This window comes from Peromyscus californicus, unplaced genomic scaffold, assembly GCF_007827085.1.
Source record: "Peromyscus californicus insignis strain IS unplaced genomic scaffold, ASM782708v3 Scaffold_5__1_contigs__length_169319896, whole genome shotgun sequence".
NCBI classification, from domain to species: Eukaryota; Metazoa; Chordata; class Mammalia; order Rodentia; family Cricetidae; genus Peromyscus; species Peromyscus californicus.
Genome location: NW_026294573.1, coordinates 43741106 through 43874175, shown reverse-complemented (window position 1 = coordinate 43874175; position 133070 = coordinate 43741106). Strand labels below are relative to the sequence as shown.

The following is a 133070-nucleotide window of genomic DNA, read 5'->3' as shown; positions in this document are numbered from 1 at the left end:
CAACAGGCATGAGGCCCTGGCTTCCTTCCCCCACACTGGACAATTTTATTTTCTCCCAACCGTGTTTGCTCTAAGTGTCTTGATTATATAGAGAAGCTGACAGCCTTCTCCAATTACTGACATCGCCTATGAGTGTGAGCACGTTCAATTTCGAATTGAAATAAACAAAGCCTTTCCCCCAAGAGTCCTTGGCAGTAATACCAGGTTTGGTGTGCTAATAAATTCATTTTAAAACAAATATATCACCATGAAGATAAGACGCTTGTCTGCGCAAAGCTTTTCGATCTCCTGTGCACCCCTGCTGGTACCACAGAGTGTAGAAGTCGGGCTCTGAAGCCGTGGTCCTCAACCTTCCTGATGCTATGACCCCTTCATACAGTTCCTCATGTTGTGGTGGCACACACACACCCCGCCATAAAATTATTTTGCTGCTACTTTGTAACTGTAGTTTTGCTACTGTTATGAATCATAATGTAAATATTTGATATACAGGATATGAGATGTGAAACCCCAAAGGAGTTGTGTGTGACCCACAGGTTGGGAACCCCTGCCCTCAAGTGAGGGGATGAGTATGGTAGCTGCAGCTGTTTTCAACAAGGCTTCAAGCCACCCAAACCTATCCCGGGTGGCAGGACTGGGGCACCAAAGTGGGGGGATTCTGGGGCTCAGCCTCCTAGGTGGGGCTGGAGGCTGTGGGAGCTGTTGTAGACACAGACCATTGCACTGGCAATTCCCTGAACCTGGACGTCTTTCCTAGGAGTTCAAAGTCCCACCTCACCCCCACTTCGTCCCTTCTTCATGCCCCTCAGGCCTCTGTACTGATGTCCCCTCTCAGAGGGTGCCCGCCCCCGACTCCGCTTCATTTTTATCCCAAGTCCTACAGTCTACACCAGTGTTCCTTGCCGTCATCCACACAGGGCCCAGAACCTGAAACCAGGGTGAGCTACGTGAATGATGAGACAAGCAGGCGCCTGGCTCCACGCTCAGACCGTGGGCCTGCCACTAACACCAGGGTCCTTCCAGCCTGTGCTTACTGGCTCCTTCCACAGGGAACTCAGTCTCTCCACTCCTGAGAAGTGACCAAACCTAGGATTTTTCTTTTAATATTCAGATGTGACTTCTTAAACATTCCTGGTAAACTAGACAGGCATTTATTTCAAATACTAACGTAACTCCCTGAGGAAGTGGAGAGGTTTGTGTCCCTCCCGGTGCCTGTCAGAGACACAAGGATGACAAAGATCATCTCTTCCCATATGCAAATTCTGAAACAACGGGCCACTTTGACATCATATTCTGGGCCCCAGTGTCTCCATATGGGGACCAGGGAATATGAGGCCTGCTGGTAGTCCTTGGAAGGGGTGATGCAGAGGGCTCCAGATGAGTCCTCAGCAGCTGTGTGACTATGAGCCTCACCTTCTATACCAGCCAAATGGGGACAGTGGGCATTCATGGACCCCAGAGACAAGGAGCTACTCTGGAGCTGTAGCAGGATTTCTTTGGGCTACCAACCAGCTCCCAAATAAAGACATGGAGACATATTATTAGTTATATATGCTCAGCCTTAGCTTATGCTTGTCCCACTTATAAATTAGCGCTTATAATTTAAATTAACCTGTTTCTCTTCATCTACATTTAGCCTCAGGGCTTTTTACCTTTCTTTCATTCTGTGTGTCCTACTCTGTGTCTGACTGGCAGCTGCCTAGCTAGCTGGCCCCAGGTGTGTTGTGGGATATTGGTTTAAAATGTGTTATATTTGTTTATGCTGTGGAATGTTTGATTAATGATGCAAAGATGTGTTGTATCCTTTTATGTTGCATTTGTTTAACTCTGTGAAGCTGTGTTCCTTTGCATTTCTAAAACACCTGATTGGTTTAATAAAAAGCTGAACTGCCAATAGCAAGGCGGGAAAGAGAGGATAGGTGGGGCTGCCAGGCAGAGAGAATAAATAGGAGAAGAAAAGGAGGAGAAGAGGATGCCAAGGACCAGCCACCCAGCTGTACAGCCATCTACAAAGGCATGAAGAAAGGGATATAGAATAGAGAAAGGTAAAAGCCCAGAGGCAAAAGGTAGATGGGATAATTTAAGAAAAGCTGGCTAGAAATAAGCTAAGCTAAGCTAAGGCCGGGCATTCATAAGAAACAATAAGTCTCCATGTATTTATTTGGGAGCTGGGTGGCAGACCCCCAAAGAGCAAAGAGTTAAAAAACAAAAACAAAGCCAGGCGGTGGTGGCACACGCCTTTAATCCCAGCACTCAGGAGGTAGAGCCAGGCGGATCTCTGTGAGTTCGAGGCCAGCCTGGGCTACCAAGTGAGTTCCAGGAAAGGCGCAAAGCTACACAGAGAAACCCTGTCTCGAAAAACCTTAAAAAAATAAATAAATAAATAAATAAATAAATAAATAAACAAACAAAAACAAATAAAACTACAGGTGCCTTAGGCAGGCAAGGTGAAACACATCTTTACATAATTAAACAAATGCAGCATAAACAAATGTAACACATCTTTACACAGTTAAAGTAATATTCCACAACATGGATCAGACTCCCATCTTGGAGACCTGCAAGAACCAGCTGAACCATCCCTTTCCCAGGGGCCTCAGATGACAGGCAGCAGAGAAGGTCTCACATTTACCTAAGCACAGGTAGAAACATGGTGGACCAGGCCAGGGCTCACAATGGCCTGACTCCAAGCTGTCAATGTGATGGATGGGACAAATTAAACACAGAAATGAAGCACACCTCGGAAACCTGGCTCCAGACCACATTCCTTGACTAGCATTGGCTCAGAGTGGCTAGAGTGAGCTACATGAGTGATCAACGGCTCCCATGGCCCCTTGGAAAGCCCAGGCTAGAATCCTCATGTTTGTCTATCCATCCCCTAAGTTTTACCCATCAGCCTTTGCTTGGTCACCTGAAGCGATCTTTCAAACTGGTTCTAGACTCAGCAGCCTGCAGCCTGCTGACTAGAGAGTAAATAGTTCCTGCTGGTGCTAGGTACGGTCTTAGCACATGGGAGAGTGAAGCAGAAAAATCCAGAGTTTAAGGTCATCCTCAGCAACATAGCAAGTTTGAGGCTAGTTTAGCAGCTCACCTCCCCCCCACAAAAAGAGTTCTTGGTGGTGAAGTACCTAGGCCAGAAATCAAGGACCCCCCTGGAGGTAAGGTTGTCCCCTCCCCACTGCCACTGCCTGGTGTCTGATAGGTCAGGAATAAATGGGTTTCCAGTTTCCATCAGGAATCCTACTGATGCTCCCACACTATAAACAGTAACTACATCAAAATCAGCACTGGATTCAGGCCTTCACTCCCAAGCACACAAACTTCCCAGCTGCTCAAAAATCCTAGGGCTGGCCAAGGTGGCTCATGTCTGTAATTCAGAACTTGAGAGGCTGAGGCAGGAGGATCCCTCTAATTTCAGAGCTAACCTTAGACTACATAATAGGAACTACATAATCATAAAAAAACCTGCTCCTTACAAGGGACTGAACGCAGGGCTTAGTATGTCAAAGCAGACTTTCTGCCACTGTCTACTTCCTCAGGCTTGCAAAGGCTGCAGAACTTCCAGGCTCCGGTCCCTGCTGTGTGTCATGTCCTTAATGCCATCTGGCCCATTTTAGTCTTCTGACTTGTTTTCTTCTGGCTTCCCCTCTGGAAGCATTGCTCCACGAGGTGGGAGGCGTGTGTTACGGCTGCTTTCTTACCTTTGTGCGTGGGGCTGTGCCTCGCACAAGTGGCCTCAGATATGAAACACAAAGAACAAAAGGGAGAACACACAGCGGGTGCTTTGGGGAGTGAGAGGTCACGGAAAGAAAGACGGGGCAGCCAGAGGCTGGGGTCCCAGTGTGGTCCTCAGGAGGTGAGGTTGGGGGAAACCTCACCAAACCGAGGAAGGTCTAGAATGCCAGGCCAAGACTTGGAGGATGAGGCGGCCATGGCACGGGTCAAAGGGAGCAAGAAGATGGTGGCTAGGCTTAGGACACACTGTCTGGGTGGGAGGAGAGACTTCAGGGGTCAGGGTAGAATCGGAGAGTGCGACAGATAAGCCAGGAGCCAGTGAGGAGAGGAGGGAGGCATTTGGCTGCTGCAGGCATGACCCTGGGACAGGGTCAAGGTGGACTCAGGGAGAGCAGGAGGCTGGGTGGCCTCTGACAGCAGCTTCTTCCTGAGAGGCTCCCAGCTGACCATCTGCTGGGAAAGCTTCACCTCCAACGGCTGCTCAGGGCACTTGAGGCCCAAGCCTGGCCCAAGCCTGGCCCCGTCTTACAAAGACATTAGGGTACGGGTGCTTTCTATTTATGGAGGTTAGAGCAGCATGTGCCCATCACTGTCTGCCACACAAGTGTCAAAGGGCATTAATATGATGGAGACGTTCCCAACACCAAGCTGGGCCTGGGAGGTTCAGTCTCACAGAAGAAGGCAGCTGGCATTAGTTGGCACCTACTGTATGCTACATAGACAGTGAGCGTTTGTGTGTGTTCATATGTGTGTGTACGTGTGTGTGTGTGCGTGTGCGTGTGCGTGTGCGTGTGTGTGTGTGTGTGTGTGTGTGTGTGTAGAGGCAAGAGGTCAATGTCAGGTGTCCTCTTTGACCACTCTTTGTCTTAGTTTTTAAACAGGGTCCCTCACTAAACCTGGCGCTCACCTTTTTGGGCAGAATTGCTGTCCAGCTGGTCTCGGGGGTTCTTCTGACTCCGCTTCCCAAGTGCTGAGCTAACAGGCACATGCTGGCCACACCTGTCTTTTAGGCAGGTACTGGGAATTGAACTCAGGACCTCAGGGTTTCATAAGGACTTTACTAACCAAGCCATCTTCTCAGCCCCAGCAATATATTTGTTTTATAGGCAATCAACAAGGTGAGTATTTTTATCCCCAATTTCCAGGTCAAGCATAAGGCACCAGGCAGCAGAGCCATGGGAACCCAGGGTCAGCACAAAGTGGGAGGCAGGTCGGCCTATTATCCTCCAGATACCTGATGATTCCCTGTGTCTTGTAGGAAGGTCCTAGCTGAGGGGCAGACTTGGCCCAGACCCTTCTATGAGCAGAACCTAGGCCTGTGTCTAGACCTGCTACTGCAGGGGTGGAGTAACAGGTGGGGTGAGCATCAGCCCAGAAACACAGATGGAAAGCTGAGGCCGAGAGAAACCTTGGTCCCATCTGTGCAAGGGAAGGATGGGTCCAAATCTGTTACGTGGTGTCCTTGGGCTTTGTCACTATTTGGCTGGGTCCAGCCCTGCCCTGGTGGCTGAGATCATCAGGCTGGTGCTGGGCAGACACCCGGTGATCAGAGCTACTCAGGGAAGCACGAATTCCTGCAGTTTCCCCAAGGCTGTCCTCAGCCTGTCCTGGGGACGCTGCAAAGTTGGCACAGATGTTCCAGCAGGAAGTGTGGGCGGGCACTCGTTTATGAGGCTGCTGGAGCAGGGTGCGGACCAGCTTCCTGAATCCCAGCTCCACTGCCTGAACTTCCACCTGTCAAGCCTTTGAGTCTGTGTGCCTAAGGAAGCAATCCCAATCCCGCAGACACTTAATGTCCCGGCTCTCGCACATCCTGGCCTTGCACAGCTCTCGGGAGCTGTAGCTCTGAATCCTGGCTCAGCCACTTACCAGCTTGTGTCAGGATGCGGCCAGCACAGGAGTCAGGTTGGTTTTTTTTTTTTTTTTTTTTTGGTTTTTCGAGACAGGGTTTCTCTGTGTAGCTTTGCGCCTTTTCCTGGAACTCACTTGGTAGCCCAGGCTGGCCTCGAACTCACAGAGATCCGCCTGGCTCTGCCTCCCGAGTGCTGGGATTAAAGGCGTGCGCCACCACCGCCCGGCTGGAGTCAGGTTGTTTTAATCACGGTGGCTGCAGACATTCAAGGGAGAAACAGTCAGATTTCATACAAAAATCCAGATCACCAACCTTTTTTTTTTTTTTTTCAAAAACTAGATCTAGCCGGGCGGTGGTGGCGCACGCCTTTAATCCCAGCACTTGGGAGGCAGAGCCAGGCGGATCTCTGTGAGTTCGAGGCCAGCCTGGACTACCAAGTGAGTTCCAGGAAAGGTGCAAAGCTACACAGAGAAACCCTGTCTCGAAAAACCAAAAAAAAAAAAAAACTAGATCTAATTTCATTGTTTCCCATGCCAGGCAACAATCCATTGTGTGAGGAACAGTCACCCTGCAGGTTGGGCAGCCCTGACACCCAATGGATTCTCTTCCCACAGTCAAGCTAAGAGGCCCCAGCCTCCTACTCCAGGGTCTTTGGTCATTGGATGGGGCCTGGGCTGACAAGTAGATGGTTGGTTGTGGCAAAAATAATAATAGTGCCTGCTCACTGTCCCCCATTTTCCCAAGGATCATGAGGGGGTCTTGGTGCTTTGTGAACTTTAAGGAACCACAAAGCCTTGTGTATTATTTAACAGGTAGCTGGCCCTGATCTTTCCACTGTCTCATATGTCCCTTACTATGACCCTAGGGACCTTGTCCATCTTTACCTGGCTGAGAAGGCGGCTAACTTAATTAACAAAGGGGACGTGCCACAGAGCTTGACACGCAGCAGTTGCTCAATAGGTGCTAGCCAATCAAGCACATGGCAGGTACTTCCACCAGCTGAGCTCCCTTAGTGGCCAGAGATTGGGAGACTGGCCTAGGGTCACAGACACCCCGAGCAGAGAGCAAACACATGCCACACTGGGGAAGCTTCAGGGGGAACTCCAATAAGGAAGGTTCCAGGGAGAGTCCCTGACCAGACTCGGTTACGGGAACTTAATTCCAATTTGCATGCCTCTGTCATTCTGCAGCGGACTGCATGCTTGTGTCCTCTGGGGTCTACCCAGCAGCCTTCTCAGTTCAGTGCTTTACAGATAGGGAAGCCAGGGTGGGGAGAGGCGGCCTGAGGGTAGGAGGCACCTGGGTTTCCAGTCAGACCCATTAGCTGGCTCTGAGACCCTGGCCAAGCCTCCATTGTGCTGTCATGACTCATTAGTAGTGTCCACTGGGCACAAGGAATGGGGCCACGAGCCTTTTGGACACATTCCATCCATTCCCGACAACAACTTCATTTCTCAGACCTGAGATCAAACTCAGCAAGGGACAGGAATTCTCTCCAGACCACACAGCATGTGTGTGTGTGTGTGTGTGTGTGTGTGTGTGTGTGTGTGTGTGTGTGCAGACTCAGGCTGTAGATCCAGGTGTGGGTGAGCCCAAAGCCTGTGCTCTTGAAATGAAAGTATCAAGTGAGCCACATATGGTGGTTTTGAGAATATAATTAGATAATAAATAACAAACCAGTAGCAGATGCTTTCATAGTTACTGTACCAAGTGCTGGTCTAAGCATTTTGAACATATTAGCTCATTTAATCAGCACTATCAGCAGGCGCTGGTGTTACTGTTTTTGGGACCTGTTATGAATTGGGAAAACGAGGTACAGAGAAGTGAGGAGTCTTGCCTGAGGTCTCAAACAAATGTGTGATAGAGTTTGATCCAGGCTTTCTGGATCCTGAGTCCTTGCTTAACCTACTGCCTGAGGGGCACAGCACAAATATCTTACACCCTAAGCCCCACAGCTCAATGCTCCAGATGAGCCATGAAGATGCTGGGCACAGGGATCCGTGTCCCAGGTGGCTCCCCAGAAAATCCCTCCAGCTCCAACCCAGTGTCTGCTTGGGTCTGGCTGGGTGCTCAGGCTGAGACCGCTGAGAAAGAGGGTCAGCAGCAGGACAGCACAGGAGCTGGGCCAACTGTCTCCCTAGAAACGGGAGGCTGAGCTGGCCCAGGGTATGCTGGGAGTCCTGTCTGCCCCCCTGGTTTCCACCCCTGCCAGAGCCCTCCTTCTTACTTCCTAGGGCCCCGCAGGAGCCATAACCACACTCTGCCCTCTCCTCTCACCCCGCACCCTGCCAGGCCTCATCAGGAGACGTGTACTATGCATCTTCAGAGTGCCTTTTCCAACATCAGCATCTTTTCTGCAGTGGTTCCATGGGCGTCAGGCCTCTCCCCTCATCTCTGACAAGATTTTCTTTTAGCTGTTGGTTCCCACCAAGACTCACACTGAAGTTTGGTTGCCAGGGTAGACGGGACACCTTTAAGAAGGATTCCTGTTTTTCTTGCAGAAGGCCTGGATAGCAGGGCCTAAGAAGCCAGGTTGCTACCTCTCTCTGATGGAGAGACCCATGACACTCATGTCTGTTAGGATCTCACAGAGAGGGAGGGTATCCTGTGGTGATTTCTCCTTCCTCCTGGTGCTCAAGACCCCTCTCACCCCGTGAGTTGCCGACCCAGGCTTCCATCACCTTTGCCCTTAGAAAAGGAGCCCTACTCTCACTAGCAGGAGCCCAAAGACCTCTGTCCACAGAGCCTGACAGCCTGGACCCAGAGCCCACAGTCATCCCTCTTTAGGCTCATTATCTCATGGGACCCACTTGGGGGTCCCTCTGACCAGCAGGGATCATCCCACCCATTTTAAAGATGGGAAAGTGGAGGTTCAGCGAGATGAAGGAAATCACTTGGTGACCCAGTCTTCCCAGGGTAGTTCTGATCCCTGGACCTCCAAGCTGGTTAACCCTCCCTATTCTCTCCCACTACCAGAGAAAATGACAGGACCAAGCCAACCCAGGTGGGTGGTATCTTTCTTTGGTGGGACAGCAAGAGAGCTGTTGCTGCGGAGAGCAGACCTTTGGACCTGGGACACCATCTCCTCCACCTGCTCCAGGCCTGGAAAGCACCTTGGAAACCAGTGGCTGCTCTTACCAGCACCTCCAGGTCTGAGCAGGCTGGGGCTGGTTGTCATGGAGAGCCTGGGGTTAAAGTCATGTACCACCACCACCCAGCAAGCTTTTCTTTTCATAATCTCTTAAACCCTTGATGCCAAGCATCCCCTCAGGGTCCAGGATAGCCTAAGACTTCCACTTTCTTTCTTTCTTTCTTTTTTTTTTTTTTTTTTTTTTTTTTTTTTTTGTTTTTCGAGACAGGGTTTCTCTGTGTAGCTTTGCACCTTTCCTGGAACTCGCTTTGGAGACCAGGATGGCCTTGAAATCACAGAGATCCTCCTGCCTCTGCCTCCCCAGTGCTGGGATTAAAGGCGTGCGCCAATACCTCCTGGTGACTTCCACTTTCTTAGGTCAGGGGTCTGGGAGTTTCAGATCCTGCAGAAACCTTCCAGGGATGAGGTCTTTTCTCCTGGGAGTCTGGGTGCCTTGACTAGGTCCCACCTGTCCCAGACTTGGGCATCACCTGATATTAGACTCAAAGGAGATGCCCCTCTGCCCTGCAACAGAGCACCCAGTGTGACCACAGGCTCACCAGCCTTGTTTCTTCCTCCTGGGCCCACGGGAAGACTACATTTCTCAGCCTAAACTTCCAAGGTAGTGAAGTGCCCATGGTTGGTCCCCACCAAAATTCATATTGAAATTTGGTTGCCAAGGTAGTTGTGTTGGGAAGCAAAACCTCTAAGGGGGATTAATATTTTTCTGGCAAGACTGGATTAGTTCCTGCAAGGATGGATTAGTGCTCACAAAAGCTGGTTGTTATAAATTGGGTCAACTCTTTTGTGCCCCCCTCTTTCCCAGGCACCCACTTACCTCTCTCACTGTGATGCCATCCACCAGGTCATGACAGCTTTGCCAGTTTCGATCACCAAATCTTGAACTTCTCAGTCTCCAGCACTGTGTGATAAGTAAGCCTACTTTTTAAGAAACTGCCTAGTCTCGGATATTCTGCTATAGAGTCATGAAATGGACTAGCACACCATGCAACTGGGCTCTTATGAAGGTGTGTGGGTGCAAGTGATATTGGATATTCCCTGGTCCAACCTTCTCCATTGCCTCTAGAGTGACCCTTCTTGCCCTTTTCTCTGCCTCCCATCATGATGGTTAGTTGAAGATCTTATAAAATGGAAGGAACTTGCATTGAACATCTTGGGAAGCTGAGGTAGGAGCCTCAGAAGTTCAAGGGCATTCTCAGCTATAGTGCTAGTTCAATGCCAGCTTGGGCTACAAAAGACCCTGAGCCTGTCCCTTGCCCTCCAGGAAAGAAAGGAAATTGGAATGAGTCGATGTGCTCAGGAGACTCATTGACCTGCACTATATTTGTGCGAGCAAGAAACAAACCTTTATAGTCACTGCACTGGGGTTTCAGAGTTGGTTACCGTAGCATAATTCTAGCCACTGACTAATAAACTATTCTTCCTTTTTCCTCTAAGCCTTGCAGTTAGTAATGAAATTACATTGTTCCAAAGTGGTTGCAGCAACCAACACTGAATTAGGAAGGAGTATGTAAGAGTGTTTGGAGGCGGCTGGAGAGATGGCTCAGAGGTGAAGAGCACTGGTTGCTCTTCCAGAGGTCCTGAGTTCAATTCCCAGCAACTACATGGTGACTCACAACCACCTATAATGAGATCTGGTGCCCTCTTCTGGCATGCAGCCAGAACACTGTATACATAGCAAATAAATCTTAAAGTCTGGAGCTGGAGAAACGGCTCATCAGTTGAGAGCACTTGCTGCTCTTTGAGAGGACCCAAGTTTAGTTCCTAGCACCCATGTTGGGTGGCTCATATCCCTATAACTCCAGCTCCCAGGGAATCTGACACCTTCTAGCCTCCGTGGGCATTGAAGAAGCACAGCATACACTCAGACACATTTAAAAGAAGGAGGAGGAGGATGGAGATGTTGGCTAGATGTAATGGTGTACACCTGTGATCCCCACCGGAGTGAGGAGGAGGATAATTTTGAGGCAAGTGTGAACTAGGTAGTCAGATCCTGCCTTAAAAAGAAAAAAGAAAAAGAAAAAAAGAGCACGTGCTCATTAACATATCAACCGTACTTATCATCATCAGGCTCCTTTTTTGTAGAAAATCTCTGGCTCTGTTTTTTTTTTTTTTTTTTTTTTTTGAGACAGGGTTTGTCTGAGTATCCCTAGCTGCCCTGGAACTTGAAATGTACACCAGGTGGCCTCAAACTCACAGAGATCTTCCCATCTCTGGGATTAAAAGCATGCACCACCACGCCTAGCTCTCTCTGGCTCTTAACTTGTATTTTCCTGATTTTTTTATTAGCCGTAAACTACTTTTCTTTAGGTTTATCTTCCATTTTTATTTCATCTGTTGTGAAATGATTGTTCATCTCTTTTTGTTCTTTTTAAATTGAGTTGCGTCTTCTCGGTGATTTGTGAGAGGTCTCCACATGTTCTGGGTGGTAACGCTTTGTTTATTACTCATGCTGTGAAAAATTCTCCCAGTGTGTGGCTAGTGTTTTCAGTCATGGGGTAAAAGCTAAGCTGGAGGAAGCAGAGTGCAGACGTGGTGAGGGACACCTTGGCAGGAGCAACAGCAAGGCATCACTAATGGGTCACTTCAATGAAACGGGAGAAAGCATTGTATCCATGAAAAAAGAACAAGGTAATACCCAAAAGGAGCAGTCGGATAGCAAAGTGCTCTTGCAAGTAGATAAAAGTGGAAACTTTATTCTGTAGAGAGTTGAAATTTTCCAGAAGGGAAACCAAAAAGGGATGAATAATTATCAATAATTAGGTGAACAAAGACGAGCAGCACTAAGGGGGGTGGGGGGAGGAGGCGGCAATGCTTTAATAATGAAATGTTTCCAGAAACAATAATGTCTCTAGAAAAAATATCTCCAAATTAAAGCTGATAGATCTCCAGAATATGCGCCCAACACCATGATCAGAAGAGAATCTGTTCCTAGACACACCGAGTGAGGAAGAACAGGGCTCTTTTGATAGACTGGGAAACAGTGTCATTAGACAGGAACTGGAGACAACGGAGCAAGTCTCCAAAATTCAGAAAGAAAATGATTTTCAACTTAAAATTCTGTACCTGGCAAATTGTCAATCAGATATGAGACACTTTTAGAAATGTAAGGTCCTTAGCATTTCTCTGTAAGGACCCTGTCCTAGCCTGTTTTCTGTTGCTAACACAGCACTGAGGAAGTTTTCCTGGAAAGAGGTTTATTTGGCTTACGATTCTCATCCAAGATCGAGGGTCTGCATCTGGTGATGGCTTTCTTGCTGGCAGAATGCTTAGACAACATCATATAGCTACCAGGATTCAAGCATGGGGACCTCATCCTTGTCCCCTGTGTGAGCTGTGTGCCCTGAGACTCCATTTCCAACAGCACAGTCAGAGTCCCCCGCCACTGCCTCAGGATGGGTAATGGGACCAGCCTGAATTAGAGGATACAGAACATTTTCCTTTGGAAAACTGTGGGGAGGTGGTCCCCAAGTCAGGTAGAACTACACAGGAGAAGACATGGGAGGTAAGAAGTGAGGGATCATGCACAGGAGGGAAGTCAGGAAAGCCCCAGATGACCTTGAAGGGAGAATCCCAAGGGACATGAGAGCTCATCCCTGCCCCCCAAGACCAACCCAGGAAGGAACAGATAGCGTCCAGCAGGGACTTCATGCAAGGAGAGTAAGCTTCTAGGATACTTACTGCATGTGATTGAATTAAGGAGATTTATACAAATGAGGGATACTGGAGAGAAGTAAGGGATAAACAAAGAAAACTGAGCAAGAAATGAAATGCCAAGGCAAAAATATCAATTATTAATTCCAAGTTAAACACAAAGCTGTGTGAGAAAAATATTAATCATGGTGCACTGTGACTGTTATTTATTTTTTTATGATCGTATAAAAAGCTTTGCAAAATGAAACAATAAAAGGGTCGGCAAACAAAAGAAAAAGTAGATAAATTATTACAGCAAAAATTCTAAAATAACGCTTAGCAAAGGACTGTCAGCAGAGGGAAAAGGCCATCTACAGGATGGGGAAAACACTCGCAACTCTCCAACTGATGAGGGGCTAATATATGAGCTACAGGAATTGGGCTGGAGAGATGCTCAGTGGGTAAGAACATGTACTTACTACACGAGCAGAGAACCTGAGTTTAAATTCTGGTTCTTGTCTCGGGCAACTCAGAACCTGCCTGTAACTCTAGTTCCCGTGGGTACAATGCCCTCCTGTGGATTCCAAGGGAACCTGCACTCACATGCACATATACCTACACAGACACAGACAGACAGACACCACACACACACACACACACACACACACACACACACACACACACACACACACACACAAACACACACACACACACACAAATAATAAAATCTTTAAGGAAAAAAGAAGAAATTCAGGAATTCCTACAACTGAATAGTAGCAACCATTAAAAGCACCCCATCTTGATTTAAAATTGAGCAAAAGACTTGAATAGACATTTATCCAAACAAGATAAACAAATGGGCAATAAGCACATGAAAATATGCTCATTATCGCTGATCATTAGCAATGCGAATTCAAACCACAATTAAAAGGATAACCTCACACTCATTAGGACAGCTATTATATTTTCAAAACTCAACAAAACAAATAACAAAAATCCATAAACTGGTAACTTTTGGCTGAGATGGGGAAAACTAGAAAACCTTGTACACTGTGGATGGGAACGTGAAATGGAAGTGTTGCTGTGGAAATAGCACCGTGGCTCCTCAAAAATTAAAACTACACTCACAACAAGGCTCAGCAAGTCCGTGTCTGGACGTATCCCAAATAACTGCAAGCGTGTGAACCCATGTGTTCACTCCAGCGTCACTCACGACGGACACAATAGAACCAGTGGAGGTCACATGGCTAGATGAGTGTGGAATATATGGAATGTTATGTATCCTTATAATGGAAGGAATCCTGGAACACGCTGCGACACGGATGAACCCTGAGGACATGAGATAAGTGACACAGCCAGGCCCCAAAGGAAAAATAATGCATGCTTCCACTTCCTTGAATAGTTGAATTGACTGAAACAGGAAGTGGAGTGATGATTGGCAGGAGTTGGGGTGGGAATGGGAGCTACTGTTTGATGGGTGTGGATGGTGGTGATGGTTTCACAACCATGTGAACACAATGCTCTTGGTCTAGTTTCACTTGTGTTGCTATGATAAAACACTCTAACCAACGGTTCACCACCTATAGGTCGTGACCCCTTTGAGGGTCGACTGACCCTTTCACAGGAGTCTCCTGAGACCATTGGAAAACACAGGTGTTTACATTATGATTCATAAGAGCAGCAAAATTACAGTTATAAAATAGCAATGAAAATAATTTTGTGGTTGGGGGTCACCCCAACACGAGGAATTGTATTAAAGGGTCGTAGCATTAGGAAGGTTGAGAACCACTGCTCTAACTGCTCAAAGTGACTCAGAGGAGAGAAGGGAGCTTGAAATTCCACATTACAGTCGCCATTGTGGGAAGTCAAGGCAGGAACTCGAAGCCTCAATCCACAGTCAAGAGCAGAGAGAAATGGATGCATCCAGGCTGCCTGTTTCCTTGCCAGTGAGATGACCTGGGTAAGCATGCCTGCTGCCAACCTGACCACCTGAGCTTGATTCCCAGGACCCACACAGTGGAAGGAGAGAACCAGCTCCCACAAGCTGTCCTCTGACTTCTACATGCATGCCTTGGCACACATGTGCATGCACACACACACACACTAAAAAAGTAATTAAAATAAATATAACAGAAAGAGTTGTGTTATTTAATGATGTAGATACCTACCAAATGATTCAGCCCCAAGTTAATAGCAGCTGCCTATGGGAAAAGGAAGTGGGAACCCAGTGATTTAAGTTTTTCATCAACTGCATGCAAATGCAACTTGGATTAAGGGCTGAAGAGATAGCTCAGAGGTTTTGAGCTCTGGCTGCTCTTTCAGAGAACTCATGTTAAGTGGCTTACAATCATCTGTAACTGTTACAACTCCAGTTCCAGGGGATCCAATGCCCTCTTCTGGCCTCTGCAAGCACCAAGCATGCACGTGGTACACAGACACACATGCAGGAGAAACATTTGCACACATTACAATAGACTAAATTTTAAAAGTTGTGTAAAAGATAATTAAGCAAACAGTAATCTGAATCAAAAGCAAACACAAGCAGCTGCTGACTGTCCCTTCTGAAGGCCCATAGGTCATGGGTGCCGAGGACCTGGGCCACTTCCAAGACACCTTGAAGAGCACCCTCTATTATGAGCAGAGTGGTCAGGGCTCTGGTGCTGCACCCTTTCTCCCAGAACAAATGGGGTGCCTCAAAGTAACCCTTAGCGAAACATGCCCTGGACAGAGGCTCTGTCATCCACTGTCAGAGCCTCACATTCATTTTAATGTGTTTTGGAAATGCAATCCACATATCAAACCTGTAATTTCACGGAGATTATTGCTTAGGATGAAGCGAAGTTTATTAAGTGAGAGGATTTCAGGAAAATACAGTGGGCGCTTCATATGCATGAGTTTCAATCCTCAGATTCAATCAACCATGGACAGCAAAATACTATATAAAAACAGGTATCTACTGAACACATACGGATATTCTCCTTGTTGTTGTTGTTCCTAAACAATACAGCAGAACATCTACAGAGCATTCACATTGGGTTAGGTAGTCTAAACATGCTGCAGGTGATTTAGCCGAGTGTTCAAGAAGATGTACTTAGGTTAGATGTGAATATGGAGTCATTTTATATATTTGTCTTTTCTTGTTTTGAAACAGGGTCTCTGTGTGTACTCCAGGCTGGCCTAGAACTCACTATTTCCTTGTGCCACTTGCCAAGTGTCGGGGTGTGCCACTTTGCCTGGCTATCCATTGGTTTTTGTATCCCTGGGAAGAGTGTCCCTGGACCAACCCTCCCTAGATCCTGGGAGAAGACTCAGGAGGAGGGTAGTTGAGGAGACTCCTGGAAATGGGAAACCTCATTTAATGGGGAAGGGTATGACAGAAGACACAGGAAATACTGACCTAATCCAACCCCAGGGGTTAGGGGCAGGGACTGAAAACCTGGAGAAAGAGAGTTTGGCAGAGGCAATGGGGGAGGAGTGGTGTCCCCAGCTGTCTCCTGACAGCACTTGGTTGAGGAGCAAGAGATGGAGCCCGAGTTTGTCCTCTTCTGTGACTCTTGTCCTGTGTCCCTCTCAGGGGCCGAGTGTCTTTCTTTCTACAAAAGGTCCTGCAGTCAAAGGCAATTGTGTCAGTGGCGGTTGTCCAGAGTCCTTCTGGGCTGCTTTCTCTCTAGGAGACAGGAACAGTGACCGCAGCAGTAATGAGAACAATTACTCACACACTGTGTGAATGTGCTGAAGCCCTCTAAAGAACTTCAGCTACGTTAACCTGAGCTCACACACCCTAGGAGCCAGCCTGCAAGACATTCCCGGGATCTTTGCCTCCTGGTGGTCAAATGCCAACATTCCCTCCCATATGAATAGGCTCACCCAGGACACTGCAGCAATGATGGTGTGACATGAATACTTAGGTCAGGAAGACACTGTGTATATGCACCACATTTTCGCTCTCCGCTGATCTGTGTAGGCATCTCTGCCACAGGCATAGTCCTTTAGGTGTGTGCACGAGCATGATAAAGCTAGGCCGGGATAGATCTATTTTTCATTCTTTGAGAAACCTGCACACTGATTTTCACTCTCGCCAGCAGTGAATAAGGGCTCCTGTGTTCCCACATCCTCATCAGATTCATTGTCATTGGCTTTCTTGATGATAGCAACTCTGACGAGGGAGAGAATCTCAAAGTAGTTTCAGTTTACATTTCCCTGGTGGCTAAAAATGTTGAATGTGTCTTAAAATATTAATTGAATATTTATACTTCCTCCTTTGAAAACTATCCGTTCAGTTCAGTGGCCCACTTTTGACTGACAGTTTGAAAATATGACAGATATACACATGGAATCTTATTCAGCTGCATAGAAAAGTGAAATTATGGGGCTGGGCAAATAGTTCCGTTGATAAAGTGCTTGCCTTGCAAACACAAGGCCCGAGTTTGATCCCCAGAACTCATATATAAACAGCCAGGTATGTGGTGTGTGCTTGTAATCCCATATGCTTGAATCAGCTGAAATGGGTGGTCCCTGGGGCTCGCTGGCCAGCCAACCTTAATTAGCAAGTTCCTAGCCAGGAAAAAAAACCTATGTCAATGCGGATGGCCTCTGAAGAATGTCTGTGGGAGGAGGCACCTGTACACATGTGCATAGAAACACACAGCTATGCACACAAGAAAATTGAAATTATGATATTTGCAGGAAAAAGAATGAGACTGAGTATAACTCGAATTTAAATGGTCTTTTTTTTTTTTTTTTTTTTTTTTTTTTTTTTTTGGTTTTTCGAGACAGGGTTTCTCTGTGTAGCTTTGCGCCTTTCCTGGGACTCACTTGGTAGCCCAGGCTGGCCTCGAACTCACAGAGATCCGCCTGGCTCTGCCTCCCGAGTGCTGGGATTAAAGGCGTGCGCCACCACCGCCCAGCTGGTCTTTTAATAATAAAAAAAATCCAGCCAGATATTGGGGTGGAAGCTGAAAGATCAGAGAAGCAGAGCAAGTCACCGCCACCACCTCTTACCTCACCAACTCCTCAGCCTGGAAGAGCTCTAAGCCGGGCGGTGGTGGGGCACACCTTTAATCCCAGCACTTGGGAGACAGAGCCAGGCGGATCTCTGTGAGTTCGAGGCCAGCCTGGGCTACAGAGCGAGATCCAGGAAAGATGCAAAGCTACACAGAGAGACCCTGTCTCGAAAAAACAAAACAAAACAAAACAAAACAAAAAAAAAAAAAAAGAGCTCTAGCCGAAAGGGCTTCAGCGCCTCTCCTGAAAGGGGTTCCTCAGCCAATAGGCCTCTAGCCTATGAGCTTCCTCAGCCGAAAAGGCTTCTAGTTCCTGTCTCCTCACGCCTTATATACCTTTCTCTGCCCAGCCATTAAAGGCATGTGTGCTTCCCAAGCAAAGGCATGAGATCTCAAGTGCTGGGATTAAAGGTGTGTACCACCACTGCCTGGCTGTTTCTCTCCTAGACTGAATCAATCTCATGTAGTCTAGGGTGGCTTTGAACTCACAGAGATCCAGATGGAGCTCTGCCTCCCGAGTGCTAGGATTAAAGTGTGTGCCACCACTGCCTGACCTCTGTGTTTAATCTAGTGGCTTGTTCTGTCCTCTGATCCTCAGGTAAAGTTTATTAGGGTACACGATACATCACCACAACTGAGAGGTATTAAGCGAGGTAACCCAGAAAGACAAACACCTCCTGTTCTCTCCTAGGTGGATCCTAGCTTCTGATTGATTTGGATATACATGTAAGTATGTGCATGTGAGTGCCAGTGAAGGTCAGGAGCCCAGAAAGGGGCCCAGGAGGGGGGAAGGGGAACTTAAGGGAGTGGGTGAAGAAATTATCAGCACACATGTGATATGAAAGTGAAAGGGGGTTGCTGGGGTTGAAATGGTACAAATGGGGGCGGGAGTACAGAGACGGGGAGACCAGCAGCAGGCGGGCAGGATCAACCAGAACTAAGCATGCGTGGAAATGCCAGCAGGAAGCCCGTTGCTCTGTGTGCCAATTAAAGAGTAAATTGAATTAAATTTAAAGAATACTGTGTTCCTTGATCTCCAGTGGATCAGCTGTCCTGGGAAGCTGGTTGACACACGATGAGGACACTCAAAGCAGTCCCAGGGAGACACGTGGGAAAAGCTGAGTCCTCTTGCTGACTAGCAGCATGGACTCAACAGCCATACAAGGAGGCCATCCTCCTGCCTCCAGCCCATAAACCTTAGAGGACCACATAGCTCCCATCTGAGCTGCTCCCCAATTTCCACCTCCAGACCCACATTATCTTTTTATTTGGTTTATTTCTATTTATTTATTTATTGAGACAGGGTCTCCCCTCATAGCCCTGGCTGTCCTCATTATCTCGAACTGTCTGGCTTCAAACTCACAGAGATCCGCCTGCCACTGTCTCCCGAGTGCTGGGATTAAAGGCGTGCTCCACCACCGCCCGGCTAGTGGTAGGTCCTTTTCGTTTTATCTTGACACGGGATCTTCCGATAGCCTAGACTAGCCTCAGACTTGTGATCCTCCTGTTTCAGCGCACACCCATATGTTCCATAAGTCAAAGGACAACTTGAGGGAGCCCTTTCTCTCCTTCTGCCATGAGCCCCAGGGATGAAAGTCAGGTGACCAGGCTTTGCGTCAAGCACCTGTACCCACTGAGTCACTTCACAGGGCCATGTTCCCTCTTTATAGATGAGAAAGTTAACACAGAGAGTTCAAGTAAGGGGCTGGACAGATGGCTTAGTGGTTAAGGGCACTTGCCGAGTACCCATGTTCAAGTCCCAGCACCCACACAACAGCTTACAACTTTGTAACTCCAGTCTAGGGCATCCTATACCCTCTTCTGGTCTCTGCCAGCAGGCATGCACATGATAAATAGACATACATGCAGACACAATACCCATAAAACGAACAAACAGAGAGTTCAAGTAACTTCCCTGAGGTCACATAGATACCAAGTGATCTAACCCACGAATTATCACGAATTAGAACATCTCTTTTACAAGACACTGGCAAGGAGGGATGGGCAACAGGCCCACAGCATGGCAAGGGAGAATGGGGCTGCACTCCTGTAAAGCGAAGGGAGGGAGCAGGGAGAGAGCTCCACACTCTGCAGCTCAGCTGGGCCCTGGTCTCCATCCTGGGTTCTCTGAGTGACACAGGCCTGAGAAGCGGGAGGTGGGGGTGGGGTGGGGGGTGGGGGGGTGGGGATAGGAGGGTGGGGACTTACATCTGTGAGCAGCCTACTCTATGGGGTGCTTGTGACATCACCGTCTTTCCAAGGCCGTCTTGATCCTTAGACCAGAGAAGCCTCAAGGGAAGGAATGGAGTCTTATCATCTACATCCCTCCCACCCCTCAGCCCAGAGCCAACCAGGACTGTGGGCTTTCTGGTCCTGGGGCAAATGTATGGGGCCACACCACCCTTTAACAGGCCACCAGTAGAGGCCAAGCAGGGATTAGGAAGCCCTTCTGAACTGAGGTCTCTGCTCACAGGAGTGGATCCAATGGGCAGTTCAGAGAGATTGACACACAGAGCCATGGGAGCTTGGGGCAGCAGAGGATTTCTGTAGGGAGATTAGAAGCATCCCTAGAGGCTATGAAAGCAGAGGCCTGGGGATGAACAGATAGCAGCCCAGGTGAATGCTCCAGGCAGAGGGTACAAGGTGGAAAAGGCCTGAAGCTGAGTTCTCAGGGGCAGAATGAGGAGCAAGGTTGTAGAGCAGGAACTGGGTCTCTGGTTACCTGCTATGGAGGCCTCCTGGACTGGTCCTGAACTCTCTCTCTACCCAGACAGGCCTTAAACCTGTGTTCCTACTGCCCCAGCCCCCCAAGTACCTCGAATTACAGACCTCTACCCACTGAGCTATATCTCCAGGCTGGGCAATTCCTATTCTTTGAGGTTTGGGGAGCAACCAGAGGTTTTTGAGGAGGGTGTTTGCATAACAGTAATACTAATGTTCATTCGGCATCTACTGTGCTGAATCTAATCGAATCTCATCTACACAGCCACATCTAATCGGAACCTCACAGCAGCCTGTGTGGCGGGTACTGCCCTCCCCGGCCCCTGGGCCCCATCTGTTACCTGCAGAACCTGAGGCGCCGAAGTTCATCTAGCCAGGGAGGGAAGGGGCAGGCTGAGACCCCGCAGTCAGACCCAAGGCTAATGCTTCTTACCTGCTGCCTCGGAACGTCACTCGATGCAAAAATCTTAGCACTAGAAGGAACTCTAAGACTCTCAGTTCCCTGTCATCTCCCCGATGAGAAACTGAGGCCCAAGTGCAACGAAGAAGGGAGGTGAGGCTGGATGGGTGAATCTGGACTGCAGGAGGGGCTCCATCCTAACTTCCAAGGGCGTCACAGAGGGTATCCTTGTGCTAGGGACAAAATCCAAACTCTACAAAAGCCATCCTGTGACTGGGCCCTGCTGACTCCCTTAAAGCCCCCCCCCCCCCCCCCCCCCCCCCCCCCCCCCCCCCCCCCCCCCCCCCCCCCCCGTCACTAGTTCCAGCTTTACCATGCTGCTTCTCCATTGCTCTTCTCTGCCAAGAACGGCGGCCTCCTGCCTGACCTTCACGTGGTCAGGCTCCTCGCTGTCAACGAAATGTCACCTCCTTTGAGCTGACCGCCTTCTCTAAATTACCTCTATGTTCTCCTATTGCTTATTTTTTTTCATAGCAATTACGATGATCTGAAATAACCCCTTTTTTTTTTGCTCCTGTATTTCTCTCTTCTGATAATACGTAAGCATCGGGGGTGGGGGTGGGGAGGGACCTTACTTGCCATTCTGCAGCCTTGAGCCTTGAACAGAGCCTGACCCACAGCACACGCTACGGAGGTGTTTCTGTTACATTTTCTTACCTTCTGTTGGTGAAGTCAACAGAAGATACCTCACTGTGGCTGGGACTTCCAGAGCCAGCCTGGGGCCTGGACATGATCAAGGGATGAAGGCAGGGGCATCATATGGTCTCCCAAGGTCTCTGTTCTTTTCTGGTGGGGTGGCCATAGCCATGGGCTACTCTTTGTGGGGGAAGACTGTAAGACTGAGACAGCCGCTGACTCTGTGCCTTCCTGGCCGAGGCATCACAGCGTCCACCCTTTTTTTTTTTCTGAAGAGAGGGGGCCGATTTAACACTGGACCTTGGCACCCTCAGTGGGCCTGGTTTACCACGAATGCCCAAGAATCTCACTCTCTGAAGGGTGGGCCAGGCTCACCAGCAGGTGGCTGAAAGCTAGTGCAAGCTTCGCCCTGTAGGAGAGGTGGGGCTGCCCTGCCTTCTTTGTGCAGAGGCTAGTGCGGCCCAAGCAGAGGAGCTAGAAGTGCGGCCTCTGGTGGCAGGGATGACACAGCCCTCCTCTGGGCCTCCACAGTCCCCTGCCTTTCTTTTCTTTGCCGTACCTGCAAAGCCCCTGATCTGCTTCTCTGTCTGGGCCAGTGCAGAAGGCTGAATGTGGAGAACAGTCTGGGCGTCAGACCCAAGACAGCTGCCTCACATCTCTGCCCAGGATCACACAGGGTATAGCAGTCACAGATGCACATGGCCGTAGAAAGCAGCTACTCGTCTGATCTGAAGCCACGACAGGTGCAGAGGTCCTGCCCCACACCCCTAGCTTCTCCCTGCCAATGCTTTCAGTCTTCCCGCGTCCACCGCACGGGCCTGTGCGTCTGGAACAACATCACCTTCCCTCGAGCCCCAGCTTTTTTCCTCCACATCCCTCCTTCTCTCATCCGCTTGCCACCTCCGCGGGGAAACCAGGGGGCCAGGGCCTAGCCTGGCTCATCCCTGTGTCGGCAGCGCCCACAACAGGAGCGCACCGAGCGCAGGGTTGCCGGGGTCTCGCCGAGAGAGGAGGAGGAGGGGACCGCGGGCTGGAGGGGGAGGAGAAGAGGCGCTGCGGGAGGAGCGTGGGGCGGAGAAGGCGGCGGGAGGGAGCGCGCGCGCCGGCGGCGGCCGCCCAGGGCCGGGGCCGCGCGCCCAGTCTGAGCCCGCCCCGCCGCCAAGCGTCACCGAACCTGCTTGAAATGCAGCCGGGGAGCCGGGGCGGGCGGCAGCGGTGGTGGTGGCGGCGGCGGCAGCGGCAGCTCCGGCGCCGCGGCAAGGACTTGGCGGGCTGAGGCGCGGCGGCGGCGGCGGCGGCGGCGCGGGGGGCGCGGGGCGCGGCGGCCGGAGCCCCGGGCCCGCCATGGGCCGCCCAGAGCGGGGCGCGCTCCGGCCGCTGGCGCTGTTGCTGCTGCTACGGCTGCTGCTGCAGCTCCAGCATCTCTCCGCAGCGGATCCGCTGCCCGGCGGCCAAGGTGCGTACGGCTCTTCCCGGCCGGCTCTGAGCCGCCAACAAAGCGCGGCCGGGGGGGAGGGGGCGCTGTGCGGCGAGGCCGGGCAGAGAGAGGAGGCTCCGGGGGCTCCAGCTCCCTGGATTTGCCCCTGGACCCCCCGCTTGCGGCTCTGGGTATCGAAGCTCTGCCCCCGCTCCTGGCATGCTCTTGGGGAATGGGCTCTGGGGCCCCCCTCCCCCGTGAACTTTGCGGGGGGGGGTAGTCGTTCAGGGTCTCGGTTAAGAGGTTTGGTTTATTTGACACGCGCGCTCCGCCGCGTTGATGAGCAAAGCCGCACAATGCATTTCCGGGGACCCCTGCGGGCCGAGTGACAGGTTGCGAGGGGACTGAGCCGGTGCACCCGGTGCCTGTGTTGCCAGTGTGCGGGTCTCCCCTCACTCAGGCTGGGTCCGCGTGGATCTGACTTGAGCTGTGTGTGAGGGTTGAGTGTGTGTGAAATGCAGAGTATATCCACGGGCCGTAAGCTTGGGTCGGGTCTCGCCGTGCCATCAGTCGGTCCTGAAGCGGGGGAACCCGTGGCATCCTGTCCTCCCTCTGGATTAAGGTGCTTGAAGCCTCGGAGCCCGCCAGTATCTCCTCCTTTCCTCCCTGTACCTGCTGGACTTACCGGCAGCCGGGGCTGCACGGTGGGGAGACGGTGATCCAGCTCACAGCCCCCTCCCCCTACAGGGCCGGTCAAGGAGTGCGAAGAGGACCAGTTTCGGTGTCGGAACGAGCGCTGCATCCCCTCGGTGTGGAGATGCGACGAGGACAACGACTGTTCAGACAACAGCGACGAGGACGACTGCCGTGAGTCGCGGCGATGCGGGGAAGGGGAGCCGTGGGGGGCGCCATGCTCCTCTGCGCACGTGGCTGCATCCGTCACGGGGCCACCTGCCCCGGCTCACGGCCTTGTTCCCTGCCGGGTGGCTCTTAGCTGTCGGCGGGCGCCGGGTAGCAGGCGTGTCCTGCTTAGGGTGGAGCCCAGCGCCGCGTGCTGGGGCGACACGGGCTACACGGGCCCGGTACAGTGGGCGGGGACGTGGCCGCGCCTCTACACCGCTAACCTCCGTGGATCGGAACCCCAGCCTGGGTCCAACTGGGCGCGCTCACTTCAAAGTTCCACGCAGTTCGGGACGCGAGGGGGATCCTTCCCCGCTCGGTTTTATGAATGAATGGACTCCCCGGGGCCCCTGATTGGCTGTGCAAGGACCACCCCATAGGCCCGTGGCCGGAGCGGCCAATCGTGGGGCCGGCGGTGTGCTGTACCGGGCTCGGCTCTAGGCCCTGCCCTGGCCGCACCCCCGGAGCTCATCCTCCGCTTGGTAGGCTCAGGTCCTGGTCACAACCCGCTGCTTTTCTGTCGAGTCACCCTTTAGACAGCAGCGTTCTCCTGCCAGCCCAGCCTGGCTGTGAGTCATGGGGCCACCACAAGGAGGGGCCCAGGAGGAAGAGTGTGTTTCCTGGAAGCCACCCGAGCAAGGGCAGGGAAGGGAGGCCCTGCGGGAGCCCCACTGCCTTTGCCGAGCCTGGCGTTTGCACACCCTGAGCCGCTGATGGACGTTCCTTCTTGCGTGGGAGGGTATTCAGGTGGCTGTGGGGCTGCAACCGAATTAGCACGCGGTCGCTGCGGTAAAGGAAAGGAGTTCCTGGTACTGAGGACCCAGACTCTTGTAGCCACATATACTTAGGAGGCTTTTCAGTTGTCACAGGAGGCCTGCTGTGTGTCTGCCAGTGTTGGGCATCCAGGATCAGGCCAGCCCCCGCCTGCCCCTCACCCCCCAGCGTAGGAGCACAGTGTCAGAGCGGGGAGGGCACCAGGAGGCACATGCCCAGCACTCAGGAAAGGTAGGCTGACCGACATTCCCACTTGGAAGCAGTCTGTTGAGCCCTTGAGGTGTTTTTTTTTATTTAACATTTTTTGGGGGGTGGGGTGCATGCAAAAAGCGTGCATGAGAAGATAAGAGTACAACTTGTGGGAGCCGAGTCTCTCCTACTTTGTGGGGCCTCAAAGTCAACATCCTTGCGTTTGACAACGAATGCCTTCACTTGCCTAACCATAGGACTGGCCCTCACTGAGTTCTTTTGGCTGTTGGCCAGTCGGCCTGACAGTTCACTCTGGACTAGCCTTGGCTCCATGACTTGGGCCTATTGAACCTGACTGCCTCAGTTTCTCATTTTGCTGCCTTGACTGTTTTGAGGACTAGTGCTGGCGATGTCACTGAGATCAGTGAGACCCTCAAGCGCTGGGGTTAACTGCAGCCTGCGGGAGTGCTAACCCTCTTCACAGTGGTTTATGTTACTGAAGAACCCCGGCTCCTGGGCTTGAGTTACTTGCTCCAAGTGGCTCCTGAGCTGCCAAGTAGAAGCCTGAGCTTAAGCATCTTCTACCAGAGTTCTTATCCTAAAAAATATGAGAGGGATTCTCATGCCTGGGAGTTGTTCTGGTTTTCTTAGAGCTGCGCTCAGAGGATAGGGTACAGAAATGGAAACCTTGTATCTTGTCCCCTTCGCTCTTTAAATCATTAGTCTTGTGAGTGCGGTTGTGAAGCTTTCCTTGTCTCTCGTTTTATAGAGATACTGCCTCAGAGAGATGGAGTGATTTGCCCAAGGTCACACAGCACAGGGTGGCAGGATTTATCAAGATCTCTGCCTGCCCTGCCTGTTGGTTTAGGGCATGGATTATTGTAGTGGAGAGTGTGATGTGGATACTTGGGCCTGTTACTTTGCGTAAGGATATGGGCATGATGAGCAGGGGTGGCTGGTAATCTGAGACAGGACTAAGAGAGCTCTGACGCAGTCTGGAAGCTGCTTTGGTTTGAGATGGGTGAGGTGGACTCCTAGGCAGTCGGTGGGCAGAAGTCCATGACGCCAGCGGTGTGGAGTGGAGAGTGTAGTGGCTTCTGGCAGCAGCAGAAATTGGTTGCACACTGCTTGACTTTCCTGAGCTTGCTTCCTCAGGCGCCCAGCAGGAAACCTGTCTCTCTGTCCTACCTTAGAACACGGGGAGTCTTCTCACGGGGCTGGCAACAAGGGGAGGGGAAGGTACTTAGAACTTCTTCCCCACAGACCTGGAGGAATCGGTCAGCAGTTAAGATACTTAATGCTCTTGCAGAGGACCGGAGTTCATTCCTACCATCTCCACCTATGTCCAGCGTCTCACAACTCCTGTAACTGCAGCTCCAGGACACACACACACACACACACACACACACACACACACACACACACACACTGAGGATACCCCATTCCAGGCCACCTGCTCAGACTCACTCCACCCTCGATACCTCCCTCTCTGCCACATCCATAAGAACCCTGGTTGCTCAACCTCTGTACCCTTCTGGGCTGCAAAATAGGGTAAGGGCAGTGGTTGTAATTTGAAAACGAGGCCAATGTGGGCACAATGAATCCACACTTCTGGTGTAGCCCATAGTACCGGAGGCTGAAGAGAAGGAGGGAGCTGAGACAAGCTTCCTCTAGGAGGCTACTGCTGAGCTCAGGCCTAGAAGAGTCCCTCAAGACTTGTCATCATAAAATAAGTGGCACAGGGCCGGTCCTGGTGGTTCGTGCCTTTAGTCCCAGCACTCTGGAGGCAGAGGCAGGTGGATTTTTATGAGTCGAGCCAGCCTGGTCTCCATAGCGAGACCCGGTCTCAACAAACAAACAAACCCACATAAAAGGCGGCACACACCCCATGCAGTAGAGGTCCCCTATGTGCAGAGAGGTCATGCAGCTTCTCCTTGACTCTGGAACTCACACTGAGGTCTTCTAAGTCTCCATCCTTATCTGCAGGGAAGGCTCTTGGCCCCCAGCTGGTGGGCTAGGGAAGGGAAGCTGACTGGGGCCTCAGTTCCCAGAGTGCCTTCAAAGCAGAGGAAAGGTCTGCCGCCCTAGGGCTCCAGCCAGGGGAAGTTGGGTGGGACTCCTGACTGTGAACTCACGGAGGCCTAGGTTTCCTGTTGCTTCCTGGTGGTGTCTGGGAGCAGAGGTGGGGATTCTGGTCTCTGGCCAGGCCTTTGCTCCCAGACCATCAAACACAGCAGCTATTGACACTTGCCAAGCATTTGCCGCCGAGGCCATGGGCATCGCCTGGTGCTCCTCCAGTCTGTGAGATGGTTGACCCTGTGACGCTTGAGTCATTTCTACCTCGTAGAAGCTCTGAGGGGTCAGGAACAGTTCTGTGTAAGTGAAGTTGCTTCGCTGTGCATTTAGGCATGTGACCATGGAACCTGCACAGGTCCCCCCAGGCTTCCATTTCCCTTCCTGAGCTGATGTGTGAGGATCCTTTCCTCTGACTGCCCCAGCTCCTGGGCTGCTGGGCTGCTTTGTGGGAGACTGGGTCAGGGACCCCTCTTTCTGTACTCACCCGCCTTGCCCTTGTCTCAGCTAGCTGCCATCATCCATCCACCCTCGTCAGTGAAGAGCAGGCACAGCCCAGCCTCCCTGGCTTCACCCCGCCAATTGGTCCGGGCCAGGCTACGGGAATCCCAGAGCTTGCTTGGTGGTGGTCTTATGAATGATAATAGCTTGGCTGTAATGTAGCCCCTGTGTGCAGGCCACACTCCATTCCCCCTTTGGATGGATGACATCGTGGACAGAGAGCCGGTCTCTGAACCTTGGTTTCCTCGGCTGACCAAGCTGCTCTCCCCCGCAGCACCCTGAGGATGAAGCGAGCACAGGAGCCTCTTTGTCGACCTTCCCTGTCAGGCCCCGTGCCCATTGCCCTCCAGCCTCTTCCTGCCTCTTCCTCCGAGCCTGGCCGCCATAGCGTCTCCGGTCTCCTTCCTTCTGCTTCTCACCTCCAGGCCTTTAGTGTGCTGCTTACCTTCCCAGGACACCGTTCCCTCACACGCTCCGTTTTGTTATCTTAGACGATTCAGGGAAAGGGTCACCTCCTTGAAGAAGTCTTCTCTGCTAGCCACTCAGGCTGAGATAAGATGACTTTGGGAACAAGGCTGAAATCTCAACTCTGCTAGCCCCAGATTATAAAGCCCTAGGCCTAGCTGTCCCCTCCTGGTCGAATGGCCCTGGTGACGCTAGTTCCTCCTTCCCAGAGAGGTGGGGTTAAGTGAGATAGTGTGTTTGGTGAGCAGGAGGCAGTTGACAGTGGCAGTGGCTAGCGTGGTGGGAGAAACTAGGCTGAGCGCCTTTCTCCAGGACCCAAGTTTCTGAAGGCTACAGCAGGGGGTGTGGCTTCCAGCGGGGTGTGGCTTCCAGCGGGGGTGTGGCTTCCAGCAGGGGGTGTGGCTTCAGGCCGTGGATGGTCCAGCCACAGTGGAGGTGGCTCCCAGATGACCTCGAGGTGACAGAAAGTATTTAGAGAAGCGCTAGGGAAGAAATGATTCTAACAGCCCTGACTGGTCTCTGAGAGTAATCTGGGGCCGGAAGGGCAGGTCCTGGGTGGCCAGCCTCCTGTTTCTTTCTCCTGGCTGTGTCTGCTACCATTGTTGGCACGGCCTTGCGGTCGGCCCAGGTCTGTGCCACTGGCCTGTCCCAACAGGCCTTGGGAGTGCTGCTGAAGGCTCTCCCTTGGGCCATGATGGGCCCTCCTGGGTTAGAGTCCCCTCAGTTTCTGAGGCTGAATCTGGCCCATGGCTGGTGGCTTTCCCCCTCAGTGCCTGCAGGCCGCCGACCTGACAGCTTTCCTCCTTGGGGAATTAGGTAGCAGGTGAAGCCACGGGACCCCAGGGACAGAGGAAGAGAGACTCGGAGTGGAACAAGCACCCTTCAGGGTGTAGTCCGGTGCACTCTCCTGGCCCAAGGTGAATGGTCCTGTCCCCAAGGCCCTCGGTGTTCTAGAAAGTCAGGCTGGGCCCCAACCTCTCCCCGGGGACCTTTCCTCTCACCCTGTCCCCCCCTTAGTCTCTGCCAGCCTCTTGTTGGGCCCCAGGGACTCCAGAATAGATACCTCCCTCTGGAGATCTCCAACAACAGAAAGTGACTGCCAGCCCTGGGCCCGAGACTGTGTTGAGCAGCTTATTTTCTTCAGCTCCTTTGGTCTGTTTTCTTCTTATTCCCATTTTAAAGAGGAAACAGACTGAGAGAGAGATGGCGTGGCTTGTGGGCTGCGTATGGCCCGGTGCCTCTGGATTGGAGCTCTGCCATCTAAACACTCCTGCCTTAGCTTCTCCTCCTCTCTCCCTCCCTCCCTCTTCTAGTCCCTCCTCATATTTTCCCCCCTTGAGACACGGTCTCACTCTGTAGACCAGGCTGACTTGGAACTCACAGTAATCCTCCTGCCTCAGCCCCCTGGGCAGTATGACTACAAGTACTAACGAGCTTCTTCCTCAGCTCTCTCCACCCTGCTGGGGTCAAAGGGTACATTTCCCAGTAGTGTCTCCCTAGGGTACGAGTTTCTGGCCTGGGGAGTGGGGTTGGGAAGGACCTCCTCTGGAGACCCCCTCTCCCAGCCTCATAGGCTTCCGTTAGCCGTGCCATTCAGAAAGGAGGACCTGAATGCGCTGATGACGGTGACCGAAGGGAGTGTCAACCCACTGTCACTGCTTCACCTATACTCCTGGCTTCCAGACCCCTGCTGTCATCAGGGGTTAGAAGTAGGGTGCTCAGCTCCTGGGTGGGACCAGGGGAGGAACAGCAGATGTCCCTCCTCCAGCTCTTGCACACTCACCTGCCACACCTCTCTGTTCCTGCTGAGCTGGGGAAAAGGCTGAGAGGCAGACACATGGCTGTCACACCTCAGAGCTTTGGGTTCTGGTACTGGGGACCGCGGGGAAACACTATCCTGGCTGGGCCCTGCCGGGCCTCTCAGGGTGCCTGGCAAGCTTGGTAAAGGATCGTTCTGTGTGTATGGCTTTCTGAGTGCGCTCTCTGCTGGGTCTTGCACAAGACTTCTAGCCGAGGCCTGGCAGTGTGACAATTGCATGTCATAGAAGAAAAAGCCGAGAGCCAAAGTCGCTTGTCCTAAGCCACCTGACTGGTCAGGGGTAGAACTTGCTCCTGGCTGCAGGGCCTGTTGCAGCTGAAGGGAAGAGATCTGTCCACACGCATCGGTCACAACAGTGTGTCCGACTTATAGTTATGCCACAGCCTCCCTTTCCAAGCCTTCTAGACAGCTCTGCCAGTCCCTGTCACAGGCTGTACTGGCTCCCTCCTGAGCAGTACTAGCCCTGGGATGCCCTTGGTAGCACCTGTTTTAATTATCAGCCCCTAAGCTCTCCCTCCTGTTACAAGCTGCTATGTTACCCACCCTGGGGCTGGAGTGGCCCAGGAAATGCCGAGGGCCTCAGGGGAAACCTGCTCAGTACCAACTCCATGCTTCTAAACACCATGCCGGGCTGGTGGTCTCTGTTCATTGTGGGCCGGTCCAGGACCCACAGCTGGGAAATCTGGGCCCAGGCACCTTGGGAGTAGAGACTCTGGGGTCCTCTCAGGTCTCTTGAATGCCCTGATGACTAAATCACCCAACATCATCCACCCAGTTCCCATGACCCCTGACTACCTTTACCTACAACCTTCTGGATTTATTTTACGTGTATGAATTTTTGCCTGCATGCGTTGTACGTATACCACATGGGTGCCTGGTGCCTGTGGGGGTCAGAAGAAGGTGTCAGATCCCTTGGAATTGGAGTTATGGATGGTTGTAAGCCATCATGTGGGTGCTGGGAATCAAACCTGGGTCCTTGGCAAGAATAACACATGCTCTTAACTACTGAGCCACCTCTCTAGCCCCAAACACTGCCTTCTAGAACACGGCAGGACAAACAGGCCAAAGCCCTCCCGGGAAACGGCATCTGTGGAACCCATCCATGGCCGTGGTCTTGTGGTCCCACCCTCCCCGGGACCTTGAGGCTCTAAAGGAAATTCATCCCCATACTCCGCCAGTCACTTGCCACCAGCTTGTCACACCCACTGTCGCCCACAGACATGCATCTGGGAGGCAGGCGATGGAGTAAGTAAGCCCCAGTGTCCTGAAGAAGAATTTCAAGCTGAGGGGCCTCACAGGTCTTGGGCCGTTACTGGAAATTCTGAAGCTAAAACTTCAGTTAGTTCTGTTAATTCATGTATTTGTTTTTCCTCAGGGAAATGACTTTTTCTGATTATATGAAAGTAATTTTTTAAACACAAATGAGGTCCTATTTATTATTCAGGTCGTTTTCTCCTCACAACATGTATAGTTTTCCATGCCAGTACCACAGATGCACACTGTTTTAAAGGACTGGATTATATTACACTGTGAGGATGGCCCATAGTGTGGTGACATGTTCTCCTGTGGACAGAGGTGTCTGTAACCCCAGCACTTGGGGGGGCTGAGGCAAGAGGATCTTGAATTTCTAGGTCAGCCTGGTCTTTGTAGCTAGACTCTAACTAAAAAGAGAAAAAACCAAACAAAATACACAAAACAAAAAGATAAAGTCCTAGGAAGGACTTGGCTAGCGTGAGTGTTTTTATCATTGACACGCACCTTCCTGTCTCAGCAATACCCTGCACGCCCCGACGGCCCCGTATCCAGCCAGCCCCAAGGACCTCTCTATTCCCTAAGCACAGGGCCACCTTGTCCCAGCCTTGCAACACAGACAAAGTAACCATATCTAGGCTACACTGAGCAGGGATAAAGGACGACTATGCTCCGGCCCCAAGGACACTTACCCACCAAAAAAAACCTAAAAAAAAAAAAACAAAACAAAACACAATAGAATCAAACTATTGCTTCTTTTTTTTTTCTTTTTCTTTTTTTTTTTTTTTTTTTTTGACACGTTGGTAGAACCCATCTCCCTCTTAGCATTACAGTGATTATTCTGTCTCTGTCCCACACTGGCTGTGTGGCTTGGGCAAGTAGCTTCCTTGTCCGAACTTCATTTCCCCCTTCACTCATTGGTTCTTGCTTTATGTGCACTGCTGGGCCCTCCCGAGCGTCAAACTCCTGCCTGGGGCTGGGCTCAGGGCTGGAGCTAGCCCGGGGGATGGGAGGCTGCCTGAACTAGATTTTGGTCTAGGCCTGGAGAGAGCGGCCGGGCATTTAGACGGCTTGCTGTCCTGCTTCAGCTCCTGGTCGGGCTGGATGAAGTACAGCCACGAAGGGGAGACAGTACCCGAGGCTCAGCAGCCCCTCAGACCATCCTGAAACAGCCACCGCATGGAGACGTGAAGACCCGGAGGTGGACATTCCCAGCCCCTCCACGAGCACGTAATTCCTGCACACTGTCGGGACCGTCCTCCGCCAAGGGCACAGCAAGAGGGCAGCAGGAGAGATGTAGGTCAGCTGCCCAGAGGGAAGGAGGCGACTGGACCACAGTAGTGCCTCGGCAGCCATCCCCGACTGCAGAGGGGTCGAGGGCTGCCGCTTCTAGGTCCCCAGGAGCTGGCTCACAGTGGGTCCAGGGTGACATGAGGGACATGGCAGCTGATGAGAGGCAGGAAGGTCCCACCAGGCCCAGGTGAAGCCGCCTGGCTGAATAGCTGGAGGCAGCGTGGGCTTTCCTGATGGCCTGAATCCAAAGACATTCAAGCCAACCTTCCTCCATCCCCTTCCTAGACCTTGATCTGCCATCTGCTGCCCATCACCCTTAAAGCCCAGGTTTTTTGAAACATCGGGGAGAGAGAACGTGAAGTTGGGTAAGTAGGGAGAGGAGGAGGACCTGGGGGAAAAGAATATGATAAAAAAAAAATAGTGTATGAAAAAAGTTATAATTTTAAAAAGTCCCTTCTTTTGGCCATGGCATACCGTGTGTGCCTGAGGGCAGGAGTAACCAAGAGGGAAGTGACCATTCTGGACAAACCAAGGTGACGACACTCTTCCTCCTACCCCTGCCAAGGTGGCCCAAACCAAGCAGAAGCCCCCTGCAGGCTGTTGTGGCTGGGATTTATTTGTAACTGGAGAGGAGCCAGCTGCCTCTGTTCCCAGCCCATCCTGTGTCTCTGCAGCCTCAGCCATGGCCTGTGATGCGCTGTCTGGCTCTCCCTGAGGACTGAGATAGTTACCAACAGCTGGGGGCCAGGATACAGGCCCATCTTGCCAAATGGCCATTTGGCAGGTCATTGAACCTCTTGGGGGGGGTGTCTCTATTTTTTGGAAGTGGGGCACCTCTAGGCCCTTCTCAGCCCGACTCCTCTAGGGTCCTGTTGTTTTCCCATGAAATTCAGGGTGTTCATAGAAGCTGGAGTTGATCATGGTCAGGTCCTGAGTGTGGGGGCTCCAAGGAGCTTCAGGAGACCCAGGCCCAGAGACAGAAGCAGGAGGTGCGAGAGTCAACAGTAGGGACCCTAGGAGCCCTGCTCTTACCCTAAGTGACATGGTCTGAGCTGTACACAAAAAGAGGACACCAGGTTCAAAAGCATGTGGTGTGGTGCGTGTGTGTGTGTGTGGGGGGTGTATGGTGTGTGTGTGTGGGGGGGGGGTGTTCATGCAGAGGCCAGAGGTGGATATTGGTTGTCTTCCTCTATTGCTCGTATTGCCTTGAGTCTGGGTCTCTTGCTGAACGTGATTTTCACTGTTTCAGTTAGGCTGGTTGACTAGTAAGCTCCTGGATCTGTCTGCTCTGCCCCTGATGCTGGGGTTAAGGGAATGTGCTGCCTGTGGCCAGCTTTTACGTGGGCATGGGGTCTCAACCAGGCCTCTGTGCTTGCACAGGAAGTGGTCTTGCCTCCTGAACCATCTCCTCCGTCCTTCCCTGGAGCTTTTCATGCCTGTTTACTTCTGCTGAGTTGCCTCGGGTCACTTTTTAATGCCCGGGAGCTAGCCAGAGCAGACTTTGTATTGGCTGCCTGTGAAAGGGCGGTTGTCCCCTCCTGCTGCCTGCCTCACCCACAGTCTTCCCTGGTAGGGACAGAGCAAACTGGTGCCATCGTGGTTTGTACAGTGTCAGCTAGTCCCGGTCTCAGCCTGGGGTAAGTCCCTTGAACGTGAATCCCAGACTGTCCAGTAATAAGATTAAGTAATTCCTGTCTCGTGGAAAGCACCAGAAACAGTGTGGTCCCATAAGTCTGTCTTCTGTACCATTGGTGGAGGTCACACAGTGTGGACAGCAGTCATGTGGTGTGAGCTCAGCGCTTTCCGCCTTTCCTTCCCTCTCCCTGGCGTCCCCCCTTTCTCTCTCTCTCCTCTCTCTGCTCCCTCCTCCCCTCCTCCCCTCCCCTCCTCCCCTCCCCTCCTCCCCTCCCCTCCTCCCCTCCCTCCCCTCCCCTCCCCTTCTCTTCTCTCTCTCTCTCTCTCTCTCTCTCTCTCTCTCTCTCTCTCTCTCTCTGATGCAGGAAGCTGTACTTTATTGTAACTTGTTGCAGGACCTGAATAAAGCTGTGCCCCCACCCCACCCCGGGGGTGTTTCGTAGACCAATATTTGAGCCACTGTGGGCAGCATTTGAACTTCAGCTCCAGCGCATCTCCAGGCCGGGCTAGCAGTCTCTGCTTAGCTCATGGCCAGTTGGGAGCCCAGGTGTGAAAATCCTCCTCAAGGCTTCACCTCACCAGCAAGGCCAAGTCCAACCCTCAGTTCTTTGTAGCTGAGCAACTCTGGGCAAGTGGCCCGACCTCTCTGCATACTCAGCCATCCTGAGTGGAGCCATCACGAACTCCCTCCAGGTGACAGTGAATTTCAGAGAAGCAGTAGCGACAGGATGATCCTTGACATCCTCTAAGCCTGTCTTCAACCTGCCCCTGACAGACTGCCTCCTGGACCAACCACACTGTTGAAGGGTGGGAAGAGCCAGGGACCCCAGAAAGACTCTTCAGTACCCCTCATTCCTGTGGCCCCGGGCTGGAACTTACTGGCCCAATTTAGTTAGAGTGAGTCCTTCCAGGAACCTTGTCAAGAAATGAGCACAGGGCCTCAGGGACCTGTGGGGTGGTGTGCAGAGGAGGCTCCATGTCTGGCCTGCCCCTGGATGTGCCCAGGAAGGGAAGGACACTGGGCCCTGTAGGGAGGACACAGGCCTGTGACAGACAGGGCTGAAGGACTGCCTCACCTCCATCCTCGGTCCCCTGCCCTGCCCTGCCTCAGCATTCTCCCTTTGGGGATGGGAGGGCTGAAGGGAGAGGCTTAATCTGTTCTCTTCTGTGCGCCACTGGAGGCCTCTATGTGTGGCCTTACAGAGATGCCCGTCAAAGTCCCGAGGCACCACATCAGCAAGCTTTGGCCTTTGGGTAGGGAAGCAGCCTCTGGTCAACACTCCAGGAACCTCTCAGCAGCCAGGGTCAGGGTCTAGCACCGCCTGGGACAGGGAACCCCCTGACTGCCCACTACTCTCTCTGTCAAGACAGTGTTTTTGTATGGCACCTCTCCAGTCTGTCCGGCCGGCCTGCCTTCTGGTTCCAGCTGTTTTCGGGGCCTCTGTTTACAAGAGACTGCTCCTGCCTCACTCACGGCTGCTCTGGATGCCTTCCTGTCATGGCTCCAGTACAGGGAGGCTCAGCCTTGGGGGTCTCTCTCTCTGCCCTCAGTGTGGGCCCCATACATATTCTCAGGTGCTGTTGGCGATGCCTGCCTGCTGTCACGTGACTGACTTCTGGGGCTTTGGGAGGTGAAGGTGATGACAGATGTGCCCAGAGGCCAAGGTGATGACGCTCTTCCAGATAGCTTCCTGAGCGGCAGTGCCTAGGTCTGTGATGGCCATGGCACAGCACGAGTGTGGGGCTCTGGCTGGAACTCTCTGTTCCCTGTGCCCTCACATGTTGTGGTCCCCAAGATCCTTCTCCCTGCCTGCCACCTGTCAGTCCATCCCCCGCATCGCCTCACCCTCTCAGACCCCGTGGTAGTACAAGGTAGCGCTCAAGGTAGCGCTCCCCTGAAGTCGGTCTTCTGCCTCCTGTCTGACCTCTGCCGTGGCACTCCGAAGAGGCAAGGCTATCCCCCTCCTTGCCTGCCCTTGCAGGTGGCAGTCTCCTCGGCTGATGCTCAGGGCCGGTCACAACCTAACATGCTCCTGTCTCCTCTGCAGCCTCAGTCTCCGCCCCCAACCCTGGACTGTACTCCAGCCATCCCCAAGGGAAAAGCTCTCCTCTCTCTCCCCCAGGCAGTCCAACCCTACTTTACCTGTAGGGCCACCATCCCCAGGGCGCTTCCTCTCCTCTGTCACACTTCTCCCCGCCCAGGTCTCTATTTCTGTCCCTGTCACTCTGTCCTGTGAGTCTGATAAGAGTCTGTGGTTCCGATGTAGATGTGCCTTGGGGGCAGGGGGCAGAGGAGGATGCCCGTGCTGGAGGGAGAGGTGGAGGAAGTGGAAGGTGACCCTGGGCCTGGCATGCTCTCTACCCCTAGCAGTGTGCCAGCTCCCTTGGCCAAGTCTGGGGATGGGCACAGGATTCTGAAAGTTCCAGGGAAGCATGAGGGGGATTGGAGCCCTGGATCCCTCTGTCCAATGTCCCTCTAGGTTGGTTATGTGCCCTGGGCCCTACCCCAGGATCACTGGCCCGTTTCAATGTGTTTTCAATGAGCCTTAGCTTCTGCCACTATGAAGGGGTGGAGGAGCCATGACCCTCCTCCCCCTGTGTGTTGTGGCTGGGGTCACACCAGAGCGTCCCCTCCACAGGGACTTTCACAGGTGGGGCCAGCAGGGGGCTTGCTTTGCCAGTGACAGTTATGTTTGCTTATGGCTCGCCATTGCCAAGTGCTACCCCACACAAGGATGACTCACTTGTTCTGTTCTGCTCAGAGCCGCCCCAGGATTAAAAGTAGAAGCCTCACATCTCAGGAAGCCCTCGGTCCCCTGGGGCAGCCTTCCTGCACCCCACAAGCCCTGGCTGCTGCTCCCCACCCACGCAGCAGGGCTTCCCCAGGCACTTGGGGAGCCAGCTGGGCATGGCTCACTTGAAAACCAAAATGCTGGTCTCTACTCCATGTTTTGGAGAATGTAGAGAGAATCAGCCTGGGCTGAGCACCCTGGGTGTTCTGTAGAGGTCAGGACGCCGGCCACTGATTTGCTTCCAGCACAGTGTAGGATGGCTTTTTGGTTACCCACCCTCTCCCTGCTCACCTCTCACAATGATGGGTCTGCTTGTGATCCTGTTGCTATTGGTACTCTGCAGGACATTTATCCATCTAAGTCCTGCTGTGACCCCATAACTCCCAGAGGAAGGCAGTACTGAAACCCTAGAAAATGTCAAAGACACTGGCCATCTGTCTCCTGTGAGGTTTCCATGTGTGGTCTTGAAGCTCATGGTAGCCCTCGGAAGGTGGTCTGGAAAGAAATTACTAGACCCATTGCACAGATGGGAACACTGAGCTCTCAATCCCATCATTCCTGGGTGGCTGGGGAGAAGGGAGGACACATGGGTGGCCATGCTGTGGTCATGGTGGCTGTAAGAGGTGTTGCTGGGCAGTCTGTCCTCAGCCTCTCTGTATGCCCACTCTGTCAGATGTCCTCATCTGTAGGGATCATGGAGACAGATGGAAGAGGAGGGGGAGACCCAGGAGGGGTGGGGAGGGGAGGGAGGGCTAGGAAGGCAGGGGGAGGGGAGAGGGTCCATGCAGCACTGCTCCTTCCTCTCCGGTTCTCACAGTTTGTCTGCACTGATTCCTGACAGATGGAGGGAGGGGAGAGCTGGTGCCAAGAGGCTGTCACCGCAGGCGGGCAGAGCTGGGGGAGGGTGCTTTGTGCCCGTGGTTTGTGTAGGGAGGGGAAGCAGCTGGTGGTCTGGCTGCCTGGCCTCCTCAGAGCCTGTTCCCCAGGAACTTGGGGGTGGGTTACGCGTGGATGTTGTGGGGCAGGAAAGTGGGCAAGGGGTGAGCCTGCCACCTGCCTCGACTGGCTGTGTCTTGCCCCTACCCACCGAGGACAGATGCTGCTCCCTTTCACTGTGCATTGGGGGGTGGGCAGGGACTCTGGGGGCTGGGACTGAGCTGTGGTCAAGGAAGGGCCTGGGGACAGGAGGCCTGTGGATCACAGAGAGCATTGGGGGCTCAAGCAGGGTGCCTTCTGGGCCAGAGTTTAACGCCTGTGTGCGCTGTTCTGGGATTCCCCGAGCTGCCTTCCTGGCTGGAGGCCCCTTGCATTTCTTGTGGGCCCTGACACGGCCACAAGAGTGGACGGTCCTGACCGAAGGTTGATCCGGTCCCTTTGGTATGTCACGTTTCTTTAAGGTAGTTTCAACAGGCAAGAGTGGCTCTCCCCTCTCTCCCAACCCCCAGTGGCCGCACAGGGTCCAGTGAACACTTAGTGGTTGGATGGGTAGGTGGGTGGGTGGATTCTTTGCTTGTACAGCTTCTGAGATAGAGCCGTTCTGAGATAACGCAGTTCTCAGCTCTCAGAAAGTTCTTTCTGTTTGTCCTGAGGCCCCAGAGGTCCCAGCCTTTCACAGGGTCCATCGGGGCCTTTGGCTTGTCTTGCTTAGAGCATTTCTATGAGTCTAGAGACGCCCTTGAGCCTGCCCAGTCTCTTAGCCACCCTGGCAGGGTTGGGTCTCCAGTTGTTGCAGTGGTCTCTACCGAGACCTCACTCTGTGTTCCGTCCTCATAGGTACCTTGTGGAGCATGCCCTGCCTTTACCTCTTCTTCACAGAGGAGATGTCTCAGGTGGAAAGTGATGAGTGACTTCCTAGGGTGTGCATCAAGGCGGGTGGTGGGGGGGTGGCGGGGAGGGGGTGTCCCGAGCAGGGTTAGGTGTGCTGGGGCTTGTTGAGGGCCACTGGCCTAACAAGGGCTCCCGGTGCTTCTGTGGACGCAGACTCTGTTCAAGCCCCACCCTAGCCCCACCCTGCCCCAGGCAGGTCTTTGGCACCAAGTTCCTGCTGAGTAGTTCTTCACTGTGAACTGAGGACTTAGGGCCCAGGGTCCCTCCTGTCTCTGGAGCCAAAGTGTGGTCCGATTTGGGATGGAGCCCAAGGCCCTTAAACTGCAAGTAACCCAAGATGTATGCAGAGCTGAGGCCCTGGGCCTCTTTCCTGGGCATGGGCATCTTCTCATTAATATTAATAGTGGCAGTCATTAATGATAAATTACAGTGTGTCTCCCTCATGCCAGGTCTCTGCTGGTGTCCTGAGGACAGCCAGGACGAATGGAAGATGGTGTCAGTCTTGAGAGCAAGGGATTCCCACCACGGCTGTCCCTTCCCCAGAGCCTGACACTGGTTGGGTACTTGGGGTGATGAGAGCCGAGTTAAGCCTCAGTGGGTGGAAAACCGGCTCCTGGGCCACTCTAGTTGGAGGCCCACTCCCTGTTCAAGAGAACATTCTACTTTCACACGTCATTTACAAAGTCATTCCACAAACACTGTGGCCAGGCCTGGGCTCAACCCAGGGAAGCCCCAGGGCCTAACCTTTTCCCCACAAACTTGCTTGCTCTTTGGATTCTTCAAGGGGCTCTTTTCAATGCGTGTAATGGATGGCAGCGGTCCCTCACTCCACCCGTACCGTGGCCCACTCCACCGTAGTCCCACAGCATGAGAATTGGTCGGGCCACCTCTTTCTTAGTGTCAAGGTGTTCTGTCTGCACATTAGGGACATGGTGGTCCCCACCTTAGAGAACTGAGAACTGATGGGCACAGTGTACAGTGGCTACTTAGTGGCCTTACTCTGTGAGGCAGCAGAAGGGGGGGGAAACTCACCTACGCTCACACGGCATGTGATGAGTTAGAGGATTCAGAGCCTGGGGTCTGGCTCTCAGAGGGCAGTGTGAGAGCCCTATTGGAAATGGATGTTTGAGGTTTCTGGCATCCTGAACTGATAGATTCTCTCTCTCTCTCTCTCCCATAAGACCCCAAGCCCCAGTCCTGTGTTAGAGATAGTCCCCATGTTGCCCATCAGTATCCATGAGAGCCCCTGCTGAGCCTCTCACCTCCCACATGAACCGCAGAGAGCAGGCAGGGGCTTGGGGACAGGATATGGGGGGGTTTCCCCACTCAGGTTGAGATGTGTCACAACATTAACGTTAATTAAGCCTTGTTAATTCAGCCCCGCGCTTACGAGCTCCTGACAGCAGATTACTCATAAGTGAGGCGGTAAATTTACTACGCGCGCGCGTTTCCCAAACGCACAGAAGCAAAGACCACATTGGGAAAGGCCTGGAGGGCGAATGATGCTCAGTTCTCACTTGCCGGCAGTACCCTCCCCCGTCCTCATGGCCTGGGCAGTGGTTGGGGGCGGGGGTAGAGGGTGAGGGGTTGGCTCCCTGGAAGACCTAGGTCTGCTGACTGCTTCCGGTTGACTGCCACCCTGGAGTGTAGAGGCTCAGGGCAGGGAGCTTGCCGGTCCCTCAGCTATGCCTCACTCCTGTTTCACAGCAGACTGCTTTGCATGAACACATTCTCTTCAGTGTCCTCCCATGGGAGAAGACCTGCTCTGCACATCACAGGGCTCAGAGAGACAGCTTTGGATCTGCCTACAGGCCTCCAGCTCACCTCAGTGTTGGCAAACATCTTCACATTGCAGTGCAGCCTGAGCGACCTCCCCACCCCGCTACAAACCAGAGCTCCTTATGGCCAGGTGACAGTTTATTTGCCACAATGGAGTCATTCCCTATCCTGAGGTGTAGGGGCAGATGGCCCCTGCTCCCTTGTTAGCAGAGGGGTGGGGCCTCTGCTAGGTACGATGTGCCCCCCTTCCCTAAGTCCCGCCATCTTCCTTGGCCTCTGGCTGGGCCATGCCTGAGACATTTGGAACAAATCCAGGCCTTGGGTACCCAGATTTTTTTTTTAATTAATTAGAGCATTAAATGGTAGCCCAGTGGGAGAATCCCACCATCTGGCTGTCACAGGAGAGGCAGGCAGATCTCGGCATATTTTTCTGCAGTGTGCAAGCATCATAAGAAGCCACCTGTGTGTGTGTGTGTGTGTGTGGGTATGTGGCCTGTGTGCTGCAGCATGTGCACAGTGTGGCATGTGTGTCTCAGTATGTTTGGTATGTGGGGCATATATGAGTGTACAAGTGGGTGAGTAGATCTCTGTGCATGCATGTTTGTGTGCCAGGTGCCATGCCCGAGGGCCTGCATGTCCATTTTAACACACTTCCCTGTGTGTGGTCTAGTCTCAGGCCTGGCTTTGGGCAGAGTGAGACAGGCTGGGCTATATGCCCAGTGGGCCTCTTGAACCTTCCTGGCAGAGGTGGTGGTCACAGACTGTCTGGGCAGAAGGCAAGATGGAGATAGGGTTGGCAGGTATACGCTGGCAATGGGAAGGGGGCAGGAATCCTTGTGCTTTGTTTGACAGATGGGGGAAGCCAGGCCTGTCCATGCAGAGCCAGGGTGGAGGGAGAGGACCGGAGCCCAATCCCTGGGCTCCCTGTGTGACGCTTTTTCTGCTCCACTAGGCTATTGCCCTGGCCAGCAGTTTGTGCCTTAGGCATCTTTTATGCTGTCAGATTTTCATGGTGCTTCAGAGAGGTTCCTCTGATTACCACTCTGACTTCTCAGGACTGACCAGGATGAAGTTCAGCACTCCCACTGCAGTCCTGTGTTCCCTAGAGGAGGCCCCTTGAGCTGCTGGAGAACACTGGACCTAGCAGGTCCACTCGTTTGCTGTGTGACTCAGGCCCATTTTGTCCCACTCTAAACCTCATAGGACAGTTGTAAGAATTAAGGAAGGACTGGAGAGGTGGTTCAGTTAGAAGAGTGTTTGCCTAGCACACACAAGGCCCGTGGTTCAATCCCCAGCATTGCATAAACCAGTCATGGTAGTGGAGGATCAGAAATTCAGGATTATCCTTGGCTACATGGTAAGTTAAGGCCAGCCTGAGCAACAACATGACCTGCTACCCTGTCTCCAAAATAAATAGACAAATAAATAATGTAGCTCAGTGGTAAAGCACTTACCTAGCACACAGGAGGACTCAGGTTCAATTCTGAGCACCAAACTAAGTAAGGAACTGTATGTAACAGGCTCTGTACACCTTAAGGAGCAATGAGGTGGCCACCACTCCATTGTCAGGACCAAGTCTCAGCCCATGTTCCTCATCTAAGAGTAAATGATAGATACCACGCCAAGTAACCTGCCTGAGGCCACACAGCCAGTAAGGGACAGACAGGATTTAAGCCCTGGGTCCCTTAACCTGCTCCTGGCAGGAGGAAAACCACAATAGACAGTAGACTAGACTCTCTCAAACTTCTGTGCCAGGAGGAACTGGTCACTTGAAAGGAAGACCAAGGGGAATGAATTTGTTCTGGAGTTACAGACGGTGCTTGTAGGGTAGACTGCTTCACCTCCATGCAAGCCCCGTGGCCATTTTACCGGGGGAATGTGCTGACCCAGGGCTTCACCTTCCATAAGGAGCACCGAGAGAGGGTAGCGTAACTGAGGTGTGGTCCAGAAGGTCTGTGAGCAGGGAGGCTGTGTGGGGCACTCACAGGGAGGCTGTGCCGGGCACTCACAGGGAGGCTGTGTGGGGCACTCACAGGGAGGCTGTGCCGGGCACTCACAGGGAGGCTGTGCGGGGCACTCACAGGGAGGCTGTGTGGGGCACTCACAGGGAGGCTGTGCCGGGCACTCACAGGGAGGCTGTGCCGGGCATCTGGCCCTCCTGCTTGCCTCTCCTCCCTTCCTCAGCCTGTGTCTTGCTCAGCTCTTGCAGAACCCTGGGCTGTAGCCCTGGTCACTAACTTTACCTCTGCTCCTTGCCCTCTGGCTGGCTTCAGATGAATGGGTGGGCCGTCCCCCAGGACCAGTGCTCTGAGGCAAGGCCCCCCTGAGGTCTTCTCTAACTGTGGGCTCCATCAGTACCTGGCAGGTGCCTGGCACATACTCTCTTGTTGACACAGGAGTTGAGTGAAGCTGGTCCTTCCAGATGCTCCACGTGGGACTGAAGGTGAGGACCACAGAGTCCAGGACAAGGGAGGCCATGGCACTCTCTGCACCCAGCTCTCCTGGAGTGAACCTGGGGATCCCCTCTACCCTGAGCTCTTGCCAAGCAGACCGGTGGCTACTCGTGGGCCTGCCTCCCCACCCTACCCCACCCCCTGTTTTGGCCTAGCTGTCTCCCAGGTAACAGGGAATTTTCCCTCATTCCCATCATTAGGGTGCCAGGGCAAACGAACAGCCTAATCCAGATGAGCCTTGGGCCACAATCACACTCCTTTGGGTTTTCTTTTTATTTCTAGCAATTTTGAGAAGCTTGAAGTCATTGGTATTCCACACAGGTTAACAGAGCCACTGCTTCCTCGGTATTATGCCTTAATTTTCTTTATCGCATAGCAAGTTGGAATGAATCGCCTGCTCCTGCCTTTTTCCCACCGAAACCTATTACGAGCCTGTCTGATGGTTAAAGTCATTTTGTGGCAGCTCTTGGCTCCTTGCCACTTCCCTGAGAATCTTTCTGACCAGAGCCAAAGAACAAGGAGGGTGAAGAATCCATTTGTACAAAGTGGGGGTCTCCCGTTGAGAACTTATTTCCCTCCCTGTTCAGGAGGGACAGCATTCAGCCTCTTGCCTGCACAGACTGGCCATATGTCAGCAGTGGGAATGGGATTCCTGTGCCCGTGGTGGGGGAGGGGTGGCTATGCCTGCTGACTTCTGGCACCTGCGTGAGATCCCATGACAGGAGTTTCTGGGGTTCTGCAGTTTGCCAGTGAGCGTCTCTGATGGCTGCATTGGAAAGTTTCTGTGACTAGTGGCCCAGTGGGCCTTGGTAGTCCCGTGGCTCGTGTGTGTGTGTGTGTGGCTCGTGTGTGTGTGTGTGTGTGTGTGTGTGTGTGTGTGTGTGTGTGTGAGAGAGAGAGAGAGAGACAGAGACAGAGAGACAGAGACAGAGACAGACAGAGACTGAGACACATAGGAGAGGGGGTGGGTGGGGAGAGTGAGCATGTGCACGTGCACGGGTCTCTCACTGAATGGCACTGAACCCAGAGTTCCCTGTCTGGCTAGACTGGCTGGCCAGACAGTTCCGGGGTTCTACCCATCTCCCCTTCCCTTCTCTCAGAGCTCTGACTTTTTTAATGTGGGTGCTAGGGGCACAAGGTCAGGTCCTCCTCGGGCTTGCACAGCGGACACTTTACCCGCTGAACCGTCTCCCCACACCGTCCCGATCGATCTCTTCGGCTGCCGTTAGTTCTGCCGTGTTGGGTCTTGTGAAGGAGAAATTGCTTTGCTGGTTTGCCTGGGGAATGCCACTTCAGGTTGGCCCCAGCTTCTCTGGCATCATTTCCATGTTCATAAAGTTGAGGATTGGGCCAGGTAGCCTCCAAGGCCCAAGTTCCAGGTTGTCCTGCTGGACTGTAGTGTCCCATGTGGCCTGGACTCCGTCTAGCACCTCATGGGACCTGAGCCCTCGGCCATTCCAAAGGGAAGGCAGCCCGGCTCTCCCTGCAGTCCCAGCAGGAAAGCAGTGACGGGGAAAAGCCCTGGTGGGACTGTCTGGTCCACTACATGATGTCAACGTTCTTATCTCCCTGGAGACTCACCACCCCGAATTGTTAGCCCTGTGTTCTAGGCAGGGAAACTGACTATAATTGTACAGCCCCCTCCTGGGACCTTGGCTGAGTCACGGTGGCCTGCACAGCTGTGGCTGGAGAGCCGGACTGGACACAAGAGGCCTGCGATTTGCCAACGTGTATGTGGGACCTCAGTGAGAGGTCTGTCCCAACCCAGGTCACCCTTTTCTCCGAGGTGCACCCGAAGTCTTCCTCTCCGGGCAGCCTTCCCTCTCCTGCTCCTTCCTCTCCGATACTGCACTTGTTTGCAGAAAGGGGACTTTGGAGACTGCCTGGCTCGGTGTCCATGTCCTAAAGCTGGTCCAGAGAGGGGAAGTGAGTGTCCTCTTGCTATTGCTTAAAAGAAAAAAAAAAAAGACAGGAGTTTTACTATGTAGCCCTGGCTGGCTTTGAGATCCACCCACCTGTCTCCTGAGGGCTGTGATTAAAGGCGTATGCCATCATGCCCAGCCTATCACCCTTGCTTCTAATCAAGACCTTGTCTTGTCTCACTGTGGATTGTGGCAATTCCTCTGGGGTCTTTGTTCCCTCAGCTTGGCATAAACTGTGTAGGAAAGTCTGCCTCAATGTATTTCCTTCGAGCTCAGCTGCATTTCCCACTCAGTCTCCATGTCCCCTAAACAACTCCCCTATGGTTCCCAGCTCTGAGCTGAGTTCCTCAGTTGTTCCTGCCTTCAGGGCCCATGGCTCCATCCTTTGGGCACCTACCTGAACCCTGGGCTCAGCTGACCTGGCCACCCTAACAAACACCCGCCCTTCCTTCTGCAGGCTGGTGCTGACATGCTGGCCTCACAGCTGGAGAGCACCCCCACCTGTCCCTTCCAATCTCATCTCTAGGCACCTGAAGCAGGCCCTTAAATTGGGCTCATGGACACACTGCCTCTTTTCTCTTAGGAGGAGGAGACTGAACCGCAGGAGGGTAAGGGGTTTGTCCAGTGTACCCCCAGAAGCCAGGTGCAACCTGGAATAGTGCCCAGGATTGCCTCAGCCCAGGCTTGGCTTTGTGGATTTCCCAGGGAAGTCCATGAAGAGCTTTTCCACTGCATCGGAGTGATGAGGATGTGCACCCCTGGTCCCAGCTGGGGAAGATGGTGAGCCCTGTATCAGCCTGTGCTGAGCCTCTGCGATGACTCACCCAGGGTGGTCCTGTCTGGTACCCAGGCTGGTCCTGTCTGGTAGAGGTCCTTCGTCTTTCCAGGGTGGAAGCTGTGCAGCGGCTCTCTGTCTGGTGCTGACAGATTGATAGCTGTGTGTCACTGCATGACAGGTCTTCCACTGCATTCCTTGGAGCTGGCCTATCCCAACTGCTGAGGCTGGGGGTGGGGGATTAAACACCTCCTGAGGAGTGGCACTCTAGGCCAGGGATCCACTGGTTTGTCGGGTGGGGGCATTGCCAGACACCATCACACTAATGGTTGCTGCCTGTAACACAGCAAGAGGCTCACCAGGGAGAGAGGAGCGGCCCTGTGGAGCTGCCTATGGCAGGGTTGTTGGTGAGAAGGCTCTGGTTGACTGCGACTATTGAGGGATTGAAGGAAGCAGGTGGCCAGGAATCAGGGTAATGGAGGACTTCCTGGGGCCTCTGAACTGTCCCTTGATCGTCTTAAGAGTCAGCAGGACAGGCAGGGAAAGAAAGTCTTTCTGATTATACCCACCTCCCAATATCTTGAGCCAAAGCAGTGTAGACAGTGAGGACCTGGGTACCAAGCCAGAGTTTCCTCCTTCTGTCTGCCTTGCCCTAGGCCTGGCGGTACGTAACATTGCATCTAAAAGTTAGGGAGCTTGAAGCTCATCTTGTCCAGTCCATCACACCAATGACAGGAGATCGAGGCATAGAGAAAGCGGAGGCCCCAGAGCACAGCCAGGACCCTGCAGGCTGGGGCTGGAGATAGCTCAATGTTAATTTAACCCTATCCTCTGGTTAAGCATCTATGTTTATCATGGAGACTGGATATAGTTTTCTGTGTACTTACCTGGCTTTGGCATCAGGGTAATGCTGGCTTCATGGAATGTGTTTAGTAGTCTGTCTGTCTGTCGTTCTTTCTTTCTTTCTTCTTCTCTTTCTTTTTTAATGGAATAGTTTGTGTGGAGCCAGTAGGGGACAGCAAGAAGGCTCCATCAGAAAGGGTACTTGCCATCAGGCCTAATGATCTGAGTTCAATCCCCAGGACCCATATGGTACATGGAGAGAACTGGCTCCTGTAAATTGTCATCAGACCTCCACACATCCCTAGTGGCATGAACTCCTCTCTCTCTCTCTCTCTCTCTCTCTCTCTCTCTCTCTCTCTCTCTCTCAGCCAGTAGCATCCCTACCACAGGGCCCTCCAATTTCTCAGAGCCATACCTTAAACGGGGCACCCAGATGAGCAGAGACTCCTTAGATGGCTAGTGTGATCTGGGGGTGACAGGCTCCTGGGTCCTGCCTGCTCTAGACGTGCTAGCAAGAAGTGAGAGCCCAGCACAGAGGTCCACTCACAGAGGCAGTAGGCCCAGCATCAGGAAGCAGATTTTCCAGGAACACATGTTGCTGTTGAATGAGCCTCTGGGCTCACAGGAATGCTTCCAGCTACTGGGCTAATGGGTGAAGCTGTTTCTTCTACTCAGCCAAAGCCTCGTCCCAGCACGAGCAGCCCCTGCCTAGGGGTGACTTCCTGTGGGAGAGGTTAGTCACTCCATCCTGTACTCCTTTGCACCAGGGATCCTTGGGCTCCTGTAGCCTGGCTTCCTTGACACTGGCTGCTGAGTTCTGCTCTGGGAACGCTGGGCTTTCCACTGGCAGCTGGTAGGGCCTTGAGCCTAAAGAAGCCTGCTCAAGGGTCCCTCAGCATATTGGCAGAGTAAGACTAGAATGCAGTCTAGATCCTCTAAACTGCAGAAGAGCTGCCCCTCCTCCCACCAGGAGGCCTATGGCAGGAAGAACAGGTACCCAAATGCAAGGGACCTTGGCAGGCCTGAACACGCACACAGGCAGAACCACAGACCTCTTAGAGGCTTCAAGTGGCTTATCTGGGCTTAGGTAGGAAGGTTCCTGGTTAGAGGAGGCTAAGGCAAGTCAGGTGTCCTCTGCCCCACTGGGGATTGTGAAGCTGGAGCCAGGCAGGACCCTGGGCTAGAATCCCTGGTCTTAAGGATTTCCCAACCTTGCCTCCTGCTCTCTGGAAGCTTCTACTTTGAGGATGCCTAGAGTTTTCTTCTGTTTCCCTGGGACCTAGAATCCTAGTGCCAAGCGGGCAGTCCACATTCCAGGATGGGGCTGATCTGCTCCGTAGGAGATGGTGTTCCTGAGGTGTACACCTGTGTCTCCAAGCACCATGCAGACATTGGGTTTGGGTCCTGGGCAGGCACCAGCCCAAGACCCCTGCTGATCCCATCCTATCCACTGCTCTCCTGCGTACCCTTCCCCCACCCCCAGCTGTCACTGGCTCAATACTGCCTGCTTCTACAAATCACTGGGACAAGAAGATGCCTTTGTTGTCTACCCTCAGAGCTGCTCATCTTTCCTGTGGCGACTGGGAATCCCACATACCCTAGAGAGAGCTTGGACCTCCCTGGTGACAGCCAGACCAAGTGTCCGAGAGCAACTGGGATGTACTGGATCTGAAAGGAGCGAAGCCCTGGGTGACCCTTTTGGAGGGCCTTGGAGCACAGAAAGTCTTGAAGTCACAGAGTCCTTAAAAGTTGATTCTGATGAGGAAACTAAGACCCAGAGTAGAAGAGTCCACCTTGCTAGTTAGGAATGTGGGGCTAGAGATTCTCTGAGGGAGTTCCTAGGCTGAGGATACTGAGGAAAGAGCCTGGGTCAGGGAGAGAAGTATGGGCTCATGTCTTGGCTCAGACCCTGCTGACTGATGTTTTGTTCAAGTCTCTCTCTGGGACTCTCACCTATCCCCTGGTGATGGTACCTTCCTCTAAGAGGATGGCAGGAAGACCCATCTCTTTATTGGGAGACAGTGATACCAGATGCTCATGGAGTAACATTGGTGATGTCTGCCACAGCCACAGGTCACTAGGCAATCGTGGCACTCCAGGCCCAGTTCCACCCCTCCCCCCATGAGGGTGTCCTTGCAGGTGTCTCCCACATGGTCTCTCTCTGGCCTCCTGCCCCCCCCCCCTCCCTCATCTTGTTGCCTCCGTGTTTGGGAACATTTTGTTTGACTCCTGATGTGCCCTGGGTAGAATGTGTAATCTGTAGTGAACTGGGCAGGAGAGGGGACACTTTTCCCAACTTAACAGCAAAGAGGACGTCACATAAGTGATCCCCACCATGAGAGGATCTCTCCACTTATCTCTGGCCTCCTCAGCAACTGTGGAGTCTTCTTCATTCTTCCCAGGTGGGAGGAAAAAGGACTCATGTCTTGAATGTCACCTGCTGATGGATAGTGGTGGCCTGAGTCCTGCGACCAGCTAGGCAGCACAGAGCCCAGGGCTTGAGCCTACATGCCACTCTTGATGTGTGTTAGGACTCCAGAGAGTCTGCAGTACCACCGAGAGCCTGGAGTTGTGGGTTGTCAGAGTGTGGCTGCCTGGACCCAGGGAAACAGGGCTGCCGTCGATGCTGTCCACTGTTTCCTGACCCTCTGACAGGCAGTGACCGTTAGAGTCCTAGGGGCTTAGGGTGTGCGAGTCAGGCCGAGGCACTAAAACTGGGAATCCTCGGAGAGTTAGTGCCTGAGACACAGGGAGCTAGCTGTTTGAAATGTCAGGCCTGTGGGATCTTTAACTCGGGGCTCACGGGAACATCGCAGGCCTGAGGAGGGGTAAGGATCTGAACCCAGAGCTGCTGAACCACACAGTAGCTCCCAAGTCCCAGCATTTCCTGAAGGTTCCTGGGGGACTGTTGAGGGGAAACAGCGGATGGGATTTCCCACATTTTTACCTATTTTCTGTGTTGGGGTTTCACTTGGGAAAAGGGTTTCTCTGCTTAAGTGTGAAGAGTAACACTTGCCAGGCCCTGCGCTGTGTGGCAGCTCCATGCCAGGAGCCACCCTAGCCTGCGAGGGTGTTTCTGGCAGTGGGTGGACAAGCCTGCAGGCCGGGGCCTCCTGGAAGGGGGTGCAGGCTGCTCCAGGCCACTGTCTCCTCCCCCTCGCGCTCCCGCTGTGTTGTGGCTTCAGCCAGAGAACACTCTTAGTCTGTCGTCCTGTTGACTGGGGTGACAGTTTAATAGTAGCTTCCTGGGCTGTCATTTAAATCTGCCTGCCAGGTTAGTAGGCCAGGGGCGGGCTGGCACGCCCCCTGCCCCCACCCCGGATCTCCATTCTGCTGGCAGCAGTTGTCTTGGCAACCCCAGGGCCTGGCAAGCTCTGCAGAAGGGTAACCGTGTGGGGAGCAGCCCTTTCATCTCCCCGAACAGGGTACAAGTGGCCCAGCTGCCTTCGGGCTGGCTGCAGGCAGAGCCAGGCCACCCGGTGCTGGCCTAGGCCTGAGAGAGGAAGGGGAAGCAGCTGAGTCGCTCTGGGCAGGTCCTGAGGTGGAAGCTTTAAGTCTTTGGTTTCTCCTTCCCTCCTCGGGCACCCAGGTCACTCAGTAGCAGTGCTGAGCTGGACTCCCCCTTAACTTACTGGTCTCTGCTGTCTCTCTCTCGAGCTCAGGAGACCAGAGGGAAGACAGGGTCTGCATCCCTGGCATCTCTCATCTCCCTGGCCCAGGTGGCTGGCCTCAGTCCCTGATCTGAGGACTTATGTCTCTCCAGTGAGAACCCCTTGAGCTCATCTGGGCTGCTCTTTGAACATCTGTTATTCATGGTCTTGTAGGAGAGGCCACAGTGAGATGACTACTGTTCTCTGTTGGGTACCTGTGGCCAGACTTTCTTCCAAGGACCTCATCTTACAGGATCGAGAGCTTGCATCACGTAGTGTTTCCCAGATATGGCTCACTGGGCTTTCTTTTCTTGGAAAACAGACATGGCATCCAGAAAGGGGAATCTCTTCATTAAACAAAGTTGGATGTACTAGAAGAAGCAGGCAATTAGGTATCTGCTGCAGACACTGCATCATGATTCTCCATGGGGGAAAGTGTATCTTAAAGACATGGGCAGACGGCCACCCAGGCTCTCTGCCTGTTTTCTGACTTCCTCTGCTAGGGGCCACTGGTCCATGTTGCACAGCCTTACCAAATCACAAAGCACACAGAGCCATGGGTCTCACTGGCTGCTGAATAAGGAGTTCTGTGCTTAGCCAGACACTGAGTGGGTCCCTGGGTGAGCTCAAGGAAAGCAAGGTCAAACCGGGCCTCCAAAGGGCAGTTTGATGCCAGGCAGAACAAGCTGGCTGCTGGCCTGGAAGAGCTCACAGGCTCCGTGATCCTTGCTGCCCTCCTCAGCCACCCACCCAGTCCCTTACAGACTGTGCTGATTCCTCCAGTCCAGGCCTGTTAGCCCTTCCCAGAATGCCCTTCCCCACCACCACCCATCCTCACAATAGGCACCTCCTCCTTTGGGCACAGTCTTCCTCCAGTGGCCTAGAGAGGCCTCTCAGGCTTCTTGGCCACAGTTGGCCCAGATATCAATACCTGAGCTCAAGGGCAGCCTTTCAACGGGCACATGCCGTGACCTTGGGTTGTCACTCATCTGGGAACTCTGGTTGGTGGGACATTCTCTTGGCCCCGAGCAGCAGCTGGATTATTTGAAGTCACATCTGTGCACAGGAGTGTGTGGGTGGGATCCACAGCTTGAAGATATGTATTGTTTTGGGAAGGACGCCTCTGGGGGTGGTGAGTGGGAGTGGTGAGTGATCATAATAATTTACAAGATCATACAGGGGCCGAGAGCTGCTGAAGGACCAATCGGCACCACACCCCCATCTCCTGAGGAGAAGCACTACCCAGATGTGTTGACTGACAACCCCGCATCACATACCCTTTAGCTGGAGCCGGGGCTGTGACTTTACGCTCCTCAACCGCGTCTCCTTTTGTTTCTTAGTTCACAAATCCCTAGAACCCCCTATCCCATGTGTTCCTTGTAGCAACCCTGTGTTTTGTGAGGCTCAGAGAAGTAGTGTATCTTGAATAAGGTCACACAGCCACAAGTGACAGAAGAGTCCCTTTGACCACGAACTGTCGGATGCTTTCTTTTGCTTGTGCTATTATAAATAGCAGTAGCTCTCACTTCCTTTGTCCCCGATTTCCCACTGTCCTCTGCTCTTCCCTGGGGTAGGCCCCTCCTCACCACCCTGTGGAATCCCAAGTCCTTTGTAGCAGTCCATCTGTTGCCATGGCACCAGATTATGATGTCGCAGACCCTGGATGACTGTGTATCACTCCTGCAGTGTGGAGTACAGGGACTCACAGAGGTGGGCATTGTCCAAGGGGCAGACTGGCACAGAGGGACATAAATCCCTGGAAACAGGGAACCACAGCCTGGAGCCCAGCTGGGGAATTGCCCTGGGAACCAAAGCCAAGGCCAGGAGAGTAGGGTCTGGCATGGCCTGCAGTGATGGCCCTGACTGACTGCTTGGCCTCTTCTGTGGCAGAGCTGAGCTAGCCTGGCTACATTGGAGGGACCCGAGGATGCTGAGCTCATTCACTGAGCTCTTTTGCCTTTTGTCCTGGGGCAGTGCTACACAAGATAGCCACCTCCCTACTGACTTCGAGACAGACGGGACTTACTCTCAGTCACCTAGTGAAGAGGTGGCCATGCCAGGATTCATCTTAGACTCCCGTGCCAGATCCTTCTATGTGATCTCAGAGGTCCAACAGAGAGCCTTCAAAGTGGTTTAGTCTAGTCTCAAACCTGAAAGTTATCATGCTGTCTCAGTTTCTCCAGGGTATACTACTCAAGCACAGATCACCATAGGCCGGGTTTCTGCTATATACTTTTGGGCACACAGAAAGGGTATACCTTTGGGCAAGAACCTCTGTGCTTGGCGGTCCTTGCAACAAGGTCCCCGAGGTTTGGGGGGCATCTGTCTCAGGAGTCTTTACTGCCAATACCCTGGTGGCTGCAAGCCTTAGTGGAAAGGGATTTACTTACCTCTGGCAGCTGCCACACGGACCCCTGAAGTCCTTCTTCTGCCCCTACCCACTCACCTCTTTAGAGCCTCAGTTTCCTCGGTAAAGGGGATTAACAGCAGCTACCAGGATAGCTGTGAGTGTTCCTGGGACTTGGGGTGAAAGGTACAAGGTTAGATCTGGGTGGAAAGGATCAAACTGGCCGAGACACTGAAACAGTCTGTTCCTCAGTCTGCCATGGGCCAGCCATCTCTGAAGCTGTCATTTCTAACATTTAGCTTCCAGGCCCAGTGTCTGCCATGGCTTGGCATACAGGGAGAGACCAAGCTCTCGCCTACACTCCCAGAATGCCCTGGAAGAAAGGGTCCTGGGATGGTATCTGGCTGGCCTATGCCTAGTAACAGAGTCCCTGCATTACCTTACACAAGCTGTCTCGTCATTGGTAGGCCTGCTCCCTTGTTTGAGCTCTTAGGACAGGATGCCCTGCTCTCTGCATCCCAGGGGAGAGGTTTATCGGATACTGGGGCTTTCACTGGCTCCTTAACTTATGTGGGGACTTTTCTGACACATGTGCCACTGTTTGGGGATTGTGCTGGTTGGAAGAGCAGGCCTTTTTTAACTTGACAGGTTCAGATCTTCTCTCACTTAACGTGACCTTGGGAACATACCTTAACAGCTTTGCCTGGGACTCTGCCTGTGTTAAGTGAGGAAATATCAGGCTGTTTGTCCTAGGGTTTCCTGAGTAAAACATCCAGCAGAGACAGAGAACTGAAAAAATAAAAAAGAGGCATCTGCTGGGCGGTGGTGGTGCACGCCTTTAATCCCAGCACTCGGGAGGCAGAGCCAGGCGGATCTCTGTGAGTTCGAGGCCAGCCTGGTCTCCAAAGCGAGTTCCAGGAAAGGCGCAAAGCTACACAGAGAAACCCTGTCTCGAAAAACCAAAAAAAAAAAAAAACCAAAAAAAAGAAAGAAAGAGAAAGAAAGAAAGAAAGAAAGAAAGAAAGAAAGAAAGAAAGAAAGAAAGAAAGAAAGAAGGAAGGAAGGAAGGAAGGAAAGAGAAAGAAAGAAAGAAAAACAGAAAGAAAGAAAAACAGAAAGAAAGAAAGAAAGAAAGAAAGAAAGAAAGAACGAAAAGGAGGTATCTATCTTAGGAAGACATGAAGAAAACTCCTCAGAAGACAGATGCACTCACTCTAAGGATGCCATGGAAAAGGAAAGCAGACATGGAGTGGAGTCAAAGAAACCAGTCAGTTCCCCCGAAACCCTGCTAGGCAGCTGGAGGACCACAAGATGGGAAAACCAAAACCAAACCAAACAAACAAACCCTTAGGCCATGGACTGTGTAAGAGCAGAGAGGCCAGGAATGGGCTTGCTGTCCTCCTGGGGTCTGCCCTGAGTTGGGTCCTGTGTGGAATCTGACATGATACCTGTTGTGGAGGGACAGGAGAAAAGCCAGCCACACCAGACTACAGACTCAGTGATGACAGAGAGCAGAAGGCATCAGATTTAAGGGCATAGGCCAAACAGCCTGTTGCTGCTCTTTGAAAACAAACTTGTACAGAAACACAGCCCTGTTCACCCACCTGCTTTCTGTCTGTCCACAATAGCAAAACTACAGTGCGAAACAGAGCCTGTGCAGCCTAGAGCCCCAAATATCTACCATCTGTACCAAGTTTACCAGGCTACAGACGATCATTTAGAGGATTAGGCAACTCAGAGGAGGTCCCTGACAAAGACTGGAGGTAATGGGAAGGCTTCTTGGAGAAAGAAACATCCAGGCTTATAATGGAAAAGCAGTGTTTAGAGAGAGGGTTTTCAGACGACGGCCTGAACAGTGATGATATTAACAGTACCTAAGGACCAGTAGTAATCAGGGTGGGGCCAACTGGGAAGTTGGAGAGGGAAGAAAAAGGAGGGAAACTTGTCAGCCCCTAGAGAGGGGCAGTATCCAGATGGCCCTAACATCACATTTAGTCCTACCGTCATTCAGGCAGAGGACTCCCAGGGCCCAGGCTCCCTAAGGACACTATCCCTGCCAGTTCTAAGACCTCTTGACCTGTGAGACTACCTACTATGCCCAAAAGATTGTGTCTTGGGAGCTGGCAAGATGGCTCAGCAGCTAAGAGCACTGGCTGCTCTTCCAGAGGACTCAGGTTCAATTCCCAGCACCCACATGACAGCTCACAACTGTCCGTAACTCCAGTTCCAGGGGATCCGACACCCTCACACAGACATACATGCAGGCAAAACACCTGTGCACATAAAGTAAAATTAAAATAAAAAAAGATTGTGTCTTATCAAATCCCTTTCCCTTTCCCTACAAAGAAACCAAAGGCAGAGAAGGGAAAGTCTCTCCCTTGAGAGTACACGGCAAAGCGCAACAACCAAGACACAAATTCAGCCCGCTGGCTCCCTGTGACATCACTCCTGAACCCTCAATCCCTGCCTGGGTAGGGCTCATGGAAGCTGAATGCAGGTGATGTTGAGAAGTCCCTGACTCTTTGAGGCCCTGGAGTACATGGAGGGTGCCGGGAGCCAAAGGCCCAGTCCTCACACCTCTCCTCCACACTTTCCAGGGTGGGCAGGCAGCCAGGCTCATCTGCAGGTTCCCTGTTGGGACAGCTGCCTTGTTCTGCCCTTGTCTGAAGATATGGTCAGTGCCAAGCACCAGGACAGCACAGAAATAATAATAGAGCAACCTTGGGACATGGCCTTCTTTTCTACTCTGACCCCTAAACTCCAGTTTCTCTCAGAACTAGGCACACAGGGCAGCAAAATAGTTTGGGGCTGGATCTGGTATTCATATTCTTGCTCCCACTCGGCCATGAGCCATGAGATCTCAGCTTGTAAGGGCACATAGCACCCCATTTCTTTCCCTTCTAATCACTATCCAGACAAACAGCAGTAGCCATACTGACAGCAAGCACCCGCCATGTGCAGGGCCCGATGGCATGTCCTCAGACATTAACTTCTTGCTCATCTTCAGCCCTTTGTGTTCTCCTAGTCGATAGTCAAGAGGAGGGAATTCAGATGTTCATAATGTCCTCAAATTCACACCAGTGGCAGAAGGCCCAGCGTGTTCCAAAACCCTGACGAAGGATGGGAGTCTTCCTGCAGAGCTCTAGGACAGGGGCCCTTGTGGGTGTCTTGACCAATGAGTGCTCCATCTTGGCTACAATTTCCTTGTCCGCTGTCACAAAACCATTGCCTACTTCTAGGGTTCATGATCACAAGCTCCCAGGTGCTTTTCCAAGGGGCCTGGTTGTGTGGTGGGATAGGCAGGTGAAGAGACTGAGAACTGCCTGAATGGAGGAGTTGAGAAGTGGTGTGGTGGGAAGTGGTGGTTGCCAGCCTTGCTGGACTTGAGCTCCCTACTTACAGACCCTGTAGGAGGTTTGGGGGTACACTTTTTAGGGTGAGCACAAGCCAGCTACCTGTTTGCCGCCTGACTCTGTCTTAGAAAAGCATTCTGTGCTCAACAGATTCTTAGCTCTTTCTTCTCTTTGTCCCACAGCCAAGAGGACCTGTGCAGACAGTGACTTTACCTGTGATAATGGCCACTGCATCCCAGAGCGCTGGAAGTGTGATGGCGAGGAGGAGTGTCCTGACGGATCTGATGAATCCAAGGCCACTTGTTGTGAGTCTTGCCCTGGACCTCAGTTTCCTCATCAGCATTTCCTTGTCAGGTTCATGTGAGACAGTCAGAGGATGCTCGGTGCCAGGCCCTCTGGGGAGGGGGAGGCTCCTGGTAAGCAGTCGAGTGTTTAGGTGCTTAGTATCTCGGCTCCCCTGTAGGTCTGACTCTGTTCCTGTAGCACCAGGAGCTAGAATCAGCCCCCAAATACTGCTCAGAAGTGGCCATGGCTCATCTACCAGGCCCGCTGCTTTCGTTCTCCGGGATCTTAATTGTCATTCCAGCGGCAGTAACGGCAGCTGGTGCTTGTTAATCATTTACTGGGGCCACACCTCGCTAAGCTCTTTGTATAATACAGCCATCCTTTCATCTTGAGAGCAGCCTCTAGAGGCAGGTTACTACTTCCTGAATTGTCAAAAGGGGCACACAGAAACTCAGAGTTGGAGTGGTTTGTCCATGGCCACCCAGCCAGGACTTTGAGGGCCCAGCTCTCTCCTCTGTCTTGGGTGAGCTGAGTACAGGAGGCTTGTTCTTCATGGCAAGCTGGATGCTGACAGAAGGAACCAGGGCTGAGGCGGCAGAGCTGGTGCTCCAGGACTGCCTTCCACACCCAGAGCCTTGTCTCTCCATGATTTCTTCTCTAGACTGTAATCCTCAAAGCAAACTTAGACCTGGCAGGTCATTCTGTGACATTTGTTAAATTAAAAAGGAGATGGGGAGGGGAGGGGGGGGCCCAGCGGTCCAGAGGCATCAGCAGCGCGAGCCTGAGACAAAAGACTGGGGGAAGCACGTGGAGAATGGTGGGGCTCAAGGGGGGATCCAGAAGCCCCTCTCTGGGGCTAACATTTGCCCCAGAGGTAAAGGCAGGGACAATAGAGGCCAGAGTCCCATCTAAGGCTGCCGCTGATGATAACTGGGTTTCCTTGTCTCCTAGCAACAGAGCTACCAGTTTCTAAGAGAGAAAGAGAAAAGGAGAGCAAGAGATACCCCCACCCCAGACAAAGGGCCCCTCATTTCCTAGGCAGCTGCCAAGCCCTCCCCGGTTCTACTGCAGGCCCCATCCTTTCCTTACCACACCAAATGCCACTCCATGCTGTCCTGGAGGCGTGTAGGCAGAGGGAAGCCCGGGGCTTTCTCCGGCCCTTCCAAAAGAACAAAGCCCCGCCACACTTGCCTGTGACTGGCATCCTCATGCCAGCCTAGAGGGTGGTGGATCCCTAATAGAGAAAGAAACTGAAACTGGACCAGGTTTGGCCAGTTGACCATGGCTGCTCAGCTGAGAAGGGACAGAGTTGTAGCACGAATGTTAGATGGTCTTTTATAGATGTAACATGAATTCTAAAATGGTCTTTTAATTAAAACAAACAAAAACAAAACAAAACAAAACAAAAACCGGAGTCAGATGTCGGGGTAAATGCTGAAAGATCAGAGAGACAAAGGAACAAGCCACTGCCACATCTTACCTCCTCAGCTTGTAAAGGTTCAGTTCCTGTCTCCTCATGCCTTATATACCTTTCTCCGCCCAGCCATTAAAAGTGTGTGTGCTTCCCAAATACTGGGATAAAAGGTATGAGATCTCAAGTGCTGGGATTAAAGGTGTGTGACTTCAAGTACTCTCCCATCCTGCCTATTTCCCTGTCTTTCTTCCTCAAAATGCCAGTGCTTGCTGCCTTCCTACCTCATGGTCTGTGCTGGGCCCACATTCCCCACTCCTCCTGACTCCAAGGTCCCCTTCTATTTATCAGCTGAGCAGCTAGAGGCCTCAAGAACTTGGTAGACCTGCCTCACAGACATACAGCCTGTTTGTGGCAAGTGCCTCTCCTGTGACAAAAGACAGGCTTCTCAGGCTTTCTGATTCATGGGAGCAGCAGCCAAGGAAGCACCTGGGATTGAAGAGGCCCAACTCCATGTGGATTAGCCCAGGCAATTGCTGTGAGGGCCTTTTTCCACTGCTCCTCCAAATATGAGTCCCAACCTAGAACCCCATAGATTTCCTCATTTTAAGACTCCTAAATTCTTAGTAGTCCAGGGCCCACTTTCTGCACTTGTCCAGTGGGGTGCAAAGTCTGGGGCCCTACTTCCTGAATCTTTGCATTGGTCAGAGCACTGGTCACAGGGTATGTGACTAGGGAGGGCTGCCTGGAAGAATCAGCCAGAGAGGACCTTGAAGGCCAGGCAGAATTGGGGGCAGCAGGACTGGTAGCAGTCTTGCTCACAGCTTCCCAACTGAATGAAAACCCAGCAGCCAACCCGCTGTCCATTTAATTGGTGTTGCCATAGCAACCTCCATAGCCTACCAGGTTTCTGGGACTGTGCCAGCTCCCAGGATAGAGCCTTACTCCTCACCCCAACAGAAAGATTACAGATAGAAGAGTATAGTTGGCTTGGGATCTGATTCAGTCGGGTCAGGTCCTTTGCCTTGAAACCTCAGGTAAGTTGCCTAGTCTTCCTGAGCCTTGTTTCTCTTTGTGTAAAGTGGCATGGCGCATTTGCCTTCTAATGGGTGTGCGACTCCACTGAGACAACACAAGTATTGGAGTAAGTGTCCGTGTTGTTTATTATTGTTCTTGGACCTCAAATCTCTGCCCCAATATTACAGTTTATTAGGCTATCAGGACACCAGAGTCATACTATTGAAATAATATGGGGGAGGGGGTGTGTGTGAGAAGCACAGGGACCTGCGATAGGTACTCATCAAATACAGCCAGAGTCACAACGGGAAAGCCCAGAACATTGGCCTAATGAAAGTATCATTTGGGTTCTAATTATAGCTCACTTGATTGACCCACCTTCAGGCATCTGCTGGGAGGGGTGCAGGCGGGCGGGCAGGGAGAGGAGAGGGTGGTTCAAGGGGAGTGAGCTACAGATCTGGGTGCTCCTCACTGCATGTGGATTTTTTTCCCCTTGCATCTTGGCAGCTAGACGGGGCTCTCACTGCTCACTTCTGCTCACCTGCTTCTTATAGATCAGGAAGTACAGGCCTGGAGATCTGAGGTCGCCCATTCTGCCTGATGCTGTGTGAAGGAGCCTACTGTAACTCTGCTCCTTCAGGATGACAGGGTGCAAAGGTGTGCTTCCTATGACAGGGCCCAGCCAGGTGACACTGGTGGCTGCCCAAGTCTCAAGTTCTCTTGGAGCAGGCAATCCCCATTTCTCTCTAAAACTGAAGTCTCTAAAACTGCAAACCAGTGAGCAGCCACCAGGTACTATCAACAGACATTTTCCTTGTTTCTTTCTTTATTAAACCTCTGAGTCGGCAGAAGTACCTGTAGATTTGGGTTTCTGGGACAGGATTCTCAGGAAATTAATAAATGCCTTCAGTCCCTTCAGGGTGGAGCTTCAAGCCCCTCACTAGTGTTGTCTGACTGTGAAGATTCGTGCTTCTGTCTGGAACACTTGGACAGCAAGCCAAAGGTGTCCCTTGGGAGCATGTGTTCCAGAAGGAGAGACTGTGCTGAGATGGGGACCATGTCATAATGAGACATATGAGCTTCCATGCATTCCCCGGGGGTGAGACCAGCCTCCCCACCAGACGTTTACATTGTCATTGCATGGGATAGGACAAGAGCAACTGTTTCCTGAGCTCAGTGTGTTCCAGGCTTTTGAGTACAGGGATTCCCACACTGCCTCATGCAAACCACTTACCCACCCCATTTTCAGCAGAGGAGACCCAGGGAGCATAGAAGATAAATGTCTTGCCTAAGGAACTTAGTGTTAGTAAATGAGATTTGGACCTAGGTCTATTGACTCTGAAACCCGGGCTCCTTCACCTATATCCACTTGTCTGCAGGTCTTGGCTTCAAGGATCCTGACCACAGACATCAGATAGCCAAGTTGTTCAGCCTACCTGAGCCAAAGCTAGCCGAGACCTCACTGACCTCTCCAGCCATGCTGGGGAAAGCAGCAGTCTCCTCCCGTGCAGTGGTGTATAACACGGACCTGGGGTGGAAGTCCAGCTCAGCTGCCTCCATAAGACTCACAGCCAGCAACTTACACTCTCTAGGCTTTCCTCTCTGCCTGGGAGATGGCCATCAGCACTTCCTGCCGTACTCAGTGGAGAGGCCCAACCTGGAGCCTGGAGTCCCAGCTTTGGGGACGAGCTATACCACAAGAGAGGCACAGGCGGTGAGGGTGCAGGAGAGACAGGCATTTGACACACCTACCTCTCTCTGGACCCTGGAATACCACTCCAAGGAATGCTTGTCAACTTGATCTCCTTGGCCTCCTGGCATTCTGGGAGCCTTGACTCTTTAGGGGTGAAGGGACTGGTCGTAGGCACTGCTGGGTCCTTGAGAGCCTGTAATTAGAACTGCCTATTTAGGGACACAGCAAATGCCTTATTAATTATAAAGAAAGGAAGCAGACAGATTGTTTAATCATTGTCCTTGTTGAAAGGTTATGCTGTTAACTGTATAAATATTCATTAAAAGTTCAATCGGCTGCCTGCCGCACTGGGGGGTGCAGGACCAGGCCTCCGGAGGTGGTACATCTGGCCAAAGGCTGTTTTAGTCACCTAGGCTTTAGGGAAGAGAGTTTGGGGCTGGCTCTCAGCCATGCAAAGGTTTGATGGAAAGACAGGGCTTTTGTCAGAGGAACCCAGACTCTGTCTTCGATGTGCTGTGCATGTTTGGGTGAGTTACTTGATGTCTCTGAACCTTAGGACTGCTGCCCTACTCAGTCTAGGAAACATTACTGCCACAGTCCCTTTGAGAATGGTGCTCCTGGAATCTGACTCACAGCCTTCTTGCTTGTCAGGGTTAGGGTAAGGGTGATGATGAGCATCTTAGTTGGTTCTGGCTAAATGCTATGAACTGGACTGGGTAAATTGTAAATAACAGAAATCTAGTGCATACAGTCCTGTTACACACAGAGCACCAACAGACTGGAGTCCAGTGAGGTCCATTCCTCACAGATGCTGCCTTCCCACTCAGACCTTCATGACAGAGAGGGCATGGAGTCTACCTCGAGCACTTGTATTATATACAATTTTCATTGTGTATGTTCATGTACATGGTTCTACAAGGACATTTTCACACAAGTACATACCGTGTTAAGCATATTCTTCCCTCTCCCGTTAGCTCCTTTGTTCCTCTAGATAATTTTGCTTCTATTTTAATGTCGTATACACACACTTAATGTTATATATTCAAATAAAACTAGAACCACAAATTAGGGAAGGCATGCAATATTTGTCTTTCTGAGTCTAGCTTAATTTGTTTAATATGATTATCTCCAATTGCATTCACTTTCCTGCAAATGACATAACTTTGTTCTTCGTGGCTGACAACAATCCCATTGTGTATACATACTACGTTTTGTTTGTATCCATTCTCCAGCTTCTTATGTAAGAGGGCGTCAACCGCACTGGTGAGGGCGTTGCTCTTATGACTTAACTGTCCCTAAAGGTGAAGTGGAATGGGGACCAGCTCTTCAGCCTGGAGCAGTCTGACCCACTCAGGTGCTTGTGGCCCTTTCAACTTCCCCGTGAGGCTTAGTTCTCGGAGTCCGGGTCAGTGCTTAGTGTTTGCCTTGCCTTTCCACCCCACTGCTCTCTCAGGGGCTTACAAACATTTGAACACCTGGATCACTTTTAGGGTGCCATGGTATTACAAAGAGATGAGGTGTACTATATCTTTTCAATATGCAGATTGTTAACTCAGGGGGTTCTCACACAGGGATACCTGGAACTGCTTGGGTTGAGAGGAGTTACTAAAATGCAGGTTCCAGGGCCTGGAGCAGTGGCTCAACCATTAAGAATGCTTTCTGCTTTCCCAGAGGGCCTGAGTTTGGGTCCCAGCACCCAGGGATCCGATGTCCTCTTTTCCTCCTCCACACACGTAGCGGACACACATTCACATGAAGACAAATATAAAACATTTTAAAACTGCAAATTCCTTGGCTTTCAACATCTAGATTCAGTCACTATGGCCTGGGGCCCAGGGACTTGAACTTCTAAGACCTCCCTTAGCACTGCCTCTTGGTTAGAGAACTTTCTGGGAGTCAGCTGGTCAGCTCCAGCTGCCTCATGTTCTGAAGTACCAAGAAGTGCTCAAGGTTCTCCAGTGCTGGTGGCAAAAGTTATCTTCAGATGCCTGTCCCCCTCCACCACCCCACATGACAGCCCAAAGTGGCCTTTTTTTTTTTTTCCGGAGCGGGGGGAGCAGTGTTTGGAGATAGGGTTTTTCTCTGTGAAACAGCCCTGGCAGTGCTGGAACTCGCTCTGTAGACCAGGCTGATCTCAAACTCAGAGATCCACCTGCCTCTACCTCCCGAGTGCTGGGATTAAAGGTGTGCGCCACCACCTCCTGGCAAAAGTGGTCATTTCATTTATGTATGTATTTATGTATTTTTTTTTTTTTAGGTATGAGTGCTCTGTATGTATGCCTGCATGCCAGAAGAGGGCATCAGATCCCATTATAGATGGTGTGAGCCACCAGGTGGGTGCTGGGAATTGAACTCGGGACCTCTGGGAGAGCAGCCAGTGCTTTTAACCACTGAGCCATCTCTCCAGCACCCAAAAGTGGCCATTTTAAAAGCTCACTGAATGGCAGTGCTTTCCAGAGCCCTACCTGACAGTTAGTTGGTGTAGCGTGAACTCTATGAATTCTCTGATTCAGGACAGTGTTCCATGCCAGGTGTCCCAAACCTGCCCGCATTTGGGATCCACATGGGGACTGAAGGTACTCATCCCCAGTGCATAGCATGTGTCATCGGGGACCTTGGTTTAGACACCTGCCCCAGGCCACGTTTCTGTGCCTTTCCTTGTCTCAGCCCACTTTTATTCATCTCTGTGGCCTCTCATTCCAGCCACAGAAATAAAATGAGAGGAAAAAGGTCAGAGGTCAGAGTGAGACATGAGTCACCCTTCTGGACGTATGAAACTGTTCCCAGTCTCTGGTGTCAGACACAGCTGCTACATCTTCATGTCATTCTCTAGTGTGTGTGTGTGTGTGTGTGTGTGTGTGTGACTGGAACTCAGAGCTTACCATCATGTCTCGTACCCAGCAGTGCTCAATATTATCCACTGACTGGATAAACAAGACTCAGAGTCTCATCCATTATGTGTGGATAATAATAATGGGGAACATGTAGTGAGCCTAGGATGAATGTACTTCTAAACGTTTTACAGACATTAATCTGGTCATTACAACAATCGTATGCAGCAGGTCATAGTGTCATTACACTTTGTTGACACAAAGAGAAGTATTTTAGGCCAACGTCACGTGGCCACTGAATAACTGAGCTGTGATTCAAACCCAGGCAGCCAGCCTTCAGAGCCCACATCCTCACTTTCCATGCTGGAAGCCGGAACATAATCCTCACCCTGCTGGGTTATTCTAAAGATGAAATGGAAATGTCTAGCACTGTGCCTGGCACAAATCTCGAGACCTGAGACTGGGACTCCTGCACACTGTCGAAGGCAGCAGGGAGCCAACCAACAAGGTCGAGGATGTGTCTGCCTCAGCTGTCACGTGGAGTGGGGGAAGCTGAGAGAGCTGCCCCCAGTCCTGAATAGGGTTCTCATTCTTCCAAACTGAGACTCAACCCCGGGGCTCTAGGCCCCTGATTGAGTCAGCCTCTGATTGCGGCTGCAGTAATTATAGCTGTGGAGTCCCGCTGGGCCCTGTGTGTAGAGGCTGTTCTCAGTGGTGGGCTCGGCCCCATCTTACAGAGACTTCAGATTGCCGCTGCTGCTAGGGTTTCAGTGAGCCCTCCAAACCCACAGGTTCGAATCACGGAGTTGATGATCTGGAAGTAAAACTGAGGTCCAGTTAGGCAATATCTTACCCAAAGGCACAAGGTTGGAACACAGCAAGGGTGTGGCAGCTCCATATTGTGAGATCTTAAAGGGAAGATGTTTAGGAGCACTTGGATCAAGAAAGACTTGAAGCTAGGCAGTGGTGGGCACACGCCTATAACCCTAGCACTGGAGAGGCAGAGGCAGGTGGATCTCTGTGAGTTTGAAGCCAGCCCGGTCTACAAAATGAGTTCCAGGATAGCCAGAGCTGTTACACAAAGAAACCCTGTCTTGAAAAACCAAAAAAAAAAAAAAAAAAAAAAAAAAAGACTTGAATGTCTTGGACTAGGAGACCATGAGAGAGCGGGACAGTGTGGGGTGGGGTCAGATTTAGGAAGATTGGCTTCCAATGAAGAGACATGGAGCAGGAGTCCCTTGTGGACTACTAGGGACTTATGCCGAGTAGCAGGACTGTGGTGCTGTATCCTGTGTCACCCTCAGCTAAGCCGCCATGAACTTCCAGATGTCTGTCTCTGCAGCCAGGGAAGAGTGTCCTGCGGAGAAGTTAAGCTGTGGACCCACCAGCCAGAAGTGTGTGCCTGCCTCATGGCGTTGCGATGGAGAGAAGGACTGTGAGGGTGGAGCGGACGAGGCCGGCTGTCCTACCTGTGAGTCCAGGGCCAGAGTCCCATTGTCTGCCAAGCAGTCAGGCACCCTCAGGAGTGGTGACCTCTTGGAAGGGGCCTATTTCTCTGTGGGGCCTGGAAGGTGGGAAGGGAAGAATAATGATGAGAATATTAGAAACGGCTGGGCACTTAAGAGCCATTTTCTTCTTTCATCCTCACGACCACCTCATGAATAGCCACCACCATCCCCATTTCACGGGTGAGGAAACTGAGGCTCAGACAAGGGAGGAAGTGTGCCCAAGGCTGAGGGATGGAACCGAGATTCAAATTCAGGTCTAACACACAGCTTTCTACCATGTCTGACATCTGCTCATCCATTCTACGAGTCTACCGACCTCCAAGCAAGCGCAGGGGACCAAAGACTGGGCTGTATGAAAGCGATGTCTTGTGCCGGGGCACTGGCAGAGCCGGGAGTGGGGCATGTGCCCACAGAGTCCTAGGGTGTGAAGGACGACTGTTGCTGACATCTCAGACTGGGGTACATATCGCATACAGAGAAGACATTCCCATCAGCCTCAGCAGGGACAGATGGAAGTGGTCATTGGGACAGTTCCACATGGCTGAACTTCAAACACAGGATAATCTCCTTCTCAGAGAGCAGGCCAGCAAGGTTTGGGCCAGGGGCAGTGGGGGGAGGGGACACATGATCTGGCTCATTTCACTTCTCTGGGTACCTACTATGTGCCAGGTCTGAAGGGGACGATAAGGTGGTCCTACAGTCTTCCCCTGGGGACTCCAGACTGGCCATGCTACTAGACTATGAGACTGGGTTGAAATTCAGGAAGGGTGTATGCCAGGCACTTGCCCACCACTGCCTCTCAGAGCATCTCCCCATCCCCACCCAGTCTCTCCTAGCCATCCTCCCTGGTCCAGGAGCAAGGCCATCTCCTCCTAAGGCTTCTGAGATTCCAAATGTGGAGGATTGATGGGTCTGAAGCAGGACGTGTATGAATAGGGGTGAGGGTCCCGACTAGTGTCTGCACTTCAAAGCCTCAGTGATGGCACTGGCTTCAGCTGTGATAGTTTTGTGAGAACTCATCCACCCATGCCAGTCCCCCTTTTTTCTCGACACACCCAACCTTGTAATCAAACGATTCTTCCAGTTTAAAGCTATCAACCACTATTGCAGGGAGTTGGGGGGGGGGGGTACCTGACTAGGGCATGTTGGGACAGGGACATCTCCTGTTAATTATAGGAACCAAAGGTGTGAGAAAGACTTATCAGGCTCCCTGTGGCCTGGGCAGAGAAGGACCCCTCCCTTCTCCAGTTCTCTGAGCCCCTTCATTTGTGAATGTAGGGAGTGGAGTCCCTGGGCCTTGGTAGTGGGACCTTCCAGGTACTGTCAGCCTCAGAACCTCGTTGAGAATCCAGTGTTAGGAAGCACTTCCTTTCAGGACTCTCAGAAGACAGACTCTGCTCTCCCTGGGTATGTGAAGCTGTGTCTAGACAGGCAGGAGGGTGTCAGCAGCAGCATCTTGGAGGATGTGGCACCAGAGAACACATGCTTTTCCCTCTGATGGCCCCACATCCCAAAAAACCCAGAAGGGGGAAAAATGCAGCTGTCAGGAACTTGGTAGGGCTGTCAGAAGAACATGACAAGGTCTGCATACATTGTAACACTGAAGACATCACTTGATTTTATGTTCAGTAACAATGAAAATTGACATCTTGTCACCAGAAAATAGAAACATGGACCCTGGGCGCCCCCATATGGAAAGATATGGAGCTGCCACCATGGTGTTTGTGGTCATAGCCACTGCATTCCTGATCCACCTGAGCCCTGAGGCCAATGTCTGAAGACAGGAAAGAGAGGAGGAGGCGAGGGAGTAGATGCCTTGAAAACACTCCAAAGAGAGAGGAAAAACAGACAGACAAACAACGGGAAAGCTGAGGAGCTGGGTCAGAGTAGGAAGGAAATCCCCAAACCTGAGTTCTGGTTCTTTTGTTTCAGTGTGACCCTGAGCAAGGTGCTCCCCTCTCTGAGCCTCAGTTTTCTTATCTTGAAACTAACACCTGGGCGGGCTGGTCTCTAAGGCCTTTCCTGCAACTCCAGACTAGCCTACCAGAGAGAGGAAGCCCTGGTCCAGACAGGGCCAGGACCTGTTCTTTACTGAATTCATCCACACCCACATCCTACAGAGGGTTCTGTGCCAGTCCTTAGAATAATGGGGTACGAAGAAGGACATATGGAGTGGCTGAGAAAGGCACATAGGCAGGCTGGGGCAGAGGGAGATTTCCTAAGCAGGGAAACAAGCAGCATGGGTTGGCTGAAGGTGGAATTTGGACCTGTGCAGGGGAAGACGCAATGGCCACAGGGCGGAAATTCTGTGGACTTGGTGAAGTTGAGGAAGGGCAGGTGTGGTTCAAGGTCAGTTAGCATGACTGAGCCCCTGCTTGGAAGTGGCAGTCTCTCATACCATGCTCCCTGTTCAAGTCTCCAGCAGGACCTCTTCCAGCCTATGGGTGAGGGTCAGCACGCCCTGTAACCCCCTTAGCAAGAGCTGGGCTGGGTCATGGGGGATGGGATCCGGCCGGCCGACCGGCTCTCTGTCCTGCGCAGTGTGCGCCCCGCACGAGTTCCAGTGCAGCAACCGCTCCTGCCTGGCCTCCGTGTTCGTGTGTGATGGCGACGATGACTGCGGCGACGGCAGTGACGAGCGCGGCTGCTCGGACCCGGCCTGCCCGCCCCGGGAGTTCCGCTGTGGAGGAGGCGGTAGCTGCATCCCCGAGCGCTGGGTCTGCGATCGCCAGTTTGACTGCGAGGACCGCTCGGACGAGGCAGCCGAGCTTTGCGGGCGAGCCGGCCAGGAGACCACGGCCACGGCGGCAGCCTGCGCCCCCGCCGCCCAGTTCACCTGCCGCAGTGGCGAGTGCATACACCTGGGCTGGCGCTGCGATGGCGACCGCGACTGCAAGGACAAGTCTGACGAGGCCGACTGCTGTAAGCCCCCTCCGCGCACCCAGTCCCACCCAGAGCCTGCTGCTATGGCCCTCCTACCCGGAGTACATCCCCTGCTTTAACAGAGACTTACACTGGGAGAATGAAGTGACTTGCGGGAGGTCACATGGCTGCTAAGGAGCGGAGCTCAGATCTGACCCCAGAAGCCAGGCACCTGTGTCTCAGCTATGTGGCCATTCCATCACACCTGTTGCTGCCCTTCCCTGTAAGAGGGAGTCTGGCACTGGTCCCCCTGCCCAGAGACCTCTGTCCTAGGAGTGCCTACATGCTGAGCCTGTCAGAGTCTGCTGACTGTCCCAGCTGTGCTGGGTCGCTGATGGGACTTTGGCAGATCCCTGCTGCCCTCTCTGACAGGCACCACTCACGGTGATGTTCTCATCTGTGCCTTTCTCATCTCCCTGCACCCGAGCTTCTGCAAAGGGGCTCTCAGTGTCCGGGCTCCCCACCAACACCCAGCACAGTGCCAGGCTCAGGAAGGGTTGACTGAGTCATGAGCACCAGGACTCAATGGAAAACCACACATCTGTGCTGAGGTGGTGGACAGGGAAACGGGACTGGAATGCTGTGTGACCTTTGGCAAGGCCTTCCCCTTCTCTGAGCTTCAGTCTCCCCATGTGTACACTTGAGATGCTCTGGCTAGGTGTCCTCTGAGGCCTCCTAAGCTCGGTCACTGTTCCATTCTTTCCGGGGTGGATGTGGCATGAGGCCGTGGGAAAGCTCCTAGCCCCGCACTGGTCCTGACCTCCTCTTGCCCTGTTTCAGCAGCACCAGGACCCTGCAGTGAGAATGAGTTCCAGTGTGGGGATGGGACTTGTGTCCTTGCAATCAAACGCTGCAACCTGGAACACGACTGCCCAGATGGGAGCGATGAAGCTGGCTGCCTGCAGGGTGCGTGAGCTCCAGGCAAGGGTTGGCATCCTCTTGAGGATGGAACCTCAGCCTGAGGAAAGGCCCTGTCACCCTCCCTGGCCTGGAGAAAGCAGAGTTGGGGGAGTTCTTCCCTTGATCTCTGAGATACCCTTCAGCATCACTTACTTGCCCATTATCACTGGGGTTCTGGGGCACAAGAACTGGACTTCTTTTTTTTTTAAAGATTTGTTTATAATGTATATGAATGCCCTATCTGCATATACATCTTTATGCCAGAAAAGGGCATCAGATCCCACTATAGATGGTTGTGAGCTCCCGTGTGGTTGCTGGGAATTGAACTCAGTTCAGTGTTCTTAACCACTGAGCCATCTTTCCAGCCCAAGAACTGGGCTGGTAATTAAGGACTCTCTAAAAGCTGAAAGAGGACTAAGGGGATGTGAAACACTGCGGGGAGTCTAGCCTCCCCACTGTTTGTCCACACCCAAGCCTTTCCTCACTCGTTCTCAGACTGAGCAGAGACTGAATCCTGTCCTCCAAAGAGTCCTTCTCATTCTCAGGTGGCACCGCTGGTCACCACCCGCCCTACCGGATAGAGGCCCTACCCACTAGTCATAGGGAGAGCTAGAGAGGGCAACGGCACTGGGCAAACACTGCCCTTGGGAGATGTCAGCCCTACTCAGTCTCTGTAGAGCTGCTGCACGGTCTTTCCCAGAACAGACAAAGACTCCTGCATGAGTGGATGAGGGTCTGTCCTGTGGGAAGAGCTTCCACAGGCCCTGGCTCCACTGTCTGTCCTAGGGTCCCCTAAAAGGTCTGTTAGGGCTGGCGCTTGAACTGTTCATTTCCTGTGGGCCTTGGTTGGCCCCGCCCAGCCTTGCCCCTTCCCACCCACTGTCTCACAGGCACTGTCCACTCTCTTGTCTGGCCCGACAGAGTCAACTTGTGAGGGTCCCCGCAGATTTCAGTGTAAGAGTGGCGAGTGCGTGGACGGCGGGAAAGTGTGTGATGATCAGAGGGACTGCCGGGACTGGTCGGATGAGCCTCAGAAAGAGTGTGGTATGCTACCTGTCTACACCTAACAGCTGAACTAATGTTCTCACCATGCTCCCTCCTGGCAGCCAGGCTAGAGGCCCTCTACCTGTTCTGACCCTCTAGACCAAGTGCTATCCTGTGGCCTCACACTGGGCCATTTGCTACTGGTATCTCTTGTTCTGTATTGCTGCAGAGCTCCAGGGACCTTTTCCTTTGAAGTCTAGATGCTCAAAGATTAGGCTGCTTCTTACGAAATGGGCCTCCTCACTCTGCCATATACAAACTGAGTATGTGCCCTCTACAAGTTTCTCTCTTCTTCTGTGTCCCTGCCCTGCTGATCTAGCCATGGCCTTGGTCCTTGAGCTCTTCCAGTCCTTGGCAGGATACCCTGCAGAGTCAAAGGTTGGGAGAAGCCAGGGAGCCAGTCAGGAGCATATCCATCCAGCATCAGTACTCAGGCCAGGCCTGGATGGGAGTAGGGTACTCCCAGCAGCAAGCAATGTCACCATTCTTTAGCCTGAGAAGCTGGGACTCGTGGGAGAGCTCAGACTTGCAGTCTACACTAGAGAGGAGTCGGGTGAGCTAGCTATCCAGTGACGGGCAAGAGCAGAGGCTGTGAGCTAGAGGTGGAGGAGGAGCCCAGAGTGTGAGCAGAAGAGTTTGGGCATCATCTCTGCTTGTCTCAGGACAGAATTTCAAAGAATTGGACAAAGGAGCTCCCAGAAGACAGAGTCTAGGTTGGCCCCTCCTTGTCCCCCCTCCTGGAAGACTGCCCAGCATCTCCCCTCCTGGGTACTCAGAGGAACATCCTGCCCCAGAGCTCCCCAGGATCAGCCTCTTTGCTCTCCTGAAGACTGAAAATGAAACCAGACTGGCTGAAAGGAAGAGCAGCTGAGCAAAGCTGGCTGAGCCTCCACCTGGGCTTGCAGAGACCGACACTCTACTGCCCCCAGACCCAGCAGGGATTTGTGAAGAGGGGGACAGGGAAGCAGGGGCAGCTGAACCTAGCTTCCCCACACTCAGAGCTGCAGTTATCCAGGGACTACTAACCTACCAAACTCTTCTTCTGCATGACGTGCTAGAGAGAGCTATGTCCTCATTTGTGTCTGTGTGTCCTTTTGTCTGTGCTGGTGAAGAGACCAGTGTCTGTATCCGCATCTCTGAATTACTGCATTCATGCATCTCTGCCTGCATTTCCATGTCTGTGGAGCCTGCAGACTTGTCTGTGCCTCTGCAATAAGCTAGTGTGGGTATGTGTGTGTATGCACGAAGGTGTGTGCATGCAAGTGTGTACTGTGCTAGGGAAAGTGACGTCAAATACTATTCAGGCCTCTAGACCACCCTATCCTCTTCCTTCCTCTCCCGGCTCTACACAGAATTAGAGAGGCACAGAGACTCTCTTCAAGACCTTCTCAAGAAGAGGTCAGGGATAAATTAATTGGGGCCTCCTAGCTTTTCTCCTCTCAACCTATGTTGGCCTTGGGTACTCCGTACCTTCGTTCATCTAAAGTCACAGTCCTTTTGAGCTCTTCCTGAGCAGCGCCACCCTATACATACCACTTGGCTAAGTGTCCAGCAAACAAAACTGTGGGGTTGCTACTACCTACAAAAGAGAGGAAGGAAGTGGGTGGGTGCACAATGAGGCTGTGAGTGAACGGGAGAACAAGTGAATGGATGGTGCTCATGGAATGATAAAGCCCAAGACAGATGACAGAGGGTGTGGGGACCAGAATGATTCCCAGTGGTAGATGTGCCAGCAATCCCTCCGAAGCTACCGTGGCTCAAACCACCTCCAGAAGACGGACTTCCCAGGGACGGGCCTGACGGAGCCCTCCCAGTCCCCCGAAGTCATGGGCTTGCTGTGGTCTTGTTCTTTCAGTTGCACCAACATTCCAGGGAAACAGGAGGAGGCCCAGGGGTAATGGGGACATTGCCTAAGCATGGCTGGAGGTGGGGACACCCACAGCTGTGCATGGCCTGGGATGGATGGGCAGCTCAAACCAGCTGTATGCATGGCCACAGCTGGTTCTACTCAGCTCTGCTTTGCTTGGCTGGAGTGACAGTTGCATGAACCTGGTGGGCAGAAGGGTGGTGTGGCATACTCTCCCCTGGCTTGTGGAATTAACTTTCTGTGATTCTGAGCTCAGGAGATGCTGTGAGAACTTGGTAAGCCTTGGTTCTGGCCTTCCCCTAGAGCCCTCCAGAAGGTAGTGAGGGAGTGGAGAATGAGGGAACCAGATCCAGATGACCTCTTGACATCCCATTAGTAATCCTGGTCTAGGCTTGTGGCAAGGTAGATGAATGGGACAGGTCAAAGAGGAGTTGAAGAAGCTCCACTGTGTAAGTCCTGGTAGGAGAGAGTCCTGACTCGGCCACAGGCAGATGTAAAAGAAAGTCTGGCCTAGAGACTCAGCTGTAGCAAGTAAGGGCATTATGCATTATCTGACTCCTGACTGGCAAACTAACTCTGGGCCCTGCCTTGTGAAAATATGGAAATGGTTGGGGACCAGAAGTCAGCACTTTACAGAGATCTGAGGGAGCCCCTGCCCCATGGCCAACCCCACAGAACAGAGCTGGAAGGAGGAGAAAGCCACAGGAGACAGCTCCTGTGAAGAAGAGGTTTATAAGAACAGCACCATTCCAAAGTGGCATCACCTGCCTTGGAGTGAAGTGGGCTCCTTGAAGCTGAGAATGGATATGCAGAGGCATTCAGAAAGCATTTTTGGGGGTTTCTCAAGGGGTGAACATACATTTAAGCTTAGAGGTTAGAAGGAAATGTTAAAAAAAAAATGTATTTGTGAAAGACCTCAGAGCTCCAGGAAAGGCCTAGCTACCTCTAGTCTGGTAGTGGATGGAACTCTGGCCTAGGCGGACAAGACTGGCGCTCTCCTTGTTCCACTGGCTCTGTCTTGTCTAATCAGGAACCTGCCCTCTGATCCTCCTCCTTCCCAGTCACCTAGCTAATGAGGTAAAGGTTGATGCAGCTTCCTGTCTTCCTGGCTCTGTGGGAGTCTGCTGCTCCAAGGCTTGGCTTTGCTCTGGGCCACTTCGCTGCCTGTCAGAGGAGTTCAGCAGCCTGTGTCCCCCCCAACCCCTCCAGGGCTGAACGAGTGTCTGCACAATAATGGCGGCTGTTCCCATATCTGCACTGACCTCAAGATTGGCTTTGAGTGCACATGCCCAGCAGGCTTCCAGCTTGTGGACCAGAAGACCTGTGGCGGTGAGCCCTCCCCCATCTGCCCAAGCAGATACAGACCCTCCTGCCGGTTCTGACTTGTGGTCTTTCCCACAGACATTGATGAATGCCAGGACCCAGATGCCTGCAGCCAGATCTGTGTGAATTACAAGGGCTACTTTAAGTGTGAGTGCCACCCTGGCTATGAGATGGATACACTGACCAAGAACTGCAAAGCTGTAGGTACGGACTTTCTAAGGAAGAGGGAACAACGCTGGGGCGGGTGGGGGGTAGGGGGGGTGGGTCTGTGAAGCACCAGACTTCCACGTATGTGAGGAGTGGTTAAACACACACACAGACACATAGAAAGCAGGTTGGTCATGCATAGTGCTCAAAGTACAAGTGAACATAGCATGCACAGTGCACTGCATGCTAACACCCACAGGCATGGTTAGAGCCACCCAGGGTATCCTTTTGCACATCCATTTGCACAGCACAGTGTATAGGCACAGATGTGGGCCACACAGCCAGCATAGGCAGTTCACATGAAGAGCATGACTTGTGTAGATCTATGTATTGATCCATTCAGTCGACCGAAGTAATTATTTAATTCTTTATATTAAATAGAATAACATCGCTGTAGGCACTAGAGATTCAGTCAGAAAAGACAGAGACACCCTTGTTAGTGATTAAGACAGACAAAAAAGAAGACAGATAAATAAAATACAGTGTATGGCAGGTGGCAAGTAAGGGCTAACTAAGGAGAAATAAAGTAGGAGGCAATGGAAACGTCTGGGAGAGTGGTCGGTTATGGTTTCAAACAACAGTCAGGGAAGCCCTCACTAGGTAAAAAGGACATTTGAGTGAGGACCTAAAGAGGTGAGGGAGGAGCCCGGTAGTTACCTGCAGGAATGGCATTCCAGGCTGAAGGGAGAGAAAGCGCAAACCCCCAGCAAGGGGCTGTGACTGGATGGTGAGGGAGCCTCGCGAGGAAGCTGGTGTCTTGGAACAAGGAGGCTAGTGAGAGGTGAAGTCAGAGGTGACTTGGCATTCCCCAAAGCCTTCCAGACTGTTGTAAAGACTGACTTGATTTCTCCTGAGTCTGAGGGAAGCCCTCACAGGGTTCTGAGTGGAAGGGAAATGTAACATTTAAGTTCCGCCTGGCTTCACTGAGCAGACTGCTGAGGGCTAGAGAAGCCACATGTTACAGTAGTACTCCAGGAGACAGGCTTGGAGCAGGATGGTTGCTGTGGGAATACTGAGAAGTGAACAGATATGTGTATATTTTGAAGGCCAACCAACTGGATTTGCTTTTAAATTGATGTGGGATGCTAGAGAAAAATGGGCCAGAAGATTCCAAGGACAAAAAACTTAAAAACAAAAAACGAATTGTTATTTCAGTATGAGAACGATGGGGAGAGAGGCAGGTTTGGGAGGAATGCAGACTGTGTTGGACATATTGAGCATAAGGAAACTAGCTCTCCACATGGGGTATTAACAAACAGCTCAGTAAAAGTCTGGAGCTTCACACGAATACGTGATAGAACACATAGATTATGGTAACACAGTAGCTACAATACTTGACATGAAACCCATAGAGCCTGAAATATTAATATTACTATTAACGTATAACAAACATTAACACATCCCATGTAACCTGTCTTGTCTTCTATATGGGACATGAGTAATGTGGCCTATATATGTTCAGTAGAGATAACATACTGGGTATATACACCAAATCCATACATGCGAATATCTAAGGTGTAGTTATAAAAAAATCAAATCATAAACACAAAGGTCCCTATTGCTGACACAGTTCTCATTAAAATTCACAAGTTGCCCTCTAATGCAGCTTATCACTTCAGAGAGGTAAAGTCATGGCTGTGTTTGAGGTGAAGAAAGTTCTGGTTCATTGGTGACAGAGCACGCCTAGAACCTAGCTTTCCATCTGATACTTCCTGCACTGTGAGCCCCGTTTTCCTGACTGTTTGTATCACCACTTCGCTCTTACCCCTTTGCCTTGAGATAGTTTCCATCACTACACACAATATATTTCCATCACTACACACTATACATCCCCATTTCCTACATAGCTCTCTGTACTGGGCCCATCCTGTCCCCATCCAGCCTGGCACAGATGCACAGAAGCAGGGACCAGGTGGCTGACAGAAATGTGTACTGGAAAACATGGGAACTGTGTCTGAGAATTGTGTGCTGCATCTCAAAACCACCTGGGGGTGTGGCAGTGCAAGGTCCTTAAAGACCTCTGGGACAGCAACCTCCAGATGGAAGTCAAGAATGTCTAGGTCTCACATGATCTAAACCTAACTCTAGAGTCCAAAAATAGGTTTGATCTATACATGGCCAGTTGTATGTTCTGTCCAGGGCATGTATGTGATCTTGTCGATGCCATTTATATCCTGTCTCTGTAGATGGCTCAACAAGCTTAGCCCAGCCTATCTTTCAGGGATCTCTATTGCTCAGGTGGGCCATCCTCGCAGGATGGCAGGTGGAGCCCCAAGCAGGAAGGGTAGTGACTGCAAAGAGTCACACTCTGGGACAAGGGAAAGACTTGGTGGGGAGAAACGCAGAATGGCAGGTAGTTTAGCTGGAATCCAGGATGGGAGAGAGGCCGATGAGCTAGACAGGCAGCAGGATTGTGCTGCAAAGGCCCCAGTGCAGGCATGAGGACTGCGGGGACTTGTATCTAGTAGAGACTAGAGCTTCTGCTGTGTGCTGGTGTTCATTTTCTCAACTGCCCTTCTAGCCTGTGAAGCAAGACCGTCATTCCTACCTCATAGGCAAACGAGGCCTCACCCAGCAAACTAGTGGCGGGAACTTGATCTTTATGGACTCCTTGCTTCCTCCACTGACACTGCTTCCTTGCTTGGCAGCTGGCAAGAGCCCATCCCTAATCTTCACCAACCGACACGAGGTACGCAGAATAGACCTGGTGAAGCGGGACTACTCGCGTCTCATCCCCATGCTCAAGAATGTTGTGGCACTGGACGTGGAAGTAGCTACCAATAGAATATACTGGTGTGACCTTTCCTACCGCAAGATCTATAGGTAAGTGGCATGCACCCTGCAGCCAGGCCATGAGAGGCTTGAAGGAGGGGCTGTTTACAGAGAAGAGGAAGCATGGCTGCCACCTCTCAGGACAGAGTTGGGCTTGAGAAGGGATACAGAATCACAGTGGCAGTAGAAGTACCAGGACTTCATCAACCTGGACCAGCATCGGCTGAGAGCTGTAGTGGGAAAACACCATTGACGGTGTCTGACCCCTGGTGGCCTAACAGAGAAGTACAGGACAGAGGAGAACTACAAATCGGGCCACATATCTGTGTTCTGGACCCTGAGGACTCAAGATGACTAAGATCTGATCTCTGCCTGGAGGGTCCCATGTATACTAGTGGGCCACCTTCTTTGCAGTCATGAGATGAAGGTAGAAAGGAGACCTCTGACCCAATTTGGTGATTGGGAAAACTTCCTGGATGGTGGTATCCCAGTAGTCACTGGGATACTCTGATCACTGGCTGTGACCTCAGCAGTGGACTTTAGCACTTGGGAAACTCCTTGGACAGTTGAGAAAGTTCTCTCCTAGGTCTGTCTCAGATGCCATATCTGGCCTCCTTGGACAACCAGGCATTGGGTAGACACTGAGTCACTGTAAAAGAAAGATGACGGTAGGTGGGTAGGTGGGGAAATGGGAAGACAGAAGCAAACTGCCAAGTGTGATTTACTGACAGCTGGATTCCTGCCTCCCACAGCACACATGCGCATACTGAGTTCATGCCTTACACACACAGAAGCAGCTAGAGTCTGTCCAACACACATAACTGGGAAGCAGGATTTGATGAGAGACTGGGCATGGGGCTGAATGAGGCATTACCCAGACTAACTCACGGGTTAATTTGGGGAGTCTCAGGAATCTGACTTGGGGTTTTTAATCCACTGTGCTGCTCTTTTATTTGGGACACAAAGGAGATCAGAGATTGGGGGTTGGGCAGTCTGTGGTTGAGGGACAGGAATAGGGATGAGCAGTTTGCAACACTTTGAGCAGAGGTACCCACGGACTAGCTTAAGAGTGCTTTTCAGTCTGGGCCTTAAGAGAACGCCAGGACTGCAGAGTCAGAATAATGGAGGGCAGTGGACAGTATGGAAGTGATAACACGGAGAGGGAATGGTGAGGGTAAGGGAGGGAACGGCGACCTGTAGGCAGCAGCATTTGGGAAGCCAAGTCCTGCCACTGGTGCCCACTGTTGGTATAGTCACTTCTCTGCACTGCACGGCCTTCTTTATCTCACCTCTGCATGTCATAAGCTCCCCCTCAGCTTCCCCTTCCTTTCAAATCCATCCATTCCAGGGGTGCCACGCTGAGCTAACATCCCCAGCTCTGTCCTTGAACTCAGTCAGTGACCTGTCTCACCCCTGCCCCGAGATAAAAGCTTTAGCAGTGCACTCACAGCTATCAGGATGCGGTTCTTGCCTGCACTCAGTTCATTTTACATCCCATAAGCCAGCTCTACCACAGCAAACACCGCATCCTTCCAGAACATGCTTCCTTCTACACTTACATGTACTGGTCTCTTTGTGTGTCTGGCTTCATCTTTTGTGCCCTTGGTGATCTAGTCCTTCAGGACTCAACCACAAGGCTTCTCCCACTCTGCAGGACAATGCAGTCTCCATTCCCCTGCTGCCGTAGCTTCCACACTGCAGTGTATCTGCCTGCAAGCTTCCTCCCCCACTCACTGAGCTCCACCAGGCCTGTGTCCCTACCCTGGTGGCTCAAGGACTATGTTGAGTGGAGATTAGTCAAGTTCCTCTCAAACCCACTGCCATGGCGCAGAGAGGAGACAAAGGGGGAGGGTTGCAGAGGCAGCTCCACATGGGCCCATGGGTGGAGCATCTGCCCATGGCCAGCCCTGCTTTCTCCTAAGCGCCCACATGGACAAGGCCAGTATCCCGGACGAGCAGGTGGTCCTCATTGACGAGCAGCTGCACTCTCCAGAGGGCCTGGCAGTGGACTGGGTCCATAAGCACATCTACTGGACCGACTCTGGCAATAAGACCATCTCAGTCGCCACAGTCGATGGCCGCCGCCGATGTACTCTCTTCAGCCGTGAACTCAGTGAGCCCCGAGCCATTGCTGTTGACCCCCTGCGAAGGTGAGTATTCCCACTCAAACTTTCCATCTCACCAGTATAGGTGTTGTTCCCATGTGTCTGTTATAAGAGCTGTCGAGGGGTCAAGAAGCCTGTGGGCCAGTCAGATATAGGGAGGAAGTCCAGACGGTCCTCATCCTATTTTTCTCCAGCCAAGGTACTGGGCATTAGTCACCAGAGATCTCCCTGGACTCTTGGCTCATTCATTGCATCACTGAAGTGGCACATCTTGGAACACTACAGATTCCTGGGAGTAGCTCCCAGGGTAGAAGCCCTTTAGGCTTCTGTAGGTGGGTATCTGGAAGCAGCTTAACCTTTTTCAGGGACAAAGAACTCATTACTTTTCATGGAGACTGTTTCATTGTGGGATACCTCTCTACCCCATTACACTGTGGAGTTTTTCCTCATAATTCCAAAGCTGTCTCCCTATAGCTTTCCCCAGAGGGAGTTACATAAACCATGCACTCAGCACAACCAGTAAGAGTCGAAGACTAAGGTCACTGGGGCTGATCTGCTCCTAGCCCCTCACCTTTCCCACTCTGTTGCTCACTGTGTGGGCTCCTTACCACCTAGGCTGCTTTATTCTGGCCACACCTGGGTGGGGGCTTAGGAATCCTGAACAAAACAATACCTTCTTCCTCCCTCAGTGGAAATGGTCCTTCTTCTCTGTCCTTGGTTGTTAAAAAGGGATAAGAAAACCCTCTTAAATTGAGATCAGCTATTGAAAGCAACCTCATGAAAGAGTGAATCAGTAACAGTGGGCTGCTATGAGCTCTAGTAGAAACGAGGGTCTAGGAGCAGGGACCTGAGTTAGGATGGTCATCTCCTTTCTTCTGTAAATCGGAAGAGGTTTGCAAGGACCCTTCCCACATAGATGCTCTAGGGCTGGGCTCACAGGCTGTTCAGCTGAGACTGGGTAGATTGGGGGTAAGCCGAGCTTCTCCAGGCTCTCATGAGATGAAGGTTAAGGTGCCTTAGTTCTAAGATTTGATAGTCCCAAATATTTCAGAGGTTCCCCATTAAATATAATCCTCAACTATTCAGTGGATCACTGAGCCTTTGTGACTCAGACCACCCCAACTGTCCCAGACAAGAAGCTAAATTTGGGCTCTTCTATCTTTCAGGTTCATGTACTGGTCTGACTGGGGGTTCAAGGCAAAGATAGAGAAATCTGGGCTCAATGGTGCAGACCGGCAGACACTGGTTTCAGACAGTATTGAATGGCCCAATGGAATCACCCTGGGTGAGCCTTGCCTGTCTACCTGAGTTGGGAGCCTGCACTAGAACTCATCCTGACGATTGTTAGGAGTCCCGTGGGTCTTGTTTCAGTGTCCCCTCATGGTGGCCAAGTGTCTTTGTTCCCTCCGGCTAAGTTCAGTGTGAGGCTGGGAATGTGGGTAGAGAAGAGTACAGTGGGGAGAGGTGCAGCTGCAGTCCCTGGTGTCTGACCTGATCCCTCCTCCTCAAGACTTGCTGAGCCAGCGTCTGTACTGGGTGGACTCCAAGCTGCACCAGCTATCCAGCATTGACTTCAACGGAGGCAACAGAAAGATGCTGATTTTCTCCACTGACTTCCTGAGTCACCCTTTTGGGATAGCTGTATTTGAGGTGAGCCCTAAGGGGTAGGCATGACCCTGCTAGGAATCTGAAACCTAGAAAAGGCTTCTTCAAATAAGATGCTTCTCTGAGACTTGTCCAAAGGGAAACAACAGAACAGGGAAGCCAACTGACATGCTTGTATACACTCTGAGAGCTGCCTACACAGAGGTTCTGCAGCCCTGCCTGCCTGGCAGCCTTTCCTGCGCTCTCTCCCCAAGAGCCTCATTCAGAGACTGTCACAAGAAAATTATTCAGCACGGATGCTTCTTCTCCACATCCTTAGCACCTAGCACTATATGTCACATCAAGGCACCTAACCAAAGGTGGAAGGGGAAGGAGTATGTCTTTCCTTAGAATCATTTAGTATACAACATGTCCTGAGAGATGCTATGCAGTTCAGCTCAGTTCTGTTGACCTTTGCCGAATCCTGGGGTCATAGAAGTAAATCAGAGAAACCCTGTCTCAAAAAACCAAAAAAAAAAAAAAAAAAAGAAGTAAATCAGACACTATCCAAGCTCTCAAGACGCTCTCAAGAAGGTGGAGTCAAGAAGTCCATCTGCCTTGACCCTGTCATCCTTTCTACTTGGGAAATAAGAAAGCCAGAACCTAACAGAGTTTCTTACACTCTTCCAGCTCTTCCCAAAACTAACGCTGCCATCAAGGGAAGGCAGAGTGAGGAGATGATGGCCTGTGGTGGGCAATGCAGTATTTTCTTAGAGCAGCTTCATTCAGTACTGCTTGAACTTGTGAGCAAAGTATCTCCTCCAAATCCAGCCCGTTTCAATTCAAATGTACTGGACATGTATGTGTGCTTGAGTATCTCCCTGGCATGTATAAAGTACATGTAATGTGCATGTATCTACATAAATGCACCAGAGTAAAAGTGTATGTTCCCCTGAGTGTAGCTTTATGTGTATGCACACTAAGAGAGGAACTTCGGAGTATGTCTTTGTGAGTATAGATGGACCTGTGGGTGTATCTGGATCTGTAGACAAGATGCATGGTTGCATCTGTAATTGTGGATTTGCCTACAGATGCATATCCAAGCTTCTATGGACTAACCATATAAACTTGTGTGTATCCTCACAGGAGGCCCAATAGCAGCTACCCCTCAAGAACTTACATGTTCCTTCTGATCTTAGTCCTAAGCCATGGGAATGGTACTAGTTATGGAGATCCAACCTTGGTTTTCTTTGGCTCCAGGAAATCAGCCTACCTCAGCTGTAGAGTAGGTTTGGCTTTCTGGTGAAAGCACAGAATTACCAAATAATCATCTAAGATAGAAGGAAACTAGAAGAGTTAGTGTCATCATCACAGGCGAAGAGCCCTCTGAAAACCTGTGGACCGGGAAGGTAGCTCTGAGAAGCTGTCTGTTCAGTTCTTCCTGATTTAGGGATAGGCCCTAAGACTGGGATCATGAGTTGGGATTCTGGGCTCCCTATCCTTTATATCTGTATTCCACAGGACAGGGTATTCTGGACAGATCTGGAGAATGAGGCCATCTTCAGTGCAAATCGGCTCAATGGCCTGGAAATCTCCATCCTGGCTGAGAACCTCAATAACCCACATGACATTGTAATCTTCCATGAGCTGAAGCAGCCAACAGGTAAGTAAACCTTCCCTGGTCCCTGGTTGCCTGCCTGTGTCCTCTCCTGCCATTTGGCAGGCTGTGTCTGCTTCCATTCATGCCATGATCCAGCATCCCCAGGAATACAACTATCCCTCTCGTAGAGCATGTTGCCATATCTTGTCTCATTTTGTTTCAGCCTCTGTGTGAAGCAAGGCTAGGAAGAAATGAACACATAAGATTCCTAGTTTTGTTTATTATTTTTCTTTTTTGTTTGTTTGTTTGTTTATTCGGAGCTGAGGACCGAACCCAGGGCCTTGCGCTTGCTAGGCAAGCACTCTACCACTGAGCTAAATCCCCAACCCCTTATTATTTTTCTCATTCAATAATCAAGTGAACTGAAGCCCAGAGAGAGAAAATGATGTTAACAGGCGGAAGAACGAAAATATAAACGCAGGTCTAGCTGACTGCGAAGTTCCATTGTCGTGACACACAGCTTCTTGTTCACTTCTTGCACCCGTTTTGCAGCAATATAGAATAATGTGTCTTGAGGCCTTACAGCAGGCCAGGTGGCTCACTGCGAACATATCTAGTCCTCTTACTGCTAGGTTGTCCCCTCCTCTGTCACTCTAACTGGGACAGGTATTAGCTGCCAGGGGGAGGGGGACAGCAAAGGGGGCAAGGAGGTAAGTTTGGTGCCCGATTCTAGTTCTAGGAATTAAAGAAGAGAGGTGACTTGAACACAGAGGAGGAAAAAACAAGACAAAACAGTAAGGGGGGGGTAGTTTGGGAGTCAGTCTACCTCAATTTAAATCGGTCTCCACAATTCCTACGGTTGTGATTTGAACATTTGTTCCCTGAGGTAGGCTTAGCTGTCAGTCGGGACCGTAACACTTAGCTCTCAGAACTGCAGGAACTGAATGAGAGTAAGATTAAGTACCAAGGACTGTGCTGGTAGGTCCGAGCAAGTCCAGCTGGTGGGACCTCATTCTTGGTAGACAAGAGGACCTGGCATGGCCTGTCAGTGTCCCAACACTGTGTCTGTCTGCCCCTCCCCCCTGCCATCAGCTGCAGATGCCTGTGAACTGAGTGCCCAGCCCAATGGCGGCTGTGAATACCTGTGCCTTCCTGCTCCTCAGATCTCCAGCCACTCTCCCAAGTACACGTGTGCCTGTCCTGACACGATGTGGCTGGGCCCAGACATGAAGAGATGCTACCGAGGTTAGTGACAGATGTTGCCCTTGGCTTCTGGGATATAATATGCTCCTGGCTTTCCTCCATCTTCCCTGGTTGCTTGGTACATTTGCATAGTCCTCTTTTTTAACCCTCCTTGAATGCTTGAGTTCCTGGGAGCCTTCTAAGGCTCTCCCATCTTCCAGAAAAGTGCACATATGCATAAAGTATTTTAAATTCAACTTTCAGGAAGTTTCTGGAATCCCCTGAAAACTTCAAGTTAATGGGGCTGGAGATGGCTCAGTGGTTGAAAGCATTTGTTGCTCTTGCAGAGGACCCTGGTTCAGTTCCTAGCACCTGTATGGTGGCTCACGGCCATCCTAAACTCCAGTTCCAGGGGATCCAATCCTGATGCCTTCTTCTGACCTCTGAGGGCACCAGGCAAGCACATGGTACACAGGCAAAACACCCATAGATATAAAATAAAATAAATAAAATCTTTTTAAAAAGAAAGAAAGAAAGAAAATCTCGAGTTATAAGCTCTCGATCTCCACATCTCCACTGACTGTTTCTACACAGATGGCTGTGCTTGCCTGTTTCTTAGCTAGACCTAGCACACTGCACAGAAGCCCTTGCAGTACGATTGTAACTAATGGTGGGATAGCACTTCAGCCTCATAAACAGGGTTGATTTCCCATCTCCATATATAGCCAAGGCCTTTGGCTTGAACATCCAGTGTGTTGCATCATTTATAATGTCCAGGTTCAATTGTTTAATGTGAAGAATTTAAACCTAATGATGTAACTATATATTAGGATAAAATGCTTACAGATTTGTATGATTTCTGCTCCCTCTAGTCTTTTACAGAGGCCTCTTCCACACTTACTTCTACAGCACTCTTTCACTGACTCATCAAATCAGTGAAGTGCTAGGATTCAGGATTCAGCTGAAGAGAAGATCATGGCCCATTCAGGGGGATGAGGGAAAGGTTCACAAAAGTGGTATCTGAGCTAAACCCAGAGGATGAGTCCCTCCGTGTAACTCATAGCAGCGATAATTTAGGCACTAAAGCAACCAACTGCTCTGTCTAAGTGACCTCCCTGGTCTTCCCCCTCTAGCACCTCAGTCTACCTCAACTACAACGTTAGCCTCTGCTATGACAAGGACAGTACCTGCCACCACAAGAGCTCCTGGGACAACCATCCATGACCCTATCTACCAGAACCACAGTACAGAGACACCAAGCCGGACAGCTGCTGTCCCACACTCAGTTAGTGTCCCCAGGGCTCCCAGCATCAGCCCGTCTACCCTAAGCCCTGCAACCAGCAACCACTCCCAACACTGTAAGGAAATTGCCTCTGCATTTTTTCATGACTTGGGGGAGTCCTATGGAAGCTCAGATGAAGGTTGGGGGTGGCTGTGAAGAGAGATCTTACCAGAACTAAGTAATGCCCACCTCTTAGGAGGAAACAAGGAAGGGAAAGGGCCATTCTGGGATTGAGGAAATTGGGTGTCCATAACTTTCAAAGGGCCTGGAGGCAAATATTCATTCCATCTCTGAGCCTCAGTTTCTTCCCCTAAACGAAGCAAATAATAAGCTACCCCTACTTGCTTCTTAAGATGGTCAGGAGAGGCAAAGGAGCCTGATACAGTGGTGCACGTCTTTAATTTCAGCACACAGGAGACAGAGGCAGGTGCATCTCTGTGAGTTTTAGGCCAGCCTGGTCTATGTAGAGAGTTCCAGGCCAGCCAAGGCAACATGGTAAGACCCCTGCCTCAAGAGGGGGTGAGGCAAAATAGGCATTATAAATGGAAGTGCCTGCTGCCTAGGTGTATGTTAGTATTTCATGAGTTTCTGAGGTCAGCAAATTTGGAAAGCTCTAATCTGAGCTCCCATCAGTCTTAGTGAGTCTCCTAGACAGTAACATCCATAACTCTGATCTGCTTGTGCCTGTTTCCAAACCCTGGGATAAAATCGTTAAGCTCCCCACCTCTTAAATCATTGGAAGCAGTAATTGTCTCCATTGGAACTGTTCTATCTCATTAACCAGAAAATACCTCTGTAATTACTAGGGGGAATTCATTTTAAAGGCTAAACCATCCCTCACATTTTTTCCATACATGACTGGCCCAGAATCCAAGCAACCTGGTGACACCCTTCAGATGAGGCTGTTTTGCCAGCAGAAGCTGGATTCTAAGAATAGAGTATTCCCCCTGGTGTTTGCAGAGGAGGTGCGATTCCATTTCCTCTCATCTGGGACAGAGCTCTGAGCAGTCCTCACAGGCCTCAGGAAGTTCTAGCACATCACAGCAAGAAGACAGCAGTGCTTCCAATTAGTTTGTTTAGGTTATTTTTCTCTCTTTTTTTCCTTTCCTTTTTTTTTTTTTGGTGTGTGTATGCATGTACATGTTCGTGTGTATGTGTGTACATGTGTATGTATATGTAAAGGCCAGGGATCAACTTTGAGGGTCTTCTCAATAGTTCTCCATCTTAATTCTTGAAGCAGAATCTCTCATAGAACCTGGAGCTCACTGATTGAGCTAAACTAGCTGGCCAGCAAGCTTCAGGTTTCCTCCTGTCCCCCCTCAGTGCTGGTACTACGGGCACATGCTGCCCCCTGGCTTCACACGGACTAGGGAGGGAGCATTATTCACATCCTCATTCTTACATGGCAAGCACCTAACAAGTGAGCCATCTCTGCAGCCCCTCCAGTTAGCTGTAAGCAGCACAGCTCTCTGATTGGTCAGATTTGCCTGAGGTGACTTGGAGAAATAGATTGAGGGATGGGTTTGGGGACATTGCCAGGAGCACTCATCACCTTATGTGAAGCAAATATGGCTAGATGTTCGGTTTTACGCTTCAGAGGGCTCTCATGGGATCCCAGGGGATAATGCTGTACAGATGTCACAGGGAACATAGTCGTGAGTTATCAAAGGAAATTCAATTAAAATACAGTCTGTTTTCCAAGCACTCTTCAGTTTAAGAGTGTGCTTTTCTGTGCCTTTATCAATGACAACAAGACCCTCTGTTTAGAGATATGGTCTCACTATGTAGCCTAGGCTAGTCTGAACTTGAGGTCTTCCTTCCTTCCCATCCTGAGTGGTGAGTTATAGGCATGCACCACCATGCCTGGCTAACATACCTTTTTAAATTTAGCCCTTATAACAGCTCCTAACCCCTCACTACCCTCTTGAATTAGGCAAGGCCAGCTAGACATTGTGCTGAGTCTTATATGAATTACCTCATTTAAACTTTAAATGTATTCTGAAGAGGTAGAAAATATTTTAAGATAAATATAATGCACATTATATGTCTCATATTAACTTTCATAGTATCACATAGGTAATGAGTAACAGACATAAAATCTGACCCCAGGAAGCCTGGCCCAGAAGCCTATGCTGCTGATTACACTCTACTACAGTCTAGTGTATCTCACTTTAATCTGTTAGGAAAGCAAGCTGGAAATGCATATAACAGGCAGACCACCAAAAACAGTGGAGACAATGAACTGGATCTTGTTTGAAAAGGCAGCTGACCCCATCAGCAACAAGGAGACCTAAGCACTCACCTGCCATGCACAGCCCCCAGCTTCCTACCATCCTGACGTTATGGAAAGAGTATAAGGCTTGAGTCGTGAATCTTGAACTCAAGTCCTAACTCTGCGTTTATCAAAATTTAGGTTGCCATATGTGAAACAGAAATAACCTCTGTCCTATTTGATGAAATTTAGTAAGACTGAATTATTACATAGTAGCTGGGATCATCATTTTAGCGTGGGAACAGAAGAGGGTGGATGGTTCTTATAGCTTGGGGCTAGTAAGGGCTTGGATTCGCAGTGGCAGAGCATCACTCTGGAAATGTTGGTGTTTTACAGATGGGAATGAAGGCAGTCAGATGGGCTCAACAGTCACTGCTGCTGTCATTGGGATCATCGTGCCCATAGGTGAGTGTGGCCCCAAACAACGGAGGCCAAAGGACTCTTTGCCCAAGCTTTGGGAAAGACAGTAGAAAGATAAAGAAGTGCATGCTGCCTGGTTCAGTTTGGGTTCTTGTGTGGCACACAGTACTCTCCGGCTTCTGGCCCTGTGTGAACATCCAGGTGCATCTCCCTGCCCGCCTCTTCACACCCCACACTTGCACCATGTAAAGACCAAATAAATGTTCCCTGGGGACCCAGCTGGTGTCTCTTGCTCACCACGCTCCCAAGTTCCTAGCAATGGCTGGCACATGATAGGGAATTAATTCTATGTTTGCTAACTCATGAGCCAAACTGCTTGCCATTTCTTGACTAAATAATCCTGTCTTGTTTTCCTTCTCTTTGCTTTTCAATAAACATTTATCAAGCAGCTACTATGTGCCAAACTCTAGTAAGGAAAGGGAAAGCAGTGAAAGGACATGCACGACATGGTCCTGTCTGAAAGTCTATGGTCTAGCAAGGTAACTCAGTGTAAAAGCACTTGCCACCAAGGCTGACGACCTGGGTTCTATCCCTGGACGTCACATGGTGAAGGAAGAGTTGGTTCCTGCAGTCTGTCCTCTGATCTCCACACACCCACCTTGTATGCACTGCCCACCCCCACCCCCCAATACTTAAATAAGTGTAATCTGAAAAGGCAGCAGTCTTATCCAAGGGACACATGTAACACAGGTAAGTTCGTTAGGACATGACAAATCTTAAGAGTAAAGCTATGTTACTGAGTTGAGTGGGAATGCCAAAGAATCACTTGGTCTTGAAGGGAAGAGGACAGGCAAGGTTTCCCACTAGAAATACTCCTTGAGCTGGGTTGGCCAAATGAAAGAGAATCAAGAGCAGCCCAAGTAGTGCAGACAGCATGAGCAAAGCCAGGCGTTGGGGAGGCGTGGGGAGAGTTAGGGAGGTTGAACTAGGAGTTCAGTATGGCACAGCAGTCCTGATTAAGACTCACAACCTGGGGCTGACTCATTTTTCTCCCACTCCGATATTCATGTGTCCTGTATATACATTCTCTCATGCCTGCCTCATGTCTTAGCAGTATTTTTGAGTTGGATTACACATTCTTAGGTTTATCTCCTATCTTAAGGTTATTATTGCTGTGATGAAACACCATGATCAAAGCAACTTGGGGAAGAAAGGGTTTATTTAGCTTATGCTTCCACATCATAGTTCATCATTGAAGGAAGTCAGGGCAGGAACTCAAGCAGATCAGGATCCTGGAGGCAGGAGCTGATGCAAAGACCATGGAGGAGTGCTGCTTACTGGCTTGCTCCTCATGGCTTGCTCAGCCTGCTTTCTTATAGAATTCAGGACCACCAGCCCAGGGATGGCCCCACCCATAGTGGGCTGGTCCTCCTCCATCAATCATTAATTAAGAAAAATGCCCTACAGATTTCCCTACAGCCCGATCTTATTGAGGAATTTTTTTTTCCCCGAGACAGGGTTTCTCTGTGTATCCCTGGCTATTCTGGAACTCACTCTGTAGACCAGGCTGGCCTCGAACTCAGAGATGTGCCTGCTTCTGCCTCCCAAGTACTGGGGCTAAAGGAGTGTGCCACCACCGCCCAGCTAGAGGCATTTTCTTAATTGAGGCTCCTTCCTTTCAGATGACTCTAGCTTGTGTCAAGTTGACATAAAACTAGCCAGCACATCTCCCGTAAGGACTTTGTCCTTTTATAAGTCACACACAGTAGATGCTAAAGCATGGTATATATAATGTGCTATAATAGAGGTATGACAGATACATAGGTGTGATAAAACAGTATCTTGATATTCCTGTGGAGGAAATAAGGAGTCCCAGAGTGGAAGTGATGGTTCTAGAGAAGACAGAATTTGAATCGGTCTTGAAAGGGCTCAACACAAAAGATGGCGGAGAGACTACTATTCTAGTTTGTTTTGAGTGACCCTGTTCCTGCCATCTATGCGTGCTTTCTGCTTGCTACAACCCTCCTGCCCCAGAAAAAATCAATATTTAAATGTCTACTAATCTGAAGGGGAAAAGATGAGTATCATTTCTACAAGAAGTAGAGTTAGGTTTTCATAAGTGTCCTGACCATTTATTTGCATGTAATTCTGTATGAATTGCCTACTCACAGTCTCATTTTTTTTCTTTTGGTTATCTTATTTGTAGAAATACACAATAAATATTAAAACCATAATAATATATAAACAAATATTTTCTCCTAGTCTGACGCTTGATTTTAAATTTGCTTATGGTATCTTTCATAAATTTACATTTTTAAAGTACCAGATCTGTTAATCTTTTGTTTTGTGAGTTCTGGATTTTCTGTCTTGCTTAGAAAGGCCCATTTCATTCTGAATTATTAAAATGTCTCCTAATATTTTCCTCTATTTAAATTCTTTTCAATGTTTGGATATTTATTATTTTAGAGTATGGTGGTAGAGATTTAACTCTGTTTTCTTTCCTAATTGATATAACAGTTCTAATCTATGACTATTTTTTTAATATATGTGTATAGATTCTCCAAAACCATTACATGTAGGGACCCATCATTTCCTTCTGACTTGAGTGGTCATCTTTATTGTAAACTCATGCCTGTACATGCTAGCCTGTGTGGTCCCCTTCACCTATTATCTGTCTAGACCCATAGACTAGCAATACTTTGTGATATGTGATTCTTGTAAACATTTTCTTAGATATCCTTATGTGACTTCTCTTCTAAACGAGCTTTAGAATAATTGTGCCACTTTGTAAAATGTATGATAGGGTTTTTATTGAACATGCTTTGGTATATACATTTATGTAAGGGGAATTTTCATTTTCACAGTATTAGACTTCCTCATCTAGGACCTGACATCTCAATTTAAGACTTCACTTCTGTCCTTTAGCAGAACTTGATAGATCATATCACATTTGCCTACTTCTTGTTAGCTTGTTCCAGGTATTTCATAACTTTTATTGGGTCATTATGAATGTGCTTATTATTCCATGGCATTTTCTAATTGGTTATTTATTTGGGGAATTATGTTTGTTTGTTTGGGTGGGTGTTTTTTTGAGACAGGGTTGCAGAGACTCTGTAAGCCAGACTTGCCTCAAATGTAGTCTAGACTGTCCTCAAATTCATGATAATTTTCCTGTCTCAGTCTCCTGAGTGCTGGAATTGTAGGTATGAGCTACCACATGTGGTATTCTAATGTGTTACTGCTTACTAAAAAGAAAGCTATTGTTTTTTTAGTATTGATTCTCGATGAACTAAATTATTTCTAAGTCTTTTTACCTGCTTCTCTAACACTAAGTTTTCTTCATTGCTATCTTTAATCATGGTATTTTTACTCAAACAGAAACCCCTCTGCAGTATCCTAAATAGTTTCCACTGACAGCTGAACACCACTACTTCCTTTGATGGGTACAGTCTTGGAAACTCCCCTCCTGTAGGTCACTCAGGGGTCCCTCTGCAGTTCCCACATGGCCATTGAGTTCGTGCCCATTCCCATCATCTTGATCTAACTCTTTGATTGCATTCCTGCCAGTTCTAGAAGACCTGTCCCTCTTGCTGGAATCAAGCATATGTTCCTTCTTAGGCCTTGGCCCTCAAAATACAGGACACCCTTTCCTTTGTTCTCTCTGGCCAAGGGACAGAGTGTGCTGGGCCTTGACTTTGCCATCAGTCCAACAAGGACTAAGCTGCTTAGTATTTTTACCTTGCTCTGAAGTCTTCAACTCAAACCTATGTTGCCCTTCTATATCCCCTTCTAGAGGCACTCTTCATCTGATGGAGCCTTAGCTTTGGGAAGACATGCAATTTTGAGGAAGAGTGACTCTCTCCCTCTTTTTTGAGGGAGAGTTCCAGAGAAGCAGTAGCATTAGGGTACAGGTGTAAGCAAACGTTTCTCAGCCACTTAGCGTGTGCCACCGAGCACCTCCTCAGAGCTAGGCATGGGTACAGAGAGAGGTAAATAAGCACAGCCTGGGCTGGAGAGATGGCCCAGTGGTTAAGAGTGCTTGCTGCTCTCCTAAAAAGTGGAGTTTATTTCCCACCATCCATGTCAGGTGGCTCACAACCAACTGTAACACCAGTTATCAGATGCCTTTTCCTGGTCTCCACAGGTTCCTGCACACACACGTGCATATGTATACACTCGCGCACACACATACATACACATAAAAAAATGATAAAAATCAATCTTTTTTTTTCAAGTTAGCACAGCCCTCAAAGGCTCAGTCCAATTGAGAGAACAGACGTTTAGAAAAAAGGAAGCCACTTAAGGGAGCAGCAGAGTCTTTCCAGAGCAGTTGAGAAAGACGTAATTCACATTTGAGCTGGCTCTCAGAAGATGAACAATTAACAAAGGGAAGCAGTGAAGGGAAGACATTCAAGCAGGAGAAAATGAGCATACACAAACAGTGCTGGGAAGCAAAGGGTAGCGAAGCTGGAGAGGCGGCAAGATCTGTGTTTTTGCTGGGCCAGAGATCCTGGTTGTTCAGTGTGCTGTGTCCTTGCCTCCAGTGGTAATAGCCCTGCTGTGTATGAGTGGGTACCTGATCTGGAGAAACTGGAAGCGGAAGAACACCAAGAGCATGAATTTTGACAACCCAGTATACAGGAAAACAACAGAAGAAGAAGATGAAGACGAGCTTCATATAGGGAGGACTGCTCAGATTGGCCATGTCTATCCTGCAGTAAGTATCCCTCAGTAGGAGAGCTCCTTCCCTCCCTCTGTCCTCTTACCCCATCCCTCCCTCCCTCCCTCCCTCCCTCCCTCCCTCCCTCCCTCCCTTCCTTTCACCTTATCAAGAACCTGCCACGCATCAGGCACTGTGCTGGCTCTGGGAGAACACAGACTTACTGAAGCAGGTGATGGGGTAGCAGAATACAGGACCACCTTTTACCTAGAGGCTCTTCCTGGCAGTTAAGAAGCCAAATGTCTTTCTGCAGAAGGGTAACTGGCTATTTAATCTATACATATATGAATTCCAACAAACTCTGAATGCCAGTTAAATGCCAAACCCCACATTAGACATCAAGTGTTCAGAATTAATGAAAGAATGAATTGTTTCCCAAGTAACTGGGGGTGGGGTGGGGGGTTAGAGATGCTAAGTGTCATGGTGGAAGTTGAAGAATCTACCCTTCTAGGAAGACTTCCTAGGCTTGCTTTCTTCTCCCACACTCTCCTGGCTGGGCCTCTCCATCCACAAACCACTTACTTTTGCTTAGTGGTTAACCTACTAGACCCTGAGTTCTCTGAAAGCAGGATCTGATGTGGTTAGTCTGCTTTCCTGGGCTAAGCATAGTACAGCTGGCCTCTAACAAATAATGAATGAATGAATGAATGAATGAATGAATGAATGAACGAACGAACGAACGAACGAACGGTATGGAAGCACAGAAAGGGAGCTGCTAGTTCTGTCTGGGGAACCGGGTTACATAACAACTCACAGTAACAGATGAACTGTCTTTAAAAATCGTAGTTTCTAGGTAAGGAGGAATGGAAGTGGCATTCCAGACAGAATCGTATGCAAAGGCTTAGAGAGCATGGCCTGTTGGGGACAAGGATTGTGAAGTGGTTTAGAACAGGTGTCACTGTTGTACAGCAGAGTCAGGGGGCTGAGTATGACCTCAAAGGTCATCCAGTCCATCCCCCTGTCAGGCAATCAGCAGCTTTGATCGCCCACTGTGGGCAGAGCCCTGTCTTGGGGAGACCAGAGACATGGAAGACCCAGCCCCTGCCCTCAAGGAGCTTTTTGTCTTGCCGGGGGAACCAAGGTCACAGCTGCACCAGCTCCCGAAGAACAACCCTCTTTCCGAGCGGCCTGTCGTCAAGTGCAAGGTAGGGCAGTGCCACTCTGAGCCTGAGGGGCTGGTGAGCGAGGGCCATAAACCTAGGCAGATACAGCAAATCCTAGAGCGCTCTCTAGATTTGGAGGGCTGCAACTGTAAGCTGGATACTTGGGCAGAGGAAGAATGGGCTTGCCATAGACAGAAGCATGACATGTGGAATAATGTTACTGAATGTGTGGCAGACAAACTGCTGTTGAAGCAAACTGTTTGTAAAGGAGAGGTATGAACAAAGTTGAACGGTGTTGTGAGGATTAGCAGATGGCCTTAAAGCTCCTTAACCATGGCTAGTGCAGGCAAAGATTCTTAGAGATCAGAGAAGGCCCAGTACAAGAGGCCTTGAGCTTGGAGGAGATGGCTCTCAGTTCCACTGTTCATAGCCCTGTGGTCTTGCCTACTTACCTTTCCTAGTGTATTGAGAGTGATAACCCAGTCTCTGCCTCCTGAGGTTATGAAGTTTAAAAGCATTTTGTAAATTACAAATCACTCTACACTAAAGTATCATCATTTCCAGAGCAGGAAATGATGCAGTGAAGTTTACCCCCTGATTACTATAAGGCCTGTGTGATGAGCTCCTTCCAGTCCCAGAGAGACAGAAGCTGGAGTAAGCAAAGTGGTATTTAGCAAGCGTCTGCTGTGTGTCAGACACGGCTTTCGGTGTCTCACACGTCTTTCCCTCACTCAGTCTGCACGGTTTCCTTTGGAAAACTGAGAAAACAGGATTTCATTAACTTCCTGAGATCACAGCCAGAAAGTGGCAGAAGCAAGATTAAACTCCAGGTAGTGTGCACAGAGGCCAGTGTTCTTTCCACTCTGTCCCGGGGTACCTGTCCTTGAAGCTCTGAAAATCCTCAACCTGTCTTCTTCTGTCCTCTCCTGTAGCTCTGCCATCACTTCTGGCGCCTGTCTTTGGCCTAGAGATAGGCTTGGCGAGAATAAGAGGGTGGCTTGACAATACCTTGTTAGTTAAAGCATGACCAAGTATGCATGGAGAAATTAAAACAACCGAAAATTAACTTGAAAGGCAATGGGGGTTCTTTTTTTCTTTGTCACACTGTAGCATTCCAGAAATGGAAAATGTTTATTTTATGATGGTTAGGTTTGACTAGACTACTCCAGATCTCATCCTTGCTAGGTAGCATGTCAAAACTCTAGATACGTTATTTCATTTGGTTTCTCATATAAAGTAGATCCTAACCTCATCAACAGTTGATGAAAAGGAAGTGAGGCTAGTCCCAAATCACAGTGCTTTGAGAAAGGTAATAAAACTAGGATCTATCCAAGGAAGGTGCCCAGGAAATGGGGAAAGTGGTAGTCAAGGTTCTGTCGGGATGAGCTACGGAAAGTTGGATGTGTATCCGAGGAAAGAAAGCAGAAAGAGAGGAAAGGAATTCACTTAGCTCAAAAAGAAGTTCTGGAGCTTTCCTCTCCAGAACTCGGAGACTAATACAGAACTGGGGTCATGAGAAGATGTAAATCAACCGCTTTTACGTCAGTATAGGACAGAATTCTAACCCTTAAGGACCACTGGTCAGCCATCTGAGGCAGAGGAGAATTGAACATACAGCAACTGGAAATGAGGGACAAGGGAGAGAGAGACTGGATGTAGTTACTTATAATGCTTTCCAGTGCTCTTTTATTACTCAAAAGGGGCGCAGCATGGTACCCACCTAATTGTGATTTGTATTCTGGAGACAGGTGGCTAATTGCCCAAGATTTAACATTTGACAGTTAACCCTCTTTAAGTTCACCCAACTTAAAATCCTATAAGGAACCTAAGTTTAGATCTTTGCTACCTTTTTTTCTGGAAGCCAACGAAATGATGGGGAAAAGCTACACTTCTAGATCTGCACAGACATGGAATCAAACTTTAGTTCAGCCATTTTCTGTACAACCCACAGTGATATAATTGAGCCTCAGTTTGCTCATCTCTAAAATAAGTATGATAAGTCTTGTCATTGGCAGTTTGAAGACTGTGTGAGCTAATCTCTATAAAGTAATACTATGTCTGTACTTTTGTTGATATTTAGTAAAGATTATCTCTTATAGATCTAATGATGATTTCTTGATCTATTTCCCCAGCGAGTGGCATTAAGTCTTGAAGATGATGGACTGCCCTGAGGATGGGACCACCCCCTTCGTGCCTCATGGAGTTCAGTCCTATGCACTACTCTCTGGATGGTGTGTGCCTGGATGAGTGCCATTTCTATATATGGGTCTGTGTGAGTGTGTGTGAATGTGTATGTGTGTGACTTTTTTTAAATTTATGTTGCGGAAAGGTAACCACAAAGTTATGATGAACTGCAAACATCCAAAGGATGTGAAAGTTTTTATATGTATAATGTTTTATACACTTTTTAACTGGTTGCACTACCCATGAAGAATTCATGGGACAGCTCCTGCTGAGTGACTAACATGATGTATATAACCAAACGGGGCCAATGGGACAAACTTGACTCATCATTTGAATACTATATTTACAGAGGACATTTGTTTTGATTTGAGGGCTTTTTTAGTTTGGGGGCTTGGTTTTTTGTAAATAAAATTATGCTTTGTGGCTATCCATCAACATAAGTATAAAAAGAAAGAACACTTCAACTTCCTTCCTCATTTAGATTATTTATTAACATATTTCAAAAGTAAGGTTAGCTCTATAGATAAGTTAGAGAAGTGAGAGTATTTATTTTTGGTATGACTGGCCCATTGCACAGACTCTGTGTTTATGTGTGTATGTTTGTATGAAAGAAAAAAGAATCTGTAGAGAAGAGGCACACTCATGACTATTGTTCAAATACATAAAAACAAAATTATTTTAAAACAGCCCACAAGAGGCGTATCTAGTTTTCAGAGACACCTTCCGAAACTTCATTCAGAAAATAGATGCCACAGTTTGCGCAGACATGTGGTGGGAAAAGATAGATCTTTTCACCTCCGGCTACTCCTGAGTACTTGGTGAGCCAGCAAGAAGCTTTTCAGCTTGTCCATGATTGTTATGACACCTGCCTAAGCTTTCTGATCTGTGGTTTAGGTCAGTATACAGATATTACACAGTGCCAGAAGTCCTCTTAAAGTTCAGCTCTCTGTGAGGACTCAGGTTGACTTTCCTCTGAAGCACCTGAAGGCTGAGCCTCTAGACAGCAGTTCTCAACCTGTGAGTCATGACCCCTTTGGGGGCCAGATGACCCTTTCACGGGGGTCACCTAAGACCATTGGAAAACACAGATATTTACATTACGATTCATAACAGTAGCAAAATTACAGCCATGAAATAGCAACAAAAATAATTTTATGGTTGGGGTCCCCACAACATGAGGAACTATATAAAAGGGTCCCAGCATTAGGAAGGTTGAGAACCGCTGCTCTTGAGCTAAGTGAAGACATTTCTAGGATTGCCAAATTTACTATAAGAACTGGCTCAGGCACTGAACCTCCGAGTCGCTGTGGATGAGGACAAAGATTTTGGAATAGGTTTGATTAAATCTCTGTTTCTCCATCCCCTTACTTTCTACCATTTTCTTAAGTAGGGGAAACATTTTAAAATAACAAACATGTTTCTTACCATCATATGTTCACATGGATAAAACTAAGTCCATAAAGGTTACCACATCCAAAGTTATATTTGGGGGGGAAATAACATAGGAGATATAGCATACTGGGCATGTGTCCACACAAGGATTTGTTTTACTGCTTTATAAATAAAAGGAAAACTCTGGGTGTTTATATAGATCTTTCTTCGTTATGAACACCACCTTTACTTTTTCTGAGCCTTGGGGTGGGGGGGAAGCCATTTTCTGTCTGTGGGATCCACTGTTGGAAACCCCATAGTCCCAGAAGGAATTCAGTCTCCACTAGCTTTCTCTTCCAAAGTATGGTCTTTCCGTGATTCTGCTGTTCTGCCAATTCACTCCAGCTAAATGACCAGGGACAAGTACAACATGGAAGTATTTGGCTTACGTGGAAGCAGAGGACATGTATCTACCTTTGACATACCTGGAACTTGACATTTAAAATGTCTCCTGTTCCCACTCTCCAGCTTCCCCCAAATCAGTGAAGCTTGAATGTCTCACCAGCTTGACACCCTCTGAATTTCAAAGGCCATCTGGAGTTCTGCCATCCTGTTCCTAGGAGCTTGCTCTAAGTCACTCGTGTTTTCCTAACCTTTAAAAGAAATGGCTGTGTTCTAAGTGTGACCATTATGTCTGACAACTTCCTTCTGGTATACATGTGTTGATGGTCCTGAGATATTCGCTGAATAAATGCAGTTGACCTCTGACCCATTCCAAACAGTCTCAAGAACAGGTGGCCAACTCCTATGGAGATTACTCACTATATCCATTCAGGAATGGAAAGGAAAATCAATTCTAACTGAAGAAAAATGCTGAAAGTGAAAGCATCAACATTTGCACAAAATAAGCAGCTTCAGTAGTTAATTCAGAGTTTCTGAACTTTTAGTCAGATCCTGGACTTCAAAATATGGTTGAAACATACAGTCCAGGATTTCCAAAAGATGAAATTCACACCTTAGAAGTGCCCTATTCCCTGACTATGCTACAGCCACAGTCTGCAAGCAGGGGCTGTAGCAGCACTCTACATCAAAACAAACCGACAAATCCATGGGTAGCAGTAGCTCAGAAGCAGTCTGGGGAGGACAGCCATTTCCTCCTAGCACTGAAGACTTTGAGCCTCATTCTGAGTTGTATTTCAAATCTGCTGCTGCCCTTTGCTGCTGTGCATATGCAGCCACAGCCAACAACAGCCAGAAGGATGCTTAGTGATCAATCAAGGGGGCAGAACACTCAACAAACTACTTACTAAAAGACGCCAGGCCAGGCCTTTGGCTCTCCCTTCCCCAGAAGACAACACTGGGCTGCCTGAACAAGTGTGCAGTCAAACCTGCTTCCTCTCCTGTGACTGTCTGTCCAATGCACTGATGAGGGCACTACCAGAAATGGCCTTCCTGAGACAAGAAACTAAAACTCTGCTCTTCAGACACACACACACACACACACACACACACACACACACACACACACACACACACACACACGACTGAAATGGCTTCTGACTTCAAGGAGTAAAAATAATGAGATGGGATTTAAAATGATGGCAGTTAATACTCTTGAGACCTTCAGTTAATCTTATGTATTCACAACATACTATTCACTGGGTGCTATATGCTAGGCATTGCAAGCATCAAAGGTCAGTTAAATGTTTTTCACCCCTTCAGAGCTCACTGCAGTAGAAGATACATATGGATGGGGACACACACACATACACAAAGGGTAGATTCCACTTAGAATACTGCCAGAACACAACAAAGAAGATGGGTCATTTTACCTGAAAAGATGAAAAACTGGGTCTTCATAGAAGTGACCCAAAGACAAGTCTTAAAAATTGAAAAGTGGTGCTTCTGGCAGAGGGGACACTGAGCTAAGACTGGGCCTGAATCAACTGCGGAACTCTAAGGAACAGCATGTAGTTCATATCCGGAATAAAGAACTCAAAGGGAGTTGGCAGAAGAGAAACTGGATGGAAAGACAAGTTCAACACAAGCACTTTATAAAATAACTTCTGATTGAATGAAGCAGACCGACCTTTGGTCGTGTGTTGTGTACAAGGCATCATGGAAAACTTAACCGCCAGCACTTTGAAGGCATGACGTCATTCCACCTCAAGCGTTCCAGTGGCCACAGGGAATGCTGACTGCTTTCTACTTATTTGAGTCAGATTTTTGACACGGTTAGTGAAAACTAATGTAAGGGCAGTGGGGTTTTCAACAGAAGCACACTGTGCTGTCAAGCACCTTTTCCATTTCTCTCAACTGTAAGAAAGAAAACAGGACGATAGAGATACAGAATCCGAGGGTATCCCAGTCAGTACAGTCAGGTGCTACTGGGTGCAGGAGAAAACAATTCAAATCCCACAGGAATACAAAGACCATGCCCATCCGCCACACACTCACCACTTCACAAAATGTCAGTCAGTCAGTCAGCAGTTCCTAACTATATAATTTCCTTCCTCATAAATGCATGAAGATAGAGTGTCAGAGTCTCCTTACACTATATTTTTAGGATATTTGGGACTTTTCAAGATATGAAGAATTTAGAAGGTGGAGGAAATTAGAGCTCCAAATGTTCAGTTAATTAAAGGAAGCTTCATTCAGACTGTTCACCATGTGCACAGTCTTAAGAATCAGCAGGAACAGCATTTGCAAACATTTTGTGTTGTCAAAACTAATTTAAAAAAAAGCTACCTGTATAAATATATACATATATATATATTTAAAGACAAGGTTTTGATACTTTTTTTTTTTTTTTACAAAAACTACAAGAGAAGACTGTATAAACCACAGACTTTTAAAATGGCATTTTGTTCTATACAAGCTGTTAATGTAAGGGTAAGGTACTGGTTTGCAAACTCACACTATCCAAATGGGTTTTCTTGTTTGCTGCCTCCCCCTCCAAATTACCACATTGGGTGTAATAGTAGGGCATGTAAAATGTTGGGTCGCACTAACCATTTCTGCTCTTGTCACATCACTCTGAGTTCCGTTAGCTTCTGTACTCAGTGTCTCGGCAACCTAGCTTCTTCCAGAGGCCGAGGGACTGAAGGAGGTGTGCTCCATTTCACTAGCTGTACTGACATCATCTTGGTGAACTGAAAACCAAATGTGGACATTTGTAAAATCAGAACACTGTTTCTAGAGAGATTAAATTCATTTTTTAAAATCTGTTTTGCTTCATTGTGGTGCTTTAATGGGGGGATGTGTGAACTAACACTGATTAACTCCCTAATGTATAACAAATGTTTTTCACAAATCATCCCAATCTTAGCAATAATCCTATAAAATAATATTTTCAGTACTATCCACTCCCACTTTATAAAGAAATGAGTAAAGTAACTGCCCAAAGCTACAGTTCTTTTTCGTAGTCCTAAAGAACAATAGCATGTGTAGCAGTCTCTACCTAGAATTTCCTGCTTGTTATTAAGTACTAAATTTAGGTAGTATCTCCTCCAGGAAGCAACCTCTTGTCTGTTTCGGTTAGCTAACTCCACATTTCCAGTACGATTTTTGCCTACTTGCAGCCCAATGTTTTCTGATCTGTCACTTATTCTCATGCCACTGTGGTGACTTTTACAAAGGTCATCTAGGGCCTCCCTTATTGGAAATCTTGTAGACACCTCCAGTCTTTTTCTTCCTTGACCTCAGAGCAGTATTTTTTTTCCCCAGAGCTGAGGACCAAACCCAGGGCTTTGCGCTTGCTAGGCAAGCGCTCTACCACTGAGCTAAATCCCCAACCCCTCAGAGCACTTTTAACACTAGGCTGTTCTTTGTTTCTGGAATACACTTAGTTTAGTATCTATAACACTGTATGTCTGGCTTTCTCCTCACAGCTTTGGTCACAGCTTAGTCTCCTTTGCCTACCCTTTACATGATGGTATTTCATTTCAAATCCACTCATTATGGTATTTCATTTCAAATCCACCCATTTTTCAATCTGCATTGTCATTACCTGCACATGAGTCATCATCGTATGACTACCCTCGTGGATTACTTTAACAACTACCTATCTAACTGTATTATACTTCTGGTCTTTGGGTTTTCCAGTCTAGCTTACAACCAAAGCAGTCTTTCTAAAATGCAGCAGGAGCTGGGCATGGTGATGGCATATGCCTTTAATACCAGTCTGGCCTACATAGTGAGACCCTGTCTCAAAAAACAAAAACCAAGCAAAAACAAAACAGTGGTAGAGGAGGGAGTGGTGAGATGGTTCATTTGGTAAAGATGTGTGTCAGTCTTCCATAATGGAGACTTTTATTGTTTTTGAGCTATTCAACCTTAAAATTCCCACAGTCAGAAAACTTTCACAGAGGTCAACTTTGATTCTTAAAAATGACCTCTTGGGTAGTGGTCCCCATGTTTGACTCATCTAGCTTTTTGTTTTGTTTTGTGAGAGGGTAGACCAGGCTGGGCTTAAACTTACAGAGATCTGCCCCACTCTGCCTCTGAAGAGCGGGGATTAAAGGTATCTTTAATGCCTGGCCTGGCCTGGGTATATTTGGAGGCGTCGATGCAGGATTCCATCAGCACGCAGCCAGGGCTAAGAATCACTGCTGGGTAAGGAGACTAGGGGGTGGAAATCCAACATTTTAACTTCTACCCACAGCACCTAGACATCAGTGTGCCTGGAAGACAGGAGAGATGAAAGGCAACTTGTGCAGGAATGTGGCCCTCTGGAGGATGAGGTAGGAGGGTCACAAGTCCTAGGTCAGTCTGGACCATGTAGCCCTCTGGAGGATGAGGTAGGAGGGTCACAAGTCCTAGGTCAGTCTGGACCACGTAGCGGTACCCTGCCTGTAAGTAAAATAAATAAATGGCAGAAAGGGATGTTGGCAGTGCAGGCAACTCACAGGAAACGCTGTGGATTGGGGAAGCAGGCACTGACAACAGTTTTCTTAAAAGATAGTTAAGTAAGCTGGGCATTGGTGGCACACACCTTTAATGCCAGCACTCGGGAGGCAGAAGCAGGCGGATCTCTGTGAGTTCAAGGCCAACCTAGTCTACACAGACAGTTCCAGGGCAGCCTGAGCCGTTAAACAGAGAAACCCTGTAAGACAGTTAAGTAAAGCGAACTTTTTCGAGACAGGGTCTTAGTATGCAGCCTGTAGCCTCAAACTTGTGACCCCTCTGCTTAGTTAAGCTCTGAGTGCTGGACCACAGCTATTCACTACTACACTCCCCGTCAAAGCCAACTCCTGATTCAGACACCGGGGGTGGGGAAGGGGGCAGCGTGCTCAAAGATGGGTGAGCCATTTTGCCCCAATTTACTGTGGAGACCACTTGGGCTCAGAGAGTGAATAGTCTCGTTCGACTCACTTGTGTCTTTAAATTGAGGCTGAGCCTGAGTGGACTCCAGCGCGCAGGGCGGGGCTTAAAACCTACGGGTAAACGTCTCCTGACGCCACCGTGGGAGCTCAGGCCTTTACGGAAGCCCACGGACCTTGCGGAGCACTTGACTTCCGGAAAGGAGGAGCGCCGAGCTTGATCTCGCCTCAGGACTAGGAGGCGTGGGATCTCGTTCCCGCCTCCAGAGAGCGAAAACCTGTTAACGGCGCGGCGGTTTGACGTCACTTCCACGCGCCACCACTACGTCAGTCTAGGGCGCAGATCCTGGTAGTGTGATCTGTTCCTAAAGTTCGCTCTTGATTGTCCCTTGTGGGCCATGGAGAGTGACTTTTACCTGCGTTACTACGTGGGTCACAAAGGCAAGTTCGGTCATGAGTTCCTGGAGTTTGAGTTCCGACCTGACGGTAAGAGCGGCCTCCCGCCTGCCGGGAGAGGGACCGGACCTGGGGGAGGGCGGAGGAGCCGGGCTCCGAATGTGGCCAAGTGAAGGAAGGGACTGAGATCGGTGCCGCTGGGGTGTGGAAGGCACATTCTTTTTTCGGCTTCGCTGGTTCTTTCTGTCTGTACGCTGGAGCTTCTCCTTGGTAACTTTTTTTTAAAAGCCAGATTGCTTATATTTCAACGAAGATTGAATGCCCATGTTCCACCGGACTGTGTTCCACTCTGGGGACAGAGCAACGAAGATAAATTTCCACTCTAGTGGAAAATGTGTTTCAGTACTGGGAGAAACCGTAAACAATGATCTCCTATCGTGAGGAGTGATCAGAAGATAGCATCGCCGTTAGAGAGCACTCTGAAGAATGGGTATTTGAATTGAGCCGTAATTGAAAAGGGATTAATTTGTGACGCTCAGGAAAAATAGCGTGTGAACAGCAGGTCATAGGACAGCAAAGAACCAGGCATGTTTCAGGTGGCCACTGTGATGACTGAAAGATAATAGAGAATTTCAGGGAGAATAGTAGGAGATGATGTTAGATAGGAGCCTCGCCATTTAGGTGTTTATAGGCCATGAATAGGTGCAGCAGGAAAACAACTGGAAACTTTTAAGAGAAGAAGTGTGATCTGTTCTTCAAAAAGTATACTGGCTCTTGAACACAGAATGGGCAAGCGTGATGGTTGTCAGGACATAGATGGTGGTCCAGACTAGATAAATAGGACTATAGACGTGGAGAAGATTTAGGATACTGTTGGAGACAATTTGAATGTATCTGATTGATAATATTTTGGGAAGGTTGCAGTGTGATGAGGAAGCAAAGACAGTTCTCCTCCTCAGATCTTTTCCTTGTCAGTTCATTCTCTATAAGATGGACAAGAAAATGTAGCAACAGGCCTATGTAATTAGATTACTGTAGTTCTCTGATACTGTCAATGGCTTCCCTCTGCCTTCCTGATAAGATTCAAACCCCTTACCATGGCATACAGCCAAGCCGAGTTCCTGCCTGCCTGTCCAGCCACAGCCCTACAGTACTCCTCGCACACTGTTTTGTTTCTGCCTGCAACATCCCAAGCACTTTTTAGTTTTCAGCCTCTTTGATGTGAACTCTGTCCAAAACGCCATCTTGTCTTTTCTTGGTCCCTTAACCCACACCTACACTTTACATTCTTCCCTTGTCCCACCCACCACCCAAAGTCACTTTATGCATGAAACCTGCTCAGACCTTCAGCCAACATTTCCTGTTTTGTTGTTGTTTGGTTTTTCGAAACAGGATTTCTCTATGTAACTTTAGAGCCTATCCTGGAACTCACATTGTAGACCAGGCTGGCCTCGAACTCACAGAGATACGCCTGCCTCTGCCTCCCGAGTGCTGGGATTAGGTGTGCGCCACTTAAAAGTATGCAGAAATAGATCAGCATCATAGGACCACATGGGGGTATATGTGTGTGTGTTCCTGTATGCAGCTTCCTACGGTTTTCAAAATACTTCACAACCCAGTTGAGCATCGGCACACTCTCTGTGTAGGTAAGTTAGCAATTATAATTCCTGTTTACAGCTGAGGTCACTGACCTGCCGAAAAGCTGTTTGCCAGAGTCATAAAGAGCCTGCCTGTGTTCTTTTGCCACATCCTGGTAGCTTTAGCCTGGAGTCTAGTTCGGTGTCAGGTGCATCTTCAGTTGTTTAGTAGTTTAAAGTAGAGCACTGAAAAGACTAATATCACAGCTGTGAAGTGGGTTGAAAATGGATATAATTTAGACAAAGTTGATATTCTTAGTAGGCTACTGATACTTTGTTCATTTTATGTTGTACATTGCATTTATTTTTCTGCCCCCACAGGAAAACTGCGCTATGCCAACAACAGCAATTACAAAAATGATGTTATGATCAGAAAAGAGGTATGATCCTTTCCTTGACTACAGCCTAGCCTTTTGTTTTCATGGTTTATGCTCTCTCTAGTGGTAGTAATGAAAAATGAAGAGTGGGGAGATAAATACTTCTTTCTTTTTCTTTTTTCTTTGTTTGTTTTGTCTTTTTGTTTGTTTTTCCAGACAGGGTTTCTCTGTGTAGCCCTTGCTACCCTGGAACTCACTCTGTAAACTGGGCTGGCCTGGAACTCACAAAGATCTGCCTGCCTCTGCCTCCCAAGCTGGGATTGAAGGTGTGCTCCACCATACCCAGTTAAACACTTATTTCTAAACAACTGGGTTATTTCTCGGGTCTGTTATTTGCAGGTTTGTTGTTGTTGTTTTACAGTGCTGAACCAGTAACTAGCAGCGGAAATGTCTGTGTGTTGGTTTGAACCCTCAGTCTGCTCCATACTGACCATGTGACCTCAGACAAGTTCCCTAGCTGAACTCGGTCTCGATTTTTTTCATCTGCAAAATGAGGGATAATAAAATCTACTTTCCATTTCCCAGTGCTATATTTATTTAATTCAATATATTTATAGTGCTTGACATAGTTCCTAGCACTTAGTCTTTGAAGAGAGCATTGCATTTGCTCCTGAAAGGGAAAGTTGTTAAGTGCAGACTGGTGCCTTGTGTGTGTTTAGTTTTGTTTTTTGAGACAGGGTTTCTCTTCGTGGCCCTGGCTGTCCTGGAACTCCCTTTATAGACCAAGCTGGCCTCAAACTCAGATATTTACCTGCCTCTGCCTCCCCTGGAAATAAGGCATGCACATACCACCTGGCATATATGTATCTTCTTTGACCCTGATTATAAACGCCCATGTGACAGAGTATTCTGCCATATTTACATATAGGAAAATGAAAGCCCAGATATTAAATCTGAGGCTTGTTCAAAGTTACTCTTGCTTATAAGAGAGATTAGCCAAAATTCAGGCGTACTCATAGCTCAGTAAAGTTGCATTCTGCTGTGATTTCTACCATACTATTAAGACTTCATCAAAACTACTGTTTCCTTTTAATCACTCTGTCAGACTTGAAAATACAGCAGTCAGTATATCATCATACTATTTAGCAGTTAATTTTATGCCAAGTCAGCATCATATCTTTTTCTATTTAAGAGTAACTAGGATGGAGCTGAGGAAGGAGCTCAGTTGATAGAGTGCTTGCCTTCATGAGACCCTGGGTTTGGTTCTTAGTACCACAGAAACTGGTTATGGTAGTCCATGTATGTAATCTCAGCCCTCGGAAGGTGGAAGCAAGATCAGAAGTTTAAGATCATCCTTGGCTACATGAAGCCCTCTCTTTAAAAAGAAGCAGGATGGGGCTGGGCGGTGGTGGCGCACGCCTTTAATCCCAGCACTCGGGAGGCGGAGCCAGGTGGATCTCTGTGAGTTCGAGGCCAGCCTGGGCTACCAAGTGAGTCCCAGGAAAGGCGCAAAGCTACACAGAGAAACCCTGTCTCGAAAAACGGAAAAAAAAAAAAAAAAAAAAAAAAGAAGCAGGATGTATTAGTCTTCGTCCATCACTGTAACAACTTTTCTGACAGGCTTTTGAAGGATTATTGCCAGGAATGATGATACATGTCTGCAGTTGCAGGACTCTGGAGGTGAAGGCAGGGGGGTTAGAGATTAAAGTTCCAGTTTGAAGCCAGTCTGAGCTAAGTGAGACCCTGTCTCCAAAGCAAAGAAGAGATTAGTTAGCTCATTGTTCTGGAAATTCAAAATCCAGACATCGCTTCAGTAGTAGGAGTATGTGTGTGGCCATGCAATGACTTCTCAGACCAGGGGAGTGAGACAGAAACAGACCCTGGGGTGCCTTGGTTCCTCTGATGACATGCTGCAGTGAACTAAGGGTCTTCCAGTAATCCCTACCTCTTCAAGATCCATACCACTTCCTTAGTACCACCCTGAGGACCAAACCTTTAGTCACATAAAAGGGGTTGGGAAGGACACACTGAAATCATGTCCAAAGTAAAGGTGTATCTCAGTCCAAACATACTGCTATATTAAAATATCTGAGACTGGGTAACGTATAAAGAGTAGATTTACCTCTCAGTGAATTCCAAGACCTTGTCAGGTTTGGTGTGTGGTGAGGACCCAGTCTATTCTAAGATGGTGTCTTAATTGTTCTATCCTCAAAAAAAAAACAACTTCATATGACAAAGGAGTGAAAAGGGGGCCGGGTAATTCCCTTGAATCCTTCTGTCTTTGTGGCCTAATCATGTACTAAAAGTCTCTAGTCTCACAGGGGGCGTTAAGTTTCAACCTAATTTGGAGGGGCACGTTCAAATCACAGCAGAGAAAAGATTCATGGGAACAGGATATGCCAACAAGTAGCGGGGGAGCTGGGCTGTTGTCAGTGGGTACGTTTGATCCCAACCCACCTTTTGTTTTGAGGTTTGAGAAACAGATCTTCAGGAGCAATCATTTTTATCTCCCATTACTTTCTGAGTTAGAATATTGTTGCGGTATGGTGGTTTGAATTAGAGAATGGCCTCTACAGGCTCATGTATTTTAAACTTGATTTTAGGCTTATGTACATAAAAGTGTGATGGAAGAATTAAAGAGAATTATTGATGACAGTGAAATCACCAAAGAAGATGATGCTCTGTGGCCCCCTCCTGACCGAGTAGGCCGGCAGGTGAGTGCTTTATTAATTCCATGTTGGTGCTGGAAATGGAACCCAGGTCCTCTGGAAGAGCAACTAGTGCTCTTAACCACTGAGCCAGCTTTCCAGCCCTGTATTACTGTTTTGATAACTAAAAAATAAAAGATAATCCTACCTTGACTGCTACTACTCTACTCCATACTTCTGGTTTCTCTGTTTCTCCTGTCTTGTATAGCCCCATATTTCTTTTCTTTTTTTTTTTTTTTTTTTTTTTTTTTTTTTTTTTGGTTTTTCAAGACAGGGTTTCTCTGTGTAGCTTTGCGCCTTTCCTGGATCTTGCTCTGTAGCCCAGGCTGGCCTCAAACTCACGGAGATTCACCTGGCTCTGCCTCCTGAGTGCTGGAATTAAAGGTGTGCGCCACCACTGCCCGGCCATATTTCTATCCTAAAGGCAGGGGGGTTCTTTCAAAATGTAAATTATGCTGAACTTGTTGGTACATGCCTCTAATCTCAGCCCTTGGGAAACAGGCTGATGGGTCTCTTTGGCCAGCCAAAGGTACATAGTGAAACCATCTCAAAAACAAAAACTCTTCCTTAAAGGAAAAGATATGTAAATTTGACTTCATTAAACTTAAAACTTACAAAAGATATCTAGATAAAGTTGAAAGGAGCCACAGACTGGATGAAGATACTTGGAAAATATATCTGACAAGGAGTTTCTCTGCAGAATATGTAAAGAACTATAAACCAATAAAAAGATAACCCAGGGGGCAAAATCTTGCGAAGGATATAAATAGACAGTTTATAGACTCAAATAGGAGCCAGTAGACGTGGAAAAGACTTACAGGTGCATTTGCAACCTGTGAAAATTAGGACATCACATTTTTTAAAGCCTCATCAAGGTCTTCAGAATAGAAAGAGTTCATACACTGATGGCAGGAATCAAGTCCACTAGGAAGCCATTTGGATAGGAGCTGGCAGAGCTAAAAATACTTAATTTCGGTGGGACTGGGGACCTAAATCCAGGACTAGCACAGTTGTTTACCAGGGGCTCGGCCCCAAGATCTAGAACATTCTTGCCACATCATTTGTGAGGAACTTAAGTCTGCTTCAGTAAGGAAATGGCATGTTCAACACATTTAAATTGTTGAGTAGCTCAACGTAGATAAATCTTAGAAACAATATTGAATGGAAAATATATATATCCATATCGGGTATGGCCATTTATTTTAAAAGTATGCTGCTAAATCTAAAAAAGCAAGTGGGAGGAATACATGCCAGTTTTAGGGGGATCCCAGAGAATAGAGTGGGAGACAGGTATAACTTGTGTTTTGTTTGTTTGTTTGTTTGTTTGTTTGTTTGTTTTTTTTTTTTTGGTTTTTCGAGACAGGGTTTCTCTGTGTAGCTTTGCGCCTTTCCTGGTACTCGCTTTGGAGACCAGGCTGGCCTCGAACTCATAGAGATCCACCTGGCTCTGCCTCCCGAGTGCTGGGATTAAAGGCGTGCGCCACCACCGCCCGGCTTGTTTGTTTGTTTTTAAAGATGGGGATGGGGAGCAGCAAGGTGGAGCAACGGGTAAAGGCTCTTGCTGCCATACCTGGCAGCTTGAGTTCAATCTCCATAACCCACATGAAGGTGTAAGGAGAGAACTCCCATAAACTGTCTTCTGACCTCCATGAATATGCCCTGAGATTCATGCCTACATGCATACATATCTCTCTCTCTCTCTCTCTCTCTCTCTCTCTCTCTCTCTCTCTCTCTCTCTCTCTCTCTCACACACACACACACACACACACACACACACACACACACAGCAGTGAGTAACTATTATTTTAAAAGAAGAAGAAGAGGGACTGTAGAGGTGGCTTGGTGGATAAAGTGCTTGTCGTGCAAGCATGAGGACCAGCGTTTGGATGAGCCTTTGTCCTGTGTGCTTCCTTAATGATCAGTGCTGTCTTTATTTATTTATTTTAATGTTTCTAGGAGCTTGAAATCGTCATTGGCGATGAACACATTTCTTTTACAACATCAAAAATTGGTTCCCTTATTGATGTCAACCAGTCTAAGTAAGTATCTATGACATTTATATCAGTTATGTCTGGTGTTGGAGATTAAAAAGAAAATGTCAACCAACTGAGGCCAGCATAGAAAGATGTGGTGCAGACACAAGACAGAAGTCATTATGGTCCTCCTCATTCACAGGGGCTCCAGGTTACAGTTGTCTTTCAGTATCATGGAGGGTTAGCTCCAGGAATTTTGGTACCAGAATCTTTGAATGCTCAATTCCTTTATATAAAATAGTGTCCCATTTTCACAGAACCCCTGTGTACTTCCCATATACTTTAAATCCTCTTTATAAAACCAAATTGTGTATAAATAGCTGTTATATCATTTAGGAAATAACAGCAAGAAAAAAAACATCTGAATATCCACTCAATAGTTGGAAACCTCATAAACCTAACTATATCCTCCATTCATGGCTGAACTCACAAATGCAGAGCTTATGGATTCAGGCCAATTGTGTTTTCAAAGGTTGCTTCTTTTACTTGTGGTTCATTCAGTTAGTGCTTCTCAGTGACACCGAGGAATGCATAGTAACATCCAGAAGAGAAAATGAAGTAAGGCCAAACAAATGTTGGTCAGTGAGTGAACAGCTTTCTCAGTGGTGACTGTTCAGTGGTGAAAATCTTGTATCTAAATTTTAAAATTCATGTTGTCGGTGGTGTGAATTATAACACTGGGATGTGAATCTATTTGCTATAAAGAATCTTGGGTGCTGGGGCTGTCTTGTTTGCGGGTACTGGGAATTGAACGTGGTTAGAGCCTGGCATGTTAGGCAAGTGCTTCACCACCGACCTGGATTTCCAGCCTTTTAAAAAAGCACAAGACAGAATCTGTTTTAGAAATCATGATTCTCCCCCTTGGTTTTATGTTTTTCACAGTAAAAACAGCATGCTTTACTCCATTTTAGTAAGTGACTCTTTCCTTCTTAATGGACATGTGCTTCCTCAAGGTTCTACTGCTGTAAATACCTTCATAAGGAACAAACATTTTGTAGTAATCAGGGTTATTAATTTTTTTATTTGCCAACTTTTCTCTGCTTCTTCAACATTTTTGTTTTCTTTGTATTTTAGGGATCCAGAAGGCTTACGAGTATTTTATTATCTTGTCCAGGACCTGAAGTGTTTAGTCTTCAGTCTCATTGGATTACATTTCAAGATTAAACCCATCTAGATTGGATATTGTGGACATGAGGGGGGTGGGAGTTTTTAGTTACCATAATTAGGAGGTTTTTTTCTGTATATTGGGGCAATTTTTATAAACAATAAATGATGGTCTTTAATAAAGTAGTAACATGTATTTTTTGTTATTTTTCTAAACATCTGAATGTGTGAATTATTTCTCATGTAAAATACAAACTTTCAGTGAGTGCCAGGGAGATGGTTCTGACAGTAAAGCTTTAGCTGCATAAACCTGACATGATAACCACCATCCACGTCCCTGGGACCCACGTGGGCCAGCCAGCCTGGACTGAGCACCCAGCAGCAGAAACAGGTACCCTGCCTCAACAAGGTGGAAGGCAAGAACTGACTCAATTTCCACACCTGTGCTGTGGCATGGGCGTGTGCTAGTGCACACACATATACTAAATACGTTTTCTAATACAATGAGAGTTGGGAATCTCATTGGCAATATTCAAAAGAAATTCCAGGACAAGTGACCTGGGTTTGGTTTTAACAAAGAGCCTCCCTTCCCTTTACTGCCCAGATGACTTAGAACTAGGGATCAGTCACCCAAGTGCTAGGATTACAGGCAGGCGCCCATCACACCCAGTTCAATTTGGATTCTTAAATTCCAAGGGAAAAGGAACCTGAATATTTACAAGACAAATCAATTGCTGGAGTTACAGTTCAGTAGGAAAGCACCTGCCTAGCATTTGTGAGGTCTTGGATTTGATCTCCCCCAAGACAGACAAAATAATGCAATATTTGACCCTAATTGCATCATGCTAAAAAACTAATGTTGACACCATAAAGAAATTTGAACATTGGCTGTTGGATTTACATACACTGTGTGTGTAAGACTGGGTTTTGCACATACTAAGCAAGTGTTCCACCACCAAGCCACATTTCACAGCTGAGTAGTGTTAGCTTCTCGGGCATGAAATTGCATTGTGTTGGGCTTCAATTTTTTTTTTTTAAGATGTTTTTATTTATTATGTATACAGTGTCTGTCTGCATATACACCTGTAGGTCAGAAGAGGGCACCAGATCTCATTATGGATGGTTGTGAGCCACCATGTGGTTACTGGGAATTGAACTCATGACTTCTGGAAGAACAGCCAGTGTTCTTAACCTCTGAGCCATCTCTCCAGCCCCAGGCTTCAATTTTTTTTTTTTTACAGATCCAGTATTTCAGTGTGGAGGAAAACTGTTCAGCAGATAGATTTGTAGTCACTTTCTCTTGCTGTTACATAAATTTCATGGCTTTAGGCAAATAGCTGGTTAGATTACACTAGAAGAAATGGGACTTGATAGGTTTCATGTGTCTGAAGGGATGTGATGAGCCTAAATACACATCCTTAGAGACAGTCCAACCTGAGACAAGGTCCCAAGCGTTCTCAGCCTTTTCATGCTTCTCTCTGCCTGCTGCTTCAAGTTAGGGGTATCACTATCTTGACAAGTCAGGATGCCAGACTATTTACTGAGATTCTTTGAGGCCAGTCTGGTCGTGTCAGAAAAAGGCTTTTTTTTTTTTTTTTTTTTTTTTTTTTAATGACACTTGAGCAAGTGAAGAGATGGCTTGGCGGATAACAGTGCTTGTTGCTCTTGCAGAGTACCCCAATCCAGTTTCTAGCGTCCACATGGTGGCTCACAGCCATCTGTCACTAGAGGATCCGGTTCCCTCTTCTGGCCTCGGCGGGAGCTACATGCATGTGGTGCACCCACATACAAGCAGGCAAAACAAACATAAAATTAAAACAAAGACGGGGTTATAAAAGTGTCAAGTGGATGACATGTTTTCGAACATTGATGCCCACGGCTCCTGCAGTGTCGGTAAAGAAATGATAGAATAAGACCGCAGAGAGGAGCCAGCAGTTTTCAGACATAGGGACCACGAGGACGTGGACACAGAGTAGCCCTGCGGGAAAGATCGCAGCGTCAGGTCGGGCAGGTAGATCGAATGAGCAGTGTAGCAGAGGGCCACTACGCCAAATCTGCGAGGATGCAACGAAACCTAAGAAGACTCGGAACCACAGGCGGAAAGAAAACCGAGGGCCCAGAGCGGTCGAGCAGAGGTTTCGAGCCAGAACATCCTGCCTGCTTAGTGATGGCACAAATTGAGAATCAGGAGCTATCTCTGACATTAGCGAGTCCATGGATTCCAACGCGCCCACAAAGAAAAGCGCTACCCGGCAGGTTACGACGAGACAAACTGGAAGCAGCCCACACCGCTCACCAACGCCCCGATTCCCGCCCACCCTCACTGAGGCTGCGCGGGCGGTGCCAGCCTTTTACGACGGGCCGGAAAGCAGCAGTCGCAGCGGCATAACGTGGACCAGGCAGCTATGGGGGTAAGGGGAGGCGATTCGCCACCGGAGCGTCCGGTAGCCGAGTCAGAGGTGGGGTGGAGGCGGCGAGGCCCTGAGAGCCGCGAGCTCATACCAGGAGGGAGTGAAGGGAGTGGGCGCGCGTGGAGGCCCGGGAGGCCGGCCTTGAGCTGGGAGGGGCGGAATGGGCGGGGCACGCGGCTGCGCACGCGCGGCCATGCTTTCAGCCTGGCCCGCCCTCTTCTCAGAAAATCGCGCTGCAGCTCAAAGCCACGCTGGAGAACGTCACCAACCTTCGGCCAGTGGGCGAGGACTTCCGGTGGTACCTGAAGGTGAGGCGGAAGGCGGGTCCCTCCTGGGAAAGGGAGGAGCATCGGGAGGCTGTGGGCGTTCTTAGGGCCCAAGGCCAAGCCACTATCTCAGTACTGAACTGGGAGCGTTTCTGTTCTACTGGGTCCGAGGTAGTTATCCAGGCACATAAGTGGATTTTTCAGGGTGGAATTTTAGATCTTACTTTTATTAATTATTAGTCTCATGTAATCTAGGCTGGCCATGAGCTCTTTATGTAGCGGAGGATAACTTTGAGCTCTAGATCTTCTTGCCTTTCCCTTCCGTGTGCTGGGATTACAGATGTGCGTCCTCCTCACGGTGGAGCTTTGCCTTTTTTTCTCCTCTGCAGTCCTGGGGATGTATCCGAATCTAGGGCCGCAGGCTAGCACTCCCCAAATGTACAATCTCCACAGCTCTTGGTTTGTAAACAGACACTGAACAAAATGTTATTTGAGGGGACCTTGTGACTACTTAATATGGTGAATGAAACTCACCTTGTCTTATTTGCTGGCTTAACTTGTGAAAGTTGACCACCCTTCGTCTTCACACAGTACTAGTAAGCCTGGTACAACCGGGTAGGTGCCCTGTCTGCATGGTCTGTAGAGATCCAAACAGTGTGCGGCTCTTCACTTCCCAGATTCTGCCTTATTCTAGTCTAACTCATCGACGCACATACCCATCCAAAGCCTTGTCTTTCAGGAGGTCATAACTGATCGCTTTTCTTTACATTTAATCCCCTCGGTACTAGACAAGTGCTCTACCATTGCATCCACAGCTCCCATTTCCAAATGTTTTGGAGCACGAGGTCCAGGGCTCATTTGAAAAATGAACTTCTTTGACTTGAAACAGAATAATGAAGGAGACAGAAAAGAGTAACAAAATGATGAAAGCTTGCCCCAGCACTCTTAGGACCCTAAGCACAAAGCTCCTAGCCAGGCGTGGTTGCTTGGGGGCCTGTGACTTGGGTTCCCCAGCCAAATGATACACTTTTTAGGGGAGGGTAGGAATGAAACAACTTGTTCTTGTCTGGAGATAAGTCTGCTCGGGTCCTCATTGGGGCTGGTTGTAGGATGAGGTAGGAATCACCTAGAAGATAGGCTGTATTAGGCATAGTGGCACTCACTCACTTAGAATCCCAGTACTCTGAAAGCAAAGGCAGGGAGATCTCAGGTTCAAAAATAGTTTGGTCTACATAGTGAGAGCCTATCTAAAATAAATAGGTAGAAGGATGTGGTAGGTTATGAGCCTGCTTTACACTATACTTACCCTAACCATGATGTCTTTCCAACTAAGCCAGCTGCTCGACTAATACTCTTTTTCTACCCCAAGTTGAAATGTGGCAACTGTGGTGAGATTCCAGAGAAGTGGCAGTATATCCGGCTGATGGTAATAGTCCCCACCACATACTCTGGGCAGAGGTTTGGGGACACGGGCCTTCATCTCTCTTTCCTTTGAACATCTTTCTTTTCTTTCTCCTTCTCCTCCTTCTCCTCCTCCTCCTCCTCCTCCTCCTCCTCCTTCTCCTCCTCCTCTTCCTCTCTCTCTCTCTCTCTCTCTCTCTCTCTCTCTCTCTCTCTCTCTGTCTCTTTCTTTCTTTTATGGTAGCTTGAGAGAGCAAACACCAGTGTGGTCAGCACTGGGAACAACAGGCCTCTTTGGGATATGAGGCAGAGTTCAAAAGCAAGAGGGACCTTTTTTCTCAATCACAGGAAGACTCCTTAGGGTGCCGCCCCACCCACCCCACCCCAGGTGTGCTGAGGGGTTGAATCCATCCTAAACATGCTCTACCACTGAGCTATCCCCAGCCCTCCTGTAACTTTCAGCAAGTGACTCACTTCTGTGGGTCTTGGTCTCTTCCACTGGATAATAGGGATGAGATCTCTTTGGGATCCTTGCATCTAACTGTTACATAACTAGAGATTATGTTTGTTTCTTGTCAGGACAGTGTGGCACTGAAAGGAGGCCGGGGCAGTGCCTCCATGGTCCAGAAGTGCAAACTGTGTGCCCGGGAAAACTCCATTGGTAGGTCAGGCATGACTCCCTCCAGGTTCTTCCAGGCTCACTGGAAGCAGACTCATGTTGTCCAGGGGTGGACTTGGGCCTGAAGTACTAAAACCTGGGCAGCTCACTCTTTTCCCTGAGTGGAGCGTGGGTCTAGAGTCAAGTCAACTTTTCCTTTTTGTATTTCAGAAATTTTGAGCAGCACCATCAAGTCTTACAATGTAAGTTTCCTGCTGCAGTGACGGGGTGGTCGGATTAAATCTGAACTGGTGGCTGGGAGGAGTGGTTCAAGAGCAGCTGCATCAAAGTGGCCAGCCACAGGACATTGTCCCGTGTCCTTAACTCTTTTTTGTTGTTTGAGTCTAGGTTTCAGGCTTGGCTCAAACCCTCCTACTCCTGTGTCAGCCTCCTGAAAGCTGAGATTACATGCACTCGACACCATGCCCTTTTATTAAGTCTTTAATGCACTTAGTTGTTTATTTGCTCAGTCCATCTTTTATTCACCATACACTGGGTGATGGTGCAGTGCTTTCCTGAAAGTACACTGGGTTGAAAATTTGGGCATGGTGCTGGGTACTGAGCCCACGGGTGAAGTAGGCATGGATTTCCTGGTTACCCACCTCCCAAAAGGTACCCTCTACAATCCCCCAGCCCTTGTCCTCATGGTTAGCAAAAGGCAATGGTGTGCTTACTGGGACCATACGGTGGTCTGGAGCCTTTGTAACATAACATTCTTGTTTGTCTTCTTGGTGCTAATTATTTACCATTCATTGAATATAGTGTTAGGGCCTATGATTGGCTCGTTCTGCATGATTCAGGTTTTCCTCAGCTCTATTGACAAGCAGGAAGGCTGGCCCAAGGATCCTTACTCTTCTGCAGAAGCTGTGTCTACAAAAGGTCCTCTGGGAGCAGTGCCCGAGACAGGTTCTTTTAAAGGGCTCAGTTGTTCTGGGTCCCATTCAAGGCTCCTGGGTGCAGTCAGGGCCCACATGGCATAAAGGACAGAGGGCATGGGGTCTCCCGGGGGCCCACTGGGCCTGCCTCCTCAAAGGAAACACTTCCTTTCTAGGCTGAAGACAATGAGAAGTTTAAGACAATAGTAGAGTTTGAGTGTCGGGGCCTTGAACCGGTTGACTTCGAGCCCCAGGTACGTATTTGTAAGAGGGTCTCGGGGAAGGGAATGTAGAACAGAACTTTGCTTCTTACAGAGACTATGAAATAGGAATTCTCCATCCTGCTTTTCCCTTTAATGCTCTAGCACTGAGCAGGGGAGTCTATGATTAGTAATTGTCACTGATTAAATGCCTGCTGTATGCTGTGCTCCATGCCCGTCACCTTTACATGTTACTTCATTTCATCCTTACTGTAACCCTGTGGAGTGATTCATATGAGGGAACTTCAAAGATTGTGCGCGTCTCAGTTAGGGTTTTTATTGCTGTGAAGAAAAACCATGACCACAGCAACTCTTATAAAGGAAAACATTTCATTGGAGCTTGGTTACAATTTCAGAGGTTCAGTCCATTATCATCATGGCAGGGAACATGGTGACATGCAGGCAGATGTGCTGGAGGAGCTGAGTGTCCTACATTTTGTAGGCACAGGAAGTCGAACTGACCCCCCTGGGCAGTGTCCTGAGCATAAGAAACCTCAAAGCTCACCCCCACAGTGACACACTTCTGCTGTGGATATCTGCATGTTGAATGTGTTGCTCTGATTGATTGATAAATAAAACACTGATTGGCCAGTAGCCAGGCAGGAAGTATAGTGTAGGCAGGATAAGGAGAGAGGAGAATTCTGGGACAGGAAGGCTGAGTCAGGAGTCACCAGCCAGACATAGAGGAAGTGAGATGTAAAATCACCGGTAAGCCACAAGCCATGTGGCAACTTATAGATTAATAGAAATGGGTTAGTTTAAGATGTAAGAACAGATAGCAAGAAATCTGTCACGGCCATACAGTTTATAAGTAAGATAAGTCTCTGTGTGTTTACTTGGGTCCAAGTGGCCAGCCTCAGGGCCACAGGAGCTGAACAGAACCAGGAAAACTTTAGCTACACACTTCCCCTAATGAGGCCATACCCACTAATAGTGCCACTCCCTATGAGACTATGGGAGCCAAATAAATTCAAACTACCACAGTGCAACCTGCCAGAGTCCCACAGTTAGTAAGCAAAGGGCTGTAAGTTGAACCCAGGTCTGTTTGACTCTTAAATCAGTACTCACCCCTTTATTTGTGTACTTTTACCTCACAGTAGATCTGAGGGGTAAGTTAGAAAAGATGGTATTGGCATCCCCATATCATTAAAAAAAAAAAAAAGAATCCTCAGCCATACATTGAGTTTAAGGCCAGCCTGGAATCCATGAGACCCTGTCTCAAAAACAAAAAAAAAAACCTTAGATTCAAATCCAGTTATAGTGGTGCCCACCTTTAATCCCAGCACTCAGGAGGCTGAGGCAGGTGGATTTCTGTGAGTTTGACAGCAACCTGGTCTCCATAAGGAGTTCTAGGACAGCCAGAACTATGTAGAGAGACACTAGCTTAAAAAAAAAATTGCTTAAGGGAAGTTCCTTGTCTGTGTATCCTGCATATTGGGCATTAACAGCTTAGATGCAAGATTGTAGAACATCGGTAGCAAACTTCTGCCCTCCGGGGTTCTCCCATTGTGCTGTAATCCTGTATTTAAGACCTCCTCCCTCCTTCAATAAAAGGCATTCGGCATTAAAAAAAAAAAAAAAAAAAAACCTAAGGTTCAGAGAAAGGAGTGGAGTGTGGAGTGTGTACCCAGGTCCTTCAACAGACAAGGGTGATGGAGGATGTACCCCACTCCTGCCTTTGTACTTGACTAGTTCTTGTTAACACAAACCAGAATCCCCCGAGTAGGGAGCCTCAACTGAAGAGCTGTCCTGATTGCTGATTGAGGTGAGCCTGGATGTATAAGGAAGATAGCTGAGGCTGGACATGGCCACACGCCTTTATTCCAGCACTTGCGGGGCAGAAGCAGGGGCATCTCTGTGAGCTCAAAACCACCCTGGTTTTCATAGTAAGTTCCAGGTCAACAAGAGCTACATAGTAAGACCTGCCCCAAAAAAGAAAGAAGGAAAGGGAAGAAGGCAGAAGAAAGAAGAGAGAGGGAAGTAGGCAAGCAGGCCAGTGAGCATCCTTCCTAGATGTCTCTGCTGGTTCCTGTCTCTAAGGTCCTGCCCCATCCTCCCTGGGCCATGAGATGTAATCAAAGTAAGCTCTTCCTCTCTCAAGCTGCCTTTGGGTCCTGGTGCTTACCACAGCAACAGAAAGAAATCCAGGCAGTCTTCTAGGCCAGGGCTGTAATTTAGACACACCACAGCAGTGCCGAGTCACTTGGAAACCCGAGTTTTACAGGAGCAGCTGCTGCACTGAAGTTGCCTTTCATCTTGAAGGCTTTGCTAGAAAGACCAGCCCTGGGCCAGTCTTCACAGGTGCTGTCTCTCCCCAACCTCACTCTGTTTTCCTCTCCCCTGCAGGCTGGGTTTGCTGCCGAAGGTGTAGAGTCGGGGACAGTCTTCAGTGACATTAATCTGCAAGAAAAGGTGAGACTTGGGGATCCTGCAAGGTGCTGTATGGTACCCGATGGGAATTATCTTTTTGGTGAACAGAGCTTATCAGTGGAGAGCTAGCTCTGAATTTTTGTGCTTTTTGTTAGTGATTCTGCTATTTAAATGGCCGTAAGTCCTGTGTACATGCAGGAAGGCTGAATGTGCCTGAATGGAAAGTACACAGCAGATAAGCTTCATTTAGGCTTGAGTTAACAGTGCCTGTGCCTGTGAACTACATAGTAAATATGCTCCTCTTAAACACATAAAACAGAGGTATTTACTTCACCAGTTAATGAAAATCTTGTCACAGACGCTCATGAGAAGCTAAGCCCATCTCCCCTGGGAGCAGTAGTTGAAGTGTCTGTAGTGATCAGCTGGAGTTGTTTCAACCCTGCAGATAGACGAGTCTTTTGTTCCAGCTGTGAAGGGAGGGCACCAGCTTATTCTATTTGCATGGCTCCTTGTAACCGCAGTAGGTGGCATTCTGTGCCCCACCTTGTGTTGGTTTCTGTGCTAAGCATGTTTCCAAATGTGTCTCCTTTCATTGTTCCAACATTCACTCCCAAGTCTCTTTTCTCCCTTAAATAAAGGACTGAACTCAAAAGCCTGGTAGTGGTGGCCCACACTTTTAATCCAAGCACTTGGGAGGCAGAGGCAGGGGAATCTCTGAGTTAGAGGCCAGGCTAGTCTACAGAGCAAGTTCCAGGACAGCTAGCTAGGGCTACACAGAAAAACTCTGTCTAGAAAAACCAAAATAAAGCCGGGTGTCAGTGGCGCACGCCTTTAATCCCAGCACCCAGGAGGCAGAGTCAGGCAGATCTCTGAGTTCAAGACCAGTCTGGTCTACAGAGTGAATTCCAGGATAGACACCAAAGCTACACAAAGAAAGAAAGAAAGACAGAGACAGAGACAGAGACAGAGAAAGAAAGAAAGAAAGAAGAGAAGAAAGAAAGAAAGAAAGAAAGAAGAAGAAGAAAGAAAGAAAGAAAGAAAGAAAGAAAGAAAGAAAGGAAAGAAAGAAAGGAAGGAAGGAAGGAAGGAAGGAAGGAAGGAAGGAAGGAAGGAAGGAAGGAAGAGAGAGGAAAGAAAAGAAAAGAAAACAGAGGAGGGGGAGGGAAGGAGGAAGGGAAGGAAAGAAAAAGAAAGAGAGGGCAGAACTTAGGCTTGGGGAAGTGACATGACCAGCCTGGTTACAAGGCTGAGAGATGGAGTTCAGGCCTGAGCTGTCTGCTCGCTGAAGGGTCTCTTGTGTTCGTGACTCGCTGAGTCAGTCTGCATTGGGCTTTGGAACTCCTGGTTCTCCACTGTCCACACTGCCCCATTCTGCCTTGAGAGGCTAATGCCACCTTCTTATTTCATAGGACTGGACAGACTATGACGAGAAGGCTCAGGAGTCTGTGGGGATCTTCGAGGTCACCCATCAGTTTGTGAAGTGCTGAACTGTCTTCCTACAAACTTGCCCATAAGAACTGAGAGGAGAGAGAGTGCCCTGAGCAGAAATCCCTTGGGGCTTCTCATCTCTCATCCCCTAGCACCTGTACCAAGCCCTCACAGTCTGCATGCTGGGGTTTGTCACGGTTCTAAGTCCCACCAATAAAGCCCTGTTGGTGTGTGAGGAAGTATGTGAAATACTCCCTCCACAAATAGAAAGGACTCTGGAGGTCTTTGCTTTTCAATTCCTGCTCTGCACCTGATCCAATTTGCAAAATACACAGGAGCGCACAGCTCATAAAGGCTCTCCAGCTCTTGGGAAATAGGCAGGTCAACCTACAGGATCAAAGGCGGAAGGCCAATGGCACCAAGAGCAGAGAAGCCTATGGAATGATGCTGTGAGCCCAGCAGCTCCCAACTAAAACACTCCCTGATCACCATGGCTCTCCAGTAAACCCAGGCATCTGTTAGCTGCTCACTTCACCCCAGACCTCACTGGAGACCAGCAGCCCACTCCTGGCTTCACATTGCTGCTGGTGGCCAGTCTGTTCATTTGCTGTGATGGAGTACTTCCTGTCAGTCAACGCGGAAGTTCTTCCTCGTGTGGAATCGGCCTGTGGCCCCTGAAGCACCGCTCGCTGGGCCTGGCTTATCCCTGTGGCCATACTGTATGTTCTGCTTCCAGACAGCTCTTGGAGTGAAGACAGCAATCATGGCCTGCTAAGTCGCATGGAACCAGATCCCCACACAACAGAGTGGGTCAGTGCAGTACTAGGCCATGGGGACCCTTGTGCCTTCATACTTGGGAACCCCACCATTTGGAAAACCTGTTACCCAGACTGTATTTCTCCAATATTCTGCTGAAGCAAAAACAAAGATTTTATGTTTTAATTATGTATACTTGTGTGTATTTATGTGCAAGTATGTGGATGGGAGTGCAGGTGCCTTCAGAGACCAGAAGAGGATGTCCTGTCCCTTGGAGCTGGAGTTAAAGGCCGTTATGACCCACCCAATGTGGGTCCTAGGAACCAAACTCAGGTCTTCTGCAAAAGCAGTGGGTGCTCTTAACTGCTGAGCCATGTCATCTCTCTAGTCCATGTTCTCCTACTGCTACGAGTAGAAAGGGCATGCCATCCCCTGGCTGGTTGAGTAAGAAAGGGAGCTGGCAAAACTGGCCATAGCTGAGACTGGTAGGAGGTGCCTCCTTTGCTTCAAGTCTGGCAACCATGTTGTGTACTAAGTCCCCTGTGTTCCCTGCTTCTGCGAACTTCTACATCTGACAGAGCAGGGCTTCCATCCTCCCCCAGGGCAGTCTCTCACCCACTACGTCCCCGCCACAGTCTACCCTGGAAACAAGCAGGTAGCCCTGGACTGGGGAAGTAGCCTTTCTTGTTTCTAGTGTACAGCCAGTGTGTGTTAAGTTCATAACATTAAATACTAAAGGGAAGGATCTCTTGGTTCTAGAAGATGAGGAAACCCAAGTAATCATTAAGAAGTAGAGGAAAAATGAAACAGATTGTACAGAACAGGTACCATTCAATACCTATTTAACAAAAACAGCAACAAAGAAACTCTTACCCAACTAAGAACTAGGAGGAAACCAAGAGCAAGTGTCGTGTTTAGTAAGTGATGCAGTGCTCGTGAGCTCCACTCAAGGTCAGGGAGGAATGAGGACTTCCTCTGTCACTGCTGTTCATTGTGCGGGCCCCACCAGTGTGGCAGAAGAACTTAGTACAAAGTCCGAAAGAGTTGACAGTCTATGCAGAAACCAAAGGCATTTCAACACATTAACAAGCAAACCGTAAAAAATGTAAAAAAGATGCCTTTTCTAATAGCAGCCTAGGGTGGGGTGTCTCTCAGGGACAGAGTACGTGCATAGAATGCATGAATCCCTGGGTACACTCTCCAGGACCACAAAGAAATGTAATAGCAAGAAAGTACATCCCTCCCCCAAAGTAACTAGGATTTAATCTCAAATTTGTAACAATGGAGAATACCATTAAGCTTCACTGAAAGGCAGTGAAGACCTATATTATGATGGATAGGAAGACTTGATGTTCAGATACCCATTTTAGAAAATTTTAAGTTTAATTGAAATTGTAATATCTGTTTAGCAGAACTTGAGTCACTTCTGAAATCCCTGAGTCACAGACTTGTATACCAGATGCCAGTGTGTATACAGAGCAGTGGCAGTTAAGCTAGTATGGTATTAGCTCTGTGGTGGCCAAATAGATCAATAAACAGGTTAAACAGACCCATTGATGTAAAAAAAATTGACAGATGGTGTTGCAGATGAACATGTTAATTATTAACTCTGTGTGTAGGGACAGATGTTCAGTGAGGGAAGGTTGGAGCCCTACTTCACGCTGCACTTGCAGATGTATCCCACCCGAGGCTTGTGAGCTCTGGTGTTGGAAACCATGTGGGAGGGGTGGATCACTGGGCTCAGCATCAGCCTCACTGCAAATCCTGGCCAAGTGCCTCCCATCTTGGGACCTTATTTTCTTCATGTGAAAAATGAGGACAGGTTCGCTCTTGAGTGTGTTACTCCATGACATTAGTCCAAACGGTGTGCTTGAATCCTGCTCATTACCAGGCCTACTCACTGTACAAGCTGTAAATAAAAGGTAGATTCAGGAGTCTGGGGAGACGACAAGGGGGAGCAGACTATGTGGAGGTCAGAGGACACTTGGCGGGAGTCGGTTCTCTCCTCCCACTGTGGGTTTCAGTGATCCATTCAGGTCATCAGGCTTGACAAATGCCATTCCCCACTGAACCACCATCTTACGGTCCATTGTTTTAAGTTTGTGTGTGGGAGGGACACACGTGCCATGATGCATGTGTGGAGGACAAAGGATGGTTTGTAACGGTTTGTTTTCTTCCCACCATGTGGGCTCCTGGGGATCAGAATCAGGTTGGTGACGGTCACCTTTACTCACTGAGCCATCTCACACACCCCCCCCAGCTTTGGTGTGGACACTAAGTGAAAGTGCTCAGTCTGTCTGTCCTTAAGTCACCCCAGCAGCGCTTTAAGTACCATCTTTATCCACAAAGCGTATTTTCTTAGCCAAAGCTACCTGTCTGTAATCGTGGCTTTTGGTGACTAACCACGTGTGAAGATTGAGGTATATTGGGCTGCATGCTTTGTGTACAACAGCAGCCTTTCAGCTACTTCTCAGCAGAAACACCCGGGGCAGGGCTTGGCTGGCTGAGGCAGTCATGATACAACACTCAGTAAGGCAGGTGCCTGTGGGTGAGCCTGCTCACTGGTGGGTCCCTGGGGATCAGGGGGATTGGGGTGACTTTCAGTCCAGCCCTCCAGAAAGCTGCTTTCTTTGTTTGTTTCCTGGCACCTTTTGTGCATGTGCACATTCACTTGGCAGTGTCCCCCATGGGCTTCTCTAAACAGGTGTTACACTGGAGCTCACACATCTGGGGACAAAACGGGGGAGGGGGCGGGGTGGGAGAGTAGGCATAAGCCATTAGCTGCAGTGTCTCCCCAACTGCTTTTCCCCACCGGGAAACTGTTGGGAACACAGGTTTCCTGGCTTCACTGCATGCCCACCAGATGTGCCTCTCCCAGGTTCAAGCTTGAGATTGTCTAGCAGAAGCATTCCCAGAGGGGTGGGCTGCACCTCAGCAGGAGGCGCTGCAGGGCTGCTGCAGGGCTGGAACAGATGCTCAGCATGCTCAGCATGGGGTCCAGGCTCAACTCATGAAGCAACTGGAAACAAGAATGACCTGATCAGAAGTGCAAACAGGCGCCTTGTGGAGGGCGCATGCCTTCAATCCCAGCACTCAGGAAGCAGCCTCCTATGGATCTCTGAGTTCAAGGCCAGCCTGGTCTACAGAGAGTTCCAGGACAGCCAGGCCTACACAGAGAAAACAAAAAACAAGAAAACAAAAAAAGAAGTGCAGACAGGCTGCACTGTTCTCTAGTGACCCAATGCCCACTTGGAATGAGCCCAGGGCCCCAGCTGTCAGTGCCCTGCAGCCTCCAGATGGAGCCAGCCTGACTCAGACCTGCCAGCCCTCCTTGGCATCAAGTACAGACTGATGCCTGCCACCCTGCTGCCTCTGACATGCTGGAAGAATCTGGCTGTTTTCAAATGTAGATAAAACCTGTGCCCAACAGCTGCCTCTTGCTGCTCCCTAAAGTGGGAAACAGTGCAAGAGGACCTTTGCCTGTGTGCCGTTTGTAACGGTTTGTTTTCTTCCCACCATGTGGGCTCCTGGGGATCAGAATCAGGTTGGTGACGGTCACCTTTACTCAGAGGAGTAACAAAAACAGCAACAAAGAAACTCTTACCCGACTAAGAACTAGGAGGAAACCAAGAGCAAGTATCGTGTTTAGTAAGTGATGCAGTGCTCATCTACTTCAAATTATTAACATTCACTTGTTTTAAAAAGTCATGTTTGAGCTGGGCGGTGGTGGCGCACGCCTTTAATCCCAGCACTCGGGAGGCAGAGCCAGGCGGATCTCTGTGAGTTCGAGGCCAGCCTGGTCTCCAAAGCGAGTTCCAGGAAAGGCGCAAAGCTACACAGAGAAACCCTGTCTCGAAAAACCAAAAAAAAAAAAAAAAAAAAAAAAGAATGTGTTAATTTGAATGTAATTGGCCTCCACAATCTCATAGTGAGTGGCACTTTTAGGAGGTGTGGCTTTGTTGGAGTGGGTGTGGCCTTGTTGGAGGAAGTGTGTCACTGTGGGGGTGGGCTTTGAGGTCTCATATGCTCAGGATACCGCCCAGTGTGTCAGTTGGTCAAGATGTAGCTCTCTCAGCTCCAGCACCACGTCTGCCTGCACGCCACCATGCTCCCTGTCATGATGATAATAGACTGAACCTCTGAAACTGTTAAGCGAGCCACCCCACTTAAAAGTTTTCTTTATAAGAGTTGCCATGGCCATTGTGTCTCTTCACAGCAATAGTGACCCTAACTAAGACAAGAACCAAATACTCAAATGCCAGAGACTAACAGGGAACAGTTCTCATTCAAACCACAGACTAGGAAACAGACCAGGCAATGTGTGCTGTGTGTAAAAGACCATGATGCTAAGCAGTCTAATGAGGTTCCACACAACACTCACTAGGGTCTGGAGATCACCCTGTGAGATACAGTTGTGCAAAAAGTAGGGAGTTAACCAGGGAACACTAGGGAGGTGAAGGGGAGGGGCAGGCATGATCAGCTTTTACAGAGCTCAGGAGACAGCCAACGCCATCAAAACCAGCACATCCATGTTGGGTACAGCAGCATAGACAGGAGACACTAACCTAGCTAGCCTTTCACAACCCTCAGTCATTCTCCCTGAACCACTCCACTTCCATACTGTGCTGAAGAGTTTTATGTCAGCTTGACAAAAGCTGTAGTCAACTGAGAGGAGGGAACTTCAGTTCCTCAATTAAGAAAATGCTTCCAGCTGGGCAGTGGTGGCACAGGCCTTTAATCTTTAATCCTAGCACTGGCAGAAGCAGGCAGATCTCTATGAGTTCTAGGCCAGCCTGGTTGATAGAGTGAGTTCCAGCACAGCTTGGTCTACACAGAGAAACCCTGTCTTGAAAAGAAAAGAAAAAAAAAGAAAAGAAAAAGAACATGCTTCCATAAGATGGGGCTTCAGACAAGCCTGTGGCCATTTTCTTAGTAAGTGATTGATAGAGGAAGGCCCAGGCCATTGTGGGTGGTGCCATCCCTGGGTTGGTGGTCCTGGGTTCTATAAAAATGCAAGCTGAGAAAGCCACATGGAGCAAGCGAGTAAGCAGCACTCCTCCATGGCCTCTGCGTCAGCTCCTGCCTCCAGGTTCCTGCCCTGTGTGAGTTTCTGCCTTGGCTTTCCTCAGTGATGGGCTATGATGTGGAAGTGTAAGTCAAATAAACCCTTTCCTCCCCAACTTGCTCTTTGGGCATGGTGTCTCATCACAGCAATAGAAACGCTAACTAGGACACACACCCTGGCGCTCTTCCATGAAGCCCCCCTGCATTTCCCCATCCCATGAGCTTGGTGAGGCTGGCTCATACTTCTCAGGCTGCTCAGAGCTAATGGTGAGTGAAGTCCCGCCCTCCCCTACTGCACTTGCTGCTCATGCTGGTTCCCTGGGTTAGGGAGGCTCTCGGCTGGAACTGAGGCTCTAGCTACAGCTGGGCCGGCCTCTCCATCCACGACACCTGGCTTCTGAGGAAGGCCCTTGCTGGCAAACCATCTCCATACTCTTGTAGCAGAGAGATACCTTAGTCTAGAGCGGTAACTGCCCGCCCTCTGGACAGGCTTGATCTTCCATGCTTGTATGATTTTATCCTAGAGGCCTTCTGTGAACTGCTCCCCAGGTTTCAAAGCCTCCCAGAAGTTCCTTAGCACAGAGCTTGGCTGTTTTAGGAGAGCTTGACATAAATCTAGACAAGTTTGCCTTCGAGTAACCGAGACAGACCTCTTTCTCTGCCTCTCTCTTACCTCGGGCTACTCTCCTACTTTACACTTTCTCCCACCTCATAAAGACCCTGGTCCACCACAGGCTCAGCGAAGCTGCTGAAGCTCCATGCCAGTCTCAGGTCCTTGATGAGGCCAGTTCTTCCGGAAGCTTCTGGTGGGCAGTGAAGCGCAACCCTAATTATTCTTAACAATAAAAAACCGGAGTCAGATACTGAGGGCGAAAGCTGAAAGATCAGAGAAGCAGATCAGCAGCCACCAGAGACTTCTCAGCTTTACCAATGCTCAGACCAAATGGGTGATCCTGTCTCTATGAACCCTCACTCGGAATGGGCCAGAGTCTGTCTCCACCCTCCTTATATTCCTGTCTCCACCTCCCAAGTGCTGGGATTAAAGGTGCATGTCACCACTTCCTGGCCTCTGTGGTTAACTAGTGGCTAGCTAGCTCTGCCCTCTGATCTCTAGGCAAGCTTTATTTGTCAGAACACAAACAAAATATCCTACAACAGGGCAGTCTATCAGCCCCAGTCAGCTGGACATCGTACACTGCTTCCCTCACACCTCGCTCCCTCAATAGCGCCTGCCCCTCCTCTGTTGTCCCCTGGCCTGATAGCCATGGAGACCTCTACTGGGGATGACCAAACATCTCTAATGGCTCTTATGAACCAGTCCATCATGTGGGAGTCCAACTCCGACCTGCCGAAGGATTCTTGAGGGGAGGAGAGAGGAATGAGGAAGTATTAGAAATATGGATGGATAATGGGGAGAAAGACAGAGACTGAGGATGGCTTTGGGAGGGCCCTGGGTTAATAACCAGCCGCCTCGAGATTTATTCTAATGAGTTTTTTATACACTAGCAATGGGAGAGGCAAAAGACCTCCCCCTTTCAATATCAAAGCACAGTGTACAGCCAAGTGTAATCATGTCTTTGGCCAAACCATCCCATTATGCAGCCCTGCTGGGTAAAGCAAGCTCAGACTTTCTGACTGGAGTAAGGCCTTACTAGGGAGCCTCTGTGGGCCCCCACACATCAGTGACGGGGTCCCTTATACTGCCTCAGGCCATGCAGCTTGTCTCAAGGACTGATGTGGTTATATTGCTGTTTCTCCGCTTCTGCAGCACTCAGACTGATCTCCATCTGCTCCCACATCACAGCCTCACAAACCAGCCTGATGGAGATCCTTTCATTACTTGTTTAAAGCTTTTCCCAATTCTAGCATTCCAGTGTGGAATAATCTTTGATTATCATGGTCTCTCACCCTGGACCACGGTTTAGACCCCTGTCTGCATGCTGGATCATAGATTTTTCCCTTCTCTGTATCAAAGGTCAGACTTGGGGAGTATCTTTTGTTGCTTCTGGGTCCCTCCCCTCCTTATGGTCACCATATTCCTCCCAGGGGTCCAGGTTTGGGGGTTCCAGGAGGGGCTCTGTATTACTAGTCCTCTTCCCCTTTTGGCCCCTTAGCCATAGAAAACATCCAGTCAACACCTCCATTTTCCCATCTGTTTCATCTAGTATTCTTGCTGAGTCAGGAATGCTAATGCCAAGGCCATGAGACTCATGTCTCTTTCTCATTGTTACCACACACACACACACACACACACACACACACACACACACGGCCACAGTCTCCCTCTGGGCTGTTCTCACCCTGCCTCAGATAGATCTTTTATTACTCATAACAGCTGCTTGCTGATACCTCCCCCCCAATGTGTATTCCCAAGGCTTGCAATGTCTGCTCTAGACCTTTGGCAGTCCTCAAAACATCTCTATACATCCAGTGAAGACCCGCACTGTCAAGCAGGTACAGTACTTCCTTCATACCACCTGGAAGAAGCCTGCCATCCTGGGATTTCCCACACTGACAGCTCCTGCCCTGCTGGCCACACCTAGTTACACATCTCACTACTTTTTGCACTGCCCATGTCTGGGCCACAATTCCCACAAAGCCTTATAGGAAAATACCACCATGTCAAAATTTCCCCCACAAATACCCTGTTTTAGTTAGGGTTTCTATTGCTGTGAAGAGACACCATGACCACAGCAACTCTACACAGGAAACATTTGAGGTGGCGGCTTACAGTTCAGAGGTTCAGCCCATTATCATGGTGGGGAGCACAGCAGCATGCAGGCAGACATGGGGTTGGCTACATCTTGGACAGAAAGAAACAGGAAGTGGATTGACATTGAGCAAAGCTTAAGCAAAAGAGACCTAAAATCCTGCCCCGACAGTGACCCTCTTCCTTCAACAAGGCCACACTTCCCAATAGAGCCGCACCCTATGAGCTTATGGTGGTCAGTTTCATTCAGACCATATACCCCACCCCGATTCCCATGCCCCACTTCATTTGCTTGTCTCATTCCTCATGTCAGGGACACCATCACTCTTCCCAAACTCATCCGCTGTTTTGTCATATCCTGACGACTATGCCAAGTGTTGCTAAAATGTTTTGCCAGGGGGAATGGAAGCCACCCTACCTACCCTTTCTAAGGTCCCAATGACAAACAGAAGCACAACTCCACCAAAGTTCACTCTGAGGAACCAATGAGTTTACTGGGCTTTCTTACAGCACACAGGTGAGGGGTACTTACAGGGGTGGGCACTTCTCCCCTAACCAGCCACCCCTGGAAAACTTTACCCACCAGCAATCAGAGCATCCCCGTAGCTGCACAGACTGAGCCGCCATCCCCACCCTACCCAAGTCTTCTCTGGCCTAGATAAGCCCCGTCTCAACTTCTGGCCCATCTCCCTGCTACCACATGCCCAGCAGCCCTGCTGCCACTGATGCCCCAGTCACCATGATGGGCCATACCCTCTCAAACTGAGGGCCAACACAAATCTTTGCTTAAGTCGCTTTTTATCACAACGACAAGAAAAACAACAAATACACCATCCAAGCCCCCATTTTATCATGAGTCTAAGACAAGAAGACAGGCTAGGGAGAGTGACAAAAACTGTGATAATCCGTATGCACCCAAGGCACTTCCAGAGCAGGCGCCTGGACCCAAGCATTGAGTGTGACTTTCAGCCTCACACGATTCAGTGGGAGCACGAGTCTTAGCCAGCCATGCTACAGGAGACTCGGTGTTCAGATGGAGTCAGACGCTCCCTAGAGAACAGATAAGACATCACCGCAGACAATGCAGAGCACCCATGTGCCAGCAACTTTACCCAAGTTCCAGCCAATCCTTATACGAGTCTCTCACTATAGAAACTAAAAAGAGGACTAGATGAGGGAATGAACGAAAAGTGATTCATGAGGGACCGGTATCAGAATCCAAATCTCAGCTGTACCGAGAACTCAATAGGATGCCACTGGAGATAGCAAGATTATATACAGACAAAAAGACACACATGAGCGCGCACACGCATACACACACACACACACACACACACACACACACACACACGGCAAATTTCCCCTTTTTCATGTTATAGCAGCATCCTAACAAATGGGAATAGAAGAGCATCCTAACAAATGGGAATAGAAGAAAATCAGTGCTCATTTCCCTCAGTGGATATGTTTTTTACTACAAAATATATACATGTGCTGCTACCTAAAGTCATAATCAGCACACAGGCTTCAGCCAGTGAAACATAAGCCTATAGAACTGGAATTCCTGGGCTGAAGAGATGGCTCTGAGATCAAGAACATGTACTGTTCTTCCAGAGGACCCAAGTTCAGTTCCTAGCACCCACATCAGACATCATAACCACCTGTGACTCCAGTTCCAAGGGATCCGATGCCTTTGGCCTCTGCAGGTATCTGCACTCACATGCACATATCCACATGTGGACACACAAACACACAATTAAAAAAATAAAATAAATTTTTTTTTAAAAACAAGAAGTTATCTTCTGGCTAGAAAAGAATAAAATAAAATAAAAAAATAAAATTCCACGCCATTCGAAGAGCTTCTACTGCAGCTGGCCTGGGTGAAGCAAGCAGCTTAGTCCATGCTTAGGAAGCAGTGATTTCAAACAGGCTGCATCCCAGAGACGGGGCAAGCTTACAAACAGGACCCGTGTCACTCCAAGATGTGGGGCCCCACGGTCACTATGCTACCTAACCATGCCGCTGGAAGGAAAGTTCTCTGGGGGATTCGGAAACAAGGTGGGATAAAAAAGGAATCGTATCTCCAAGCAACAACTGAGCTTTATTTCTGTTTAAACGATAAATACATGAGTTAGTTTTCCAAACCCCATCTCCCGAACAAAGGGCTTTAAGCAGAATCTCTCATTGTCTTCAGCTGGAATCTTCCAGTTCACACCTGTAGCACCGGCTGTTCCAACACCTCAGGACTAGTTTTGTTAGGCACAAAATAGTACCTACCGGCTACATGGACACCCATGTTCATGATGAGGGAGAATGGAGGCTTTTCACCCACCGAGAAGCTCAGTTTTGATGGCTTTGCCTTCTAAGGTGTCGAACATGTCTTCCAGGCACTTCTGGACACAGTGGAGGAACTCCCGGGCATTGCGTCCTGTGTAGGAGGAGACATTGCAGCCTATCCAGTCGTCATGGACCATGTATGCGATGCCAAAGCCGTCAGGGACCACGGGGGCAAAGCCACCGAGGCTCACTGCTGGGCTGCTGAGAGTGCTCGTGGACAGGATGTTGTGGTTGATCTGCCTGTATGCAGGATCCAGGTAGAGCTCAGGTAGGGTGACCCCTCTGGCTAGTGCCAGATACCGTAGAGCAAACATGTGTCGATCAAAGCCTTGGCCTGTCAGAGACCAAATGGAAAGACGAAGTCTCAGGATCTCACCAGTGAAGAGGACATAGCAAACCCTGCAACCATGGTAGGAAGCATTTTCACACAAAAAGTGGGAGAAGGGTCTTTTCTAGCCCAGCATGCATGCCTCCAGCTCACCATGCCTAAAACTCTATTCTCAACTGTTAACAGATGGGCTAAACATGAGCCTAAGATGAAAGTATGATGCTAAAAACACTGATTTGGTACATGCCTGTAATCCCTGAACTTGGGAAGCTGAGGCAGGAGGATTGCAAGTTCAAGGATGGCATTGACAACAATGGTGAAAACCATGTATTAAAAACAAACAAAAGGGGTTGGAGAGACAGCTCAGCAGTTAAGAGCATCTGACTGCCCTTCCAGAGGTTCTGAGTTCAATTCCCAGCAACCACACGGTGGCTCACAACCATCTGTAATGAGATCTGGCACCCTCTTTTGACCTACAGGCATACATGCAGGCAGAACACTGTATACATAATAAATAAATAAACTTTAAAAAAACAAAAGGCCATGAATGGTGGCATACACCTTTAATATCCCAACACTCAGAAGCAGGAGAATCTCTCTGAGTTCAAGGCCAGCCTGGTCTACATAGCAGTTCCAGGACAGCCAGTACTGCATAGAGAAACCCTGTCTCCAAACAAACAAGGGCTGGAAAGTTGGCCCAGTGGAGAATTTGTTGCTTTTACAGGTGACCCAGGTTCAATTCTCAGAACCCCCATGGCAGCTCACAACTGCCTGTAACTCCAAGTCTAGGAGATATGATGCTCTCTTCTGACCTCCACAGACATCAGGAATGTACATGGTGCACATGCATACACGCAGGCAAAACACTCATACACATAAAATAATAAATCTAAAAAAACTTAAACAAACAAAAGACTGAATCAGGCCATCAGAGTCAAGATGGTGTGAGGAGAGATGAAGAGAACATCGAACTTCCCAACTGGAACAAGGCTCAGTGGGTAAGGCCCAGGCTCATTCCTTAACACACACACACACACACACACACACACACACACACACGGTTCATTCCTCAACAACATGCGTGCACACAGGTACACAGAGGTAAAACTCCAAGTTCATGTGTAAAAGACTGACTGGGTGGAACAAAGTGGAAAAAGCATCTACCCAGGGTTCTAATCACAGTCTTGCTGTGTAACACTGGGCAGTGGCTCAGCTTCCTAACTTCAAAATGGAGACGGAATAACTAGGTGTCTCGGTACCTTTTAGTCCCAGGGCTGTTAGTGCTACATAACAGGACTGGGCTGTGAGATCCTCTCCAGGTCTTGAATTCTATCACAAAGAGTTGAAGAAAAATGAACCTTCAAATTGTGATGAACGGACCTGGAGAAATGGCTCAGCAGGTAAGAGCACTGACTGCTCTTCCTGAGGTCCTGTGTTCAATTCCCAGCACCCACATGGTGGCTCACAACCATCTACATAGGATCTGATGCCCCCTTCTGGCATGCAGGCGTACATGCAGATAGAGCACTCATATACACAAAATAAAAAAATCTTTAAAAAAAAGTTGTGATGAGCTTCTGAGATGACCTATTTACAGAGAGCCAACACTGTAGCTGAGGTGAAGTAGGAGGGGCAGGCTTAGAAATCCTAAACTGCCAAAAATGTGTCCATGACCAATAAGGGGCAAGGGAAAAATAAAACAACAACAAAACCAACCGTTCTCACAGCTGAAAGAGACCTTAAATGGGGAGAAAGTTCCCCATAGCCGCTTAGATTCTGACCCCCAGTGGCTGCTCTGGCTGTTGCGACATGGCTAGGGTAGGAGAAAAAACGTTTTGGGTGTAGGGAAGTGGGTTAAACCAAGTGATGGGTAGGGATCAGAAGTGGGTGGAATATCACTGAGGCTCACAGAGGCAACAAGACCCACGGTGTTCTCCCCCGCTGCCTCACCCATCGCTGCCTCCTTGGTCAGCTGGCCATGGTATCTGGAGCACTCAGCCATCATGTGCTGGAGCTCGCCCACACTGTGCTTGGAGGGCTCCTTGACAAATGCCTCAGAACACCTCTTAGTAAAGATGGAGGCTGGGCGGATGGTCTCAGTACGGCCGTGCTTGAAGGCTGCGGTGCTGCAGGATTCATAGGTAGCCACTGTCTGGCCGTACTGTCGCAGGAACGCCATCTGGAAGGCCAGCTGGGCCACTGCATCAGGACTCAGCTTCTGTTTCTTCAAGAATTCCTTGCCACCTCTATGAAACTGAATGGAGTCAATGGTGAGGGTTTTCGTGGTGGCATCAAACTTTTCCTTAGCAGTGGTGATCCCAGCCTTTAAAGCATCGCTCAGCTTAAAGCTGAGTTTCTGCACAGACACAGAGGAGTCGGTGGCGGCTGGCTGGCTCTGGGGAGTGATGGCAGGGGTCTGGGTGCTGTCTTTGAACACTTCGTTGAAAAACCTAAGCACCGCGACACCATCCCCCCACGCATGCTCAAAGTGGATTGCAGCCGTGCCATCCTTGGCTACGATGAGGTTGAAGGACTTATCGAACCAGCGGTTTGTGCCGTCACCATGCAGCATGGAGTGGGACAAGTGGACAACGTCCTTCATCGGGAAGTCATCTAGGCAGAGGCAGAAGACAGCAGAGTCCACTTTCCTCAGGGTTTCCTCGTTGCCACCATGCACCAGCTTCTGTCTGAGCTCTGCCCAGACATCTCGGTTCTCACTGGTCAGATATGCCAGGGGGAACTCGGGCACAGGGCTGCTGTCTGAGAGAATGTACTTTAGATGTGCCTGAATTTCTGAAGGGCTCACAATGTTCCCATCTCGATCAAGGACATCAAAGACATAGAAATTTCCTTTTCTTAGCACCAGGAGGTGTCTGGCCTTGGTATCAGTAAAGAGTTCATCACGACTGAGTTTGGGTAAACGAGTTGAGTTGAAAAGCCGAAAATACTGGGACATATCCAGGGGGTACGCATTGACCAGGTAGGCTCCATACCAGGACAGGGAGGAAGGAACAAAGCGTATGAGTCTCTTGAAGGCGTCCGTGTCACTTTTGGCGGGGTTCAAGTGGAATACTTCTGGCTCAAGAAGGCCAGCCCGAAGTGTCTTCAGAAACCGGACAGCAGAAACAGTCATGTTGGTCGCCCGGGTGAGCTGGTCGTTATACTCAGACTTCGGGTCCGGATTGAATGCCATGAATGGATTAAAGTTTAAAACAACAGAGTCTCGAGCAGTTAAATACATATCAAACCAGGGACCTGAAAAAGAGAAAACATAAAAGGCTAATGCAATCCCTAAAAATAAAATTTAAGAAAGAAAAGAATTCCAGCTCAGGTATAGGAAATGATGACATCAATTCAAGAAGGTGATCATATTGGTTGCCCAACAATTCATGCTATATTAGCAGGATCACAGACACGTGGTCTTAGGCATCCGGATTCTGCTACTTTCAGTAACGGTCTGAGGTTCCCCCAGGCTGTAGCTGTATCCGTTCTTCTCTTTTTACTACTGAGTAATGTTCCGTCATCTGGATAGAGTACGTTTTGTTTATCCACTCATCAGGTAATGGACATCTGGGCTCTTTCCACCACTTAGCTGTGATATTCCCATGAACTTTTATACAAGTTTTTGTGTGGACATATGTTCTCATGACTTCTTTTATAATTTATTTAAATTTATTTTATGTACATTGATGGGAGGGTCTCAGCTCTCCTGGAACTGGAGTTACAGACAGTTGTGGCTGCCATGTGGGTGCTGGGAATTGAACCCAGGTCCTCTGAAGAGCAGCCACTGAGCCATCTCTCCAGCCTCCTGTTCTCATTAAGGATATACTTAAGCTGCTAATATACTGAATTAATATAATTAATAATTAATATACTTAATGCTCTGCTAAGTCTTTTTATT

General features: G+C 49.5%; 4 protein-coding genes and 1 long non-coding RNA gene across 23 annotated transcripts in view; 3 read left to right on the top strand and 2 right to left on the bottom strand.

The window, feature by feature from the left end:
• Positions 1-12556: 12556 nt before the first annotated feature.
• On the bottom strand, positions 12557-22401 carry LOC128097471 (uncharacterized). Of its 4 annotated transcripts, XR_008213871.1 has the most exons (3): positions 21213-22401; positions 20869-20944; positions 12557-16038 (listed from the first exon to the last, which is right to left on the bottom strand). It is a non-coding gene; the product is annotated as an uncharacterized LOC128097471 (long non-coding RNA). The 4 variants fall into 4 exon arrangements; XR_008213872.1 differs by lacking the exon at positions 20869-20944 and having other exon boundaries at positions 21131-22401; XR_008213869.1 differs by lacking the exon at positions 20869-20944.
• A 105-nt stretch (positions 22402-22506) lies between these two features.
• Lrp8 (LDL receptor related protein 8) lies at positions 22507-98019 on the top strand. Of its 14 annotated transcripts, none has more exons than XM_052717993.1 (20): positions 22507-22647; positions 23356-23475; positions 55432-55554; positions 63829-63957; positions 66536-66916; positions 67700-67822; positions 68738-68860; positions 71937-72056; positions 72129-72254; positions 74906-75080; positions 76952-77179; positions 78301-78419; positions 78645-78784; positions 80240-80381; positions 81411-81563; positions 82634-82858; positions 85391-85459; positions 89959-90131; positions 91100-91279; positions 93370-98019. In XM_052717993.1, the coding sequence occupies exons 1-20, from the start codon at positions 22536-22538 to the stop codon at positions 93406-93408; spliced, it is 3000 nt and encodes a 999-aa protein (XP_052573953.1). In that variant the 5' UTR covers positions 22507-22535; the 3' UTR covers positions 93409-98019. The 14 variants fall into 14 exon arrangements, with proteins under 14 accessions (XP_052573953.1, XP_052573954.1, XP_052573965.1 ...); XM_052717994.1 differs by lacking the exon at positions 68738-68860 and adding an exon at positions 70716-70754 and having other exon boundaries at positions 67697-67822; XM_052718005.1 differs by having other exon boundaries at positions 67697-67822.
• Positions 98020-100393: 2374 nt separating this feature from the next.
• Positions 100394-108494, top strand: Magoh (mago homolog, exon junction complex subunit). Its single transcript, XM_052718008.1, has 5 exons — positions 100394-100599; positions 102468-102526; positions 105067-105177; positions 107128-107210; positions 108279-108494. The coding sequence occupies exons 1-5, from the start codon at positions 100512-100514 to the stop codon at positions 108376-108378; spliced, it is 441 nt and encodes a 146-aa protein (XP_052573968.1). The 5' UTR covers positions 100394-100511; the 3' UTR covers positions 108379-108494.
• Positions 108495-110609: 2115 nt separating this feature from the next.
• Czib (CXXC motif containing zinc binding protein) lies at positions 110610-118924 on the top strand. Its single transcript, XM_052717695.1, has 8 exons — positions 110610-110719; positions 110944-111027; positions 112355-112411; positions 112966-113047; positions 113216-113247; positions 114096-114173; positions 116526-116591; positions 117959-118924. Exons 1-8 carry the CDS (start codon positions 110714-110716, stop codon positions 118034-118036), a joined length of 483 nt encoding a protein of 160 aa, XP_052573655.1. The 5' UTR covers positions 110610-110713; the 3' UTR covers positions 118037-118924.
• A 9662-nt stretch (positions 118925-128586) lies between these two features.
• The window catches only part of Cpt2 (carnitine palmitoyltransferase 2), a 20572-nt gene continuing 16088 nt past the window's right edge, over positions 128587-133070 (bottom strand). For 2 of the 3 annotated variants that reach the window (XM_052717864.1, XM_052717865.1), the window contains exons 4-5: positions 131120-132424; positions 128587-129175 (exon numbers count right to left, since the gene is read on the bottom strand). In XM_052717864.1, coding sequence (XP_052573824.1) covers positions 128829-129175; positions 131120-132424 — 1652 coding nt within the window. In that variant the 3' untranslated portion in view covers positions 128587-128828. Of the gene's footprint in view, positions 129176-131078; positions 132425-133070 lie in introns of all 3 variants that reach the window. The other variant, XM_052717867.1, reaches the window with a different exon arrangement.

Bases quoted from the DNA above. Each gene is read 5' to 3' on its own strand.
- Lrp8 (XM_052718005.1), top strand. From the start codon at position 22,536: ATGGGCCGCCCAGAGCGGGGCGCGCTCCGGCCGCTGGCGCTGTTGCTG. The intron at 67,823-68,737 runs GTGCGTGAGCTC...CTGGCCCGACAG, and splicing joins TGAAGCTGGCTGCCTGCAGG to AGTCAACTTGTGAGGGTCCC. The intron at 72,255-74,905 runs GTACGGACTTTC...CTTGCTTGGCAG, and splicing joins CAAGAACTGCAAAGCTGTAG to CTGGCAAGAGCCCATCCCTA.
- Czib (XM_052717695.1), top strand. The intron at 111,028-112,354 runs GTGAGGCGGAAG...TTCTACCCCAAG, and splicing joins ACTTCCGGTGGTACCTGAAG to TTGAAATGTGGCAACTGTGG. The intron at 116,592-117,958 runs GTGAGACTTGGG...CTTATTTCATAG, and splicing joins ACATTAATCTGCAAGAAAAG to GACTGGACAGACTATGACGA.
- Magoh (XM_052718008.1), top strand. From the start codon at position 100,512: ATGGAGAGTGACTTTTACCTGCGTTACTACGTGGGTCACAAAGGCAAG. The intron at 100,600-102,467 runs GTAAGAGCGGCC...CTGCCCCCACAG, and splicing joins GTTTGAGTTCCGACCTGACG to GAAAACTGCGCTATGCCAAC. The intron at 102,527-105,066 runs GTATGATCCTTT...ACTTGATTTTAG, and splicing joins ATGTTATGATCAGAAAAGAG to GCTTATGTACATAAAAGTGT.